The sequence below is a fragment of the Topomyia yanbarensis genome, chromosome 3 (assembly GCF_030247195.1).
Source record: "Topomyia yanbarensis strain Yona2022 chromosome 3, ASM3024719v1, whole genome shotgun sequence".
In the NCBI taxonomy this organism is placed as follows: Eukaryota; Metazoa; Arthropoda; class Insecta; order Diptera; family Culicidae; genus Topomyia; species Topomyia yanbarensis.
Window position 1 is genome coordinate 51,372,139 of NC_080672.1, and position 144,179 is coordinate 51,516,317.

The following is a 144,179-nucleotide window of genomic DNA, read 5'->3' on the forward strand; positions in this document are numbered from 1 at the left end:
GGAGCAACATGAACCACCGCCAGTTTGTTTGGCGGTGGGTAATTTGAAAAGGCAGCACGCGGTCAGCTGGGCGGGGGTGTGGGGGACTTATTTTGGATTGTGTTTTATTTCGAACCTTTAAATGGTGCAATTCGGGCGGCACGCACCTGCCACTGGGTCGAATGATAATTTGGTATAATTTGATTCCGACAGTTTCTACGTATTTCGCGCACTTGTATTTATGCTGTTTGTATGTTTTTCACTCCCTTGCAGCGATAAATGGGTGAGCTGTGTTTCACTATGCCACACACGAGCTATTTGGTATTGCTTCGTAGAGATGGTCGGGTTTGGGGGTTTGAACCTAATATGCAGATCGGGCTTGAGCCAACATTTTGAATTATCATTAATATTTGAACAAGAGCAGGGTGAGGTACGCGAGGAAAGTCAAACAGCAAATCGAAATCATATTTTGTTGTCACATTGAAATTTTAGTTTCTGTTTTTGCGTTATTTTGACTTTCAATGATTTTGGTTTTTATTTCCTTGGCAAAACATATTCAATCTAATTTTTCATCAACAAATGACTTCTACTTCTGATTGAGTTATTAATTTGCTCTCGCTAATAATGCTTGTAATGTAGAGTCGGTTAAGTTAATCATCAATGTAAGTCAAACGTCATCACTGGAGAAGTTTGTGAACAACGGTGTAAAACACGGTGTTGTAGAATCTATGCCAAAGTATTGTGCGGCAATTTTTCAATCCGCCGATAAGAATTGTGATCAGTGGTTTGTTTTCCTGATTTTGGAATGGCGATGACCCTCACTTGCCTCCAGTCGTGAAGGAGAATATTGTCCTCGAGGAAGTTGTTGAAAAATGTTTTTTGCTGATACCGACATATTTGTCAGCGAGTTGAATTTGATTATGTCTGATCCCGGTGCGTTATTGTTGTATGACTAGAAAGAAAATGCTCCACCATTCAAAACGATGTTTAGTACACGGTATTGTGAGAGGGTGTGACGTGGTAGGTTTCTGTTCCCAATAAAAGTCTCGGCATCCCTCGCTTTCGGTAGTCATATTTCGGATACGCATACAGCGAGCCATGCTTTACAGAGTGCTCGCCAATGTTTCTCTTGTCAGACGGTCGACAAACCGGTGCCAGTAATCCCTTTTTCGCTTTGGTTAGATTTTTGAATATCGTATTTCTCGTAATCGTCAACTTTTTCATATCACTCAAATACTTTATTTATAAGCGATAGTTTTTGCCTCATACACTTATGTGCACTCTTCATTCTACAGAGATTTGGAACACCGTTTGCCTATAGTCCGACCAGGTAATCGTTTCGCCTGCGCTGGAGTCGCAGTGTCGAGGATCAAGTTAGAGCGGTATTTGTATCTTACCTGCGGAGGAAGTTCCTCCATTTTAATGAGTGCCTCGGATATCGCGGTCGCGTAGTTCTACCAGGCAATGTTCCGTATGAGCTCATGCGAGATAATAATTGGTATCGATGGCCTTGAATGCAATTGCGGTCGGCAGGTGGCCACTACTGTGAGGATCAGATATTACCTGCTTTAATGGAAGATTATTAATCAAAGTGATGTATGATAAAGGTTGCTTGCACGTCAAATAAACCGTATCGGAATAACAGGGATTGCAAATAGCTCTGGGGTACAAATGTACCTCACAAAAGCGTTCTAGGATCAAAAAGCAATATTAAAATTACAATTCCTGCTGAATTTGCATTCTGGACAATTGTGCATTCTCGTTTTACATCGAGTGCAATTTCTTGCACTCCAATATCTTAACTGATTGAAGGACAGGGTTCTTGAAGTGGTTAATCCCGCTCTTCACTAGAACTTCGACAGTTGAATCTGCGTCGCTAACTACTCCGTCGATTTTCACATTGCGAGAAGGTATGTATACTCGATATCAATTGTAAATAATATACTGCTAGTGATATCGTTGGCTTGTTTCAAATCTGCCACGACTTCGCGCAGTCATTTGACTGGACCTCAGTCACGGCCGAACATCGTTCTATCAGTTCCCGTGCAAAAGAAATGCTGTTCAACGGTTTGTTACTGGATTGAAACTATACCACTCAGGGATCAGTCGAATCATCTTAATATGGGGGATCAATGAGACATTAGGAAAAGGGAAGTCGGAAGAAGTCTCATTCTATATCTGACTCAAAATGTTGCTCTCCTTCATATTCTATGAGGTCGTCTTTGAAGGTTTCCATTTCGTTGCGAGAGCAGCATGCTAACTGTACAAAGAATCAAAAAAATATCGAGATAGAAACAGAAGCAAACAAAAAAAAAACAAAATACCTCTGGAACGTCTGACAAGTGCCAAAAACTCTCCAAAGAAGACGTTAGTAGTGTAAGTACATCTTTTCACATCTCCAACCGTTGTCAGATGGATTATGAAAGTAAATTTTATGTGCGATTTTAGCATTCTTATGCTTTTGGTCTGGACAATGGTCCAACTAACTTAAAAGCAGTCCAGTTAAAAAGTGTTCAACCAGCAAATCACCATTGCCGACTGAAACATTGTTAAAATTTTTTATAATAAATCGAGAGAGAAAGTAGGGGAACCCGGTGCTATTAAGACCGTGGGGGCAATTCGGATCCCCTAGATTTCTCAAAAAATTGTAAGACTTTCAGACTGTCGTACATATTCGTTGCTCCGAAAGTCTTACGATTTTGTGAGAAATTGAGAGGGTCCGAATTACTCACACGGTCTTATTCTAAAATATCAATTTTGACAGATGAATCTAATTCTTTGTTTTTTTGTTGAAAGAAGGTACAACGTGTTTCATTTTTTCGCCATCCTCAAAACAAAAACCATTGTAATGGTAAATGGTAATTAAAGTAACAAATAAATGTGAAAAAATAACAAGTAAGTGTTTTGGAAAGCTTGAGGTTCCTATTATATGGAATTATTTTTGTTTGGGTGAAAACACAGATATTTTCAAGACGCTCACCACTTTTGTGCGAAATGAGCGTACGGGGTTATTCGGACCCCCTATTCCATCAACCACCGCTAAGCGGATTGCAGCTACGCACACGATTGCACATACCACAGCAGAGAAAATACATGATGCGCCAATCGACAGCTGCGACAAACCAGATTAAATTTTGGTAACACATTTCATTTTTTTCTTTCTTAAACTTCCGGCAGTCGCGCTAGTGCATTGAGTACACGCTGCTCTGAAAATCTAGCGAAATTGTCTTAGGGAATCAGCGGCTGCTCGTTCAGTGAGCTATATGATACATAACTCCATTGTAAAAAAAATTGACGGTCTGAATTGTCCCGTACGCAGGTCCGAATTACCTCTACGAAAAAAAAACTAGAGTTTTGTAAATCATCGCCTAGCGCTGCCATGGAGTGTCGAAAATGAACTTTTATGGCACCAAAACATAGCTGAAGTTTCAAACTAACAATTAGGACCTTTGACCGATTAATTCGATCACATATATCCACCTAAAATGGCGATTTGCTAAGGTAGGTCCGAATAACCCCGGGTTCCCCTATACAAAGTCATTTGACAATTTAATTTTATACTTTATTTTTATATTCGTTTTATTAATTTTATTCATTTATTTTTTGAATTTTTTTTCTTTTATTCATTTGTATCATTTCATTCATCTATTCATCGAAATCATTTTATTCGTTTGTTTTATGCATTTTGTTCAGTTATTTCATTATACACCTTTTATTACGTTCTTTCTGTCCCTAGTTATGTACGTCTTTTGCATGAATTTTGAACAATAATATGGTAGAACAAAAAAAAATTAATGTGATAGAACACAGTAGTGATATAAGAAATGTCTAATCTCACTGCTAGAAGGATTAAATATGTTTTTATAAGCAATTTTACGGTTTTATAAAATTGATTTTGTCAAATTGTATTGTTTATCAATCGCAGATTGTTGTTTGGAAATTCTTAGTGTGCTTTTGTTTTCATTTTGTAGATTCAAATTTGAGTAGTTTTAAAGAAAAATCGGGAGGGCAGAGCAGGCTTCGTAAAACCCCTTCCCTTTAAGTATTCGATTACAAGCATACTTAAAGATTTAAAGATTGCTATATTTCTCCATAGTGGAGAAAATTTAGGTAACTATTTTGAAGTAGAATACTTCTAACGTTTCAATACTGGGGTTTCAAGAGAAATTTTCCCCTATTTTTAAATGCGAATAACTTTTGTTCTACTGAACTATATTTTTGCAATATCTGATCGGAAATATCTGCACGTGTTTTATATTCAAGTTCGCGGGGTTTTGCCCAGAAACACAAATAGTGTTTTCCTTTTTTTGGAGCTAGCTTCAAACCGGTGCTAGCTTTGAACTGTCACTAAGTTTGTGTCGGATTCTGATGACACGAAGTCGAAACGCAAATTCCATAACTAATTTTGTTATTGGTTTTGTGCTCTTCACGCGCAAAGATGGTTTTACACATTTTTTTAAAAGGAGATTTCCTAGGTAGGGATTCCTGTTTTATAGATCTTTCCAATCTAGTTGGAACAAACAGCACTCTTCCTACTACCAAGATCTACCAAAATTCCAAATCGCAAAAAGAATCATTGAAAAACTGGTCCAGCAAGGGATTACAAGTTATAGTACTAAAATATGTCACCCGCTTTTTCAAAGCTTTTTTTGTAGGAGACGAACCACTGCGACCACTGACTAAAAGGGTCGACAAACTTTTTACAATTCTTACAATGATTAAACAAATTAACATGCCAAAAAGTTTAATCAAAAGCATGATATTAGAGGAAACATACTCTCAATAACGCTTACAAGTACAACTTGGTTTAATTAATTATTTAATTATTTAGTATCGCTGACCAAATTCAGCTAATTAGCGGACAATTTTGATGTTTGATCTTAAACAACTTTTCTGGTAAATTTGCACGATGATTAAGATCTAATTCGACATACTGTACCTTTTATATTAGAATTATTCTGCCGTGATACGTATAATTGTCCCGTGTATATAATAATTTCATACAACAAGGGACACATATGCTTCTCAAGCAAGTATATGACAGCTATTAAAATGACAAACGCGCTTCTCGCTCTACCTGCGAAACATCTAGTACTCCAAACTGAACCAGCTCTCCCTATACATAATGCTACTCAAATTATCAATTTGCACGCTTGACTACCGATACCGCCCCATTATTGGTATCCTCATCTCAAACAACAGTGCACCCTTTGTTTGCCCCACGCAGCACGCGCGCATTTTGGGCGACTGAAGACACACAGTCAATTGGTACCTAGTTGTCGGTTGAAAAGCCGCACGGGTATGGATCACTTGAAATTGTTCCAGTGCACCCCAAACCAAAGTAGGCCGTGAGAGAGAGAGAGAGAAACAGCGCGTGAGCGGAATGTGCGAATGTGGCTAGGCTAGGCATGGCATGTATCACCAGAGCGCATCGTCTGGTTTGCGCCTTTGCGGATTTACCAATCAAATTCTAATCAAAGCCCATCATGACCGCAACGCTCGGTTGCAGGCTTGCAGGATAGTGTGTACCCAATTGGGAACCGTGGAAGTGGAAAATTTGAATGCGAGCGATAATGCTAAACACGCCGGTTATTCAACTGTTGAAAATTGCATTTTCGGCTAAACGGGCACGCAATCACATTTGCTATAGGCGCTAAATAGATGTGTTAGTTTCTGGTTCGCCGATGGAGGCAAACCGGTTGCTGAAAATTTGAGTTCCGATCGGTGCCGGTAGGATTGGTCTTTTTTTCGCGGGAACGAAAATTAATGTTTCCTTTTCCAATTTATCAGTGATGGGCACATAACGAACTAGCTGTTCTGTTGGGAGTTTCAACCTTAGAGGTGACTTCACTATTTAAGCTAGGCTGCAATCAGTGGTTGACTGCAGAGTAGTTACGGTAATGTTGGCGTAGTAAAGGGTTGTGGTTATAGACGTAATGTGGTTTAGAATAATTAGTGGTATTCTGTTGCTAGCAGGCAGTGGAGTAGCGGTTCACGGACAGTGTTACTATTCGTTGGATATGAAATTTGGTTCCGATTACTACCTTACTTCGCCCGGATATCCGCTGCTCTATCCGCCGAGTACTATGTGTTCCTATCGAGTGAATGCCCCCTTTGGATATAGAATCAATTTAACCTGCGAAGAATTTCAGATTCCCCGTGTAAGTGATCAGAGATTTTTCTGAGCAAAACATAATGTTGCTTTCTAGTAGCGAAAACTTATTAACGAAGTTTTATTATTGAAAAATTAAAATTTTGTTCATCTTAGAAGCGACCACATGCCCCTCCTAAACCATTGTTTGGCAATAAACCTGCAGAAGTGAGTATGAGTTTTTGGCACTACACTGATTTTTGTCTGTTTTCGTCAGTATTCCGATAGGCCACAAAGTAGGTCAAGGTTTATTATTATTTTCAGTAGCTTGGGTAGAAAAAGGCGTTTTTTTAGCCTAGAACATTGGTGAATATAACAAGTGTTTCTGGTCACTTTAGCCATTTCAGACGGACCCGGAAGTGTTAAGTGATCAACATTCAGTATTAACCAATTACAGCATGGTTCTTATTTTGATAACAAGCTTAACGCTTTCATGTCCATGTTGTTTGTGGACAACAACGTTTTTAAACAGCTATAACTTTTGATTGAGGCAAGAATTGCCCACAAAAACAAGTAAGGCTAATAAATGTGACTATTACCTTTCATTTTAGTAATAACAGTTACAAGTATCAGCTCTAGAACTGTAGTTATTGCAATTAGTCTGATTGGATTCCAATGGAACAGTGCTGTCATAGACAGTTTACTTTGACGACGGAAAATGAATTTTTCATATTCCCGCTTTATGTTGCAATATTATTGAAAACTGATAAAACTTATCAATTTAGATTGTCTTTGGATACGTTAAGTTTTGTTTTTTTTTGTGTTTCGAATTCATCTCGTCAGTAACTAGCACCATCTGGGTGTCTAGTTAGACGATGTATCTAAGCTAGTACCCAAATTAGCACTAGTTAGACAAAAAAAATCCAAACAGTTCACACGACATATGTGAATACCCGGTTATTCATATTCTATTCAACATAATTGTAGATATTCATACTGATCTCTAACAGAAAGTTTATTTCGCTTTTCATTATAATACAAAACTAGTTGCAAACGTGAGCATTCACACATTACTACGCCAATGATCTAGCAATAATAAAAAGGTACAAATTTGTAAACGCTGTCTCAAGCGACAACACACAAACGCTCGCTCTCACCGGTTCATGAGTCGTATTCGTCCGAGAGCTCTCACTCTAAAATACGGAACTTGTATACAGTAGTATACTCAAAATTAAGCATCAGTATGACGGCCCGCGCAAACACTCTAAAAGTTACGCGAATGTGCAAACAACTGTATAAACGAATTCAAACACGCGATGCATGCTAGCATGCGCGAGATAGAAACGCCAACACGATCAAACATGTTCACGTAGAAACGCTTGTGTCTTCACGGCAATAAAAATCTCATAATGCATGCGAGCATGCAATTGGGGTGAATTGCACATACATAGAACACTCCGGTTATCAAGTAAATATGTTAGTACTTATTAATTATTATAATAAATCCATCTCATTCGAAAACCCCATTTGGTCTTAGCAGCCTATGTTCAGCCTTCTTTAAAAAGACAAGTCATACACACTAGAAGTCTCTGGGGTCATGATATGGGGGAACTCAGTCCCTTATAGATGCGAAGCGTACACTCAAAATCGCGATTCGCGCAAACATTAAAAAGCCTTAGTGAATAGGCAGACGATTGCACGATTATACAAACGAATTTATTCACGCAACACACAAACGATTACGCGTCACACCCGTTAAGATACAAATACTCGAGCCCTGCGCGATAAGGCAACCCTGATCACCAACGCGAAGCTGCATTTGCGGTTATGTACACAAATCTACGTCCGCAATGTCGCCAACATGAAAAGTCCCTGTGATTAAGTGAACGTTTTCACACTTACGAATTGATACACGCGGTCTCATGTGCAATTCCACGCGATCATGAATCGGTCCCGTCCGCTACTTTTTCCGGACATGCATCTGAAAATCTGTACAGTCCTCCCAAATTCCGTACGGTTGGTCAGCTTAATTATTCCTAATAAGAGATACCACTTTCTGATCCGTTTCGAGTTGGAAGAATCGGATTGTCAGCCTCTTCCTGGTAGTTTATCCAAATAACTCCTTTATGATGGATTTTACACTCGTGTATTGAATTCCAAAGCGTGCGTCGCTAATTTCCGCATAGTTAGATCCTTTTAGCTTAGCCATGTATCAAAAACCCTAATTTACGCACCATTTTACAATACATGCTGTTTATGAAACCAAGAGTTTAAAACGCACATAAAAATAAACAAACAAAAGATGACACTTGAATGCACAGCATGCTATGGTGAGCAGATTGAACCCATCACAAATACTTGCATACTGTGCAAATGTATGTGGGTAGATTATATCCAATGCAGTCTCTATTTATCCAGCTTTTTAAAGGGCGAACACGAAATTATTGCGACACCGAAAATGTCATGCCAATTTTCTTATAATGTTTAAAATCAAACCAAAATTTTAGGGTAGTTTTATAAATATATTTACTTCAAAAATCAAAAGAAAAGTTAATCGATGGAGCCTTGAGTGTAAAATTGAACGCATTTTCGCTTGATGCCCTCCATCAAAGTTTTTACAGTGTCATCCGGTACCAGTTTCTCAGTTTTTTTCCATTTTCTTAACATGTCCTTCTCGTCTTTGACTGTCTTCTTGCTCTTCCGAAGTTCCCGCTTCATCACTGCCACCGGGCGCAGCTCCGGACAGTTTGGCGGATTCATGTCCTTTGGAACAAAATGGACAGAATTGGCCTCATACCACTCCAGGACATTTTTAGAATAGTGGCATGATGCCAAATCTGGCCAAAATAGCGGAGCTTCGTCGTGCTGCTGCAAGAATGGCAAAAAGCACTTCTCTAGGCACTCAGATTTGTAGATCTCGCCATTTACTGTGTCCTTTGTCACGAAAGGCTCACTCCTCAGTCCGCAAGAGCAGATGGCCTGCCAAATGAGATATTTGGAGGCGAGCTTCGACATTTTCTTCTTCTTAAATTTGTCGTCCACATAGAACTTGCTCTTGCCGGTGAAAAACTCCAACCCCGGATTTTGCTTAAAATCGGCTTTTATATACGTTTCGTCGTCCATCACACAGCAGCCATATTTTGTCAGCATCTTCTCGTAGAGCTTCCGTGCCCGAGTTTTAGCCGTCGATTGTTGCCACTCATCGCGGTTTGGGAAGTTCTGTACCTTGTATGTATGTAGTCCAGCTCTTTTCTTTGCATTCTGGACGTAGCTCTGTGACATGCCGATCTTTTTAGCCAAATCACGGCTTGAGACGTTGGGATTTGCTTTAATCATCCGCTTCACCTTTCCCTCCGTCTTTTTGTTCTCCGGTCCCGGTTTTCTTCCAGCTCCTTTGCCGTGGTCCAACGTCAACCGCTCCCGGAACCGCTTCGACACTCTGGAGACGGTTGAATGGTGAATGTTCAACATTTTTCCCAACTGCCGGTGCGACAGGTCAGGAAATTCCAGGTGTTTGGAAAGAATTTGTTCTCACGACTCGCGTTGATTCACCATTTTCGTTGAATCGAAAAACACGACTTCGAGTTTGACAGCATGTAAACAATACACATCAATGAGAAAGTGTGCAAAATTTAGTTGATTTTTACCCAATGGTAAAAAAGTTATGCCCTGTTGAATGTGTCGCAATAATTTCGTGTTCGCCCTTTATCCAGTGCCATGATGGCGGACTAAATTGTTTAGTTCGTAATACGTTTAATTACCCTTTTTTACGTTTACGCCAGTTTTACAGCAATGCTCTGTTGATGATTTTGGGTGTTTATTGAATAAACATCCGACGCATTGGACTAATGTAGGATGACTTCGTCTTACTGGTCGGATGACGTATACAACTTTTAGCAGTAAAAAGACTGTTGACATATTACGAACTGGACGATACTGATCGCCATTTTGGCACGTGAAAATCTGAATTGTAAAAAAAGAGAATTAAACGAATAAACAATCTAGACCGCCATTATGATAGGTGAAAAGCTGGATACTAAAAAAGCATTCTGCTTCAAAATATGTAATATTTTTAACCCAAATCGTTATTATTACTTAAGGGGTTGCTGTAGAATTAAAAGAACAACATGTTATAAATGATATCCCAAAAAATGGAAGTTACTTGCTCTTATCACAAGGTATCAGAAAAAGTTTAGTTTTTGGATCTAGGTCAAAAATTACGTGGGCCCCTTCCACAAAAACGCCCATGAGGGAAAATGCTGCACACCCACCATTTTGTGATGGAAATGCTCAAAAAAATTATTTTTTGTGATTCATTATTTATGTTATAAATCCCGTTTCACAAAACCTCGATTAATCTTTTTATTGCATCAAGAAAAATTCCCGAAATATGCATATTTTTCGGGCTCTACAGTGGTGTAAGGGGAGTGTCTGGTGTAAATCGCTCAAAAACAAAACAAAAAATTCAGTCACGCGAACGTCCAGCCATTTCCACGTCGAGGAGCGCCGCGGCGAACACGATATCTCTTGATAAAATTGTCTGATATATGGAATTCATCAAGATTTGTAAAGTTTGGACTTGTAGTTACTCGATGAACAAAAAAATGGAAAAGTTGGAGTTTCGAAAAATGGCTTCAGAAAAACCGAAAAATCTCGAATTTTACTGCAAAATTCGCTCTTTTTTCTTTAAAATGATAGGGAGAAAAAAAATTTATTCGATTTTCTGTGGTTATATTGTGTATTCTCATAAAAAAATCTAGTAAATTTGTTGATTAGTTTTTGAGTTATCGTGTTTGCCAATTTGGAATACGTGGTTTTGAGAAAAACGCTATTAAAGGGTGTCCCACATCAAATTGCATTACGGATAAAAACCCTGTAGAAAACGCTCCATTGGGTATTTTCTCTTGAAAATTTCGTAAGAAGTAGTTTAGATTGTGTTGTTTACACTGGATTTTAATCGCTGTTAGTTTTTCGAAAGTTGTTGCTGACAGATTGAAGTCTGCGTGTGTTATTGCAAAAACGTGCGAGGAATATATGGCTGTTTAAAACAAAAGAAGTTCAGCGTGGCCACCGAGATGTCACGAGACTATTCTAGAGGTTCAATACTAACATTTAAGCGGATAAAAAATAAGTTATTTTTTCTTTGCCCAATGCACCAGACGCCCCCTTAAGCAGACACAGGTCACCTTTACTAATCGCAGAGAACATCAATAAAAAAACTCATATTGCCCTTTATATTGCACTTTTGAAAAATTTCAATTGAAATGAAATTTCCCATTATAACTGGTGCTGTTGGTCGTAATTTCCAAATTCAATGTTTTGAGCTGATTTTTTATTTGAATCTACGATGCGTATACGATATAAATGACTGGACTCGTGTTAAAAATTTCACTTTCCCAATTCAGAATACAATCAATTAAACTTTTTATCTATAGCATTGTTGGTGTTGAAAATGGACGATATGTTGGTGGTGCGATAGACCGCTAAAGTTATTTAGACCTGTTACGTTACCGTTCGTAGCCATCCAATAGGGCGGTGCTAACACTGCAACAAAATGCTCGCTCGCTGATCGGACAACAGATCTCTCATAAAGGTTCAGAAAATCACTGCTTTGCTAAAATCTTTTTTTTTCGTTTTTTGTAATAGTCGCACATTATACGGATTCAGCGTCAGTGTGGCAGCGGAGCGATTTTTATCTGATGAACTGCGCAAGATATGGGTAAATCCTATTCCCTTCGTTCCCTTCACACATCTTCTGCTTAGGACCACTGAAGCTCTTTTTGTGTGCTGACAGTTACTTTGGACTCATTTGATAAAGCAAGCCATTTTGAGGTGATGAGTGTTCACCTGATTTGGAGTTTCTAGCCCTGCGATTCTTCTGTACACTATGAATTGGACGTGTAGTCCGTCAAAAAAGAAGGTCAAGTCCCATAACGGAAAGTAGTGCCAAGAATTGAAAACTTAAAACAGGAAAGAAACAGAACACATATAATTTTGAAATTCAAGAATTATTTGAAAAAGAAAAATATAAAATACCATAATTATACTGTTTCAAAATTATTTTAAAATTCCATGCTCAGAATAGTTAAATTAAGGAATTCCACGAACATATAAATTTTCTTATCGAGTACTCTAGTAATTTAAATATTATGTGTGAGTAATAACAGAGACATAACAGTAGTGAAGTAGAGTGCAGTTTAGGCTGTTAATTCGAGTGCAGCAATTGTTACTATTATTCTGATGTATATGCCCGTCTTCAAATATCTAACTTTAATGTAGTTTTTGTCAGTGGGAAATATTCAAACATGTTTTTTGGATATTTGTATGTTAGCTGTTGAAAAACTTTTTGATGTCAGCAAAATAAGTCCTTCGGCATCGAATGAATTTAAAGAACATTGCATACAGCAAGGAATTGAATTAATTTTTAGCAAGGCTAAATCGTAAAATAAAGTTGGCAATAAATCGTAATAAAATTTCTTATGTACTTCATTTGTGGCACTGAAAAAGGCCCATATATGTCTATGGGTTGACAATCAGCCGAAGTTATTTGGAGCGGCAAATATACTGCCAATGGTCTGATCGGACCGATTTTTTTTCTGTCGACCTCCGTACGGCTTCACAACAAAGTACGAACTGAATAATGTACAAAACGACAATTCTTTTTATGCGAGCCATCAGTCGTCGGCATTAAAGTGGGCGGCACTAACAACGCTATGACCAGTGCAGCTTGCCGATTGAATAGAACGGACCAATCATGGTGCAAATAATTACAAAAAATCCATGTTTTCTGTTATTTATAACAGTTTTATATTTATAACTGAATACAAAATGGCCGCACATATTTACGATCAAATTGCACAAAACTGTAGTTGAGTACTTCTAGGTGTACAGCTAACTCATCTTTATTTCTCCATCCTTAAAACAATCTTTGGATTAATTTTCAATCCCAACATGACGACCGCTGGACGTGATTGTAATCTTCCGGATCACCATTCCAGAGCACCAACTGCATACTGGATTCCTTTTCCATCTCACCGTCCGGGCGGGAAGATCTGCTAGATGCATTCACCTACTGTGGCGCTGGCGTGATTCAGCACAAGTCAGTTGCCAACCGGCTCTATCTACAGCTACGCTCAGCTCCAACCAGTCGGGGTGGAAAGTTCCTCTGCAAAATGTCACTCATTCATCAGAGCTGCTCATGTGGCAAGAAGAAAACCGTAAGTAGAAATCAGTTAGCTAATTTTAATTCATATTTATTGAAAATCCGAGCTGTATTATTCAGATGCGAATCGTCAACGGAGTTGAAACCATGGTCAATGAGTTTCCAATGATGGCAGCCATGATCGACGTCGAGACCAGAACTGTTATTTGTGGTGCTGTGTTAAGTATGAATAGGAAAAATCTAATGTAATTTATCTCTAATCATTGTGATCACAGTTTCAGATTTTTACGCTGTTACAGCAGCTCACTGTTTGGTTCATCGCACCGTAGATGACACAGTTCTGCTGGTTGGCGATCATAATCTTACCACGGGAACGGATACAATGTATGCTAAACCGTACGTCCTTGCACAAGTTTTAGTGCATCCTGGATACACAATTCAACCGTTAACCAACGATATAGCACTCCTACGTACGCTTCGTCGGGTTCAGTACAACTCCGGTGTAGGTCCAGTCTGTTTACCGTGGAAATTCCGCGGTAATAACTTCCACGGTGCCGTAGTGGAGGCTTGCGGTTGGGGAGACCTCGAATTCGGTGGACCACGGGCTACGGCTCTCAACAAGGTGGCCTTGAATGTTATCGATAATCGCGAGTGCTCATCGCGGTTGAATAGCACTATTTCATACCAGAAGATGTGCACCTACACCCCGAATAAGGACACGTGTCAAGTAAGCAATAAAACATAGATTTAACCGATTTTATTCTGTACCTACCTACGTCATTTCTTTTACCATTCCATGAATCTATCTATGATAGTCTGACTCTGGTGGACCACTATTCTACACCGAGCCGGGGAGCGGACTGGTTTACGAGATTGGCATCATAAGCTATGGGATTGCCTGTGCTACAACAAATCCCAGTGTTAACACCAGGGTCACCGAATATTTGGACTGGATTATGGCCAACAGTCCCGACACGTTCTACTGCTTCCAGTGATGAGGTTTGCTGTTTAGCGGTGGCAGCAGATATACTGAGCAGCCGGGTGGCTGGGATTCGGTCTACAAATGATGCGTTTGCCGGATCGTAAGTTGTGGTCGGGGTGAAGTAGGGTATGGCAAATGAACAAAATCCGTTAAAAGTGCTTTGTAGATTATTTTTTGAAAAGAAGCAAACAACATATTTTGTTAAAGCTAGCTTTAAATTTCCTGTTTATATGCAAATGATTTGGATTTTTCAATCGTTTTGACGGAGAAAATCGAAGCTAGTAATTAAAGTAGCCTAAAAAATAATTTTTGTTTGGCATTACTTTTGGAAATATGAGGAAAAAAAGACCATTTGAAGTGTACAATAAAACAATTTTCGAATAATTTGATTTTGAACGCATTATCCGATTATTTTTGTTTTATAAAGATATAATTGTTTTTATGAAATAAGTTGCTACAGCAAAACTATTCAGCAGTGTAACTGCTGGAATTTACTTGCTGAATTTGATCCTCCTTAGCAGGTATTCCGACGCTAGAGCATTACCTAACAGTCAAAATTAAAGTATAAAGACAGCAAATGAAGACACATGGTGATAGATTTTAAGGACTGCGAAATTGGCGGTTTTGTTCTTTTCTGGATAATCTCTTTTTACATGTCCGTTTTTGGTTTTGACACACATACTCATACAAAAATTTATAATGCATATTTTATTCATGGTTTAATTAAAAATTATTTTAAATCGATTTATTGAGCAGTTCAAGATGTTTTAAAACGGTGCTCAAAAATAAAACTGCTATTGGAACCGTGCGATACATTAGGGGGTGAAATTTACAAAAGACCGGCCCGTTCAATATTTTTTCCTCTATTTCGTGTCAGAGGACACTCGAGAGTTGGTAATCCTCATGAAACAATGGGGAATATATTTCCAGTGAGCGGTCTATGTGGTTGTGGCGATGTTTATCATGACAGTGAGCATGTTTTCTGAACGTGCGCCCGATTTAATGGGTTTCCCTTCGAGTCCAAGGAAAATCGTCCAACGCTCGGGATGTACCTGTAAGCCGCGTTCACCCATATATATCTCTCTCATCAACATCTTCTTAAAATGATCTATATCCAATTTCTAAATTTGAACTGGATCTTTAGGGCTGTAGATTTAAAGCAAATGTTAAGCTACGTTATAATGCATATTGGTTACTTGGGAAGTAACCAATAAGCATAATGACGTATCCGAATATCTGCTTTAGATCTGCATATAGGGCAGTCTTAAAGACCCGTTAAACCCTATTTTCTAATATAATGCTGATATAATGCTAAAAAAAAGAAATATTGTGCTATTATTGTGCAGAGATTGACAGCCCGTTTTTGCGTTGCTAATGCTATTATACAGCACCAGTGCACAAATGTCTTATTTGAAAGCCTGATACTGGTACTACCCATGCTAATAGAAAGCTTCAATTGGCAGTTATTTTCTGTAATGTATTTTCAATGCTTTCTCTTGTATCTTTTCGGTAGAGTGAATAAAAATGTTGAACACTAAAATAATGTTTAGAACTGTGATTGCATTGTAATAATTCTTAAGAGCAGATGCATAACGAATCAACCCATAGAACTACATTAGCATTATATCTGGTCTATAATAACACTAAATGCTTATATAAAGCATACATGCTATAAAAATTTTTGAAGCATGTATGCCAAATATCAGCTTTATATGGTTATATATCTGGCTTTTTTTCTTTGAACTGGAGTCGACTGTTCCCAATTTTTGGGTTAGGTGTATGGCTTTGCAGTCTAATTTTTCAGCAAAAACAAACTATTTTGTCTTCATCCGACGTTTCGGTCCGTTTGGGACCTTTTTCAAGGATTCGATAATTGTTGTTTTGTTGTCAGATCTGTTGTTGTACAACAATGCACAGTGGTCCAGATCGCTAATTTAGGAGGAATTTTTACTTTCTGGCAAACCTGTATAATTTAGCCGTATCATGTCTTAGGATGAATTTGTGTACTTTAGAAGATGCTTCTTTTTATTGGAATAGTTATTAGGGTGGTTCTAATTTATCTAAAATACGAAAATAAACTTTTTACTGATGAAAGATAGAGCTCCACAGTCTTCCACAAAGTTGTAAAGTAACTTATTTTGAATAAATTTGTTGAACATATTAAAGCTCTATCTCTTTTAGTTTTTGTTATACAAGAAATTTAAAAAAAAAAGATTAGGGTGTTCCTGAAAAAAACGTTTTTTTAGTATAACTTTCGTATCTTTTACTTTTTGTTAACACAACCTTTGAACAGCTTATTGAAAACTTCAAGCCGAGTATTTTTCTCCAAGACACCGAAGGTCTAACTTTTTTCTTTAAAAAGTTATGGACACTTTTCGTTAAAAAAATAGCCTATTTCAAGGCTCAATATCGCTGATGCGGGCACCTAAAATTGAATTCTGTTTCCGCCACATAAAAGACCATACTTATTAGTATATTTGAGCAAAAATTGGCGAATACGATATTTTTTTAAAATTTGCAATTTAGATTTAAAGTTTGTAGTTTTGCAGGTTCAACGCATTAAAGCATTTACACACATATCGTTGTATTATGAAAAAAAGCCACTTTCAAATATCATTCTCTCATCGCAGCAAGCTTTGCATAAGTGAAACGACTGTCAAAAAAGGTTTCTGATTTTATTCGTTTTAAATAAAACTAGTAAATATGGATATTAGTCGAAGAGAGTTGGCGAATTTGCTTATTGCTGGTAAAAAGACAGATGAACTGCTTAAGTTCATTACAAGTAGTAATCCAAATGTAAAATTGAGACTTGTTAATGTTCGAAAGAAATTTTATATTTTGTTAAAACAACCTTTGAACAGCTTTTAGAAAACTTCAATCCACGTTTTTTCATAACTCTGAAAGTCTAACTTTATACTTTCAAAAGTTATGGAAACTTTTCGCTCATAAATAGCCCTTTTTCAAATGTCATTATCTCTGATTGGGGCAAATAAAAGTAAGTTCGGATTGAACCATAGAAAAGAACATACTTTTAAGTATATTTGAGCAAAAATTGGAAAATATTATTTTTTTTAAGCATGTAATTTTAAAGTTACTAACCAAAGTTTTAAATTTTATCGCATAGCGACATAAAAGAAATTGCCTAAAGCCTTTGTATTTCCTTTTCTGTTTTGCTTACATATCAACAATACAGAATGTGTTCATTAAAAATAATTTGGCTATGACAACAATTTATGATTTATATAAGGAGAATTTATTCAATGCCAATTAATTCAAAAGTAGATGCATTGCATTTTCAGGTATATCCAGCGGTGCTCGTTGAATTCGACGTTTACATTTAAGAGAAATTATAGGATCTGATGAAACAAGAAGTCTCTTGAAAACGTCATCAAGATTGACGAGTCGATCGAATTTGCGTGCGTGGAATTCTCGGAATCTGCGAATACTTTTATTCCTGGTTTCTTGAACTTCTTCACTGCACATACCTACTGGCAGCATGTTATGTTGAATAATGCTTCCTCCATGGACCAGGAGTTTATGCACGGTTGGTGAGAGAGCGTACCAACCATACAGGCGTACATAAAGCAATCGTGTATCTTCGGCGTAACTCCGGTAAGCATCCGCGTTAATTCCCAATTTGCTGTTGATGATTGTTAATAGCACATACATACGTTCTAGCAACATTTCGTCCAACCCGGTTTCTTCTGCAACGACATCTCGGTTTCTGAAAAATTTTCGAGCTGTGTTACCATCGTTAGAATTTCCGCCACCTGGCAAAGGTTCGCTAATACGAAGACCTAAACGGTCACGTAACGCTTGTCGAATTTTTATTTGTCGTTCCTTAAGCTCGCTGGTATTTTTGCCTACGCGCCAACGCGGTTTTGCTAGAGCTAAACGGTAAGCAATATTCAATAGTAACTCCATTGCTCGTATTAATGCATGTAAAGGTGAAAAAACATATAAACTATCCGGTGGATCGCTGGCTTCCAGTAAAGGATCATTCAATCGCTTTCCGGAGCGTTTGCATATATAACACGCTTGAGACGGTGTGCCTGTTACGTCATTCACTACCTTCGTATCAACCATGGAAAATATGAAGCTTGAACTAATCGGAATCTTGCGCATATTAACATTTACTATAGTCGGGACTAATTCATCGATTTGCTTGTTCATCGCGGCAACTTCATCCTTTGTTAGTTCAGGATTTTCCTTCTTGAAAATTAATTTTACTGGTCGGCACAGGGATACTGAAGATGGAAAATCATTATTCCAAAGAATGCAATCTCTTGACTCATCTTTCCGGCGACTAACTACACGTAAAGGTACTATAGATAGAGCAAATATATGCGAATCGTTATACTCGAATAGTTCTCCATTTTCATCTTCGTCAACGCACATTTGCTTGTATCTATGTTCAAGTGGAAAAGAGACTGTCAGTCAAAGTTTAGAAGAAAAATAATGTTGCCTACCGGGAATGGTTGCTGCTTCCATCGCAGCCCCACTTAAAGATAACAAACGTATTATCCTCAGGATGCAGTGGTAGAACTCCAATATTCAGAAACGAGATGAGTCGTTCCACGGTATGGTTAACAAGAGCTTGAAGGGGAACATACGCACAAGAAGGCTGAACAGAAATTCCTGAAAAAAATTGTTGATTCAGGGACGAATCTTTGAGAATAGTACATACCGATCGGATAGCATAGTTTCTTTTCTTCTACTATTTTATTATACGCGGGATAAATGTCCAAACCCTTCTGCATAACTGAGCTGCGTATGTTTTGGTACTGCGCCTTAGAAAAATCGTTTTCACAAATAAATCTAAGTGCCTCCTCCGCAGTAAACGCTTCTGCAATCGGGACAGCCATAGATCCTAAATTCTCTACGGTAGATCTGACGGGACTTTTCGACAATCGTTCGATTTGTCTGCCAACTAAACGGAAACCAGTAGAATTAGCGTTGACGGCTGACGCTAAACCAAGTTCTTCCGTGGAATACTTATCGCGCAACTTTCCTAATCTTTTTATTTTGGCTCTGCGACATATTTCGGAAAATGGTTTCCTCTTTCGGCCTTTACCTTTACCTTCGACTTCGAATCTTAGCTTTCCTTCAAGCCACACAAAATTTTCCAGCTCAAACCGAATTTGCGTGCGCTTACTCCGAATCCACAACCTTCTAAATTCCAACATGAAGATTTTTATTTTCTTCCGAGCACTAACAAGTCTCAATTTTACATTTGGATTACTACTTGTAATGAACTTAAGCAGTTCATCTGTCTTTTTACCAGCAATAAGCAAATTCGCCAACTCTCTTCGACTAATACCCATATTTACTAGTTTTATTTAAAACGAATAAAATCAGAAACCTTTTTTGACAGTCGTTTCACTTATGCAAAGCTTGCTGCGATGAGAGAATGATATTTGAAAGTGGCTTTTTTCATAATACAACGATATGTGTGTAAATGCTTTAATGCGTTGAACCTGCAAAACTACAAACTTTAAATCTAAATTGCAAATTTTAAAAAAATATCGTATTCGCCAATTTTTGCTCAAATATACTAATAAGTATGGTCTTTCATGTGGTGGAAACAGAATTCAATTTTAGGTGCCCGCATCAGCGATATTGAGCCTTGAAATAGGCTATTTTTTTAACGAAAAGTGTCCATAACTTTTTAAAGAAAAAAGTTAGACCTTCGGTGTCTTGGAGAAAAATACTCGGCTTGAAGTTTTCAATAAGCTGTTCAAAGGTTGTGTTAACAAAAAGTAAAAGATACGAAAGTTATACTAAAAAAACGTTTTTTTCAGGAACACCCTAATCTTTTTTTTTTAAATTTCTTGTATAACAAAAACTAAAAGAGATAGAGCTTTAATATGTTCAACAAATTTATTCAAAATAAGTTACTTTACAACTTTGTGGAAGACTGTGGAGCTCTATCTTTCATCAGTAAAAAGTTTATTTTCGTATTTTAGATAAATTAGAACCACCCTAATAACTATTCCAATAAAAAGAAGCATCTTCTAAAGTACACAAATTCATCCTAAGACATGATACGGCTAAATTATACAGGTTTGTCAGAAAGTAAAAATTCCTCCTAAATTAGCGATCTGGACCACTGTGCAATGGATTGTCATATGGTTTTTTAGGATCATCTGTTCCGATCGTGTAAAGTCTTTTCGGGATCGAGACGCTCGTCTTTTTTCCCCTCTGAATTAGGTTCAGTCAATATATTTCAACTAACTGCTAACTTTTTTTGCAGTTAGTAAGTGAGTAAATCTTAGAGATCCGAAAAATACAAAAATAAAAATATTGATTTTTTTTTGTATTTTGCACTGTCAGACCCCCTTAAGGGGAACTTAAAGTAATAATAATTAGAAAAATTGCGAGGCTATATCGAAGGACCAAAGAAGAATATTTTAGGAGCTTCGTTTTATTAAAAATACAGAAAAAAATATGTCCCGATTTCATCAATGTCCCTGTTTTATCAGCTTAAAATTTGCCAAGTGGTTCATAAAAACGGGTCTTCACTATCAAAAACTTATTGTCAGAAAAAAAATCAAAAGTGACGTGGAAAAACGTGATTTTCCAATACCAAATTGGGCAAAACCTCATTTGCACGTAAAGGGCGCAAAACCAGCAACTAAATAAGTTATGACATTTGTGTTGCGACTCCGTTTCATCAAAATCCGACATTAACTTAGTTACAGTACTACTTTCCCAGCCTATTTGAGGTAAAGCCGTTAATATGAGACCCCTAAGAGACCCAATAGAATACGAATAGAGTAGAAGTTTTACACATCCCGCGTAGTTTTTTTTATCATTCGTTGCTTGACTTTTAAACGAGCAACTTCAATTGAGTTCACATTTTTTGGATGCTATACCAGTATCGTAAACCGGGATGACTTTGATCATCGGGGTGACTTTTATCACTCGAAACTTTTTTCGTACATCGCTTATTAAACCAAAATAGTCTACCGAATCATTTTAATTTGAATTGATTTTTACTCTAAACTTATAAAATACTGATTTGTTATACTTTTTGAGTATATTGCTCGGTTTTTGGATACAAAAACTACAAAAAAAACGAAATTTGACTTCACCTGATTTTTACGAAGCTTTGTAAAGTGTCTATATTTTATAAAACAAATAAATCTCAGATTTGAGCAAGAGTATAAATTACAAGCGAGTTTTTATTTTCCTTCATATTGGGATATGTTTAATTTAGTTTTAAGAGTTTGTTAATTTGTAATACATTTTTTGTGAAACTAGTTGGCAATAATTTTAAATTATTTTAAGCTAAAATTCGCAACATTTTTTTATTGTTCAATATTCCAACGTGTTAAAATGGATGAAACTTTTTGTACATTGATAAAACACTGAAACAAAACAATTTTAGCAGTTTTAAAAGTTTTCAGAATCTTTTATTCTAGTTGGACACAAATTATACGAATTTAGGTTACTCGAATTTTACAGTACATTGAAATACTTTGTATAATGCTAATTAACGTCTATTTAACAATGAGTATCTTTCCTGAATTAGTTTAAACAAACATTTGAATGAAAAACATTGATATCAATAACTTAATGTGGGTGAACATGCAGGTTATCAAAGTCACCCCGGAACACGAAAACGGACTTCAACTTGAGATCATTTTTGAAAAAATAGCTGTAAACGGACAATTTTAGGTAAAACCATCCAATTTTGTTCTCCATACATCAGTACATGGTTTAAAAATATTAAACTCGAAAAAAATGCGTTGTGTCTAAAAATATGTAATGATTACTTCGAAAAGTGATCAATGTCACCTCGGTTTACGGTACCACACATACCCGTTTCCTAGCTGTATGCAAAATGCATTGGGCGCACTTCATTCTACTGCAGTCTTCCCAACATCGCACACAACGTTCGCTTTGGTTCAGTGCTCATATTAAACCCACACTTCGTGTACAAACTCAAATACGCTATTTCGTACTAAAAACATGTGCACATGTTCGCCTGCACAACTGAACCCCATGCACGTACACGGTGTGCGAACACATAGGTTCGTGGAACTAGTTTTATCACTCTCGTTATCATTAGCGTTGACTCTTTTTGCCTTGTGCGAAACGTTCTTGTATACGCACCCGGTGTACGTACACGGATGTTTGAACTCTCTAGAAAAAACATGATTTGCGGTGTTACCTGCCATTCAAAAACTACTTAATCGATTTCTTTCAAACTTTGCATACACATTCTATGTAAAAAATACCCAACCCCTACGTTGAGTTTTCGAGATAAATTTTCAATTAACGGGGTACGACAGCGTAAATCAGCCGCTCCAACCAAACAGGCTGCAAAAACCGAAAATCCACCAGTAAATCAATCTATAATATAATAAGGCACATGAAAAAATATAGTTTTTGCGTTAGCTTACAGGAGCCGTTGGTCTTTTATTTATTTACAAGTAGTAAAAAATGAAAATCACAATTACTTTTATTTAGAGCCTGTAAAATCCCGTGCGCACAACTTGCCATTTTGAGCGGAGACCTATTTTGCGGCAGGAAAGTTTTCGTTTTTTAGCCAACTTTAGGGTCATCCATGTCTCTCTCTCGTTGTCGTTTACGTCCGTATCATCATCATGATTACTGCCTCAATACTCGCGGTCAGATGTTCTTCCTGGATTCTTGCCCTTGTTGGTCACGAGTGTGAACTCTCCATCTTTGGTGCTAGCATCTTCACTGGTGGTATTAGTTGTTGAGTTTAAAGTGCTTGACGTAGCTTTTACGACTGTCATTATTGCCTGAACAGCAGCCACAAATTTCGCAACCGTTTGTGGTTCAGTTAAAGATATTGGAGCCTGGGTGTTGATATTGCATTCTGCAGATGAGCTTTCCTTAGTGATTTCTGGGCAGGGTTGTCCGTAATATGCGGTTTGCTCACATAACTGGCACGTATTAGTTTGTCCTTGATATGTGCAAAGAGTTCGCTGTGCAATGGTATCGCCTCCTTCTGTTCTGTACTGCAGATTAAGGTAAGAGGGAATAACATGGTCTACCCGCATTTGCTCTACAAAAACACCATTTGAAATACCTAGAAAGTAGTTTATTCATGTGTCCTCCGTAATAGATTCCACTTCCCCGAAATACGATATGAATCTTTTGATTGCCAATTTGTAGGTAAGTGGAGATAGATCATGTAATGTTACTTCAATATTTCCATTAATCATATATAAAGGGATTTTGATTTTAGCGTTGTCACAAACAAGCATGTGTTTTAAGTGGTTCTGCGAAATTAATCTTTTCGCCTGGGCGAGTTTGTTGAAGATTATCAGCACCGCGTGCCTAACGTGCTCAAGCTGTATGAAGGTGACTTCCGAAAACTGAAGCTCGGACAGAAGCAGAAGCACACTGAGTGTTGTAACCGATGTCTCTGATGGTTGGATATAGACTAACGAAATATAGTTAACATGTTTACTAATAATGTAGTGCTACTAAAATGTTAAATCAAAGTATGTGAAGACAACAATGAGAACAATTATATATTGAAAAAGTTTTAATATACTGAAATCATACCAATAATATTGTCAATCAAACATTTGTGCTTCGTGCTGATATAACTGAAAATTGCTAGCTAATTTTGCTATCGGTTTCGCGAATTGTCAACTCTCAATTCCCTTACTTGATTCCAGGTATTTTTCACACCAATTAAAAGCCTTATGGATTATGTAAAATTCCTCTACTTCCGGGTGTAAGAGCAGGAAGAGTTCATTATATTGTATATTTAGGAAATCACTCGACACGGGTATCTAATGGACCTACGAAATATGGTTTACCTGTTCAATGCGCTAACTTGAGGGCGCTTGCAGTTGCAGCCGCCGTTCTGGCGATCTAGCTCAGGGATGTTGTCATCATTGTATGAAAATAGTAATGTGGGTGTGAAAATACGAAAAGATGATGGGTTTTTATACCCATTTGAGGATTGCTTCTGAACTATATCCTGAAATGGGCTTTTTCCCATTCAAAAAACACTTCATGTAGATCAACAGAGGTCAGATGAAAAATAAAAATAAATAAATAAATAAATAAATAAATGACAGTGTTACCAACATTCTATGGAAGTACTATCAACATTCTGGCGAGGAAGGGGTAGGACTCTGTTAATATCGAGTCCAGCTTGTACCTTGCTCAAATAAAAACTAAACAAACAGAGAAATTAGTTAGCTCAGTTCAAACATATGTCAGATCAATTTGTATTAACTGGTGGATACGTGTTTCCTCACAATGTCAATACAGGCCTGTCTCAAGCTACCTCAAGCCTATCTCAACAGCCTGTCAATACAATGAAGACAACTACTTATTTGCAATAACATAAAATCAAAAAAAAAATTATTCGCGTAATCAAGGTGGTTCATATTCAAAGATAGTACTGTTGATGAAATACCATATAATGAAGGTGATAAGGGACGCGGATGAAGATAGCCGACCACCACTTTAACCTTGAGTTTTAAGAAAATTTTAGTGTAAAATAAATACACATATTGACATCTTCAAGCTAACGGGATTTTATTGGTCACAGTTAGTGTGGCAAGCAAAACTAATATGAATTCCCTGATAAGCAATTGTATAAGAAATTGGAAAAAAATGCAAACATAGTAAGTCTGAACATGCTTGCAAAAGTGCAAGCTGTTGAAATTTCTAGAACGGCTGGCCTTTCTTTTTATGGCTCTGGAAATACATTCAAAATGATCGTACGTAACCAATCGTTTATGCTGCACGTGATATCGTTCGAGACTTCAGCAACTGGCCGCTCATTCGTAAATGTACGACATTAGGTCTTTCTCTATTCGGACGGAGCTTCGTGGAGCTTTCATTGCACTGTGTAGCTGCGACTGAATTCCAAATGTGGCGTCCATTTATTTGGTGGCTGCAAATAAATATTAAAACCAGCTGCTGCTGATGACAGAGCTACCGCGACAACACCCAGCAACGGTCGATTTTCAAAAGATAGAATATAGTAAGTGGATGGAGAATGCGTGCTTGGGAGGGCAGTGAAAACATAACAATTTATGGCGCGCTCTCATTGTTAGCGTTCGTGCCCATTGGATTGTGGAGCTTTCATTCGGCATAGACAGAAGGAGTTGCCACAGTGATGCAACTCTTTTTATTGCTTTTCGTGTAACTGGCACTGCGACGAAGATAAAAATGAGAGCGGTCTAATAACCACAATTTAATGCGAGCTGACAACCGTTAATAGCTACGAACGTCCTTGGTTTGTTAGTATAAATATTACAACTCGTGCGAACGACATAACACTAAAATTTTAAAAAGAAATGTGTCATGATTGCGGTACTCAATTTGGTGATTTTTGTAGCAATACGATCCCACTGTTCTAATTGTGCATTGTACGACACGTCGGTCGTTTTACAGATTGATAACACAGCAAAAACTACCAGTAAACAGCGTCCTTTGCGCTTAGTAGCCCACCGCCCCTCTTGAAACAAAACAGTTGTATCAAAAACACATTTCCATCGGAAGCCAAGCACGGAGACCTGCGGACCACCCAAGCCGTGTAACTCATTTCTTATCGTGCTGTTCGTGTTTCTAGCTGCTGCCGCCGTTTCAATTCGAGTGTGAATGGAATTACAAATGAAACCCACTATTAATTATTTTTAAAAGCGTTTCCAACTTCGAATTCATTTTATTATTTCCATTATTTCAGCCCGACACATTTCTATTATGGCTTCTCGCAGAAGCTGTAGCCGGTGTTAGCTTCAATCCAGCTCAAGTACGACGTAACCCGGGCACTGACGCTAGGATATCTTGACGCGCACGTGATTCCATAGTTGATCACTCCAATGGCGTACGTTTTGCCACTGGAACGGTCCACGTACAACATGGGTCCACCGGAATCGAACTGGCAGCTGTCCTTGTCGGGCGTATAGGTACAGATCTGATTGTCCTGCACCACGTTCATCCCGGACAGTTTGGATCGACATGTGGCAAGATCGATTACCTGTAGATCTACCTTCTGAAGATCAGTCGCCATGGCACCACCAAAATCTAGCGTACCCCAACCGAGAGTGGTCAGGTAAACGTAATTGAAGTTCGCACTAGCGTAGATGTACGGTAAGCAGGCCCGGTTGACTCCGGGATTGAAGATGATCTGATCGGCCGTTCTGACAAGAGCTATGTCGTTTGATTTCGTCGTCGGGTTATAGGCCGAATTGACAGTGAAGGTGGAAATAAGCATCGCTTTGGCATAGGGTGTATCCGATCCGGTTTGCATGTTATGGTCACCCACCAACAGGGCGGAGTTGGAAATGGAGCGTCCGGAGATGCAGTGTGCTGCCGTCAAAGCATGCCGATCGGTTACTGGATGGAAAGAAAAGTTTAGTTGATTTATGGGTATGAGTTTGGTGGATTATGCTTACTAATCGTTGCGCCACACACTAGAGATTTGGATGAAATTTCAATGATTGCTGCTGTCATAGGGAACTCGTTCGGTTGAGTGGATTCTCCGCCCACTATCAAGGGCTGAAATAAAGAGTGCATTGTTTAGTACAACTTCAATATCGTGGGAAAATAAAAATGACGGCAGATTTAAAGCCATATCAAATCGATTTTTTAAGCGATAAAAACTGGTATACCCTTTAAATATCAAAGTATCAGGTGTTCGCGTTGCCGTAATGAATTGGAACAGTAAATCAGTCGACAAATTTCTATGCTGTAATCGCACGTTATTGCCACAAATTATAATCTGTGGAAATAATAAAATGGAAAACAGCAAAGAATCAATGAATTCCGGAAACATTTATTTTATAGTGAATGACAACTGGTTCCATTCCCTGTCTGTATAACGAGTCCGGATCGACTATTGTGAAATACTTGTGAATATCCATTTTGAAAGCTGTTTTAACATATTTTAAAATATTAACCCTCTTTGCGAAAACCAGTGGAATTGCGTTTTTTCATGCCTGAGATCGGAATTAAAATGCGTTCTAGCGTAAAGAAAATTTTAATTGGTTGAAATAAATACGGACAATGTTGAAATACACAAACAATGCTTTAAAATCAGATTCTAAGATGGTTGGCATCAACAGGAAATTTTTTAAGCATCTTCAATAAGTTTTTTCTATTCCAGATTTTGAACTCGCTGAAATCATCAGGGAAATATAATTAAAGTACGATTCTTAGCACTACTTGATAAGAACGAATGGAGCTTGAAAGCAACTTGAATTGGGTATCCTGGAGAAAAATACATTTTACTTGGACACTTCTGTCCAAGTAAGACTAGACTGTTCATAAAAGAGCAGTGGCAAATAGGTAGGTCTGGTAACACACGTTGATAGAGAGTTTTAGTTGAGCTCAAGAGTTAGTGGTGACGGCCTGGCGTACGCGTGTATGGAAATAAAATAAAGCGTTTAGAAACCAAATTTCCGGGGTTTGTTATTCCAGCTTCTACCCAAAAGATAATTTTGATCTAGATCTGCTTCAACTTATCCAGATGAAAACCAAGGTTTATAAAATATTGCTTAATTTTGCCCCAAATACTTTCCCGAAAATACCAAACCTCCTGGAAGTAAATTCAAAACACTAGAGGTAATGGTAGTTTAAAGTAACTTACTGGCCTCACGGGTTGGCCCGAAACCGTAGTAGGTGACGCAACGAATGGTTCCTCGGCAAAAAAGAGGATCTTCACACGTATTGACAAAATACGCACATAAGATCCGCCGGATACGCACAAAATTCTTTTTTTATTTATTTTTGGTTGAGACAAATGTCTAAGACTCTCACAGCTCTGTTTAAACAAGTGAAATAAATTAAAATAGAAATTGGCCAGTAGACTTCTATTCTGCAACCGTTCAAATACTACTCACCGTCAATCGAGTACCGCAGTCACACATCAGTGGTACAGCAGAAATTTGACACCGGAAGCGTCCACCAATGGACTGGGTGGAAGTTTGCAGTGCAATAACCAGCCTGTTCCCGGTTGAAGCTACGTTGAACGTTTCCGTACCGCATCGAACTTGTGCATCGCCCAGGTTTCTGTCTCCGCTAGGTGAAACCAAAACTTTATCATAGTAACAACCATAGCTGGACGGTAGATACATATCGTAACACTGAGCATAGAGGTAGTGCCTGGTGGGAGCTCGAATCGTGAACCTGCAATTCGTGCCACCTGCGTAGAATCCTCCCCAATTTGGTGATTGAACGAATCCGACTGTTCCTGAGGGGTAGCTGGCAAGGAAATTACAACCGCCGTAGGAAACCTCACCACTGCACAAGTTAAGTAAATGAATTAAAGCATTCAAACTAACGAATAGCCACATTTTACACCCGCGTTATCGCCCAGAGGTTGTTATCGATTGGAAAAACTATTCTCAATCGTCGATAGTATACTACAAATCAAAGCTCGGCTGGTACGTTCACTAAGGAGAACTGGGTACATTTTTTCATTCATCCAAATAGATTTAGCGCGTGAAATTGACTAAGAAAGTGTTATCCTTTTTTAAGATAATGACAATCGAGGTACGACTATACGATCGATCGCTGCCTTCTACTATGGAATGCAGTATAAAATGCACGTCGCATTACGATAAAATGGATTCTATTAAGAATTAGACTTAGAGAATATTTTCTCGGGCATTAATGATCGGTTTGTGTGGTAAAAATTCGTTTAGTCCATGGTATTCGAGTTTACGTCACCGTGGCTCATGGCACTCCATATGCTCATAATACAGAGATTTCGAAATGTCAAATCTTAAAACACATTACATACTACGGAATACCAATACACCTTAACAGCTTCATCTAAACAGCATATAACTGTCACCAATGACTGTTCACAGTTACGATTGTGTAAGCAGCAATGCACAGTGGTCCAGATCGCTAATTTAGGAGGAATTTTTACTTTCTGGCAAACCTGTATAATTTAGCCGTATCATGTCTTAGGATGAATTTGTGTACTTTAGAAGATGCTTCTTTTTATTGGAATAGTTATTAGGGTGGTTCTAATTTATCTAAAATACGAAAATAAACTTTTTACTGATGAAAGATAGAGCTCCACAGTCTTCCACAAAGTTGTAAAGTAACTTATTTTGAATAAATTTGTTGAACATATTAAAGCTCTATCTCTTTTAGTTTTTGTTATACAAGAAATTTAAAAAAAAAAGATTAGGGTGTTCCTGAAAAAAACGTTTTTTTAGTATAACTTTCGTATCTTTTACTTTTTGTTAACACAACCTTTGAACAGCTTATTGAAAACTTCAAGCCGAGTATTTTTCTCCAAGACACCGAAGGTCTAACTTTTTTCTTTAAAAAGTTATGGACACTTTTCGTTAAAAAAATAGCCTATTTCAAGGCTCAATATCGCTGATGCGGGCACCTAAAATTGAATTCTGTTTCCGCCACATAAAAGACCATACTTATTAGTATATTTGAGCAAAAATTGGCGAATACGATATTTTTTTAAAATTTGCAATTTAGATTTAAAGTTTGTAGTTTTGCAGGTTCAACGCATTAAAGCATTTACACACATATCGTTGTATTATGAAAAAAAGCCACTTTCAAATATCATTCTCTCATCGCAGCAAGCTTTGCATAAGTGAAACGACTGTCAAAAAAGGTTTCTGATTTTATTCGTTTTAAATAAAACTAGTAAATATGGATATTAGTCGAAGAGAGTTGGCGAATTTGCTTATTGCTGGTAAAAAGACAGATGAACTGCTTAAGTTCATTACAAGTAGTAATCCAAATGTAAAATTGAGACTTGTTAATGTTCGAAAGAAATTTTATATTTTGTTAAAACAACCTTTGAACAGCTTTTAGAAAACTTCAATCCACGTTTTTTCATAACTCTGAAAGTCTAACTTTATACTTTCAAAAGTTATGGAAACTTTTCGCTCATAAATAGCCCTTTTTCAAATGTCATTATCTCTGATTGGGGCAAATAAAAGTAAGTTCGGATTGAACCATAGAAAAGAACATACTTTTAAGTATATTTGAGCAAAAATTGGAAAATATTATTTTTTTTAAGCATGTAATTTTAAAGTTACTAACCAAAGTTTTAAATTTTATCGCATAGCGACATAAAAGAAATTGCCTAAAGCCTTTGTATTTCCTTTTCTGTTTTGCTTACATATCAACAATACAGAATGTGTTCATTAAAAATAATTTGGCTATGACAACAATTTATGATTTATATAAGGAGAATTTATTCAATGCCAATTAATTCAAAAGTAGATGCATTGCATTTTCAGGTATATCCAGCGGTGCTCGTTGAATTCGACGTTTACATTTAAGAGAAATTATAGGATCTGATGAAACAAGAAGTCTCTTGAAAACGTCATCAAGATTGACGAGTCGATCGAATTTGCGTGCGTGGAATTCTCGGAATCTGCGAATACTTTTATTCCTGGTTTCTTGAACTTCTTCACTGCACATACCTACTGGCAGCATGTTATGTTGAATAATGCTTCCTCCATGGACCAGGAGTTTATGCACGGTTGGTGAGAGAGCGTACCAACCATACAGGCGTACATAAAGCAATCGTGTATCTTCGGCGTAACTCCGGTAAGCATCCGCGTTAATTCCCAATTTGCTGTTGATGATTGTTAATAGCACATACATACGTTCTAGCAACATTTCGTCCAACCCGGTTTCTTCTGCAACGACATCTCGGTTTCTGAAAAATTTTCGAGCTGTGTTACCATCGTTAGAATTTCCGCCACCTGGCAAAGGTTCGCTAATACGAAGACCTAAACGGTCACGTAACGCTTGTCGAATTTTTATTTGTCGTTCCTTAAGCTCGCTGGTATTTTTGCCTACGCGCCAACGCGGTTTTGCTAGAGCTAAACGGTAAGCAATATTCAATAGTAACTCCATTGCTCGTATTAATGCATGTAAAGGTGAAAAAACATATAAACTATCCGGTGGATCGCTGGCTTCCAGTAAAGGATCATTCAATCGCTTTCCGGAGCGTTTGCATATATAACACGCTTGAGACGGTGTGCCTGTTACGTCATTCACTACCTTCGTATCAACCATGGAAAATATGAAGCTTGAACTAATCGGAATCTTGCGCATATTAACATTTACTATAGTCGGGACTAATTCATCGATTTGCTTGTTCATCGCGGCAACTTCATCCTTTGTTAGTTCAGGATTTTCCTTCTTGAAAATTAATTTTACTGGTCGGCACAGGGATACTGAAGATGGAAAATCATTATTCCAAAGAATGCAATCTCTTGACTCATCTTTCCGGCGACTAACTACACGTAAAGGTACTATAGATAGAGCAAATATATGCGAATCGTTATACTCGAATAGTTCTCCATTTTCATCTTCGTCAACGCACATTTGCTTGTATCTATGTTCAAGTGGAAAAGAGACTGTCAGTCAAAGTTTAGAAGAAAAATAATGTTGCCTACCGGGAATGGTTGCTGCTTCCATCGCAGCCCCACTTAAAGATAACAAACGTATTATCCTCAGGATGCAGTGGTAGAACTCCAATATTCAGAAACGAGATGAGTCGTTCCACGGTATGGTTAACAAGAGCTTGAAGGGGAACATACGCACAAGAAGGCTGAACAGAAATTCCTGAAAAAAATTGTTGATTCAGGGACGAATCTTTGAGAATAGTACATACCGATCGGATAGCATAGTTTCTTTTCTTCTACTATTTTATTATACGCGGGATAAATGTCCAAACCCTTCTGCATAACTGAGCTGCGTATGTTTTGGTACTGCGCCTTAGAAAAATCGTTTTCACAAATAAATCTAAGTGCCTCCTCCGCAGTAAACGCTTCTGCAATCGGGACAGCCATAGATCCTAAATTCTCTACGGTAGATCTGACGGGACTTTTCGACAATCGTTCGATTTGTCTGCCAACTAAACGGAAACCAGTAGAATTAGCGTTGACGGCTGACGCTAAACCAAGTTCTTCCGTGGAATACTTATCGCGCAACTTTCCTAATCTTTTTATTTTGGCTCTGCGACATATTTCGGAAAATGGTTTCCTCTTTCGGCCTTTACCTTTACCTTCGACTTCGAATCTTAGCTTTCCTTCAAGCCACACAAAATTTTCCAGCTCAAACCGAATTTGCGTGCGCTTACTCCGAATCCACAACCTTCTAAATTCCAACATGAAGATTTTTATTTTCTTCCGAGCACTAACAAGTCTCAATTTTACATTTGGATTACTACTTGTAATGAACTTAAGCAGTTCATCTGTCTTTTTACCAGCAATAAGCAAATTCGCCAACTCTCTTCGACTAATACCCATATTTACTAGTTTTATTTAAAACGAATAAAATCAGAAACCTTTTTTGACAGTCGTTTCACTTATGCAAAGCTTGCTGCGATGAGAGAATGATATTTGAAAGTGGCTTTTTTCATAATACAACGATATGTGTGTAAATGCTTTAATGCGTTGAACCTGCAAAACTACAAACTTTAAATCTAAATTGCAAATTTTAAAAAAATATCGTATTCGCCAATTTTTGCTCAAATATACTAATAAGTATGGTCTTTCATGTGGTGGAAACAGAATTCAATTTTAGGTGCCCGCATCAGCGATATTGAGCCTTGAAATAGGCTATTTTTTTAACGAAAAGTGTCCATAACTTTTTAAAGAAAAAAGTTAGACCTTCGGTGTCTTGGAGAAAAATACTCGGCTTGAAGTTTTCAATAAGCTGTTCAAAGGTTGTGTTAACAAAAAGTAAAAGATACGAAAGTTATACTAAAAAAACGTTTTTTTCAGGAACACCCTAATCTTTTTTTTTTAAATTTCTTGTATAACAAAAACTAAAAGAGATAGAGCTTTAATATGTTCAACAAATTTATTCAAAATAAGTTACTTTACAACTTTGTGGAAGACTGTGGAGCTCTATCTTTCATCAGTAAAAAGTTTATTTTCGTATTTTAGATAAATTAGAACCACCCTAATAACTATTCCAATAAAAAGAAGCATCTTCTAAAGTACACAAATTCATCCTAAGACATGATACGGCTAAATTATACAGGTTTGTCAGAAAGTAAAAATTCCTCCTAAATTAGCGATCTGGACCACTGTGCAATGAATGTTCAACAACGAATTAATTATTCAACACAATACATACTTATAATTCAACATTAAGATTTTTCAACAAAGAAGTAAACAACAATTTGGCCAACAAGAGACAAGCTACGACGAAATTATGGACGAAGATGACATATCTAATAATTACGAACTGAAGAAATTCACAGGTGTTATTAGGCGATCACCACCGAGTAAAAGGATCTTCATGCACATGGCCGGTGAACAGAATTCTTTAGATTATTTTTATTTTTATCTCTAGAAAGAAAAGGCTTACTGGTTTCGTTAAGTTTATTTACTTAGTTCTACTAACACAGCCACGTAATCAACAAAAATTGATATTTATAAGTCGGCAAAGCGGCAATTGGTAAGTTGATTTTCAGTTAATTATTTTTCGTGTATCTGTAAACAATCATTACTCCTTACCTAGTCTTGGTACAGCATTCGGTTGCGAATTTTGTCCTTGTGAATCGACAGACTTCGCAACCAATTCTATTTTCTAGACAAAACTCTTCGACATTATATTTTCTAGGGAATGTTTTAGTTAAAAGCTATACAACCATGTTGGACTCCATCTGATTACAGTAAGCATCGTAAATAGAACTAGTGGGTAGTTATGTTTTATTTTGGGAATGATTTATCAGTTTAATAAATTTTCTTCAGTAGCAGTAATATAATCCTTAATTGCATAGGTCTTAAAATTGTTAACGACTTTAAGGAGTCGTTCATTCTTCTGAGCGTATTCATTAGAGTGACAGGAAAAAATGACCCCTATCGGCCCATGCCTAGTCCCACCAGGAGTACTTGCTTTAAAGTTGAAGCAAATCGGACTAGTCTAGCTACCGGACCAACCTACCTGAATTTTTTATGGGATAGAAAACCCACTAACTCGCATTTTCGCCGCTAGGTGGTACTGTATGCATCGTATTAGCATTGTAAGTGAAAATAAGAAAGATAATTTAACTGCCATGCAAAACTGACTCAGACATCACTTCGTTAAAAGTTTAAGAACTTCTTTTAACAAAGCCGGATTAACAAGCTGTCTTCGACAAAGTTGTAGGAAATTGAATTATCTTTCTTATTTTCACGTACAGTGATAATATGATGCATATAGTGCCACCTGGCGACGAAATCTGTAAATTGTCGAAAAATCTTATACAAACTTCAAGCACGTTGGTCCGGTAGCTAGACTTGGCCGATTTGCTTCAAATTTTGAGCAAGTACTCCTAGTGCGACTAGGAATCGACTCAGAAGTGGGCCGATAGAGCTTTCAAAAATTCATCATTTTTCTGGGCACACTAGTATTCATTCCTCTGTGCGGCTCTTTCTCCAACACTTAACAGGAACACTTTCGCCAACGCACTACCAGCTTTCTATTCCAAACGAAGTTCGTCAATCATCCCCCATATTCCTCCATATTCCCTGCTCCACCAAGTTTCGACAACCGGCTATGCCAGGATTCGGTTAGTTGTTCTTGGCAGGTAATTTCTACATTGCTATACACAGACCAAAAAGATGGTGCATGGGTGCATACGAAGACAGCGGAGACTAACTAGCTAACGATGCTTTCAATCTAATGACATTCAGCCCAATGGTCCAATGACCCATTTGGCCTTATGACCCATTCGGCCTAATGGCATTCGGCCTAATGACCCATTCGGCCTATTTGCATTCGGCCTAATGACCCATTTGGCCTATTGACATTCGGCTGTATGACCCATCTGGCCTAGTGCCGTTTGGCCTTGCAGCATTCGGCCTAACGGCTTTCGGCCTAACGGCTTGACACCAAGCACACCACCACCCGACGCGTCGTGATGAGAAGAACAGGAACGGAAGGGTTGTAGCACAGACCTACCAGACATGACACTCGAGATCACCAAAATGTTCAAAAATTTAACGGTCTTTTCAAACGTTAGATTACCATTTCCGTAATTTTCCGTGCTCTCCGCAAGAGGCGCGCGACCGTATGACATGATTGATAAAAATACCCAAACACATACCATTAAGCGTCCGCGTTTTGTTATTGCTGTTATTGTGCTAAATGAACCATGTTAGGAACAAACAAAAATAAACTGGTGCTCTACAATTAATTGTAGTAACCGTTCGTCTTGAAATCAAAACTTTAAGTTGCTTTCTGTATGAACAAAACGAGGGTAAACTTTAGAGGAGCAATGTATGCAGGAAGCAGTGACCATCAAAATGCACCGCAAAGACGATGATTTTGGCAAAGTTCGCAATTAATTCAGCATGTTTTTCTGCTGGCCATCAAATGAGAGTCGATTAGGAAATTATATGACACATTGTTTAGAGTTAATACTAATTTGGTTGAAAATAAAATAATAAAAATCAAATGGCATTGTGTGGAAACATTCTCTTTAATTTCAATTTAGTCAAACAAGCACTTTCCACAATCTTCAGCACAACTTGTGGGGAACAGTCCACATTACAGCACGGATCAAATTGTCCTCATCGCTTTCTGTGTTTAATATAATCCTTTCTAGCCAACATGACCTACCCATTGCTCAGTTCCCTCATATAGTGGAGTTGTCTGTAAAGAAGCCTCTACCTTTCCTAGAATTCAACCATTTTGGAATACAAATTTAAAGGTCTAATTTGACTTTCGTTTAATTGATGTTTGTTGTTAGGTGCATTTGCCCATAATAACTACTTACGCACACCAATGTACCGTCTTGTCAAATGGACAGATGTGTCAAACAGATGATATAATTCAAAGAATCGCCACGAGGCGGCGATAATGTCTCAAGCGAATTTAAATTGTAAATGATGATCACGTTTTATTCAGTGAACTGTTCTCAGTGTCATGTCTGGTAGATCTTTGGTAGTAGCTTACAACGAGAGCTAGACGATGAGTAAGAAGATTGCAACGATTCAGTCGTTGTATCGTTACAATTTAAGTACAACTTGCCGAGAATGATGGTCTGGAAGGTCCTTTCTCCACTCCCGCACAAAAGACCGGGACGACTGCTGATCGCTGTCAGCAAGGGCTCTACTTTGGCGGGGTATCTAGAACTTCTATAGTATCAACTGCGTATGCACTCAAGTTCGACACTTTTTCACAATGGCGATGCTTGCTATAGCGGCATTACCGATAGCTTGGGAGCTTTTGACAGAGTCGTAATGAACCGAGTTGAATCAACGGATTGCATGCTTCTTCTGAAGACGGAGAGAAATCGGTCGGCGTGCACCACATGTCCGGGGTACGGCTATCCTCAAATTCCCTGACCAACATGCCTTGCGGCTATGTATTTAACATCCAAAGTATAGCCATACAGGGTTTATAAGCTGTATGGCTGTATTTTGGGTGAATATGCTGAAGTCAGTACCTTTTTTATGTAAGCGGAATAACTTTTATCTCCTCGTTGCAGTTTTTTCTTTTCTGGCTATTTGTTTGACTGTCTTCTTACTCACGCTGGGATGAAAGTGGAAAAGATTCAACCAGGGTAACGGTGTAGGGGGTAGAATCACAATAATGTTGTTATTATCAACTAAACTGCCTCTTATCTGCACTATTTGCGATCTAACATTGGATGCCGACCGTGAGATGGTACAAAAGAGCAATCATCTTTTATTGACATCTGGCAACACGCATCAAAAAGGAAATACTAACAATATTCTAATTAAATATTTCTTCTAATGAAAAGTAATTTTTAAGAAGAAAATATGTTTTGCACCTCTAAAAATATATAGAAGCTAAATTTATTGCTACGTCACTAAGCATTCGTTCTTCTGGTTTCAGTTTATACTAAAGAGAAATTCGTAGAATCGATTGAAAGTTTTGGTATCAAATGAAAAAGAAACAAGTGTTTTCTTATCACCTGATGACCTGATGATGAGAGCCAATCCTTGCGATGATGTTTCAGTGGAGGTTGAGAAGTACCAGGATTCGTCCGGGTTGGATTAGATGTATACAATTTTTGGCGGGTTATTTTTGCATGTGTCACGAAAACACGCAAATTTTGTCAGCTTGACATATTGCTTGTACATCCAAAATAGTTTTGCGCGATATTTCTCAAAACGGCTCACTTATTAATTATTATTATTAGCACCACATTTTTGTAAAAGCACATGCATTCGAAAAATAGAGCGCGCTGATCGGATAATGCCGACAGTGAAATATAGATGGCGCTACTGTCTGGGGAAATTTGGTGGTTAAGTTTTATCAATTGCGGCCTTCAATGGTTTTTTCCATAACACATAAACAAGCAGAAAACACTATTAAACATCACAATAACAACAGCACAAATAATAATTGTGAATCGATTGATGCGTTATACATTTAACAACATTAAATATTAAAACCGGATCGAGTAATCGATATAATCAACTAATCGGTAAAAATAGAATAAAGTGAACCAAAAACATTGAAACAGCGGTGTACAATTACTAAGAATGTACTAGATATTTCTACAATTGAAACGAATGTAACCAGCCATGGAATCATAGTTTGGAGAAATGAGAAAGGCACAATTGCCTTTCTCATTTCTACAAACTATGATTCCATGGCTGGTTATGTTTGTTTCCAGTGGCGTAGCCAGGGGGGGGTGGTTTTGGGGGTTAAAACCCCCCCCCAAACCAAAATTAATTGGATTGAAAAAAATTGATGCTGACGAATTTAATTTAATATTCCACAAAATATTTTTGGAAAAATATTCTCTGATCACTACATTGAGAACTGTGTTTAAAGCGTCATGAGAACTTTTGGAAAATTGTGGAAAGGGGATCTTGTAACTTATCTCTTAGCCAAAATCCCATAATTGTCAAATTACTTCAATGTAAAATAAAATAACTGTCTGAATTAATATGAGCTCATTTTTGGAAAGATGCTTCAAAATATGGATTAGAGACAATTTTTCGAATGGGAATCTAAATTTGAATAGGTTGATTGCATATAAAACATAAGCTTGTTTACCGAAAACTTACATACATTTCAACATTTGCTGAAAATGTATTTTTTAGATTGTGTAGAGTTTAGACAACAATTCAATATGGTTAACAACAAGAATAACATTTCAGAAACTAGTTGAAAGCTGATGTAATTTTGTCTCTAGCAGGTCAGGATCGGTTTTATGAGCATTGGATTTTTGTTGTATTATCGACTATATGAATAGCCTCTTAGCAGGATGCAATGAATGGCGTACTAAAATTTTGTGTGCCACGTACTAGTACTGCAAGTTGTGAGGGTGACTAATGAAGAAAAGTAAAATTAATGCTCGATAAATTTTTAACGGTCACGATCACATTCATTCGAAACTGCCAAATTTCGATGTTAAGTAACATTGAAGAATTTCAAAACGTAAAACTGTTCATCTGCTGATAGAATAATTTTGACGGTAAATCCTCCTAGAAGTAATTATAGACAAGAATTACTCTTCAACCAAATTTGGGTCGAGACTTAATGTCTCCAGCAAAGTTTTCGAAAGTGCTATTTCAAACAACTTTGTCAAAGACATAAATATCCCACATATTCAGAGTATCGAAATATAGTAGTAGAAAACCTTTACAACAAGCTATTCTGAAATTACTGTATTTGATGAATCTCTTCTGCGGTAATTAAAAAATTAATTCACATTGCGTTCAAGGTGCCTTTGAAGCTTACAAAAAATAAGGGAACTGGATTTCAAACAAATAATTCCCAGATATTAAAAGGACTCAAAAACACAAAGGGTGATTCCATTTTCAGGAGCTAACATCAATTCGGCGCTAGCATAGTCCGCCCACCAAGTTAGTGTCGGATTCTGATGAGATGAAGTCGAAACGAAAGTTTCAGTTCCATCCATCCATAATTTAGTTATAGGTTTTGTGTTCTCAACTCGCAATGATTGTTTCAAACAATTTTATCCGTAGCGCAGAAAAAAATAGTTTTCACCTAAATTTTTCTTCACTAAGAAGAAATATAGCAGGCCCAGTCCATTTAAATCCCTATATGTTGAATTCATGTAGCCTTCATATTTTCAACAAAATTGTTTGAAATGACATTATCAAAAACTTTGCTGAAGGCACCATGTCTCTTAATATTTTTGAAAAATTAATTCACCATAATTACCTCTAATTATTCACCATAATTACATAATTACTAAAATTTCTATATCAAAGCAGGCGCTGTTTTATGTTGATAACTTCCCGAAGTTGTCAAACCTTCAAAGTCAAGGATTATTAAATTAGGTGATCTTGAACGTTGAAAATTTTTTAGATCATTTATCCCACTTTAAAAGATCGCAATTTTTGACTTCATTGACATATTATACAAGAAAATAATCTATAGAGGTTTGAAAACTGTTCCATGTTGATCCTTCTTGTTTGTAGACTGGAATGACATCTGTTAGACTTCTTATATTTTTGAGTTTTCAATAATTTATCAAACTCATATTAAATTTTAGCATTTTTTCAAAAAATTTGCGATTTTCATCAAAACCCCCTCCAAACCAAATTTCTGGCTACGCCACTGTTTGTTTCAATTGTAAAAATATCTAGTACATTTTTAGTACACTTTGCATCTAAGCCTATTCAGCATTAGTTCAATGTTTCTGCTAATTTAGTCATGCGAGAGTGAGTGTGTGAGGAGGGTGAAAACCCACGAACGAACCACTCCCTAGCCTAATCTGGGATACCTTGTGATATAGCGGTGGGGATGGGGTTGAGAGCAGGAGAGGCATGAGTGATGAATGGGGTGGTGGCCTGAGTGGGGTGCAATGAGGGGTGATCTAAGGGGAATTGAAAGTGGTGAAGACCAGTGAGGCGAAGGGGGGCTGTAACCCCTCTCCGTACACCCCCAGCTACGCCCCTGTTAAAATCCAGAAACCTTATGCCAGTCGAAAAATTAGGTTGACGATTTTCAGTGATTGCATATATGTGTGGTCGCACTCTTAAACTCGTAACTCCGGAACAGGAAGTCGGATCAACTAAAAATTCAATTGTAGCATATGGGAGCGTTATACCGTTCATTTGAAACTAAGTTTTAGCAATTTGGTGCAGCCATCTCTGAGAAAAGTGAGTGAGATTAGAAAATATATACACACATACAGATATTTGCTGATCTTGACGAACTGAGTCGAATGGGATATGACATACGGCCGCACAGTGGCGGGTCTTCAAGCAAAAGTCGGACAAAACCTTAAATGTTACCTAATTTGGCTGAAAATTACAATTTAAGCTATTTTTGAGGTGCTGAGCTCATTTTTGATGTCAAAAGGCGTAAAATATTAAATGCATTTTTCCATACAGTGTCATTGAACCTTTCTTATAACTATGATCCCGTTTTCATGATTCATCATGCGCCTGCATATCAGCAACAAAGCTTCAAAATCTCCTTAAACCTTTTTGCGCACCTAGGCGCAGAACGAGACCATGATATTCGAAAAGTAGAGGTTATTTCCCATAGAATGTATACTCTGTGATCGTTCAGAAATGATTCCGAAATTTGAAATGAAAATCATTAATAAGTCCGTACTTTGCTACGTTTAAAATCATGTTAAAAATCGTGTTCTTATCCAATGTTCATAAAATTTTGAATATACATCATTCAATACATGAGAAATTTAGGAAAATTATGAAATATCAATATTTCAAAAATAAATTTTTGAGGTTTTGGCCAGCCTCCAGCCACTGTGGGCCGTCTTGGCCGGGATTAGGTTGACGATTTTCAGGGTAATTGCATATCCTTTCTATACGAGAAAGGCAAAAAACAACCGAGATGAATATATAATGTTTTTTTGTTAAATTTGGCTCTTTACATTTATTTTCACTAGTTTTCGAACACAACATCAATACATGCGCCTTAATTGGTTAAAAGTTTGGTTTTGACATTGTCAATGGTCTGTGGTTTGCTGCCGTACGCTTTGCTTTTCGAACAACCTCACATAAAGAAATCCGTATGGATGATATCTTCCGATCTGGGTGTCCTCCCCTTTAGGTTAAAAACTGAGATATACAAATATTCTCTCTTTTTGACAGGGTATTTTCATTACAGACGTTGATTGGTTCGATTTGCAGTATGGCGCTTCGCACCGTTCTGATGGAATCAGTAATCTATACCTAATATAGTTCCAATAATATCACTCTTTTTGTACAAGTTCCAGTACTACGGTACTGTGGACTTCAGTACTGGTAGTTTCAGCAAAAACCGATATTTAAAGATTTTTTCGAAGTAATTGGCGAGAAATTCTTCAAACTCATTTGAAAACATTCAATGGTGTGATTTTAGAAGTAATCTTTCATATGCTAAACCAGTGTTTCAAATAAACCACACATTTCACTCCAAGAAGCCTGTTTCCAAAGGAGCGGTGGAAACCAATCATTGTTATGCACGTTACTGGGATTGAATGAAAAAATCAAAGCAATCAGAGTAGGTTTTGACTCTTTGGTTTGCACTCCTGGTTTTGGCTCCTCTGTCGCCGCTTATAAACCGAATTTAATTTCAAACTTTGCTAACAGTCCTTCAAGATTTGTACGATTAATTTCTCAATTACCACAGCAGCACGTATATATTGAAGCAAGTCCTGTGTTTTCAATTTACTTTTCTTTAGCAAATACATGATTATAACAACAGTCACGGGGAAACATATCTCAAATCCAGTGAAAAAATATTTCTGCTGCAGTGATGAAATCCAAAAGTTCAAAATGCATACTGGAAGGATGCAAAACAGGTGTACTATTTTTTACTGTAATAGTTTTGCTTTTGTGCATGATAAATTGAAAATTAAAAATCTAAATTAAGGTGAAGATATGTGGAAGCCACGTTGCTAGGCACCGATTGGCTTGTTTACATTGCGAAAAACTGAAATCTGAAGTGAAAATTCAAGCGCACAAATGAGAGTTTCCGAACATTTTCCTTTGGTCATCTGCACATTGGCAGAAAATTTGAAGTTTTGTTAGTAAACGATTAAAGTTTCGGGAGTGTTTTTGCAGTGGTGTGTGATAAAGTGCATTTGAAAAAGTGCAATGAAAACGAGAAGAAGAAAAATAAGAGTGTTTCGAAAAGGAACCCCATGTGAAGAGGGGTGATATTTTCGCACAAAATAGGAGCTACAGATGGCATTCCGTCAAAAATTCGGATTGATTGTATAGGAAAATGTTCTAGCTTCCTTAAGTAGCAGTTTCGTGGCACACCAGCAAGGTTAGTGTGTTGAAAAACGTATTTTTATATTTGCTCATGTCAGATACATGGTTAGGCAGGGGAGAGGGGTGTGTGCGGCGTAGCAGCTATGTTGTGGCTCGCATGTATAATGTCCTTAAGCTCAACATCGGGCTTTTAAACTGTATGCTGCAATTATAATCTAGTAACCTGTTTTCACTCCTCAGGAGCCAAAAAAATCATGAGCGATGAAATCATGGATTGTAATGATTTGTCAAACTGTGGTTTTTTCAACGCATGCTGAATGGAGTGGTTTTTGAAACACTGTGCTAAACATAACATATTCAATGTGTCTTCAACATAACAGTACTGAAACCTATTACGACTGCTTTTTCCCTTCTTTATTTTCGCAATCAGGCGCGCTTTTGGAATCGATAACTTATTGGAAGCGCGATCCGATAAACCATTTGAACATCAAATCAAAGCGAGAATGGTATGTAATTTTTCATAGAAAAATACAGGAACATTTTCGGGCAGCATGTCACTTGCCATGTTACATTCCCACTTCTACTCAAAAGTGCAACACCCGTACTTCATTGCTCCGGAGTATTTCAAAGAATAATTGCAATTAATAAATTTCCATTTTTTTATTTCGACTATAGAGGTTTTAATCTTAAGGTCATTCGTCTCTTCGCCTTAGAAAAATCTCTTAAGAAAAATCTCTAACCCTATGTGCGGGGTAGGGATTTGAACCCAGGTGAGCTGCGTACAAGGCAATCGATTTAACAACTACGCTATGCCTGTCCCCAATTAATTTCCAATGAATTGTTCACATCTACTCTCGCCCATCTACAGCGATCTTATTTAGCAGCATGAATTGTTTGATCCTCTCCTTTGAGAACCATGGTTCTTTTTTCTGCTTCTATTACCGTCAGATGTCCCTAAAGAGACTAGAACAGTAAAGAGACGTTTGGAATTCCGATTTAACAGTCAAACCATTTTTCGAACAAATATCGTCAATATCTCAGAAACTGCTCAACATATTAAGTTGCTTCATTTGCCGAAATTTTGTGTTTAATTAGATGTGACAGTTTTGTAGGACATTTTGAACTTTCAAAACATCTTGAAAAGAAGTTATAATGAAAAAAAAAATTATCGGTATTTTCTCCAATAATGCTCTATATCTCAAAGATTATTAAAGATAGACTATTACCAACTTCAGTTATGTTTCTTGTAGAAGAATTTAATACAATTTTGCAAAATACATTAACTCGCTATTATACGAGAAATAAATTTTGAATCTCACTTATAGGAGGAATAATCATAAACCTTTTGACTTAAAAAGATGGGGCATCTCATTGTCATAAATTCTTCCGAAGGTAGTATATTGCTATAACTAACCATTTCGAAGTTATTCAAAATGATCTCGTTTTTCGCGTTTGAAACCACCGTGCGACCTCTTCCAGGTTTTCTTCTGCTGGGAAAAATTTTAGCAGATGTTCCTTCCGACATACTACTAAAATGCAGTAGCGAAGAAAACTGAACTATCAATCGCGCTTCTGAAACGGACCAATCACTACTCACCGTCAATCGAGTGCCACAGTCGCACTTCAGCGGCACGGCAGTTATCTGACATCGGAAACGTCCACCCGTGGATTGGGTCGAGCTTTGCAGAGCTATAACCATCCTGTTCCCGGTCGAAGCTACGTTGAACGTTGTCGTACCGCATCGAACTTCTGCATCACCGAGGTTGCTATCTCCGGTAGGTGAAACTAAAACTTTATCAGAATAACAACCATAGCTGGACGGTAGATACATATCGTAACACTGAGCGTAGATGTAGTGCCTGGTGGGAGCTTGGATCGTGAAGCGACAATTCGTGCCACCCTTATAATAGTTGCTCCAGTTCGGTGATTGAATGTATCCGACTGCATTCGAGGGGTAGCTGTAGGCGTAATCACAACCGCCGTAGGAAACCGCACCACTGCACAACTTAAGTAAGTAGATGAAATTTAACAAACTAACGAACAGCCACATTTTGCACGAGCGTTATCGACCACAGACTGTTATCGATTGGCAAAATTATTCTCAATCTTCGAAAGTATACTGGAAATCCTTATAGAAATAAAAGATGCTATTCCAGTTGTGCAAATATAACGATACGAAGCTGAATTAACGACCTGTAGCTGTTATTGCTCGGCCTGTCTGGCGTACAATTCATGTTTACATGCTGCTAGAACTATATGTTCTCCACAAAGGGTTAACTTTGTAGGGTAGTCTCGGATGAAGGTCAGTTTGTTTGTTTGTGGTCCTTGGCTTTTTTGTGACAATAAATCATTATGTTGAAATTTCAGTGTGGTGCATGTGGTTGTTATCATAAGATATGCGAGAAATGGTTGCAATATAATAAAGAGGTACGTTATCTGTCATTATCGTCCGAATGATATTTGCAGATTGTACTCGTGTTGAACAAGCCAATGCAACCGGAGAATGTAAGTGTTGTTACGACTATCATTACCTGGAAATGATTAATGGATGTCTCTGCTGGTTTATGTAGTTGAATTCTCGGCCCATTGTAGCGGCTTCAGGTTGTTACAGTTGGAACATTACATTTCTTGGAAAGAATAAATACTAATCTCGATTAGTTCTTTCCAGTATCAATACTATCTTTGTTTCAACAGAGTGATATATTTTTTTGTTTTCTTATTTCGATCAATTTGTTACTCAAAATCCCAATGGAAATTTTTTAGAGCAAATTATTCCAAGATGCACGTGCCACTAGGCTGTACAAACCGATTCAATCCACCTAACGGGAAGATGGAGCTTTTTTGATGCCATCAAAAACATTTGTTTTAAGTAGGTATCCAACGTAGTTGAAACAGATTGGTGAAGTTTCAAACATGATTTCCATTAAACGGGTTAACAGGGTTTTAAAAGATGTCTAGAGCAATTCGGCTTACCATTCTAAACTCCATATCATAGCAGATGTTAAAACATACTCGAACTATGGCCTGATGGATATGAAAACGAGTAGTGCGCGGCACTGATGTCATAATAGAATAAATTATTATAAATTTGAAAATACTGGCGCACTTCTTGTAATTTAATAAATAATTTTCTTTCTTAGTGGTGAGCAATAGTCAGGTTTACCTCTGTCCCTTGCTGATCATTCCGTCTGCCTTTTCCCTCGCTTGTGTTTGTCTCCATGTCGTCGTCGCTAGAGCTTTGATTTTCACTGTTATATGTTTGGTGCTTTCTGTGATTTCGAGTAACTCTGGTATAGCCGTCTTCTTTCTTGTTTATTTATTCTCTAGTTATGCTAACTCTAGGCTTGGAAATACCGTAGAATACTGTTTGTCCGGCATTAATGTTTTGGTCGGCTGTTTCGTGGTGTTGGTTGTAGTAGATAAATTTTTGTTGTTGTTTTAGCGCATGGCTTACCGTAGTGTGCCGTCTGGTTACAGAACTGGTACGTGGGCATCGGCCCAGGGTATGTGCGTAGCGTTCGTTGTATGTAGTTAACACCTTGAGATGATCTGCCCTTCAAAGTCAAGTAAGACGATATATGTTGGTTCAGTCGCATTCGTACCACCCGAACACCGTTAGGAATGCCAGGGAAAATGTTTTTGCAAGTGTCGTTAGAGATGGATTCTATACTTCGACACGACGACGACTACTATTTTTAACCCTCTGCTGCCCAAATTTTTGTTTTGCTTAAAAAAGCTATTGTAGATGGTTTTTGTAATGAGAAAGCCGAAAAATATATTGTTAGCTCACGAAAGCTACGGATTTTTCATTTAACTCTCGAAAATATCCAATATGACCATTTTACGTGTCAAAATTTTATTGCTAATAATTTTTATTTTCGCATCGTTCACAATATAATTTCACTGCTACAGAGAAGTACTACAACCTAGCAACTTCAAATATTATATTATTTTCTCCAAAAAAATTTAACAAGCATAAACATTTGTTAACTAAATTACACTGCCATGCACAAAATAGTTTTATTTCTCGTATTCCTGAAATTTTCAACTTTCAACGTTGAATGTATTCAACATAGTGATTTCAAAATGCAAACAATGTATTTGTATGATGAATGGGAATGTTATGAAAAGGTTTTCATTGTGATGACAACACACAATCCTGTTTTGAATATTCTATAGCGTATTCCCGTAACCCGCCAAAAGGCGGGGTTGGGCACCAGAGGGTTAATTTAATCCGTGCTAGTACGAGGTGGCAAATCATGTAGGCGAATTTCCGTTAGATCAAGGCCAATTTCCACGAAGATCTTGGTTTTGACGTTTTCATATTCGACATCGTGTTACATCTTGTTCTTCGCTATGAATCTTTATGCCCCGGCCAAGGTTTTGAACATTATGAGTTCGACTTGTCTCGTATTATGTAGCTGTATATGTGAAACTTCCGTAAGAACAAGTTCCATTTTCATTCGATTGTGTTCTCCCGGATTGGTCGAAATTTATTTTGTGGCTCGAGGGTATGTTAAATCGAGGTATACCTGGTATGTCACTGGTGGATTTTGACTGTGCAGGTAGGAAAATTCGAAATTCCATTTTTGTAATAAAGTGTTGCTTACTTCACGAGAATAATAATTGTCGAATTATTGGGTCTACATAGGTATACCGTCAGTGCAGTTGCAGTCCAGTGAAAATAATGGAGAAAACGAGTGACTTACACATTAAAGCAGAGTACTTGAAATACTCTTCCCTGAACGAATTTCAATTCGCATATCAATGGAACAAATCGACAATAGATGCATCACACATGTTTATTGAAAGACTAGAGAATTCTATTAAGGCAAAAGAAAGTTCACTTGTAACTTGCAATTTGCACCATAAATTGGATCAACTTAATGCTTAAAAACCATGAAATAACTACCATACTTGGAAACACAACACTGACTATGAAAACAAATGAGAGATGCCCTAAAAGCAGAGTTCTATCGCCTTTATGGTGGTCATTGGTTGTTGACGAACTAATCATAATTAATCCTTCTGCTACATCAGGTGATACAGCTAGAGATGGAAATAACGTATTGATAATCGACCTATTATCATAAACAATTATAATCTAGAGATTTTACAGGACATCTAACAGTTCTGAAAGTTGGTCCTATAAATAACCTCGTGATTACAAATGAAGATTGATTGCATGCGACGTCAAACATTGAAACTATTTACAAAATTATTGAGATTGAACCTGGGTCAACCTGGAAATAATTGGTGTGCCATAATTGAACTATGACAATCTAAGAAATTTATCTTACCCAACGACAAAAAAGCTTGGAGTTCCTTAGACTAAGCGAAAAAAAGTTATCCATTATATCAGGACTGCTGTTATAACGGTATTTAACTAGCAAGGGACTGGAAAGTGAAGTATATTAAGAAGACTGGAAGACTGAAAGAATGGACGATTGGAAGACTGGAAGATTGGAAGATTGGAAGATTGGAAGATTGGAAGATTGTAAGACTGGAAGACTGGAAAATGGAAGATTGGCAGACTGGAAGACTGGCAGACCGGAAGACTGGAAGACTGGAAGGCTGGAGGACTGGAAGACTGCAAGACTGGAAGACTGGAAGACTGGAAGACTGGAAGACTGGAAGACTGGAAGACTGGAAGACTGGAAGACTGGAAGACTGGAAGACTGGAAGACTGGAAGACTGGAAGACTGGAAGACTGGAAGACTGGAAGACTGGAAGACTGGAAGACTGGAAGACTGGAAGACTGGAAGACTGGAAGACTGGAAGACTGGAAGACTGGAAGACTGGAAGACTGGAAGACTGGAAGACTGGAAGACTGGTAGACTGGAAGACTGGAAGACTGGAAGACTGGAAGACTGGAAGACTGGAAGACTGGAAGACTGGAAGACTGGAAGACTGGAAGACTGGAAGACTCGAAGACTCGAAGACTGGAAGACTGGAAGACTGGAAGGCTGGAGGACTGGAAAACTGGAAGACTGGAAGACTGGAAGACTGGAAGACTGGAAGACTGGAAGACTCGAAGACTGGAAGGCTGGAGGACTGGAAAACTGGAAAACTGGAAGACTGGAAGACTGGAAGACTGGAAGACTGGAAGACTGGAAGACTGGAAGACTGGAAGACTGGAAGACTGGAAGACTGGAAGACTGGAAGACTGGAAGACTGGAAGACTGGAAGACTGGAAGACTGGAAGACTGGAAGACTGGAAGACTGGAAGACTGGAAGACTGGAAGACTGGAAGACTGGAAGACTGGAAGACTGGAAGACTGGAAGACTGGAAGACTGGAAGACTGGAGGACTGGAAGACTGGAAGACTGGAAGACTGGAAGACTGGAAGACTGGAAGACTGGAAGACTGGAAGACTGGAAGACTGGAAGACTGGAAGACTGGAAGATTGGAAGACTGGAAGACTGGAAGACTGGAAGACTGGAAGACTGGAAGACTGGAAGACTGGAAGACTGGAAGACTGGAAGACTGGAAGACTGGAAGACTGGAAGACTGGTAGACTGGAAGACTGGAAGACTGGAAGACTGGAAGACTGGAAGACTGGAAGACTGGAAGACTGGAAGACTGGAAGACTGGAAGACTGGAAGACTGGAAGACTGGAAGACTGGAAGACTGGAAGACTGGAAGACTGGAAGACTGGAAGACTGGAAGACTGGAAGACTGGAAGACTGGAAGACTGGAAGACTGGAAGACTGGAAGACTGGAAGACTGGAAGATTGAAAGACTGGAAGACTGGAAGACTGGAAGACTGGAAGACTGGAAGACTGGAAGACTGGAAGACTGGAAGACTGGAAGACTGGAAGACTGGAAGACTGGAAGACTCGAAGACTCGAAGACTGGAAGACTGGAAGACTGGAAGACTGGAAGGCTGGAGGACTGGAAAACTGGAAGACTGGAAGACTGGAAGACTGGAAGACTGGAAGACTCGAAGACTCGAAGACTGGAAGGCTGGAGGACTGGAAAACTGGAAAACTGGAAGACTGGAAGACTGGAAGACTGGAAGACTGGAAGACTCAAAAACTCGAAGACTCGAAGACTGGAAGACTGGAAGACTGGAAGACTGGAAGACTCGAAGACTGGAAGACTGGAAGACTGGAAGACTGGAAGACTGGAAGACTGGAAGACTGGAAGACTGGAAGACTGGAAGACTGGAAGACTGGAAGACTGGAAGACTGGAAGACTGGAAGACTGGAAGACTGGAAGACTGGAAGACTGGAAGACTGGAAGACTGGAAGACTGGAAGACTGGAAGACTGGAAGACTGGAAGACTGGAAGACTGGAAGACTGGAAGACTGGAAGACTGGAAGACTGGAAGACTGGAAGACTGGAAGACTGGAAGACTGGAAGACTGGAAGACTGGAAGACTGGAAGACTGGAAGACTGGAAGACTGGAAGACTGGAAGACTGGAAGACTGGAAGACTGGAAGACTGGAAGACTGGAAGGCTGGAAGGCTGGAAGGCTGGAAGACTGGAAGGCTGGAAGACTGGAAGGCTGGAAGACTGGAAGGCTGGAAGACTGGAAGACTGGAAGACTGGAAGACTGGAAGACTGGAAGACTGGAAGACTGGAAGACTGGAAGACTGGAAGACTGGAAGACTGGAAGACTGGAAGACTGGAAGACTGGAAGACTGGAAGACTGGAAGACTGGAAGACTGGAAGACTGGAAGACTGGAAGACTGGAAGACTGGAAGACTGGAAGACTGGAAGACTGGAAGACTGGAAGACTGGAAGACTGGAAGACTGGAAGACTGGAAGACTGGAAGACTGGAAGACTGGAAGACTGGAAGACTGGAAGACTGGAAGACTGGAAGACTGGAAGACTGGAAGACTGGAAGACTGGAAGACTGGAAGACTGGAAGACTGGAAGACTGGAAGACTGGAAGACTGGAAGACTGGAAGACTGGAAGACTGGAAGACTGGAAGACTGGAAGACTGGAAGACTGGAAGACTGGAAGACTGGAAGACTGGAAGACTGGAAGACTGGAAGACTGGAAGACTGGAAGACTGGAAGACTGGAAGACTGGAAGACTGGAAGACTGGAAGACTGGAAGACTGGAAGACTGGAAGACTGGAAGACTGGAAGACTGGAAGACTGGAAGACTGGAAGACTGGAAGACTGGAAGACTGGAAGACTGGAAGACTGGAAGACTGGAAGACTGGAAGACTGGAAGACTGGAAGACTGGAAGACTGGAAGACTGGAAGACTGGAAGACTGGAAGACTGGAAGACTGGAAGACTGGAAGACTGGAAGACTGGAAAACTGGAAGACTGGAAGACTGGAAGACTGGAAGACTGGAAGACTGGAAAACTGGAAGACTGGAAGACTGGAAGACTGGAAGACTGGAAGACTGGAAGACTGGAAGACTGGAAGACTGGAAGACTGGAAGACTGGAAGACTGGAAGACTGGAAGACTGGAAGACTGGAAGACTGGAAGACTGGAAGACTGGAAGACTGGAAGACTGGAAGACTGGAAGACTGGAAGACTGGAAGACTGGAAGACTGGAAGACTGGAAGACTGGAAGACTGGAAGACTGGAAGACTGGAAGACTGGAAGACTGGAAGACTGGAAGACTGGAAGACTGGAAGACTGGAAGACTGGAAGACTGGAAGACTGGAAGACTGGAAGACTGGAAGACTGGAAGACTGGAAGACTGGAAGACTGGAAGACTGGAAGACTGGAAGACTGGAAGACTGGAAGACTGGAAGACTGGAAGACTGGAAGACTGGAAGACTGGAAGACTGGAAGACTGGAAGACTGGAAGACTGGAAGACTGGAAGACTGGAAGACTGGAAGACTGGAAGACTGGAAGACTGGAAGACTGGAAGACTGGAAGACTGGAAGACTGGAAGACTGGAAGACTGGAAGACTGGAAGACTGGAAGACTGGAAGACTGGAAGACTGGAAGACTGGAAGACTGGAAGACTGGAAGACTGGAAGACTGGAAGACTGGAAGACTGGAAGACTGGAAGACTGGAAGACTGGAAGACTGGAAGACTGGAAGACTGGAAGACTGGAAGACTGGAAGACTGGAAGACTGGAAGACTGGAAGACTGGAAGACTGGAAGACTGGAAGACTGGAAGACTGGAAGACTGGAAGACTGGAAGACTGGAAGACTGGAAGACTGGAAGACTGGAAGACTGGAAGACTGGAAGACTGGAAGACTGGAAGACTGGAAGACTGGAAGACTGGAAGACTGGAAGACTGGAAGACTGGAAGACTGGAAGACTGGAAGACTGGAAGACTGGAAGACTGGAAGACTGGAAGACTGGAAGACTGGAAGACTGGAAGACTGGAAGACTGGAAGACTGGAAGACTGGAAGACTGGAAGACTGGAAGACTGGAAGACTGGAAGACTGGAAGACTGGAAGACTGGAAGACTGGAAGACTGGAAGACTGGAAGACTGGAAGACTGGAAGACTGGAAGACTGGAAGACTGGAAGACTGGAAGACTGGAAGACTGGAAGACTGGAAGACTGGAAGACTGGAAGACTGGAAGACTGGAAGACTGGAAGACTGGAAGACTGGAAGACTGGAAGACTGGAAGACTGGAAGACTGGAAGACTGGAAGACTGGAAGACTGGAAGACTGGAAGACTGGAAGACTGGAAGACTGGAAGACTGGAAGACTGGAAGACTGGAAGACTGGAAGACTGGAAGACTGGAAGACTGGAAGACTGGAAGACTGGAAGACTGGAAAGACTGGAAGACTGGAAGACTGGAAGACTGGAAGACTGGAAGACTGGAAGACTGGAAGACTGGAAGACTGGAAGACTGGAAGACTGGAAGACTGGAAGACTGGAAGACTGGAAGACTGGAAGACTGGAAGACTGGAAGACTGGAAGACTGGAAGACTGGAAGACTGGAAGACTGGAAGACTGGAAGACTGGAAGACTGGAAGACTGGAAGACTGGAAGACTGGAAGACTGGAAGACTGGAAGACTGGAAGACTGGAAGACTGGAAGACTGGAAGACTGGAAGACTGGAAGACTGGAAGACTGGAAGACTGGAAGACTGGAAGACTGGAAGACTGGAAGACTGGAAGACTGGAAGACTGGAAGACTGGAGGACTGGAAAACTGAAAGACTGGAAGACTGGAAGACTGGAAGACTGGAAGACAGGAAGACTGGAAGACTGAAAAACTGCAGTTCAGTATGTATCTCTAAATGGCACTTGGTCCCCGTTGGCTTAACACAGGCCAAATGATAAATTTTATGAAACATTTGACAAACTTTTATGAAATCTAAACTTCGCAAGCTTGTGTAGATTCCAGTCAAAGTATGAATTAAGCACAGAATGGCATGTTTTTTGGAACATTCCATGAAATGGAATGGAAGGACCCTGTGATGCTATTGGTGCACTCTCAAGTGAAGGGCAAAAAGAGCCAGTCTTGCTCGCGACTTTGGAAATACCATAACAACTCTCCGAGAGTTATATAACTGGGTAGTTGAACAAACTGATAAAAATATGACAAAATTAAATTTCTGCTACATATCCACTGAACAGTACAACAAAATGTCGGAAGAGCTCGAAGAACTGTATAATAACGCCAAAACAATATCTGGCACTCAGGAATTCCATAGTCTTGTGCCTATTCCTGATGGAAAAGTAGAGGCAAAAAGGTATTCTAATTCAGAAGATGAACCAAAAATATGTTCCTTGTATAGAAATAATACAAAATAGCATGCATGAAGATAGTTTTAAGACAAATGTTATACATAAAAATAAATAAATAATTATGTCAAATTCAGTAAATAATGTTGTGGTGGTTTTTTCTTTCCCTGATCGTTCCTCAGAACTAAACAAGAAAAAAAGAAGTAATAATGGAATATTTATTTGATAACATAAACTCATTGGTTCGATAAAAATGCACTGAAAAAAATTAGTTTGGGCAAGGGATAGTTTTTTTTCAAATAACTTTTTTTCCTTAAATTTTTGATGGTAGGTAGGGAACATAATTACCTATCTTGGAACAAAATTTCATCCAAATCAAAGATGGTTTTTTTGTAGATAAACTTTCAATCTTTAAAATCGATTTTTTCCAGTGTAAGGGTCGATGAAGATTTTTTGCGATATTTTTATTAAAAAATTTGACTAATTTTGTGAAAATCACTCCACTAACATTTTTTGTAGGATTTGTTATTTTGAGACTATAGCCATTTAAAAGAAATTGGTAAAAAGTTTGACCTTTTTCAATAAACAGGTTAGATCATTCTCGGAAAAAACCTGTTTTAATCCACCTAGAGGTGCAATTGTGCCTTTCTCATTTCTCCAAACTATGATTTAATAGCTGGTTCGTACAATATAACTTTATGGAAATGTCTTTCATTCTTATTACACTTGGTAAGTATATATAAGAGCACCTTTTTGCATTCATCGCGGTATCGGTTTGAATCGGAGTTTTCTATGTGATCGACCTCCACAACCCGTAACTCCGGTGCTGGAAGTCGGATGGAGATGGAATTTAATATCAGTTTCTGGGGACGCAACACCTTTCATTTGAGACTAAGTTGAGCAAATCTAGCCATTTTCGAGAAACCAATATAACCGTTATTCTGACTTTGGATGCTTCCGGATCCGTCGATGGTGGCCAGTGTGGCCAAAGAGACTTTGAATGATTGTTGGGGACCTAGATCTACAAATTCAACAGTTGTGTTTACATTTTGGAAAAAAAATCACCTTTTTACATTCATCGCAGAATTCGTTAGAATCGGGATTTGCTGCGTGATCGTACGTATCACCCTGTAATTCAGGAACCAGAACTCGGATCCACACAAAATTCAACAGCAGCTGATGGACCTTTCATTTAAAATTAAGTTTGTCAAAATTGGTTCAGAAAATTCCGAGAAACCGATTTGGAAAAATCAACAAATTTTGTTTTGTAACCATACTCTTCAACTCGTAATTCGGAACAAGATGTCGGTTGAAAATGAAATTCAATAGCAACCTATGGGAATATTATACCTTTCATTTGAATCTTAGTTTGTAAAAATCGGTTCAGCCATCTCCGAGTAACCGATGTGGACATTTTGTTAACAAATCCGCACATACACACACATACATACACACTTACAAATACACACATACATACATACACACATACATACACACAGATATTTTGCGATCTCGGCGAACTGAGTCGAATGTTATATGAGACTCGGCCCTCCGGGCCTCGGTTAGAAAGTCGGTTTTTGGAGCAATTGCATAACCTTTCTATATAAGAAAGGCAAAAGAATAATATTTAATTAGCTTAATAAGCATGAGTTCAATGTTATCTTCATGTTATTATAATTTGCAAAGGTTGGTGGAATGCGTTTGAACGTGTAGGGAATGGGGGTTTAGTAGAGTGGGTGTGGAGGATGCGTCAGAAATCCTTCATCTTATTTCGGTATACGGGGTGAATGAAGGAAATCTGGGCGTGAGGGTGATCCAAGAAGAGGGGAGTGATGAAGGAGGGAGGTGTAAGGGCAAGGTGGGGAGGGGGGGGGGGAAGGGGCGGCTACGCAATACTCAACTGCATATTTTGCCTTCCATTTGAGACTTGGTTTGAGAAAATCGGTTCGGTCATCACCGAAGAACCGATGTGACTTTAATTGTGGAATATGCCCGGAATTCCGGACTTCCGGAATCGTCGATAGTGGACAATATATTCAAAGAATGTTTGATTGGCAATCAGTGATCTAGATCTACGATTAGAAGTAATTTGGTGACCATTTCAATAGTTTTTAGCCTCTGAGGTATTACGATTGTACCGATTTATATGGGAAATTCCAGTGTATCCTTACTAACACCCCTGTAACTCCGGAAGCAAGAGTCAGAACCGAATGAAATTCAGCAGCAGTCAATGGCATTACTGTATCTTTCATTTGAAATTAAGTTCGTAAAAATCGGTAGAGAATTCGTTGGGGAATGGGTGTGATATTAGCTTAGGAACTTGGCGAGTTCCCCGGGGGCGTCATGACCTGTCATAGGTGGCCAATGTGGTCAAAGCTGCTTTGATTGATCATTAGTGATCCAGACCCGCAAACTAGAGTAATGTTACATCAATTGTAATATGTTTTACATCATTTGAACATTATGGTGGTACCAGTTTATATGGGAATTTGCTGTGTGACCGCACTCTTCAACCCGTAACTCCGGAACCGGAAGTCGGATCAACTAAAAATTCAATAGCAGCTTATGGGAGCGTTATACCTTTCAGATGAAACTAAGTTTGCGAAAATCGGTTCAGCCATCTCTGAGAAAATTGTGTGAGTTTAAATGACACACACACATACATACACACACACAGACATTTGCCGATCTCGACGAACTGAATCGAATGGTGTATGATACTCGGCCCTCCGGGCCTCGGTTAAAAAGTCGATTTTTACGGTGATTGCATAGCCTTTCTTTATATGAGAAAGGCAAAAAGTATGCAAAGTGGCTTTTTGTGACAAAGTCTTCATGTACAGAAAGTGTCATTAAAATCTGAGAGGGTGCTGTAAACTATGAATACGATTTAGCGCGAGTTTAGTTAAATGCGGGACGCTTTTCGGGACGTTTTACCATGCGGGATACCCTAATAAAACTAACGACCTGTTCAGGGTAGCATCAAAACAATATGTGGAATCGTTGCACTATATGCGTTAAAATTCGTGTATAATATTTTTTTATTAGGGTAGCTCCTTGAAATCCGGGACTGTCTCTCCTAATCCGGCACATCTGGTCACTTTACACTAATATCATGATATGATCTAAATAACCCAACGTATAGTTTTATGTGGGAGCTACCGGACGATTGTGATGATGTTTTTGCTAAATTTAGATGATGAGCATGGGGGTATTAAAGGCTTCTCATTCGTTTGGGTTTCCCATGATTTTTTGCACTAAAATTACAGCAAATTAAGAGGAAATAGCTAAACAAAAGTTTGTTCACATCTATACAAATCTATTGGTCCTTTTGAAATGCTTAATTTGATGCATCTTACTATGCATTACATGATCAAACCATACGTAATATTCTATTTAAAATCGGCTTGGTTTAGATCAATGCTGAGATTTTTAATTCGTGGATCGCTTGGTATAGGAGAACTCGATTGAGTTCTATACATCTCTAGTATAAGAAAGGTATAAATTATCAAACAATCGATTCGTTGTGTTGTGTTTTCATCCTTGTTTTTTCGTAGATATCGAAAAAAACACAAAAACTCGTAAATGTAAAACAAAACAATACATCCTCTTTCGATAAACTCCTACACCTTCGCCAGAAGCCGGTACAATGGCATCTTTTTATCGAGTTCATAAATGTTTATGATACGACGAATGATGCAGAAAATGAAGAAAACACCTGAACAATCATGTATGGTTATCTCTAACTCAATGGCAGCATTTCAGGTAGGTTCTGTTGCGAAATGTCCGCTTATCAATTTGGTTGGTTTGATAACGCTCTTCCGTCTATTCCTTGAAGTTTGAACCATCTCATGTCTCTGAATTTTAGTTTTATTTTCCGCATTGCTTTTAAGTTCCATTCATCGCACAAAGGGCCAATTCGCAGGATGTGATACCGCTAAGGCTCTACGGGCGGATGAAACCTTCTTCGTTCAATCGCCTGGATATGGAAACTACTATAAACCCAATACCAACTGCCGCTGGCGTTTGTCGGCACCCGTTGGATACTATCTATACTTGAACTGTTACGACGTAGTTTTGCCTGCTGTAAGTATGAAAATCTCGACTATCATAAGCTAAACAAGGATAAATACGATTCACTTCCAGAGTTCCAACTGTGCCGCGGATCGAATTAAAGTATCACTCAAAGGAAACGTACTTCTAACCGGAGCATCCAGATACTGCGGTCAGACCACCTTCCTTCTACAGTCCGTTGCAAATCAGTTGACTTTAGCGTTGAGAGCACCGGTTTACTCTACCGGTGGTCGATTTCGGTGTCAGGTTATGGCAAGGCAACCACCATGTGACTGCGGACGACGACGAATGACAAAAATCGTGAATGGCGTTCCAACAAAGGCCAATGAGTTTCCAATGATGGCTGGCCTGGTTAGCACATCCGCAAAGAATGTCTTCTGTGGCGCCACTATAAGTATTAGCAGCTAAATGTATAATTGTTTTCAGAGGTTTTAATACTTTTCATACGAATAGTTTCGAATCGTCACGCCGTTACCGCTGCACACTGTCTCGTGGGTAAAAAAATTTCAGACACTACTCTACTTGTTGGAGATCACGATCTATCCACAGGAACGGACAGCCCGTTTGCCGCGCTCATGGTCATCACCACGTTCACAATCCATTCCGGTTACCGGAAACAATCTTTCGTGAATGATATCGCCCTGGTGCGCACCCGAGAAGAGATTCAGTTCAACAACGGAGTCGGTCCGGCATGTTTACCGTGGAATTGGCCTACCGCTACCTTCAACAATATGGTAGTGGAAGCAACCGGTTGGGGAACGCTGGATTTCGGTGGTCCCGTTTCGACTGTACTACGGAAGGTCAGCCTGAATGTTATCAGTTATGAAACGTGTCGTCAGCGGATGCCTAGCTCGGGGATCAAAACCAGTCAAATTTGTACGTTTGCAAAAGATCGCGATGCCTGTCAGTATGATTCCGGAGGGCCGATTCTATACACGCACCCGAGCAATGGGATCGTGTATCACATTGGAGTGATCAGTTATGGAATTGCGTGTGCTAGTAGCACTCCTGGTGTAAACACCAGAATTACATCATATTTGGCGTGGATTAAATCGAACACCCCGGGAATAAGGTATTGCGAGAAGTGAGAAGCTTTGTAATTCGTTTAACATTTGAGGCTACACACTTAGTGATTATTCAGAACAACGATTCAGAACAACGTAGCATATAAAGAGATGAGAATAAATATCCAATCGCTGCCAAAATGAAGTTTCCTATTCGAATTAAACGGTTCGAATTTACATTAACACTATTGATTGTTTCCGAAATTGAGTCTGGTTCGAAGCCTCGCTGCTGTCAGATTATGCATTTTGATGGCAATAGCGGTCCATTTATAAATTACGTAACGCTTTTATGAGGGAGGAGATGTGGTGAAAAGACACTTTTTTCCAACATTTCATGATCAGAAGAGCCAAAACGGCGCTTAAGCAAAGGAAACCGATATCTCCATGATATCGATAGACGTTAAAAACGCGCTAAATAACGTGACCTGGGAGCCATTGCTGAATCACAGCAGTTTTTGCCAAAATCTGTCTACAAGACAAACAGAGGGCAGAAATCGGTTACCACGTCACCAATGCTTACTATGTTTTATTTTTATATGATGATTCGTCAACAGTGCTATCTGTGAAAATAGATCACTTTGATTCCTTCTACAGTCCGTTGCAAATCAGTTGACTTTAGCGTTGAGAGCACCGGTTTACTCTACCGGTGGTCGATTTCGGTGTCAGGTTATGGCAAGGCAACCACCATGTGACTGCGGACGACGACGAATGACAAAAATCGTGAATGGCGTTCCAACAAAGGCCAATGAGTTTCCAATGATGGCTGGCCTGGTTAGCACATCCGCAAAGAATGTCTTCTGTGGCGCCACTATAAGTATTAGCAGCTAAATGTATAATTGTTTTCAGAGGTTTTAATACTTTTCATACGAATAGTTTCGAATCGTCACGCCGTTACCGCTGCACACTGTCTCGTGGGTAAAAAAATTTCAGACACTACTCTACTTGTTGGAGATCACGATCTATCCACAGGAACGGACAGCCCGTTTGCCGCGCTCATGGTCATCACCACGTTCACAATCCATTCCGGTTACCGGAAACAATCTTTCGTGAATGATATCGCCCTGGTGCGCACCCGAGAAGAGATTCAGTTCAACAACGGAGTCGGTCCGGCATGTTTACCGTGGAATTGGCCTACCGCTACCTTCAACAATATGGTAGTGGAAGCAACCGGTTGGGGAACGCTGGATTTCGGTGGTCCCGTTTCGACTGTACTACGGAAGGTCAGCCTGAATGTTATCAGTTATGAAACGTGTCGTCAGCGGATGCCTAGCTCGGGGATCAAAACCAGTCAAATTTGTACGTTTGCAAAAGATCGCGATGCCTGTCAGTATGATTCCGGAGGGCCGATTCTATACACGCACCCGAGCAATGGGATCGTGTATCACATTGGAGTGATCAGTTATGGAATTGCGTGTGCTAGTAGCACTCCTGGTGTAAACACCAGAATTACATCATATTTGGCGTGGATTAAATCGAACACCCCGGGAATAAGGTATTGCGAGAAGTGAGAAGCTTTGTAATTCGTTTAACATTTGAGGCTACACACTTAGTGATTATTCAGAACAACGATTCAGAACAACGTAGCATATAAAGAGATGAGAATAAATATCCAATCGCTGCCAAAATGAAGTTTCCTATTCGAATTAAACGGTTCGAATTTACATTAACACTATTGATTGTTTCCGAAATTGAGTCTGGTTCGAAGCCTCGCTGCTGTCAGATTATGCATTTTGATGGCAATAGCGGTCCATTTATAAATTACGTAACGCTTTTATGAGGGAGGAGATGTGGTGAAAAGACACTTTTTTCCAACATTTCATGATCAGAAGAGCCAAAACGGCGCTTAAGCAAAGGAAACCGATATCTCCATGATATCGATAGACGTTAAAAACGCGCTAAATAACGTGACCTGGGAGCCATTGCTGAATCACAGCAGTTTTTGCCAAAATCTGTCTACAAGACAAACAGAGGGCAGAAATCGGTTACCACGTCACCAATGCTTACTATGTTTTATTTTTATATGATGATTCGTCAACAGTGCTATCTGTGAAAATAGATCACTTTGATTTATATTGTTTTCGATTTTATTTTTTTGCAAAATAAGCAGCAGTTTTCATTTCATTATTTTCAAAATTGCTCATTTTCGTCGTATGTAATCTTAAATTTTCGTTGGGTTGTATTGTTCATGAAATGTCGCGTTTCATCTGTATAAAGAAACAAGGAATAATAAAATCGTTCACGTGCAGTTTGATTTAATTGAGTACAGAAGACTGTCCGGAGTTGAAGTTTTTACAAACTGAGAATTCCGAATTAACTCAATAAACGATAACTCTGCAATAAGTTCTCGGCAACTGGCTGCCCAGAGCAACCAACACATCGTCGCTGTTGTGCTATCTTATGACAAGCGCCATTTAGCAAATTTCGAGAAAAACGGTTTATAAAGTTTGAGATTGAATATTTTGAAACTTATAAATGGTATAAACAATCCAAAGAAGACAATAGATGCTTCTATCTATTCTGTATTAATCTATCAAATATTACGAAGATCGGTTGACTATTCTGCGAGTTTTTACTATGAATGTAAACAAAAGTCACGCTCACACGTGTCATAGACGTGTATTGATGACAAAATTTGTATGACGTGCCATAATCGTGCATGAAGAATTTCCCATAGAAAAAAATCATCAATTTTTAATTTTTATTCATATCTTTGGTTTATTTTGACCTATAAACAATCGGTTAGATGCATTTTAAAGGAAATGAATCAGGGAATCTTTAAAAAATTGTAACTTTTGGTTACAGTGTTGCCAAATATGCTGTATTTTCAATTTAAAACTTAAACTGTGTTTTTCTTGCAACTCGTGTATTTTTCTTTCGAAAAATTTTATGCCATTGAGTTCCTCACATATTTTTACATATAAAAATATCTAAAACTTCAATATAACTTGAACGAATCTCAAGATACAGTGATTTGAAGCAAAAAACTCATAATTTCTTAGCATGTTTCTCGCTATATCTTAGTAACCAAGAAGAATTTCAAAATTCTGAAAACGCCACTTTGTAGAGATTTTTCAGACAAGTAATGTGGCATATCTAACTCTGTTTGCCCAAAATGGCGTTTGTCATAAGATAGCACAACAGCGACGACATGATAATAGAAAGAATGAACCCAAACGGTGACAATTCACCTTTTATTGGGCACACTGAGAAAATATGTCTTTAAGCAGGGATCGATCCTGCGATCTCCTAGTTTCTAGTTGGGTGCGTTAACCACTCCGCCATCGAGGAACTGTGAATATGTCATCAAAGATTCCCAACAGTATCGTGATCCCCGCCACAGTTCCAATACCAATGGACCTATTCTACCTCGAATGCCTCTTTTAACCCTCCGGCACTCGCTTCCCGAATGAGCAGTCGCTGGTGCTGAAAGAAGATTTCGCTAGAGATTCTGAAGGTGTAGCACTAAATACAACGGCGCGAGGGTTAAACGAATCGTCACCGCCCCTTCTAAAGCACAATGGATCGCGTTCAGACTTGAGATATTATTTTCGCAGTTTTGCTTCCTATTAGTAAGCTTTGACACCGCCAGACTTTGGATGGTGGATAAAACTATAGGAATTCATGTTGAAGCCTGCCCTCAAAGCCCATCGGCAGATGCTAGCGGCAGAACCAGCCGTTGATAGAATTTACATATATTCCTTGTTTTGAAGTGTCTGTCTATTTTCCATCGGAAACGTTCCTAAAAACATTGAAAAAAAGGAAAAAAATAAACTCACCTCAAAACAAGGAATACGTACATGATAATACTTCTGATAATAGCATAGATTGTAAGACTTGTCAAGATGAATCTGGATTTGTGTATATCTTCGGTCTCCATATTGATAAATTTCGTAACGCAAAAATTTTCCAAAATTGACTCCTCCCTCCCCCCATGTAACAACTTGTCACAAATTTATCCATCCCACTCCTCTAATGTGTAACAAATTTTCTGAATTTTTTTTCTTCGGTGAAAACATGTTGAGTAACGATCTACCTTACTCCTCCTCCCCTCGTGTCACAACATGCCCCCCCCCCCAAAAAAACCGTTACGTAATTTATGAATGGTCCCTAATAACGATTGTTACACTAACATTCTCTTCCTTTCCCGATTACCCAGATTTAAATTGGAAGATCATGAAAATGATAAAGTATCACGGAGATATTTTTTCAGGTTGTCATCCGAACCTTCCCCACAGGATGACTGTTCCTTTCGCATTGCACCATACCAGGGTCGTAGAGAGAAAATCTGGGCTCGGAGGTCCACCATATGGGCCCCCAGCGTAGTTAGTTTGCTAGCTGATAGTAGTTCACTGTCGCTGTGAAATTTTGTTGTGAACTCACTGGAAAGTACTCTCAACTAGCGTTGCCAACATTTTTTCCAAAAAAACTGAAACGCTTCTTGAAAAAAACTGGAAAAACCAGAATGCTCGGAAAAACCCTACTTTACTCTTGTAATGTTTAAGTCAACGATTCAATGAACGTAATTTTAAGTAAACACGTGTGTTCCATACCAATTACTGAAAATTTGAGTCAGTTTTTTTGATATTGTTGTCTAAATTAAAAAAATATTAAAACATCCGAATTTTATTGTAATTGTAATAGTTACAGTCGAATTTTACTGTTTTGAAGGTTTCAATCTACACATCCACAAAATCCTAAATTTAAGACCATTTGCTAAACTTGAGGATGCGCTTAAACCTTACGATACCACTATAGCAACTGGCTGAGAATTTAAGAAATGTTCATCAAAATATTTGACACAGTGTACTGCCACTTTTTTGTTTGAGTAAAATTCGTTTGAAATCGAATCAAAATATACATTCCCGAACCGTTTTATTAACAAGTGGTAAAAAAAGAGTTCAGGTCACGGTGGATTAGAAACTTATTCTGGGGCACTCGGCATCATCCCATCGCTTGCTTGAAAATTCTATGAATCAAGTTACAATTTGCGAGAAAAAAACTAAATAAATGAATATTTAAAAAAGAAAAACTGGATAAAACTGGCACAAATTTCAAAAAAAAATGGAAGAATTTTCCGATTGTCTGTTTGAGTGGAGGTTGTAAAATAAACTGGAAGAATCAAGTTTAAACTGGAAGGTTGGCATCGCTGCTCTCAACACGTAAAGTTTTGGGAATCTAATGAAAATCCGTAACTTTCGTGAAGTGGTAGTTTTTTTCAGTTTTCTAATAACAAAAGCAATCTACAATAGCATCTTTTAGCAAAATAAAATTTGAGAGAGCAGAGAGTTAAAACACGAAAAGAATAAAAAAATCTTGGTTGAAGTGAAAAACGTTGAGAGATCGATCAAAAACATGGCAATATCAAAAATATGAAGTCTTATCAAAGCTTAGAACAATAGAAAATCGGAAACATTAAAACAATGAAATTGTTGGCAAAAGTCGAATGTAGCTGACGAAATTCAGTGCTATTATTATCTCATTTTTTTATGTTTTGCGACTTAGTCCGGTCTGACTTAACAACGACCAATTAGTAAAATAATTATTATGATTTAAAATCTCACGTTCCTGCAGGTGCAAATTATTGCTATTTGTGTTTTTGAGCTTGGAATTTAATTTTTCTTTGATTTTGTTTCTTTTTAGTTCTGCATAACCTCTTTCGCCAGCCAAATTCGAGAGCTTTTTAAAACATTTTAATAAATACCTTTGAGATTCACCTTGTATTTGAGAAGTCAAAAATTTTAACAATGTGAAAAAACGACTTTTATGAAACTAAGCAAAGATTTCTGCACCCTCGCTTATCTTTTAAACCCGGTTCACAGGTACGTTTAAACCTGGCTTAAGCGTTAAGCGAGGGTGAAGAAATCGTCCGTAATAGGCATAAGAAAGGTAGATAGCACGACCTGCCTCCTCGATCCAGATTTCATGAGTCAGTGAGATGAACGTTCTGGCCGTGCACTTGTAGAGATTAAGAAATGTTAATACTCGCACCCAGTATGTGAAACAGGTAGAAATGCATTCAAAAGCCTTTGAGCGTAAAAATGACTGGAATTGCCTGCAAAAAAGATTACCACTGAGAGAAAGGCATTTGAATTGATTATTATACACAACATATTTAGATTTTAATTTTAGTTTTATTTTATAGTACTTTCGGCGAAAAAATGTATCCTACACTTTTTTCGGCGTTACAGAAAATATTAGTCTATTCGGTCAATTTCCACGCAACAATGCAACATTGGAACAATATTTACCCAAATTTTCATTGCAAAATGTTGGAAATTGGGCGAGTGACAGTGAATCTTCAGGAGGCACCTCGAAAAAATGCGGTGTGCACTGCAATTGAAAATCTCCGAGACCAATCACTTTGGAATTTCACGTAGTTCTTCTTTGCATCATTGTCCACTATTTTTTTGAAACGCAAATCTGGTTTTTGACTTCAAATTGGAGAAGTTTGAAAATCGAGAAAAAATAAGATGACGTGATTACCTGAGGAATATTGTGAAGAAGAACTGTAAAAGTTATCGCAAAACAAGTTTTCGAAAAGGAACTGTAAAAGTTATCGCAAAACAAGTTTTCGAAAAGGCGCCTTCGGAGATTTACTGTCACTCGCTCAATTTTCAGTATTTTGCCATGAAATTTTGAGAAAATATTGTTCAAATGTGGCATTATTCTATGGAAATTGAATTAATATACTAACACTCTCTGAATCGCCATAACCCTCCCGCCCAAATAGCGACAAGAACACTAAACGAGTTGTTATGTATGCAAATACTGGTTTTGAAAAAAGATTGAATTCCTTCTAATATTATAACTGTCAATCAAGTGAAGACGCCTTTTGATGGTGATCTCACGTGATTTCGTTTTGGACGTTTTTTTCTATGGGTAAAGGAGTGTTTTTCTTTTGTCAATACACAGACTGATAGACTCGAATGATTTGCAGTGACCCAGCCTAAACTCGACTCTTACTAGTACAAGACAAAAGGCTTGTTGTTGAATTCCCAGTAACTTCAACTTTTCCGATCCAAATATTTTCACTATCTCAAAAGTCGGCTTTAGTCCTAGGACACTGAACTTTTTATTACTTCTTCTACTTATTAATCTTCAGCCAATCCAATGTTGTTAGAGTTAAGAAAACAAAAATAGGGTAAATGATCTTGAGTGGGACAATTTTTTCTACAGTATCGTCGACACATATCTCGATCTCGGCATAAAACTAGAAAAGTATTTTAGTAAAACGTATCAGATGACAGGTAAAATTAACAATTTTGATAGCTTGTGGGTTAAAATTTAATTTAAAATGTGATTAGAACCAGAATAACAATTTTACTGACTGAAGAATATTGATAATGAGGGAATGTGCTTTTCTTGAATGGAACTAAAGATAACATTCCCATTTAACATCATTTACCCTAATCTAAAAAAGGAAATAAGCCAAAAATAAGTACAGAAGGTTCGTCCCAAAAACGACAGATAAACAATATGCTTAAAAATAAATAACGAAGATAAAAGCAATGAAAAGAAGAAGAGTATGTTTGTGTCGCCTCTTGCGACGCGGTTGCAGAAAAACAGGAGATCCATTCTTGCGTCAGTTTCCGGATACCACACGGCATCAAGGCTGGGTTTGACCGGTGAATCAATCTGCGAGTAGATATCAGTCCCTGGTATTTTGAGTTGTTACATTGCTGTCGTACTTGTACATTTATTTTAGTATTTTTATATTCATTCGTTGATTCAAGGAATCTTTAATATTCAAATAGCTGTGGAATTGTATGCTGTTCCAAAAACTATATATCGTTCCCTTTTATCGCTACCAGTTAGGAATTGGGCGTCAATTCAAATGGTCACTACGAGCAACATGATCTCGAATTTTTGGTTAACTCTCACTCTGCTTCGTAAAATAACGTTTCGTCATCGTGCAACCTTGAAATCAACATGTGTTTTTGCTATCAAACATCGGAGGTAAACAAGTGCCAAACACCGCTGAGGCCGAGTAGAGCATTACATCTATTTCTTTTTTCTCATTTTCCATTTTCTCTCTATCGGTCGATCTTTTGCGGTATAAGTTTTTCACCGACATCAGCTGAGAAGGAGAAAGAACGCGTCCGCTGTGTTTATGGTAAGCAGCAGTAGGTTGAATTCGCGCCAGCAGCGCCGACGCGAAAAGCGGCCGGCTGCGCACAGTCCACATGCGAACAAGTTTCTGCAACCGGCGCAGTGGGTAGGCCGCTCGCTTTTGATGGATGTATTTTCAGTGTGTTCGCGGAAGATCACGATCATTTTCCTTGCAACCGATGCCGGTTGCGTAAAAAAATACACAGAGATCGCGATTGCTGGCAAACCCACACCATAGGAAGGGGCTCGCTCACTGACCGTCGCAAGTGAAAATTGATTCTCGCACTTTTCCGCTTTTCTAGGATTCGACCGAAGAAATTTCCTCTCGGATGTCAGTTTCGATAGGTTTTTCGTGGCAACCGGATCGAGGATCATTTTTGGATGCAAAAATTGAATAATTACTGTTGATTATACTGCAACTGTGGTTATTTATTATTTGTTGGGAATAAATAATCAGTGCATCGAATATAAAAATTCGCAAAGATGACGGAGGCCAGGAAGTGCTCCGCCGGATGGAAGTTGGATGTTCGCGAAAAAGGTGATTTTCCACGGATCCTATCAAGTGGCAAACGATTTGATTCTATAGAAGTACAACGACGTGAAGTCTGTTGATGATCAAAAGCCAAATGAAAAACCTATTTTTATAAATGTGTTTTTTGCGTAGTTCTATTTTTATATTAAAATCGTAGTTAAGTGTATCAATGTATTTTTGATGACGTGTGCTCTACTTAAGTTGTTTAACGAGAAAGCTTTGGTCTATGAGAGAGAGAGAGTGTGAACCAAGCTAGAGGATCGATTTTTTTTGGTTGTCTTTATTATTTACAAACAAAAAGTTGATGTAGTAGTGTTGTTTGTAAATATACGTTTAGCGAAGGAGGTTTTAAATAACTTCTACAATTAGAACAGTTGCATGGATTGGGCGTGTTAAAGACAAATAATCCTTTTGGGGAATGCGTGTCAAGTGCAGTCCCGGATATTCTGCATAACCACATGACCTTGCCAAAGCACTGAAGCAGAACAGGAAGGGGGTGTGAAACTGAAACGATGGTAGTTGTTTATGAGTATGCCGACAGCATTCGTCTCTCCCCTTCCTCTACCAAGTTTTGTTTATTGCGAATATGTAATGTTACATAAACAAGCTACACCGACCCCTTGAAGCTGCCACATTGCGCGGCGCTAAAAAAACGAATTTTAGAAAAACAGTTACTTATGGAGCGACTTGTCGTGCGTCACGTTGCAGTTCATGGACTAGTTCTTTCATCGGAACGATGACTGACAACCCAGTATCAATGGTTCCAAAGCTAATTCGGGCAGAATGAATCATCCAAATTCTAAAAATACAATATACGATATGCTAATTTAGTTAAAAGCACTATTTGCGCGAGAAGGGTGTTAAATATATGTCACAGTTTTGCGTTAGTCTCAACAGTAACTCGCATCTAAAACGGAAACATATCTTGTTTTCCAGAGCAAACAGCTGATCTTGGACAAGGTTATGCTAGAAGAGACATGGTTTGGTTAGCAAGTCAATAATACCATAACATACTATATTTCACCCTAGGCAAAAAATTGGGTACATGAAGATAGACGAACAGTCTGCATATTATGAGAAATCAAATGGGAATTTCTTGCTAGCAAGTAATGTACTGTTGCTATCGGAATGCTACCAACATTGTTATGTATCTTCTTAACCCAGTGCGGTAAAACTTCAATTTCAAACGAAAATATTCGTTTCAAGTGAAACTGCGAGTCTTTCACTGTAAGCATACCACCACTATATCAGTTGAGTTCTGCTGCCGTCGTCGTTTGAGTCACTCAGAGTTCACTGTCAATTGAATAACAGGTTCAGGACATTTGACATTTTACCTGTTTAGTTTCTATTGAAAACCAACCTCACATTAGCACGGTCTTAGCTAATGGAAGTGAACCATTCCAATGAATCACTCACAAATCAATATGAATGAACACTCACTGACATGAAAATAACTCCGACCAAGATAATAAATACATACATACAATACATACAGGGTAAGACGAAGCAACTCAAGACGGATACAGGAAAGAACATTTTTCTCTGTATGAGTGAGGTTGGCATTTTTTTCGATGAAGCTGATAAATCAGGAGGATAGTAAAAAAAGAATAAACAAATGACGTAGTGGGCTTTTCTGTTAATATAAGTTTTGTTGTGGTTTGGTAATAATTATTATTTATTGGTCGTTTCGAGATAAAAAGTGTCCCTAAGTAATCGAATCGGAAGATCCGAGGTGAAACCGCCTTTTCTCTCTCTTTTCATCGTGCGCCAAAGAATCGGGATGCTCGTCCGGATATTTATGTTTACTACTAGGGGCCCGGCGGCCATGCTTAATTTTACAAGTATAAAAAAAATACACTTAAATGACAAATATTCCGAACCTTTCTTTCTCTTCATCTTGGAGCAGTTGTCTCTGTATTTTTAGTTTTCTTGCCTTTCTTGTGCAATGCTGAATAATTGTTGACAGATGAGTGTATGTAGCTAGCGAGTTTGGTAGTGCAGCCAATTTCTTTATCATATTTAGATATGTTACTATAATACACATAATAATGACCGTTTTATTAACTCATATTTCGCCAAAATGTATCAATCCAACATTTTTATCACATACTACATGTTTCTAGAAAATTTAGCCAGCATAACAGCCAATTCATCATTCATTTTAAAATCAGAGATAAGGGCACTATGGATACCATTTAAAAGAAAGTGAGTCCATTTTGAAATCCAAGATGTCGACCTTTAGTTACCAAGAAACATTGAAAACAACTATCAATATGGGTATCATTTAAAGTAGTCATAAAATAGCGGAATTTCTTAATTTAGGGCATTTTTAAAACAAAGATGGCGGGTTCCGGTAACCATCAAAGTGAAAACCATAATAATGTTGGATTGATTAGTACCAGATAAATGTTGGCGAAATGTGTGGTAATAAAAGGTCATTATTATATGTATTATAGCAATAAATCTAAATATGACAAAGAAATTGGCTGCACTGCCAACCTCGCTAGCTGCATACACTCATCTGTCATCTGGCACAAGAAAGGCAAGATAACCAAAATACGAAACGAGTTGTCTCTTTTTGTCTTAGGTTTACCCGGATCTCATTTGACTGGTGCTCACTGGGTAAATTGAAAGCGGATCTATTCGTTTGAGAGGATCAAACGAAGGAGGTTGAATATGAATTGCGACTCATTTGAAAGCAACGGTGAGTGAAGTGCCACGAACCGAGCTTCAGATCAACAGCAACTGATGCGTTAAATGAATATGAATGCTACCGTAGACGACTGATTTACTGCGTTCATTCAGTTTCAATTGAATGAAATGAAATTTTACTGCACTGCCTTAACCCTCCGGAAGTCGCGCCTATGGCCCACTGAACGAGCAGCCGCTGGTGCCCTTAGACGATTTCACTAGATTTTCAGAGCAGCGCACAGTGACTGGAGGCTGGCCAAAACCTCAAAATTTTTTTTTTGAAATACTGATATTTTATATTTTTCCTAATTTTCTCTTGTATTGAATGATGTATATTCAAAATTTTATGATCGTTGTATAAGAACACGATTTTTAACTTGAGTTTAAACGAATCAAAGTCCGGACTTTTTAATGATTTTCATTTCCGAAACCACCATTGCTCTGTTCACTTCAAATGCACGTTTCTCTTTTAATTTTGGTCCGATTTTAGCACAACTAGTGTGTAGAGAAACGAAAGAACTTGGTTAGTGAATAAAACACATTTGATAAATTTATTGGAACTATGTCGTTTTAGTTTAAATATATTTGAGGTAGTCAGATCAAAAACACTTTTTTCACTAATGTATTCTGTACAAATTTCGGAATCATTTCGGAACAGTCACATAGTATACATTCTATGGGAAATAACCTCTACTTTTCGAATATCATGGTCTTGTTCTGCGCCTAGGTGTGCAAAAAGTTTTAAGGAGATTTTGAAGCTTTGTTGCTGATATGGAGGCGCATGGTGTTTTGTGTAAAATAGTTAGACAATCTACAGTAAACCAACACGTTATACAATGGATTTAAAGTTGTGTTCTTCATTTTTTATGATATTGTTGACATTGATGAACAGTAACGGAAAATTTATTATGAAAACGGGATCATATTTATAAGAAAGGTTCAATGACACTGTATGGAAAAATGCATTTAATATTTTACGATTTTTGACATCAAAAATGAGCTCAGCACCTCAAAATTAGCTTAAATTGTGATTTTCAGCCAAATTAGGTAACATTTGAGGTTTTGTCCGACTTTTGTTTAAAGACCCGCCACTGTGCAGCGTGCACTCAGTGCAGTAGCGCGACTTCCGGAAGGTTGATACAGCAAAGACTCGATTTGATCAGCCTCTGGAAATTTTGTCCAAAATTTGGGTAACTCATGTTTTATCGACTTTGTCACCCTATTTCATTTGATTGAATTTGATGTTTATAATGTATTATTTTATTGAATTTAATGTAAATATAGACTACCACATGGATTTTAAAGACTTGCTCAATGGCGAAAATTAAGCAAAAATACATTTCAGTCTTTCGTTTAGAAACTAGTCATCGAAAAATTATTATTTTTACCCGGAAAAAAATCCTTGTGCCTAGGATAAAACATGCGAAGCCTATTGTGGAACATTTCAACCTAAAAATCACCTACTTTTTCATAAAATATCTTATATATGTTATCCATGCTAGAAATCATACATAAATTGTCCCAATTGTTACGTAGAAACATCCGGAATTAAAGTATTTCCATTCGACGGTGCGTGTGAAGATCCACCTCAAACCCACTTTAAACCCAATTTAAGCTACATCGTAATGCAGCAAAAATAATCCCGAAATTAATTAAACACAAATCACGACAGACCACAGCTCTGAGCCGCGGAACGCACACCCATTAGTCCGCCTGACTTACCTTTATCCGCTGCCGTCTTCTCCGAGGTCATTTTTCTCCTACCAAGCACCTATTTAAAACTCCGGTAAAACTTACATAATTCTGTCTGCATAATTTATGGTTCTTTTCCCCCTTGGGAAGCTGGTCCCCGCGGGCAGCTTGTTGGTTTCCGCGTAGTTTATAGAGCGTGGGCTTCTTACATGCACTGCTACATCATATCGCCGCGACGCGCCACCTCGGGACGAAAGGGCTGTGGATGCCCGCATATATGTGAGCCAGCTACAGCTAGCTTCCTTGTGTTTTGTGTGGGAATAGCCTGGTGCCACAATGAAGATATCCTGAATCCGGATCGGAATCTTCCCGTTCTCGTGTTCGCGGTTAAGTTTAATGGTTGGGAAGAAATTTACAACCTACTCAGCCACATGCAACGCGGGATCGTAAGCGCAGGCGAGACGCTCGCTCTTGGGTGCTTCGGACCGGCAAACCAGCTCGCACAGACAGATTACACGTGCGGTGGACAGGCCATGAACATTATCCAGGTTCACCGGCAGGCGTTCGTGACGGGAGAAGGCATTCAGTCGCCTCGTATATCAAGCAGCGAGTGTGGCGGATTATATCAAATTATGCACGAGGAAAGTTAGATCTAGTTAAATAATAGCACCGGAGGTTCGGGTGATATTTTTGCCCTTGGCATTGTGCTTGCGTGCTAAATCCTGGATAATTATCAGTGCAGTTGAAAATGTGGAGACGGAGGATTTAACCAAATGATTATGAATTGCAGTGGTTCTGGTTAATTGTGCGCCACGAAGGATGCAGATGTCTTATAGGAGCGATCCGGTATGTTTGTCGTATTGTCGAGTTGTATACACGTCTTTGGTCATAACGAAACGTTCTATTTCAAATAACATAGGATTAGCACCTGTTCGTACATTATTTTCTATTATTATTAAGATAACAAAATGGTAAAGCCATTATGAAAATATTGATCCTGTAGAATTCAAATGGAATAGACGTATTGATGCTATCTTGTCAATATTTTTATTGAATATTCTGGTCTCGTGTAGAGTCCGCTTGACGCGTTTTTTCATCACGCATTAAAAAAACCTACACACTCCACATTTTAAAGATGTATGAGTGTAGCTTAATGCCTACTATTTGATTTTGACATTTGCATTTCAGTTGTGAAAATGGCATCGACGCAAGAGGAGCAACGGAATAAAATTTTGCTAGCTTATCGCGAAAATCTAAACTACTCGCGTTGGTGAAATTGTTGAATGTGGCCAAATCAACTGTTATCAACCTGATAAAACCCTTTGGAAAATGTTTGTCGGCATCCAAGAAGACTGGAGGAAATTGAAAGCCGGAGACCGCTAGTGACGAAAAGATTTGCCAGCTGTTTCAAGCGAAACCCCAACTTCTCCGTCCGAGATATCACAAGCAAGCTGGGAGTATCATCTGCTGCCGTACATCGAGCTAATAAACGAACCAGGCTGTCAACATACGAGAAATTCCTGCAAATTGAACCCGTCGCTAAGAACGTAGCCGACTGCTGACATTTAACTGGATATAGTCAAAATAGTTGTGGAACTTGCGTTTCGATTTTGTCTCATCAGAATCCGAAACTATCTTGGTAACAGGATGAAGCTAGTGCCGGATCAACGCTAGCTCCATAAAATGAAAACGCCATTTGTGTTTAGCCGTGTGGTATGCGGCGGGCTGAAATCTCTCGCAGTATTTCAGCAAAGAATTCACCCACTGGATTTCTGTTTCCATACCGTAAGCGGCGACTAACAACAGATGTGGCTGTGGCCTACTAACAGGTTCATAACAGCGTATTATCTTTGTCGGGACAAAAACAGCCTAGAGGCCGTGTGATATCCGGCGGGTTAAGGTATCTCAGCCAAGAATTGATCCAATGAGTTCCTGCTCCCGAGGCGACTGAAAACAGGAGTCCTCAATTCGAGGTATTTCTTCGTGCCGAGAACTGAATGGTTGATATGACTAAAATGTGTCAGTCGCGCACGGAGTGGGTCTTACCTTAACTGTGTTAAGCGAATCTCTGACACAGTGGATGTTCGCATTTTTTTTCGAAAATTGTGGAATTCCAATGATGGTCATATCCCTAATACCCATTAGAGTTAGAGTAGTCCAAACTAATCTTCAGCATAAGTTACGTACGCTTTGGCTCAAGAACCGTATGAATATTTGCGAATAGTGCTATTGCCGCATCTTGTATCCGACCTCACAACTCGCGATATTTATGCTGTCACGGTCAATATGACTGTTGGTAACATAAACAGGAAATACGTCTATTGTTCGGAACATTTGCCGCATAATGAATAATCACCTTCAGATGTTTTTCAAAGGGTTGTATCAGACTGGGGCAGAAATGGGTTTCCTCTCATAATCGGCAGTGATGCATGTGCCCACCACATAATTTGGGCATCTTAGATATCAGTTTGAGAATCACCGAGACACAAATCTACATATACTTAAAGTAGGAAATCGTCCAACATTTGCATGATCTGGCAGAGAGGAGGCGTTAGATTTAACTCTTTGCTCTAACAGTATTACGCATGAGTTGGCACTTGTGTAATAATTCAATTTTGAATAAGTGGTGTGCGTGTTTATACAATCCATCTCCCACTGACTGGCAGTGCTTTTATGGAAGAATCTTGTCTTCATCTATTTATTGATGAATTTCGCCTTATTTGTCTTATTTGTCAATTCAATTAAAAGTGGTCATTTCCAAATTTTGAGTAACTTCTACTCATTTTTAATTAAATGTGGATTTTTCCAAATTTTGAGTAATATCTACTCAAATCCAATTAAATGTAGACTTTTCCAAATTTTGAGTAACTTCTACTCAAATGCAATTAAAAGTTGACATTTCCAAATTTTGAGTAACTTCTACTCATTTTCAATTAAATGTGAACTTTTCCAAATTTTGAGTAATATCTACTCAAATCCTATTAAAAGTAGACTTTTCCAAATTTTGAGTAACTTCTGCTCATTTTCAATTAAATGTGGACTTTTCCAAATTTTGAGTAACTTCTAATCATTTTCAATTAAATGTGGACTTTTCCAAATTTTGAGTAATATCTACTCAAATCCAACTAAAAGCGGAATTTTCCAAATTTTGAGTAACTTCTACTCATTTTCAATTAAATGTGGACTTTTCCAAATTTTGAGTAATATTTACTCAAATCCAATTAAATGTAGACTTTTCCAAATTTTGAGTAACTTCTACTCAAATGCAATTAAAAGTTGACATTTCCAAATTTTGAGTAACTTCTACTCATTTTCAATTAAATGTGAACTTTTCCAAATTTTGAGTAATATCTACTCAAATCCTATTAAAAGTAGACTTTTCCAAATTTTGAGTAACTTCTGCTCATTTTCAATTAAATGTGGACTTTTCCAAATTTTGAGTAACTTCTACTCATTTTCAATTAAATGTGGACTTTTCCAAATTTTGAGTAATATCTACTCAAATCCAACTAAAAGCGGAATTTTCCAAATTTTGAGTAACTTCTACTCATTTTCAATTAAATGTGGACTTTTCCAAATTTTGAGTAATATTTACTCAAATCCAATTAAATGTGGACTTTTCCAAATTTTGAGTAACTTCTACTCATTTTCAATTAAATGTAGACTTTTCCAATTTTTGAGTAATATCTACTCAAATCCAATTAAATGTGGACTTTTCTAAATTTTGAATAATATCTACTCAAATCCATTTAAATGTGGACTTTTCCAAATTTTGAGTAATATCTACTCAAATCCAACTAAAAGCGAAATTTTCCAAATTTTGAGTAACTTCTACTCATTTTCAATTAAATGTGAACTTTTCAAATTTTGAGTAATATTTACTCAAATCTAATTAAATGTGGACTTTTCCAAATTTTGAGTAACTTCTACTCATTTTCAATTAAATGCGGACTTTTCCAAATTTTGAGTAATATCCACTCAAATCCAATTAAATGTGGACTTTTCCAAATTTTGAGTAATATTTACTCAAATCCATTTAAAAGTGGACTTTTCCAAATTTTCAGTAACTTCTACTCATTTTCAATTAAATGTGGACTTTTCCAAATTTTGAGTAACTTCTATTCATTTTCAATTAAATGTGGACTTTTCCAAATTTTGAGTAACTTCTACTCATTTCCAATTAAATGTGGACTTTTTTAATTTTTGAATAATATCTACTCAAATCCATTTAAATGTGGACTTTTCCAAATTTTGAGTAATATCTACTCAAATCCAACTAAAAGCGGAATTTTCCAAATTTTGAGTAACTTCTACTCATTTTCAATTAAATGTGGACTTTTTCAAATTTTGAGTAATATTTACTCAAATCTAATTAAATGTGGACTTTTCCAAATTTTGAGTAACTTCTACTCATTTTCAATTAAATGCGGACTTTTCCAAATTTTGAGTAATATCCACTCAAATCCAATTAAATTTGGACTTTTCCAAATTTTGAGTAATATTTACTCAAATCCATTTAAAAGTGGACTTTTCCAAATTTTCAGTAACTTCTACTCATTTTCAATTAAATGTGGACTTTTCCAAATTTTGAGTAACTTCTACTCATTTTCAATTAAATGTGGACTTTTCCAAATTTTGAGTAACTTCTACTCATTTTCAATTAAATGTGGACTTTTCCAAATTTTGAGTAATATCTACTCAAATCCAATTAAATGTGGACTTTTCCAAATTTTGAGTAATATCTACTCAAATCCAACTAAAAGCGAAATTTTCCAAATTTTGAGTAACTTCTACTCATTTTCAATTAAATGTGAACTTTTCAAATTTTGAGTAATATTTACTCAAATCTAATTAAATGTGGACTTTTCCAAATTTTGAGTAACTTCTACTCATTTTCAATTAAATGCGGACTTTTCCAAATTTTGAGTAATATCCACTCAAATCCAATTAAATGTGGACTTTTCCAAATTTTGAGTAATATTTACTCAAATCCATTTAAAAGTGGACTTTTCCAAATTTTCAGTAACTTCTACTCATTTTCAATTAAATGTGGACTTTTCCAAATTTTGAGTAACTTCTACTCATTTTCAATTAAATGTGGACTTTTCCAAATTTTGAGTAACTTCTACTCATTTCCAATTAAATGTGGACTTTTTTAATTTTTGAATAATATCTACTCAAATCCATTTAAATGTGGACTTTTCCAAATTTTGAGTAATATCTACTCAAATCCAACTAAAAGCGGAATTTTCCAAATTTTGAGTAACTTCTACTCATTTTCAATTAAATGTGGACTTTTTCAAATTTTGAGTAATATTTACTCAAATCTAATTAAATGTGGACTTTTCCAAATTTTGAGTAACTTCTACTCATTTTCAATTAAATGCGGACTTTTCCAAATTTTGAGTAATATCCACTCAAATCCAATTAAATTTGGACTTTTCCAAATTTTGAGTAATATTTACTCAAATCCATTTAAAAGTGGACTTTTCCAAATTTTCAGTAACTTCTACTCATTTTCAATTAAATGTGGACTTTTCCAAATTTTGAGTAACTTCTACTCATTTTCAATTAAATGTGGACTTTTCCAAATTTTGAGTAACTTCTACTCATTTTCAATTAAATGTGGACTTTTCCAAATTTTGAGTAATATCTACTCAAATCCAATTAAATGTGGACTTTTCCAAATTTTGAGTAATATCTACTCAAATCCATTTAAATGTAGACTTTTTCAAATTTTGAGTAATATCTACTCATATCCAATTAAATGTAGACTTTGAGTAATATCTACTCAAATCCAATTCAAAATGGACTTTTTCAAATTTTGAGTAGCTTCTACTCATTTTCAATTAAATGTGGACTTTTCCAAATTTTGAGTAATATCTACTCAAATCCAATTAAATGTGGACTTTTCTAAATTTTGAATAATATCTACACAATCCAATTAAATGTAGACTTTTTCAAATTTTGAGCAATATCTACTCAAATCCAATTAAAAGTGGACTTTTTCAAATTTTGAGTAACTTCTACTCATTTTCAATTAAATGTGGACTTTTCCAAATTTTGAGTAACGATAAGCACTCGAAACTTCCGGGAAGCATAAACACGGGGCGATGGAGCATTGAACCAGGATGAAGATCACATCAAAATTAAACCTCAATTTGGAGATTTATGTGTCGGAAAGCCGGTGCATGATTTGAAGCGCGTTTGCCGATATTCGCTACATCTAGAAGGCAGCAGAATAAGGTCCCTTATCAATGCATCGAGTTGGAAGGGAAGAAGCACGTATGAGCGCACGGTTCGTTTTTCGACACCGGTTGTCGCTGTAGTGAAGGTTTGATACAGTCATGAAATGAGTGGATTTTTTTGTGAAATTGATCCAAGTTTAAACGGAATGCACTAAATAAAATTATGCTTATATCTATTTTATTGTCATCTATAGGTTTGAATAAAATATTTCACTGACGTTGGCAAAATTTATATGGCTCAAAGTTTGCAATATGAGTAACAATGTTTGTCAGAAACCCAACTTAAGGTGTGATCTACGAAAGACCAATTTGCTTCAATGAATTTTTCAGTATCTGTCGTCACAGGACACTCGACAGCTGGCAATCATCTTGGAGCAATGGGGAGCTTTGACGATGACTACATTCTATCATCCCGAAGGTATCAACGAGACCTTGGTGTAGTGGCATGGACGTGGGTCGTGATTTCATTCGTGCGATGTCTCGATCTCATGGTCAACCACAACACGCTAGATGCGCCTCTGTGGCGTGTTGGGCTTGTGGAGAGTAGTCTGTACGCTTGTGACGAGGGTTACCACGACACCGAGCACGTTGTCTGGTCATGTGCTGAGTTTTGTGACGCCTGATCTCAGTTTTGGGCCCGAGGCCACCCAATATCCTGTTCAGGATATACTGGCAAACCGCAACCACCTTTATATGTTTCTTATTTACCGTTTTCTAAAAACCATAAACATACATATTTAGCTTCCGTATTTATATATTATATTACCTGAATTGCTATTTCCTGGTCTTGATTTTTTTGAAATGCATTTAAAGCAAAAATATTGGTACCATGCCGAATCAACTAAACAAATTGAAAAAAGAAACCCAACTTGAGAGTGCTGAGACCACATAATGTTTTTGGAAAGTAGGAAGTATGAAACTGATGAAAAATAGCACTTACCGTTTGTTTTTTAATTTATTTTGTAAAGGCTTTAACCTAGGATCATTCGTCTTTTTGAAAAAAAATGTGTTTCAAAAATATAATTTCATATGGATAAAAAATAAATAAATAAACTAATTAATTAATTAATTAATTAATTAATTAATTAATTAATTAATTAATAAATAAATAAATAAATAAATAACCTGTACTTGGCTGAAGCAGGAATTGGAGGAGATAAGCGGAGGGCAGGGGACTTCCGTTTTATTGTCGAACCATACGTCTTTCACCAGAATAAGGTATTCCTTCATATTCCGTGGACTCCCACGGAATGTTTGAAGAGTGCTAATATTTTAATGAGGCTAGACTTCCATAATCCTTGTTCGCGGAAAAGTTCTGAGAACCCAATCGATTCCAAAGACAATACAGCTGTATTTTTGCAGTATCGACGACCGATCTCTGGAAATTCTGGCGAAAATGGGTTGTATGATGAATTATGGTTTCAAAAATGTCACGGCGAATGTTTACAAACTTAAATCGGATTAAACCGAATTTGAATGACAATATCTCTTGGGGGTGTTACCTTTCTGTTATCTCAATATCCCATCGAGGGTGTCGATATATTCACCCGTCGGGGAATGTCCTTTATTCCCTTAGGAATTAAGATCACTTCCGTATTTTCTATGTTTTCTGTGTCGTTATTTCCTTATCTCCGACCTTAATCCTTGATGAAAATACAAATCAAAGTTCAAAGGCACAAATCTCCGATCAACATGGTGAACGTGCCATTTGAGCCAGTCGCTACTGATTTCTGCTTCCCGATTGTACACAATAATAGGAATAAAAGTAAGTAAGTAAGATCGTACACATGTGGGTTGATTTTTAACGAAGGCAGCATCTGATTGTCTTACTTCAGATGAACATTCTAAATATCTACCTGATGACACATAAACGGATCCTTCCTATTCTCCGAATTAACTGGCAGGCGAAAGAGCGACGTCGGCATCAAGTGGATCGGGTTTGCTGGGTGTCTACAAGAGAAATTCGTCCACACAAGATCAGCTTGATTCAATGTTGCACTCGGCTATTACTACGCTTCTACTTCCAACAGTGTTATAGGCGTTGAGGTTAGGTTCATTACTAGAGGTTCTCGAAAAACCTATAATTCAAATTGACGAAATATAGTTCTTTCTGGCCGTGTCGATGGATCTATTGTGATCGTATATAAAGCCGGGTTCAATCTGACCTTGAAGGAGACGAAGGTTATTTTTTGAAAATCTATTTTCTCATTTATCAGAATTTTTTGCAGATTATTCATTTTCAACTTTTGTAATAATCTGGATTTTTAAAACTTTAATAAACTATTGTCAATTTGTTTTCATAGTATTTAAAAAAGTGATAGTGTAAAATATTTAATCAAAATCACCAGGGGGTGTGGGTTAATCAATATCGCCTGATGATGTAGCCACAGTATTCATAAACGATGTATTTCCATTAAAGTCCTCTCCAAAGGAGGCGCATGGTGCTTTATAATTTCTCTAGGCATAGTACCGAAAGTTGCCGGTTTTACAACATGCACACTATCCTGGCCTATTATGCCATAAATCTCGAATTCCAAACCATACCCCTGAACATTACAGATTAGGTGCCTCTTAAGCTAACAATATCTACTTGATCGAATGTATGAAGAAATGCAAACGTTTCTTATTTCCAGCTGAAATTTGTGTTATAATGCGTATGAAAAATGAGAAGTTTTCATATATCAATAAGTCAATCCAATAAAAGGGGACAAAGACATAAGTGTTTAAAGTTAGGCATGTCAACCGCTGTAGTTTCGGAATTCCACGAACATCCGTCCGAAAATCGTTAAAATCGTGACCGACCATCTTAGACTCTGATGAAACTTTTCAAGTTTCACCGGCTTAGTAGACTAAACATTTTCCACAGTCAATAAGATTTTTTGACTCAAGATAAATTTTTAAAAGGGCGTAAAAGTTTTTACATGCAACATTTTCGAAAAAATGTTTTATTACCGTATTTTATACAACAAAACTATCTGAGAACGAGTTACAGGGAATGAATACTTTTGTACGAAAATAATATACACTGAAAAAAATGTTGTGGCATTTTTTACAAAAAACAAAAATTTATGTTAAAAATTTAAATTGCAAAAACCCATTTTTTGATTTTTTTTTATATTTTGTCAATGAAAACCTAAAGAGAAAAGAAACATTTTGAATGTGATTGCATGATGGAGACTTTATCGGTAAAAAAGTTTTTGTAACAATAACTTTATACCCCATCATAAAATTTCAACAATTTAATGTTTATCGTTTTAAAGACGTAAAAGAAACTTTTTCAGTGCATTTAGATTATAGAGAAGATATATAAAAAAAAGTTTTCCTAACGACAACTTTTGACATATTTTTATAATTCATACTATTTACAGTCAAAAACCCAATTTTCTTTTTTAATATGATTCTTGAAATTTTCTCAAATGTTGTAGTTTTCGATACATTTTAAATTTTGTTTTAACAACACAATTATTTTATTTTATTACGACTTTTTCATAAGTTATTCGCGTTTCTCCATCTACAACAATAGGTTTTTCAAAAGACCCATAAACTTTCCTGTAACTTTGTCATTGACATTAAGGCGATATTAATCCGTTTGAAAGCTATTCGAAAACAATCAAAAAATATTTCAACCATAGGGTCTGATGATTAATCAAATGATTAATCATTCCACATCAGATTTACATCCAAAATTTAAATTCCTTCTAATTTTTTTTCTTGCATTCTTTAGTTAAAATTGATCGACATGTATTTTTTTTTTGGTTGAATATGATATTTTTTTCAAGTTAGTTTTTGAACTTTTATAGTTTATGAAATTGAATATTTTTCAATCACTGATAACTCGATATATGCAAAAAAATTAAACAAAAAAAGTTGTGTTTTCAAATGAGCTTACCGAAAAAAAAATTATAATTTTTTTTGTTGTATAACTTATGAAATCTGTAATTATAAGACACAAATAGAATTTTTTTCAAGTTGGACTATTTTTTTACTTTTAATTTCCTTTACATATTAAGAATCATGTTAAAAAGATTGTGTAAAAGTTTTGGAGGGGATATCAAAATACTTTGCGAGATATTACGTTATTTTGCCGTAGTCATTGACTTGAAAACCTATAGAATTCACCCATCGTATGAGAAGTTAAACCCTTTTCAAAAATGAAATTGTATATTGCTATAAGTAAAGTGCTACTTATTCAGTTCCAACATGTACGGAATGTGGTTCAGATAAAATTCCAAAATCGAATCAAAGTCAAAGATTTCATCCACAAGAACAACATGAAATCCTTTGTTAAATATTATAACATTAGGGTCAAGATCACCGTGTATAAGGTTGGAAGGTACGACAGCACGATCTGAATGCGGGTACACTTGATGACTCAATCCGCCGATTCATGTCGCAAAGCAATGAAATGGTATCCGCTGATCGCAACTCTTGGATATTTTTGTAGCAACAGCCCGCAAACAACAAGGAGGAAGGTTTCACGGCCATAGTTAGTAACCTGAAGAAGAAAATTACATTAATCGATCAGTATTTTCGACGCGGCAGTAGCGATGGTAGTGTAAACGAAATGCGAAAATCATGGAAGCAGACCGACCGATCTTCATATATTGTCTGGTGACACTGAAAATGCTCCACCGTCGCACAAAAGAATCTTCACACGCAGTGCAAAATTGCGTGTGCTAAATTCAATTGTACAGAGTGTTTGGTTTGTGGTTAAGAGTGATTTTTTTTTCAAATTTTGTAACTGGTGGTATCGATTTGTCCTGCCACTAAGTTGGTGTCGGATTCTGATGAGACGAAGTTATAGATTTTATGCCCTTAACGCGCGAATGTGGTTTAAGTCAATTTTCTCATAAGTGGAGCAAAAATAGTTTTACTTAAATTTTCTCCACTAAGGAGAAATATAGCGCAGTGATGATTATTATCAACTCCTACTTAACAACCTATTGAATCGGATTAAAACGAAGCATTTCCTTGCCAAGAGTCCATTACTTGCTAGCAACCTACGTAACAGAAATCAAATAAATTACCCCTTCAATTCCACCGAGATTCCTCCAATCAAAAGTCAATAACTTTCCTCACTCGAAATCGCTGTGATTTTTCCCAGCCCAGAGAATCAGCCAACCGAAAACAAAGCAATCCATTTCCGAACTTTACTGCCGCCAATCAAACAAACCTGACCCTTACGGCCAGAACAACACAACTTACAGACACCCTCATCCCCGTACCTACATAAATGATAAGGGGATATAAGCAGCTTCTCGAATGAATTCATCTATAATTTACATTCTCACCTTCTTTATTTGTGTCCTTTCCGGTTGCACTTCTTTCGCAGCTTGTTACATCGACGTTGAAGCCGAAGACGACGACGACCAAGGCGACCGAAATCAAGGGGGCGGCACAAATGAGACAGCGGAGGCCCAACAACACAACCAGAAGAGCAGCGATGAGGACGGCGATAAGCTCACTAACGGCCAGTCACAGTGGTGTGATTTACCGGAACACATCATGGAACGTATTTTCGCACACCTGAGCATCCGAGAACGGTACTATGCTAGTTTGGTAAGACATCACTGAGCTGACTTTCCCGGCTCGGGAGCGAGAAAAATTGAAGAAATTGTCTTGGGCTGTGGGGCTGCTGTAGCTCAACTCGATTTATTCCATTTCGCTGATGAGATGATTTTTCGTTTTCTTTTCCAAACAGACCTGCTTCAGTTGGTACCAGGCGTTCTATTTGCCAAACGTATGGTCCAATTTCCTGGTAGAGGATAGAACACTCTCGAGACTGAAGTACAACTATTACTCAGGTTGGCAGCCGGTACTGGATCCGGCCCGGGTGCAACTTTGTCTGCTCTCCGTTGGAAGACTATTTCGGGGGCTGGACTTTCGTCCGGTGTTTTCATTTAACAACATGTTTCAATTTATGACCACAATTTCGTGGGCCATCGAACAGAACCGAAAGCCCAAACTCCCGCGGGAGTGGATCGGTTGTGGCACTAAAATTAAATCTTTGAATTACATCTTTCCGTGCAATATGGCATCCAGTGAGGATCCGGAATCGATTAAACTGTTCGGTACCGGGGGTCAACTGCTGGCCGCGCTCAAGAAGCTGATGTATAATTTGCCCCACCTGCAGACGCTCAAACTGGTCGATTTGATGCTGGAACGGTACGAGGCGAACCATCTGCTGGACGAGGTGCTGGAAGCGTGCTGTTTGGTCCTGAAACGGCTGCATCTGATAAACGTGACCATGGTGCACTGTCCGGTGATGCACATCGGACTGTTCCTGAATTTGCGGGTGAGTTCCATTCGATGCTTTGTTGCATTCGTTACTCGATTACGTACGATCTATGTACATATAACCAGGGAGGAAGCTTTTGTTACTAATTTGCTTCTTCTTTGAAAAGTTTCGAGTGTTGTCAGCTTGTCGTAATCGACCACCGCAAGGTTTGCTCAATGTGCTGCTTTGTAAACATTTGAGTTACATTTTTATTGCCGAAGGGGAGTGACAAATTGTACTTCATATTAGCATATAACGGTCGGGGTAATTTTTGTAATCGTTCCTATTTAGATTGCAAAATGTACATGGACTAGTTTCGTTTACCAACATCCATGATCATCAATGACATCCATTTGTGAAGTATGCTTCGCAAAAAGATGTCGCATTTTGGTCTGACGAATACTTTTGAAACACCAGTTAAAAAGTAATTAGTGTAGATTAGAAAAACTCAGAGAAGCAATGAGCGAAGAGTAATATAACTTTTTGCGAACGTATGCCACGGCACTTGCATTCGCCTTTTTCGTGTTAGTTTCCTCTACGATTTTTTCACTTCGTGGACTTTAAAGAAGGGGGAAAATAATGTGATTTTGGCGCGATTTTAAGTTTACGAGCTACGTGTTCCCCGCATATAAAGCATCTTGATTGTACACAACTCCAATGTTATCAGAAGCCAGCAAATGGCGCAGCTTGAAACAGGATGGTTAATGTTAAATAAATATTATTTGCTGGCATTTAGACGAGTTCAAGCAGTTTCATTGTATGTTACAAGTACTCTTTTCTTCTACTTCATCAGTCTGTTTTTGTTGTACTTCTAGTAGATTACACTACTAATGTATACCAAAAATAATATCTTTAATTCATATGCTTCTACTTAATCTGTTCGCATCTTATTTTTTCTTTATTCGGCATGTTATTTTTCCTTTTTTGCTATATCTTAAACTAGATTCATAAAAGTTTTCTTCACTTATGAAGCTGACGCTCACTAACACAAATAATTAAATATTTTCTTATATACACTCACAATATCTCTCATTACAAACGTATAAATGCTCGTGGCCTTCGCGATATTACAAATCTGGTCATAAACGCGAACATACAATTTCAATCATCTACATATACTTATGTCCGCGATTTTGCCAACGCTAAAACACCCCGGTAATTAAGTGAACGTTCTAGCACTTACAAATTTACAAATGAGGTCTCAAGCATTCACCCACCGTTCTCAGGGTCATGAATCTACCACGTTCGGAAGTCCTTACCCTCAGTACTAGCAGTGTAGACTCGTGCATTCAGTTGAGCCAATAAACTGGACAACACAGCGATATGACCGGGAACTCCAGTGATTTCTTCTAGCATTCAGCACGTTAACACACAAACGCTTAAGACCTTCGCAATCATCCGCGCACATAAAAGCCCGCGGTCTCGCAAACCCTGGCAATTAAGTGAATGTTTTAGCCCTAATAAACTAATCCATCGGTAACGTCCGGAAATCTCCTCCTTTGGTTCATGCCGTCAGTTGGACCAATAAAAAAGACGCTCATATTCACTAGGCAACACGTTCCATGGCGACATGACCGGGAACTCTAATGATATAGAAGAATAGAAGAACTCACTCTCTTTTATTATCTTCACCATATACTGAAAATTAAATATCATCCAAAGACACACGCGAATATGCGAATGGGCACACGGTTATAGAATTGAACTTATATACGCGAAGTTACATACACGATAGCACAGTTTACGCGACATACAAACGCCCATGCGACCTACAAACGCCCACGAGATCGAACCCCTTAACTTAAAAATGCCGAGCCCTTCGCAAAGGTACACAGTGGGGAATTGCAAAAAAGCACTCATTTTTGAAATCTCAAAGGCACCCTTTCATGTTGTGACAAATGTCAAAGTAAGCTCAGATGCCAAATTTCACATCATTTGGACAATTTTGGACCCCGCCCACTTCGCTTGAAGTTTTTGAGATCGGCGCGATGGGAAAATATGAGGAAAAATATATTAAATGCTACAACTTTTGAAGTAGCTCTCGGAAAATTATAATTTATGCCATCTTTTAAAGAAATAATTCTTACGATTGTAATGATAGTATTTTCTTTACCCAAAAAAAGGAAAAGCTGGTGTTTTGGGAATTTTTGTCCAAAAAATCTCTTATTCTTAATAACAATTCTGTTCTATGCTGCAAATGATGTATTTTTTCAGTGTTTCCAATGTGAAAAATTCTCAGTCGAACGGGATCTTTGCGACCTTTGTCAGAATACGAGAAGTTTGAGTTCTAGGGAATTTTGTCATTCATATCGAACTTAATCATTTTCTCTGGCATATATCTCTATTATTTTTCAATAGATTTTTATCGAAAGTACTTTTTTGAACGTGACAATTTTTCAGAAACAAATTGGAAATAGAGTCGTTGCCGGTAAAATTCAAAAATATCAGATTTATTGACATTTAGACTAAAAACCAATTTTTTTTTATAAAATGCCGCAATACCCAAACTTCTCGTATTTTTTCCTGAAATAAATCATTCACCTTGTGATTCCTGAACATGTTTCACACTTAAAATTGTAAATTAAATAATAATTTAATGCAATATCGAGCTGTTATGTGCTATTTAATGATTAAATATAGAATCGAAACTAAATGTCAAAAAATCTGATGTTTTTGAATTTTAAAGGCAACGAATCTATTTTAAATTTGTTACTGAGAAATCTCCACGTTCAATAAGGTACTGTTGATAAAACTTGATTTACGAATAATAGGGATATACGCACGAGAAAATGATTAATTTTGATATGAATGTCAAAATGGCCTAGAACTCCAACTTCTCGTATTCTGACAATTTCTGGGATTTTTTCACATTAGAAACATTGCAAAAAATGCATGATTTGCAGCATACAGCAGATTGGTTACTAAGAATAAGACATTTTTTTGGACAAAATTCCCCAAAAGTACAACTTTCCCTATTTTTTAGGAAACAAAGATACTTTTAGTACAATGCCAGGAATTTTTTCTTTAAAAAATGGTATAACAGTTGTAGCATTTATTATATTTTTCCTCATATTTTCCTATAGTGCCAATCTCAAAAATTTCAAGCGAAGTGGCAGGGGTCTAAAATTGTCCAAGTTATGTGAAATTTGGCATCTTCGTTTACTTTGACATATGTCACATTACGAAAGGGAGGGTCTTTGAGATTTGATTTTTTTTTGCTATGCCCTAGTACACACAGAGAAATATGCAATCACTATCATCCACGCACAACTGCCGATTATTTAGCGAACGTTATAACACTTAACATCTGAATAGAAAATCTAAAAGATGCCGAAAATGAGGAAGAGACGGTTCTCTTACTGTCGCTTCTGGTGACATGGGAGCAGGAAGCGAGTGGATCAATTTTCGGCTTCTGCCGCCGGATGCCACATGGCCTCTAGGCGGCTGGGTTTGTTAGGAGCAAGGTTATAATGATGTCAACCTCCTAATGGACACAAGCCTCCTCTATTATCAGATAATTAATAAACGATAAACGATTATCCAAGTATTTATTGTATTATAGAAAATGATACCAAAATAGAAATGTTTTATGTAAACCTCGATCCATTCGAGACAAGCCATCCATGGTGGGAAGGAATAGAATAAAAAGATGGGTGGGTAATGTCTGCGACATAACCGGAGAGATGTAGAATACATAAGGAACACGTTCTTCAAATATGTTGATACTCATTGGAATTTTCGGACAAAAGGTGATTTGGGCGAGGAATATTTCAAATTATTCTTTACAAAAATGATGGTGGTCCTGAAAAGGACCGGTTTTGTTGGCGTTGTTGGCCTTGGTGAGGGAGATGGCTAACGATGAAATTAATTGTTAGCATGAGGAAGTCGCGTAGTACTGGCCAATGGAAGAACAGATAATAATTGATTCCTGAAAATCAATTTTTCTTTATTCATGTAAATTATACATACTTACAAATCTAACAGAAGATTCCTGATCATATTTCTGAATCATTAGTGCGAACATTGTGTAATTTGGTTAAGTACAATGAAAGTTACAAACTTTCCAAACTCGACCTTCTGTTCATTCAGAAATATTGAAATGGGGTGTCGTGGTCACAATAAAAAAAGATGGGTGGGTAATGTCTGTCACATAACCGGAGCGTCGTGATTTCAATTCGAGACGTTAATTTAAATCTAATAATATTCAACAGAATCACGTTTGAATGGGAAATTTTCAAATAATTCTCTATGGTAATAATGGTGGTTCTGAAAAGAACCTTTGGTATCGGCGTTGGTGTTGATGGTGATGCGCTGGATCGTTGGATATTTTTGGCATGATAGTTACGTGCCTGGCGAACTGTTTTGTAGCCTCGAACAAAACGACAAGACTGGCTTCTTCGGGTACCATTACGGCTGAACTTTATAAGCTTAGCTCGACTTTGAAATCCTGCACAATCTCACGAATCAGACACTGGTAGGGCCATTTTGTTTGCTACTAGCACGGAGCTGCACAAAAAATCATTTAATGCAGTTAGTTCACGGGGGCTGCCAAAAAGCTTGAATAGAAGCATGCGACTTCAACGTTTCTCTTAAACACATGCAACAACACATTCGTTTTGGTAATACTGATAATAACAGTAGAAAGGAATGGAAAAGCAGTGCACGAAACGAGCGAGAAGATAATTTAAATTTTTGTTCCGTGTGCAAGCTACTTCTTTCCACCCAACGTATTATGTTGCTTGTTGAAAATTTGCTACACACCTTAAAATAAAAGTTTCAGTTTAACTCTCACTAGAACACAATTGATTGGTCCTGAAAAGAACCGTTGCATTTATTGTAATTTACGCCCACTCCCACAAACCGACCAAGTAGGCATCAGTGGCTTCATTACGGCTGAGTTTTGTAAGCGTAGCTCGACTTTGAAGTAATACACAACCTTACGAACCAGACGCTGGAATGTTAGCCAGCGGATTAGTTGCTCCGTTGCCCTTTAGTTGGGGCGAAATACTAGCATGGCGACAGTTCCTGATCGGTAGTTGGTTGCGATGGGCCACCAGTAGCTGGGGCACTTTTGCGGACCGTCATCATCGCCAACTGCTTTCCTCCGGTGGACTGGCTGCTTGCTAGTGCTTGAACGAATACGAATGATGAGAAAAACCGACCGACCAATATTCATATATGAAAACACAAGAAAGCACTACTATCGCTCTCCCGCTCGTTTTCGTGCCATTCCTGTGCCTTTCCTTTCCGTTCGGCTACCAATACTAGCATAACCAAAACGAATATTCTGTCTTTCCATCGCCTTCAATCTAGTGGCCAGTGCTAGCAAACTTGCATGTTCAGTTTTTCAATAACAACATTCCAACAATATTTTCAAAGAATGTTGCAGATTTGAAAAGAAGGAAGGAGAAGATTTTCACAAATTTAAATTCTTTTGTTTTATTTGTTAGCGCTGATAAAGGCTATTTAGTTTGCTACTAGCAAGGAGCTGCACAAACAAATCGATTTATGCAGTTAATCAACGGAGGCTGCCAAAAAGTTCGAATAAAAGCATGCGACTAGTGTACTTTGCATGTTCTATATTTTATCAATACTAGAGAGGATCAATAAAATAATTCAAATTGTTATAGCGACATGGAATTGTGGCAACACTGGCCATGAGATGGTGGGGGAACACGCACATTCGTTTTAGTTATGATGGTAGTAGCAGCAGAAAGGAATGGAAAAGCAGTGCACGAAAACGAGCGAGAGAAGATAATTTAAATTCTCTTTCTTTCTTTCCACACATCGTATTTCTTATATTGCTTTCTGAAAATTATTTGTTATACACCATAAAATGTAAATTTCAGTTTAACTCTTATTAGAACACAATTAATTGGTCCTGTAAAGAACCGTTTATTGTTTTATTGCGGGAGCATAATTCAGACGCACTCCCCGCGGACACGGTGAGCTAGAAAGCACTATTTTGCATTCTCGAACAAACCGACCAAGTAGGCATCGTTGGCTTCTCGGGGCATCATTACGACTGAGCTTTGTAAGCGTAGCTCGACTTTGCAGTCCTGCACAATCTCACGACCCAGACGCTGGAACGATAGCCTACTCTGTTGCCCTTTAGTTGGGGCGAAATTCTTGCAGGGCGACAGTTCCTGATCGGGTTGCGATGAGTCACCAGTAGCTGGGGCACTTTTTCCGCCGTCGTCATCGCCGACTGCTTTTCTTCGGTGGACTGGCTGCTTGCTAGTGCTTGAACGAATACGAATGATGAGAAAAACCGACCGACAGATATTTATATAATCGCGCTAATATGCACTACTATCGCTTTCTCGCTCGTTCTCGTGCCGTGCATGAGCCTTTCCTTTCCGTCCGGCTTCTAATGGCCTAACCAAAGGAATATGCCGTCTTTCCCCCACCAAGTGCTCTCGTCAAGCAACCCAATGCGAATAACCATACGAACAAACATGTAATGGACCTATATATAAACTTTTCATTATTTTATTGTTCGGTTGGTCTACCATAACGACGGCTCTGTGCGGGATGGGCTGAAAATTTTCACTTTTCCGAGTCGTTTTCGAAAGATTTTTCAAAACACATTTTTTTTGTTATTAGTACATGTTATACATACTTCAAATTTTAATACAGCATAGAGGAACATATTTGCAACAAATTGGTCTAAAAATCAAATCATTCTGTTAAGTATGATAAAAGTTATTAACGTTCAAAATCTGACGCGGCGCCGCAGCCGATATTTTGAAACGGGACCCCTATATTGAAACCTTAAATGTATTCTACATTAAAAGGTAATTTATTTGCATCTTAATTAGTTGTTGCAACTTCGGCTCGTATACGGTTGGCGCCAGGTCAGTTTGCTTCATTTTCTATACAATGCTTCATAGGTGAAGGTTTTATGTGAATGGCGAACAATTTTTCTTATGCTTGTAAGCAATGAAATTATTCCGTCCATTTTCAAGTGAGCATGAGAAGAAACTACTGCATTACTCTAAGAGAACTGTTAGTCGAGTCATCAAAAAGTAAAAGGAAACTCTCATGTTTGCCCGTAAAGTGCTAATGAAGCGTCAAAGTGGAACCATTTATCGAAAACTGCACCCCAAGAACATTTGAAAAATCATGGCTTGTCCCATTTTATCTGATAATGGCGTTGTACTGTTGACGAGTCTGTCACAAAAAATCTAGAAATGTTACCGAGAAAATAACCCATCCGAAACCCCAAACCACAAAATGCGATCAAAATTCCATCACGTATGCTACGTGTTAATGAAGCTTAATAGCTCCTGCTCGCAGCAGTTTCAAGTTTGTTTTTACAATAAAGAATTATGGTTTGGCAAGGGATCCGGTCCTGTGGCAAGAAAATAAACGTTTCTTTGATTGACTACGATTTTAAAATGTTTAAAAATGGCATGCAATAACAAAAAGATTTCACCCTTCAATAAGTCCCATGAAGATCTAGATCTTGTCCTAACTAAAAAAAGAGATCTAGTCAGTTGCCATTGTAGCAAAGGCGTGCGACAATGGTTCAACGGCAATGGAGCACTGCGCATCCTAAATGAGAACAGCGAATCCGCTAAATTATGCCCAGTAATGGGCGATAATCAAGATTGAGACAGTGATTCGCCAGCGATACATTGGTCGGATAAAGAATTATTGTAATTTGCTAGCAAAGAGCGTGACTTAAAATGGCAAGTAAACAATTTTCGTAATAATGATGAACGATTTTTTATGTTATTTTCAAGACCAAAATTTTATTGCCCATTTCATTTTTCGACTGCAAAGAAGCTAAATGAATTAAATGAATAATCTGGAAAATTAGATTCAATGAATAAAATGTATCAAATAAATTAAAATAAGAAAGCATTAAATTGAATAGAATGAAATGAACGAATAGACATACAATTAATACAGCAAAAAAAATATCAAGTTAGAATAAAAGTTTAATGACCAACGTCTGTGAAATTAAGAAAATTTATTATCGGTTAACATGATTTGCCTTTTGCAATGGGAGATCTACCAAGGATTCGTAGAATCATAAACTCAAACTTCTACTGGTAGAAGACAAAAGATTAGTCGGTCAGATATCATATCTGCCACTTCTAGTTTTTCGATCTATGTGTTTCAAATTTTTGCTCTCACTTAAGCACTATGGCTAAAAACTTTTTGAGAACTTTCCCTACGTACTAACCTCTATGAATGTAGTGGGAACAAAAATGCAAATATTTAATAAATCAATGGATAGAACTAGGAGGATCCTCGTGTTCACCTTTGGATAAAAATAATCTCATTTTGCGAACAAAGTCAATCATCTAAATCGAAGGAAGCAGAAATTATATTTTTATATCAGCATCAAATTGAAATTTTATTTTCATTCTGAATATGACATCAAAATATCAACCTAGTGATCATTAGCGGCAACAACACACCATCAAGTATAGTTTTCAATTTGATGTGCGTTTCGTTGCGTAAGCACGGTATACTTCGTAGATTGTAGACGGATGACTCTCATTTCCAGCCAGACTACATGAAGAACGTTGTTTGGGTATAACAATTCATCCAGTCTAAACGAGAATTTCGCCTGAGAACCACCATTGCTGGTCACGGCCGACTTTACCGTAACTTGGGATATGGGAAAGTAAATGTTGATGTTGTACTTACTTAACGGAAGCTCCCGACTCGGTGTCACTACCGTAAATACCACGGATTGGGTAGTGGGTTAGTCAGGATTCGCCACAAGCAAGCGATGCGACTGAGAATATATTTTCGTGCAAAAGGAGTTTGAATAATTTATTGACTGTAGGATACGTAAATGTTCTAGATACGAAGGCGTTTATACTCTGAATAACCGTTTATCGAGAGTTTGTTTCATTGAAAACAACTTAAACTCCGGACAACCGGCTGTCGGGAGTGTTGTGGGCTATATAAAATAGACCATAAATAATTAGTTTAAAGGGATGCGTTACTCTATATAAATTGCAGCAAATTGGAAATGTGGTATTGTGTGGCATTCATAAATTTTGTCACGCAAAGATTGTCCAATACTAACTAACTCTCTCTCTCTCTCATATTGCCGCGTTCTTTATCGTTCTGTTGCTCATCGAGATCATCGTTTCTGTAATGCTCTCGGAATAAGAGATTTAGTACAAATATTTTCAACGTAAATATAATATCAGAGAAGAATCACATCATCACATCATCTATTTACCTAACTAAATCATGTACTTTATATTAACTTTTCTTAATCAGATAATTTTCTTTTGTCTCGTTTGTTTAAAAAACTACAAGGGGCAGCCCTAAGGGGTTGCACGAACTGTAGACGTAGGACTATACTACTTAATGTAAAATATTTATTTTCTTAGTATTTAGTGTGTGGGAAAAAACACCCGGACCGGTGAAGAAAAATCAAATTTTAGACAATATAATCACATCTCATGTATAGAACAAGCTTTCTAGTTGCTCTCAAACAGATCCTAAAAGTTCAAACACCCATGAATAACCCCAAGTTTCTAGATGTGTTTCGATGCCAGAGGATTGTAAAATGGTTAATATTACGTCATGAAAATTCAATTCTTCCGTGACAATTTTTTTGCCTGCAAAATGCCCTGTGTTTATGCAAAGCTCATGATTTGTTGGTATATTAGCATTGATCGGAAAATGCTTTCCAACGCTGCGCATTGCATACATACAGGACATTTTGCAGGTCACCAGAAGCTGTTCATTTTACCACCGCCACATGTTCATTTTACCCACTCGCTATAAACATTAGGGTGGGGCATTGTTATATGGAAAAACGTAATCATAGCCACATCAACCGAGCACAGCACTTTTTTGATACCTTTTGGGGTCCCAAACAACTGTGCAAAATTTGGGGTCGATTGGTGTTGACCCGGCGTAGCGCATTGCGTTTGAAATTTGTATGGAGATTAGTATGGGAAAACCTACATTTTTGCATTTTTAATTCTACAGACTACAATTCTTCCTTTAGTATGCAAACAAATAGATAGAAGTGTAGTCCAGGATATGCTGAACAACTTTGCCGAAGGATGTATGGTGTTAGAATGTCTCTAAGCCAAGTTATAGCTGTTCAAAGTACGATACATCGAATTAAATGCCAAAAATCATTTTTATTGCCAACACTGCCGGTGTACCAATGGTATTTCATATTGCATTCCAAAATAACATTATATATTTTAGTTTTACCACATTGGTATGTTTGGATGAATTATTCAAAAGCCTTAGCTCAATTTCATTAGCGTAGGTAGTTGAGCAATAGGGCGTAGTGAGGGGTGAGGGGGGATGGGGGGCGCTTTAATATGTAGAAATTCGAACTGAAATGTTGTCGAGTTGGAATGTTCAGAGATGAATTATTTCAAAACAATTACACAATGTCCTACGCATAATAGTAATGATGAAATAAAACATACTGTATCCCTTTGCCTTGACTTTTATCAATAGAAGTTACATTACAGACTGAATCAACTGATGTCGAGTTGATATGTCAGAGAATTGCATTGATTATATTTCAGTTTAATAGGCACTATGATTTGATGGGATGCTCATTTCGATGCTGTTCGATAACCTGAAGCAAAAATTGTTGTAGGTATCTGATGGATTTCATGTTGAAATCTAAAAATTAGCTTCACGCTTCGTGATCGAACAGCATAGAAATGAGCATGCAATCAAATCATAATGCGTATTAAACCGAAATATAATCCTCTGACATATCAACTCGACATCAGTTAATTCAGTCTGTAACGTAACTTCTATTGATAAAAGTCAAGGCAAAGGGATACAGTATGTTTTATTTCATCGTCACTATTATGCGTAGGACATTGTGTAATTGTTTTGAAATAATTCATCTGAACATTCCAACTCGACAACATTTCAGTTCGAATTTCTACATATTAAAGTCCCCCCCCATCCCCCCTCACTACGCCCTATTGCTCAACTATCTACGCTCATTAAATTGAGCTAAGGATTTTGAATAATTCATCCAAACATACCAATGTGTTAAAACTAAAATATATAATGTTATTTTGGAATGCAATATGAAATACCATTGGTACACCGGCAGTGTTGGCAATAAAAATGATTTTTGGCATTTAATTCGATGTATCGTACTTTGAACAGCTATAACTTTGCTTAGAGACATTCTAACACCATACATCCTTCAGCAAAGTTGTTCAGCGTATCCTGGACTACACTTTTATCTATTTGTTTGCAAACTAAAGGAAGAATTGTAGTGTGTAGAATTAAAAATGCAAAAATGTAGGTTTTCCCATACTAATCTCCATACAAATTTCAAACGCAATGCGCTACGCCGAGTCAACACCAATCGACCCCAAATTTTGCACAGTTGTTTGGGACCCCAAAAGGAACCAAAAAAGTGCTGTGCTGAAAAAACGATCATTTTGCCCCACCCTAATAAACATGTCTCATTTTTGGACATGTTTAGAAATCAAGAATCATGTTTGAAAAAATGTGTTTATGACGAAGTATTTTTACCAGATATGTACAAAACATGTCTAACAAGAAACATAAGGTGTAATATCTCATTCACTTATTTGTTAGAAAATAATGACTTTGCTTAACGTGTTCATTTTACCGCCAGTTCCCCTACCTACCAACACATTCGCCCCAAACATTGAACCCAAGCGTACAATGCAAAATGAGTCAACGCTGATGATGATGGGTAGAGCGAAAGAGACAACTAGTACCACCACGACACTATTAGCGCGTTTCACCAAAATTCCACGCGGCCTTTCCCGATTGAAAGGAACGGCCGCGCTTAGCCCATCTGTCATAATTTTGTGATTTTGCATAGCGAAGGGCTGAATGATTTTGTTCCAAAAAACAGCCCTGCGTTATGCAACACTTTGTGCAGGTTGATTATACCAGTTGCAAGTGGGGCCAAATTCACCAAGTTCCGTAAAATTCCTTTTAAATTACAGGATTAATAAAATTGCTTAGATGAGCTAAACTAATTAATCAAATCCTGTTTTAAAAACTGTCCTTGCGTTTAAACCAAAATGGGAAGCTTATTACTACATTACTTAATTTCAAGCACAAATGGCAAATACATGTGCTAGTTAAACTAAAAATTTACTGGCAACATTACAGCGGCATTTAGGAAGCAGTTGGAGCGGTCGCCTGTTGGACGACACAGGGTAGCGTCCCTCCACAGCCAGTGTAACGGACTTCTAGCTCAGCTACACTGGCTGTAAAAAACACAGCGCAGTGATCTGCTTCGCCAGCCGTTCAACAGGGAACTGAGCGTGTCTGGCCAAGTCCGTTCTTTAAATAGTCGATGATGACGTCATTCATAGAAGCGTTGCGCGCTAGGTACACCAATCCGTCGTACAGGGCTTGGGAAGCGCTATCTTCTGTGTGTTGATGCGCGATATTTTGACAAGGTTGTATATTATTTAATTTTTTAATGCTATGATATCAAAAATCTTTGGGTTTATCTATTGGAATCTATTCTTAGAAGTATTTCGGGGCGATTTGTGCAAAAAAATTGAAAATTTATCGTGAGATGGCTAAATTATATGCGTTTAAAATTGGACCACTTTTCGTTACATACCATTTTTGTAGAATTTGCAGAGTGCACCCCCATATCGAAAACAAAGACGTAGTCCTACGTCAAAATATGGTCGAGGTATATTCTATGGGTTCAGATACCATAAAACCCCTTCAAAAGACCATAAATATGGTCCATACCAAGTTTCACAACCATATAAAACACAGTCACAATGATCAGGTGTAGTCAGTGAGTCACAGTGATTTTCGATAGCCTGTCTGTTCCACAGTGGCACGACGAGTGACAAAACCCCAAAAATCAATGTCTTGTAATTATTTTGTAAATATTTGTTTTATTTAAAGTTATCGAAATAAGAATGAGTCTGACAGAATTACTTTACCCTTCAGAATATTGGTTGCTGTAATTGGTACATAGTACCTGTATATGCATAATACAATCTCCATTAAAAGTTCCCGGCGTAATTTCACTGCATAATCAACCTACCTGTGCAACAGTTTTGAAAGAAAACCTGAATCGAGCAAGACCAGGTCACGGAGCGTACGTAAGTGCTGATAAGTCCCACCTTAAATCTATTACGTCAACACCATTTTGCATTACATAAGCGGATATTGAAAATCAATAACGCATACAACCGAAGCTGATGAACAGTTTCTCTTCGAGGGCAGTTCGGGGAAAGCATTATGCAGATGAAGCGAAGATGCTCTCGGAGTCTCAATTTATTCACAACGGCGGGCTTCTAGCTGCTTAAGGGATCACTTGCAGCACAGTCACGTGAGCTGCGGCAGCCGCGCTTACACATTCCTGGTGGTCTGACGAGAAACAGATGATTTCTCATAATTGCGCCAAAGCTTACGGTGCTGCTGGACTGGGTCGGTGGTGCGGCGATGCAGTTAAAATCACATGGAAGGGACATTGTCGTACAGAAGCACCTACGCCTATCCGGGCGACATTCTGGCCCCATGGTAATGGAGAGAATGCAGGAAGAAGGACGGTCGATGACATAGTAAAGATGACTGGTGGCATTTTATGATGGCGATAGTATGGCTAACATATACATTTGTATGCAACACAGAACCAGCATGGGTCCGGGCATTGCTTTAGTATATGCCTCATATCGCTCAAAGTGTTGACAGTGAATACATTAGCATACATGAATTTACGTACTGTGGGAGCTCTATCACGTTAACTCAATCGATTCTTGTGCTCTTCGTTGCCACAGATGCGACTCCAGAGTGAAACAATGTAACACTGTTGAAATTTTAATGTAATATGGAAAAGTAGAACAGATACATTTCTCAGTTAGCAGAATTATGTTTGCGTTTTAAATGTTTTTAAATCTTGTCATACACTGAAAAATGCAATTTTTATCTACCATCAGAAACTTCATTTTCACTACATTATTCGCCATTTTACTGAACCACCGTGCCCGGTCCGACCTAGGGCAACCCAGAACGCTCACTGCATTAGAAGTCAATATTGATCGCTTTTACGAGTAGCGTGAAAATCGGATTTTAACTCTCTGTTTTTTTATTGTCCCACCCTTTCCGACAGATTCTGGTTGTATCCCCGCAGAACATCGACGACGACATCCTGACGCTGCTGGCCGATTCCAAGGTTCGGCACCTGTACCTATTTCAGAACCGTTACACCCCGGCGGCGATAACGATCAGTCCCTGTACGGCCAAGGGCTGGCGGTTGCTGCGGCGGGATAATCCCAATTTACGGGTACATCTGCGCGTCGAGTCAACAAGTGCCGGTGAAATTCTGCTCCAACCGGATGCACCGGTGCACAGTATGATTTATCAGACGGCGAAAACAATGGTGAGTAGGATTTTTCGAGGGATGCTTGTACTAAACATACAGGTTTTAGCGTGTGTTCAATGCTTGCGATGGAGTTGAACAGGAGCGTTCGGATTGTTTGGTACGAGATGTTTAATCAAGATCCCGTGCGTTTTCAATGTTTGGGCTTCTTTTGTTCCTCTTATTTCGAAGAATGATGCTGATGCAGTCAGATACCCTAATTAAATAGGCAATTTGTAGTCAAATTCGGCGAAGTTGAACTAGTGCAAATGACTGATCTTTGAAACGTAACTGAAAATTTCCAATATTTTCATACCAACTTTTCTTCAAGTTCTTTCTATTACAATTTTTTCTTCCTCGAATGATCACTAAATATATTCAAACATATTCAAAATTCAAAAACAGCTAATTATAAATTTTACATACATACATGATAGTTCATTCTTTCGCACACCAGATCTTCTTATCGCACCTTAGAGTTAACAAATTATTAAGTATATCGTTCGTTTTGCTTCACTGGATCGTACGCTGCTTTGAAATCCGCAAACATATGATGTCAGCAAGTGTCAGAAAATAGGACTGCGAACAAAAATCATGTTTTGGTAATTTTGTTAAACTTTTACTCAGTAACGTCCGCTCAACGAGAACTTATTTGTGGAGATTCTTATTTTTGTTCTATGAACTGCAGTCACGGTTTCCGCTATATAATTACTAAATCGTTTTTGTATACGTGAACTCACAACTTTATGAACATTATTACAGGTTCACTCACGGTTTTATTCTTAAGTTTGGGAAGATTGTTCACGGTCCAAATGTACGACGTGAACTGATTTGTTTCGTCTTAATCATGATCGTGGCTGTGATTCATTAGATCAAAATATCTGGATAAATGGGGACGGGCATAGCGTAGTTGGTAAAGCGATTGCCTTGTACGCAACTGACCTGGGTTCGATTCCCAACCCCGCACATATGGTTAGAGATTTTTTCAAAAGTGATTTCTCCAACCTGAAAAGAGGCAAATGACCCTAAGGTTAAAACCTCTATAATAAAAAAGCATCTGGATGTTTTCTCGAGAACTATTCCTCGAAACTTGTAACATTCTTCATTAATCCATTCCTGCCTTGTGAAATAGTTCATGATTCCTAATATGTTAGTTAATAGGATTCACCATTTGGGCTGATGAAATATAGAAAAAAAATTAAAATTTTTATTTTTGCATATTTCTAATCTCTAAGATAATAAAAATATGGTTGAGAAAGGATTTACTCGAATTCAACTTGGTCCGTCTGCTAGAACCCATCAAACTACCAACTATCAATATTCATTAAAAGGCTGACTAAATGGGGTTAAAAAGCAGATAAAATCGGGTGTTCACTGTAGTTCACAAAATCACAAAAAATGTTTACACTTTCAAAAGTAAGTAGAATATGTTATTTAGTTAATGATATTAATAATTTCACGTGAACAATTTCGTCGAACTCCGTATAATATTCTGTGAACTGCTTCATGATTCCCTGTAGATTAGCCACGATTAACTATTCGTGCTCAGGAAATTGTTCACAAATTGATGAAATGTTGTTTCGGTATTCTGGAGCTGATTCATGATTTTTATTCTGTTCGTCACGACTCACCATTCAAGAGCCCAAAACAGTTCATAAAATTATGAAACTTTCTTCGTGGATTCATGAACCGGTTTATGATTTATTTAATTCAATCTCGTCATATTCACGGTTGACTTGGAATCGAAGTTCCCCTTCATTCTCCGAAAGTTTTAAAATGGGAATGTGCAGCGACGTGCTTTCATAATTTGTTCAATTTGGCTTGGTTACAATACTTAATTAGATTGATTGATTGATTGGATTTTGTTATTGGAATTGTTTGATGTTCTTTCCAGAAGTCCATGAATAACCCTGTAAGAATCATTTAAAGGGCGAACACGAAATTATTGCGACACATTCAACAGGGCATAACTTTTTTACCATTGGGTAAAATCAACCAAATTTTGCACACTTTCTCATTCATGTGTATTGTTTACATGCTGTCAAACTCGAAGTCGTGTTTTTCGATTCAACGAAAATGGAGGTGAACCAACGCGAGTCGAGAGAACAAATTCTTTCCAAACACCTGGAATTTCCTGACCTGTCGCACCGGCAGTTGGGAAAAATATTGAACATTCACCATTCAACCGTCTATAGAGTGTTGAAGTGGTTCCAGGAGCGGTTGACGTTGGACCACGGCAAAAGAGCTGGAAGAAAACCGGGACCGGAGAACAAAAAGACGGAGGGAAAGGTGAAGCGGATGATTAAAGCAAATCCCAACGTCTCAAGCCGTGATTTGGCTAAAAAGATCGGCATGTCGCAGAGCTACGTCCAGAATGAAAAGAAGAGAGCTGGACTACAAGGTACAGAACTTCCCAAACCGCGATGAGCGGCAACAATCGACGGCTAAAACTCGGGCACGGAAACGCTACGAGAAGATGCTGGCAATATATGGCTGCTGTGTGATGGACGACGAAACGTATATAAAAGCCGATTTTAAGCAAATTCCGGGGTTGGAGTTTTTCACCGGCAAGAGGAAGTTCTATGTGGACGACAAATTTAAGAAGAAGAAAATGTCGAAGTTCGCCTCCAAATATCTCATTTGGCAGGCCATCTGCTCTTGCGGACTGAGGAGTGAGCCTTTCGTGACAAAGGGCACAGTAAATGGCGAGATCTACAAATCTGAGTGCCTCGAGAAGCGCCTTTTGTCGTTCTTGCAGCAGCGCTATTTTGGCCAGATTTGGCATCATGCCACTATTCTAAAAGTGTCCTGGAGTGGTATGAGGCCAATTCTGTCCATTTTGTTCCAAAGGACATGAATCCGCCAAACTGTCCGGAGCTGCGCCCGGTGGAGCAGTACTGGGCAATGATGAGCGGGAACTTCGGAAGAGCAAGAAGACAGTCAAAGACGAGAAGGACATGTTAAGAAAATGGAAAAAAACTGAGAAACTGGTACCGGATGACACTGTAAAAACTTTGATGGAGGGCATCAAGCGAAAATGCGTTCAATTTTAAACTCAAGGCTCCATCGATTAACTTTTCTTTTGATTTTTGAAGTAAAGGGTAGAAAACTACCCTAAAATTTTGGTTTGATTTGAAACATTATAAGGCATGACATTTTCGGTGTCGCAATAATTTCGTGTTCGCCCTTTACATTAATATAAGGATCGGTAGCTAAAACTGCAAAAGTTTTGGCAATGCGATACAAATGCAAGAAGTACCTTGCTTGCTTAGACTTGTAGTTACTCGCTGAACCAAAAATAATAGGAAAAATTTTGAGTTTCGGAAAATGGCTTCATGAAATATAAAAATTCTCATATTTTACTATGAAATTAGCTCACCTTTCTTCAAAATAATCTTACCCCAGACACCCCCTTAATTGTGGGAAAATCCCATACAAACTTCAAACACATTGGTTCGGAAACTAGATTTGTTCAATTTGATTCAAATTTGGACCAAACACTCCTAGTAGGACTAGTCCCAATGCACAGTGGTCCAGAATGCGAATTTAGCAGAAATTTTAACTTTTTGCTAAAATTAAATGACTTAGCCTTACAACATGTTTGGCAAAGTTGTTGTACTTTGCAAGGCCCTTCTTTTTGTTTAAACCGATGCTAGGGTGGTTCTAAATTAAGCAATATTTAAAATAGAACTTTTTAACGGTTTGAGATAGAGCTTTACTGTTTTCGATGAGCAACACATTTTAGACAAATTTGCTGAAGACATGCAAGCTCTAGCTTTTATATTTTCAATTGCACGAGAAATGCAAATGTAAGCTTTAGGGTGTTTCTAAAAAACGGTTTTATTTCTATAACCTTTGAAGTTTTTATTTTACGCTAAAGTACCCTTTGGACAACTTGAAGATTATTTTAGGGCGCATAATTTGCTTTCAAACACCAACTACTTAACTTTTTTCGTTTTAAAGATGTAAGAACTTTTATATAAAAAATACAACTTTTTCAAATAGAATTATCTTCGATTCGGGCACTGAAAATTAAATACTGTTGCTTTCGTATGAAATTGAATGTTTTGTAGTATATATCACAAAAAAATGGCAAATATGATATTTTTTATATCTTGCAATATTTACTCAAAAAATAGTTGATTTTTAGTTAAAAATATATATAACTTTCTAACGAGCGAAGCTAGAGGTTCAATATATTAAGAAAAATTGTTCTCCTTCAACATATCTGAAACTATTTTTAAAGTGATCTTAATGAAAAATCAAAACTGCAGAAGTTATACAAAGAAAACCATTTTTTAAGGAACACCCTAAAATTTTTAAATTTTTTTAGTAAATTTCTTGTAAAATGCAAAGTACACGACATAGAGTTTCAGTGTCTTCGACAAAGTTTTTTAAAATTTTATGTTCTTCAATTTTCTGGAAGACAGCAAAACTCTATCTCGAACCATTAAAATGTAATTTTTTGCTTTAAAAAAAATTAGAACCACCCTACCCACTACTTAAAATAATAGAAAAGTATTGTAAGACTGGTTTTTACCAACAAATTTTCACCCTAGTGAGAAATTTTGGTTTTTACCAAATTTTCCTCCTTAGGGTGAAATATAGCATAGATATTACAAAGAGTCAATTCATGAAAAACCAAATCTTTAATATAACTTTTTCAGTTTTCATTTTTTTCTAACCTATCCTTCAGATGTTTTTGAAGACGAACATTTTCTTCTAATACATCAAAACTCTAGCTTTTATTGTTCAGAAGATATAAGCACTTAAAGTTTCAAAAATAGATTTTTTAAAATCAATTTTATAAAATTTTAAACAATATCGTTTTCGCCATTTTTTGCTCAATTATAACTCTAATCATGACCTTATTTATAGTTCAAAAAGAATTATCTTTTATTTGCCCAAAATGAGTGATATTGTTATTCCAAACAACCCCATTTTTGGCGAAAAAGTGCTCATAACTTTTCAACGGAAATAGCTAGCTATTTGGTGCCATGAAACAAATTATTTGCCTTAAAACAATCTTAAAGTTGTCTGAAGACTACTTCAGTTTTAAATGAATACAGCAAAAGTTATTGGAATAAAACTGTATTTCGAAGAAACACCCTAAGCTCTGACTTTAAATTTGTTGTAAAATAAAAAGTATGACAGATAGAGCTTACATGTCTTCAGTAAACTTTTCAAAAATTTGACGTTCTACAACTTCGCTGAAGGTCGTTTGGCTCTAGCTAGAATAATTGAAAAGTTAATTTTTTGATCTTAGTAAAATTAGAACCTCCCTAACTGTTGTTTTAACAAAAAGAGGGGGCTCAAAAACTACGAAAACTTCTCCAAAGATTTAATAAGGCTAAGTTGTTTATTTTTAGTAGAATCTCAAAATTCCTGCTAAATTTGCATTCTGGACCTCTGTGCAATGTTTTCTTGTCACTCTAATGGACAAACTATAGTGCCATTTACGCTGCACGAAGTGCAAAAGGCTATGGGGTAGCTGAAAGACAGTAGGGTTGTAGGGAAGAACGCAACACTGGCTGACCATCTAAAAGTCGGGAGTGATCGGCTGCACGAAGCAATCCACTATGTGATTGGGATGATGTGGGTGGAAGAAACAATGTCTTCGGATTGGCTGGATGGCGTCATATCTCCAAGAAAGACCACAAACTACTATTTACTACATTAGATCTAAATACTGGGCGCAGTTTTTAGATGAAACTGATTAAGTCGATTCCTATGGATAAGTCAAAATCAAGCATCAAAATACATGGAGATACATCCGACTTGTTTGTGACGTTAGATGGTTTGAAGTAGGGCAATGTACTCTCTAATCGTTTGTCCAACATGACGTTCGAAAGTGAGATACACATGTTTCTTGGCTTCAAGAAAGACATCGGCGCCATTGACGTTGATCGCAGTGCAGTGAAAGAGACATTTTTTGCCATTTAAAAAAGGAGGCCGCGAGTATTGGATAGACTATCAACTTTACTAAGTAAAGTATACGTATACGTAAGCTGACCAACTCTGACGAAAAAATCCGTACACTGTGCGGACTGTTTGTCTGAGCGTGGTGAACGATTTCGCTTCGTTGCGGTATGGTGTACGGATTTTTTCATCAGAGTTGGTCAGCTTATGTATACGGTAGCTGGTAGGAAACCAGGCAGTCCGAAAGGTGTTGGTTCCGAGAAAGAAATCGTTGGGGTGCGGTACGAGGTTGTCGACGAATGTATATATCTTGGAACACTAAATGGCATGTGATAACAATTTTTTCGGGATATAAAAATGGCGTGCTGTGTCTGCAAACAGTACTTTGTATGGTTTTCGTAGTCCGCTAAAGCCCCGCTGCCTACAGACGCACACAAAACTTGCTCTATACAAATCCCTGATACACCCTGTTGCTCTATGCGACCATGGGACACGAACGTTGAAATAAGCAGACTATCGAGAGCTTGGTGTATTTGAAAGAAGAATGCTGCTTATTCAATACTCATTGGCAGAAGTGGAATTGAGAATGGAGCATGAATCTCGAGCTGTACCAAACATACAAATAGGCTGACAAAGCTGTTAAAACATGGTAAGCTACAGTATGCTGAACATGTAGTGCGAATGCTGGCAAAGAGACCAGCTTAAAATGAGGTTCAGCAGAAACCTGGAAGAGGGCTTTAGGGGCAGACTCCACACTCGCTGTCAGTGTGGATTCGAGGAAGATATGCAGCGACGGCTGTTAAAGGAGACTGGAGACTGGCGGCTCAAGATGGAATAACCTGGGAACCTAAAATACATTTGGCCGCTACTTATAGACGCGCACAAAACTTTCTGTTGCTCTGTACGATCATGTGACACGAACGTTGAAGAAAGCAGACTATCGAGTGTTTAGTGTACTTGAAGGGAAAATTGAGAATGGTGCAGACGCCTGAACCACGAGCTGTACCAAGTATACAATCATACTGTCCTTGAAGGACCGATAGAACACGGTAGACTAGGATAGGCTGGACTTGTAGTGCGAATGCCAAAAGAAAACAGCTAAAGCTAAAGCTATGCTCAGCAGAGAAGTCATCGACTTCGGAGCAGACCCCGCACTTGCTGACGTTGTACAATCTAGAAAAATGCGCGTGTGACGGCGCCGGTGGTTGAGTGGTAAGCGTGACCACCACTCATTCCAGTTGGCCTGGGTTCAATTCCAGCCGAGGTCTGTGGTCACGTCTTCCTTCGGAAGGGAAGTAAAGCCCTTGGTCCCCGGTCCATGAAATTGGTGGATCGATATCTAGTCCAGGTAGTGGAATCACCTCGCTGGCGTCGGTAAAGAAGAAGTATATCCAACTTCTATACTCTACTAACAAAAAATATCCTCCTCCCGTGATACTTGTGGAGTGCGCAGTAGTATATACGGCCTCTAGCAAAAGCAAGTATCGGACTAACAATTCCTTCCCTTTCTACGTTCGGGCCTGGCCGGCGCCGGTATTGATCAGAAACACTTTAGGATTACCAGGAGTTGCACATTGAAAGATGTTTCGCTAATCCCAAGCATAATTATCTACTGATTCCCTGTGCAACTTCAGCTAGTCCCCATCGATAACGGAGTAGCAGCCAGGGGTGGTCGCACAAGCTCAAGCTCAAGCTCTAGAAAAATGCGCGTGTGGTGGGCTTTCAAGGAGACTGGAGACTGGTGGTTACCTGGATATCTAAAATACATTCTGCCACAATTACAAGTACACGGATTGTTTGGCCACTATAATAATGATTTCTGAATTTAAACGAAAATATCTTTGGGAATATTGACCAAAACACAACACATTTCAATTAGGCAGGACTCACGATTCCTGGTCGTGAAATTGTTCACAGAATCATAACCTATTAATCATGGATATTTGAACTGGTTCTTGATTCACGATATTTTTTCCATGTTGCCCAGCTATTGTTCCTTGCATCAATTGCGCAGTCTGTCTAATCGGAAGGTTAAGTTTCGAAACGGAACGTAAAATCAAGGATTTGATTTGCCTTGCATAAACCGTGCAACTTTCTTTCAAAATAAATATTTTATTTCAATACTAGCAAAGCTAAAAATGTTCGTAAATAGGACGATATATTTAAGTAATTTAAACATGTTTAAAAGAATCCTTTTTGTTACATGAGTACTTGAACATGGTTTTCAACATCTAGACTTATGAGATTTGTTTACTATTCCAGATTGACACGGACAAGCTACTCGCTGCAATCGATGCATACAAAGCCACCCTTTCTGTGTACGGATATGAAATGTTGCCGGAATTCACCAGGCCTCCTGAGAGTCAAGAAAGAGTTGATAATATGTTGGTGCTGATGGCAAGATCTTGTACGGAACTAACTGTATTGGTAAGTAGCATCAATATTGTTCAGATAAGTTTACATTTATTCAGACATAACCTTTCATCATCCTGTTTCAGATGATCCGCGAACGAATTTCAACGGTTACTGTGCTACTCATCGCGCGGTTTGCTCAAAACCTGCGCCACCTCATCGTTCGCCGCAGCCAACTGGTGGTAGACTGCGATTGGCCCCAAAATCCGGACTGGAGTGATGAGTTCTATCAATGGCTCTTGATGGCTTCGCGCTCGATTGAATCAACCGAAAAAGAAATCTCACAAATATTGAACACTGACTGGAAAACTCTTAGCGATGAGCACTTTGCCAAGACTTCGTTAACCAAGCACGTGGATCATTGAAATGGCAGATAGATCAACGAAATCTCAATGAAAACAAACGACACCGGAGGCAGTCCATCCAGTTATAGTCATAAACGAGGTTATCCTCAGAGCTCCCTTTTAATTAAGCGAAGGTAATCGAGCAATTATTCCATTACTGTGTGGACTGAGAAGAACGAACGGAATAGCCCCTCGTGATACCAAATCAAAAGGCACTCTGGCCTTGTTCTTCTCCGTCGGTGGTTGTCTGGTGGATTTTCTTGAATCGTTATTATCGGCAATCATAATAATGTTGCCCTCCTATTAGTCCTGTTGTTATTATTAGGTACAGTAGTCAGCCCTGTTCAGATCGAGTCTCGGAGGAATTTTCCTCCTCTGGTCTCAGGCGCTCAGGCCTGAGTAATAAGACCGAACAAATTTAACATTATTAGCATCGTTGGTTTGCATACCCGCCAGTTGGCTATTGCGTTGCTTCTCTTATTATTCGTTTTAGGGTGGTTCAGAAAGTGATAATTTAATTGCGGTTTTATTTAATAACCCAAAGAGGTCCGTCCATGTTCTCATGTTAGTTAACGTGAGGTGAGTCAAAGATTATTTCATTGGTAAATCACTTACGCAATTTTGAGCATGGTATTGAGTTCTTGTTAGATTTCAATTGAAAAAAATGTTAATGATCTTAGTTGGATTTCAAACAAGATGAAGAAATGTTTGTTTGAATTGAAAATAATTTAAAATGTAAGCTACCCTAATGCTTGCATTGCCATGTTGTTAATAAGAGATTCGTAATCGCAAGACTTTAGTCATAATTGAAAAATTATCACGGACGCCTCAAGTATGTCTAGGTTTGATTGCTAATTGTTTAGTGAAAAAAAATAATAGCAGCAGTCGATAGGAACCTTTAGAGCAAGGTACTATTCGCATTAATGTCAATTATATTCAAGTTTTTTATTGTGCTAATAGTGGTAGTAGAAAATAATTTAAACAAGATTTTACTGGACACTAGAAGCGTATTCATTAATTGAAAGAACTCTATCCCACAGGTTACCCAGCACGGCCCTAACTTTAGGTGACTATCTAGGTTTAATTATCCTGAAGGAAACAGGAGCACCGTTTGAGCTGGAATCGTTACCACAACTCTGTCAGGCTTCGTTGACTTGGCGCAATTACGGGTTTCCCATTCTGCTAAGCAGGTACTTTGTGCTCGAGTATTTATTTAAATGTAACCTGGACTGCTGGGTTTTGTGCTACGGAATAATGGTTACACCGAATTTTATGGTACCCTAAATTCAACAACTTGGCAAGGCTACGGCAAATAACCAGGTTTATTATAGCTTGCCGAAAGGAATTGCTACAATAATTGCTTGATTTCCCATAAGGCAGACACTATTGGTGCAAAGCACCGGTTATGTTTGATGTCCGCGGGATAATGTTCGGGGCTTTAGCGAGTAGTAATGTATTGTTTCAAGAGTGATGAAAAAATCAATGCAAAACTACCTCGAATAGACGTTTTTCTTTGATTAGTGATTTGATAATAAATATGTACTTTATTGTGCAGTTCGGCAATCAATTAATTGCTGGTAAGTCGAGCCTTTTGAGGGAGCGATCTGTCACTGCAACCGATACTAATGTTAAAATGAAATATTGTATTTTATTTTCTAGTGGACAATTTTGGTGTCTTTGTCATTTTTGTATTTTTTGTTGTAAACTGGTAATGCAGTAGTTACAACAACAAATATTGCAACTTGGGAACTAGAATGACAATTCTTTATCTCCAATACTTCACAAGATATTCCGTCACTATTGACAGGTAGAGTGATGCTCCGACACCGACACGCTCGGCGTAGTTGCCCTTTCTCAGCAGACGATGGATTCGACAGTCAGGAAATTGGAGACCGACACAAACCGAGCGAAATTTTGGTTTTCCCTTCACCTTTCCTCCCTACCGCGTTCAGATATCAGGAATCAGTAGCGACTTTCTTAAATGTCACGTTTTCCATTTTGATCCGAGATTTGTGCCTCGCCATGATTTGCTTTTTCATCATTTCGCTGACGGGAAGGATTGGGGAAGTGGTAAGCTTAGAGGTAATGAAAATAACGATACAGAACAATTAATACAGAGCACCCTCGAAAGCATGCTGAATGAATTACAGGTGCTACAATAGCAGGAATACAACTTCCAACTCCCAGATCTGTTGTTATACAACAATGCATTGTGATCATTCGTTTTCGAGCTCTCCATCGAGACAGAGGTTGTTTTTCTAGTCCGTAGTGCTGTGTGAGGCGATAAAGAATAGTGTTAATCCGCATTCAGGGTTATTTTGCCAGTTCGGTTCGGTCCTCAGTCTTTTGTTCGCGTGTGAGGATTAAACAATAGCCAGCTGTATAAGCTGGATCGGTTCGTCGTTGGACACCAGTTTAAAGCTAAGTGGTTTTTGTCTTTTGTAACACATTTATTGCTTTCTTCCGTCTGCGCGGGCGCTGACCCCGTGCGTTGACGTTTTCTATGGTTCCCTCTCCGGATGGTCAAATGGAAGTTGAATCGGGTTCAACTTCTAAGGCTCCCCCCCGGCCCAAATGCTATCCAGAACTCTCAACTGGTCCATTTGTGGTCTTCTTTCGGCCCAAGACTAAATCACTGAATCTTCTTCAGATTTCTAGAGACCTGACGGAACGGTTCTCGGCTGTGACCGAAATTTCAAAGGTCCGCTCGGACAAGATAAGGGTGTTGCTAGCCAACTCAAAGCAGGCAAACGATATTGCTTGCTGTGAGCACTTTACGCGGGATTATAACGTGTATATTCCGGCTGTAAGAGTACAATCCGAAGGCGTCGTAACCGATGAGAGTTTGACGTGCGAGGATCTGCTGAAGTACGGGGTTGGCCGATTCAGAGACCGCTTACTTCAGCCAGTTAAAATACTTGAGTGCAAACGTTTGCACTCAGTAGTAGTTGCGGGGGATGGTTCAAAAACGTACCCCCAATCAAACTCTTATCGGGTGACCTTCGCTGGTACCGCTTTGCCAAATTTCGTCCTCTTGCACAAGGTTCGTCTGCCTGTGCGTCTGTTTGTGCCGCGGGTCATGAATTGCACAAAGTGTAAACAACTGAGTCACACAGCCACCCATTGTAGCAATAAGGCCCGCTGTGGAAAATGCGGGGAGAATCATCTAGATGATTCGTGCAATAAGCAAGCCGAAAAGTGCCCTTACTGTGCGGAGAGTCTGCATGATATCTCGGCATGTCCCGCGTACAAACTACGCGGGGATAAACTGAAACGTTCCCTTGCGGGACGATCCAAACATTCTTTCGCAGAAATGTTAAAGAATGCTACGCCACCATCCTCAGCAAACATCTATACTCACTTGCCTCCTGACGAGGGCGAGGCTGGTAACCCACAAGAGGGAACATCTACTAGGGTGCCTAGAATTTATAGGAAGAGGAGGAACATTTCCTCTCGTAAAGTTCCTTGTAAAGGCCAGAAGGTGTCCCTTGACGGGGCTCCGAAAGTGACATCTATTGGAAGTGTTGCAACCAAACCGAAGCAATTAGCTCCTGGTCTCGGAGGATTAAGCTCAGAGAAGGAGTTCCCAGCACTTCCAGGAACATCAAAAATCCCAAGTGTTCCTTTGTTTCAGTTCGAGAGTAATCACAGCACTGGAATTATAAAACTCTCGGACATAGTGGACTGGATAATAAAAACGCTTTTAATCCACCTAACAGTGCACAGTGGTCCAGGAAGCGAAATTAGCAGGAAACAATTGTTAACGCATCCATCGTTAGGTTTAGAGATTTGGTGTCTTAGAAACATTTATTGTGCGTGATAAACTACATCTTTTGGCTGAAACGGTTTTAGGGTGGCCCTTAAAATGTCAAAGTTGTAGACATTATTTCAAATTATAGTTCAGAGAGAATAATACTTTCTTCTGCAATATTCTAGAACAATCAATTCTGAGCAACTTTGTTGAAGATACTATCTTTGTATCTCAAACCGTTTTCATTCTATAGTGAGTTCCACATCATAACTTAGGGTGTCTCTCAAAAAAGCAGTTTTCTCCGTACAGTTTTTTAATATGATTTTTCTCACAAAAGTACCCTTCAGTGCAATTTTAGAGGATGATTAGAGGCAACTTTTGCTGAAAAAAGAAAAATTTTATCTTGTCTGGTTCAAAAGTTACACTTAATTTTCACTTAAAAATACGCCCTTTTCAAATGTCGATATCTCAAAAGGGGGCAAACGAAAATTGATAATTTTGATTGCATTTGAAAGGTTGTAGTTTTGTCTATAATATATTGAAAAATTAGAGAACGCTTTTTTGTCTTTCTCAAATAAATCAAATTTAAGTAAAAGCATTTTTGCGTATAATCCTACAGCGCTCATATTAAAAAATATTTGTTTTACGCGGATTCTATGAATTCTTGTCAAGACTTTTCAAGGATTACATACATTTGCAGGCTTTTCATAATGCAGATAGGGTAATGACCACCAATTACCAATGACTTGACCTATAATTTGCTTCCAATTATTGCCAAGATTTCCCAAAATCTACACAAATTTACAATCGATTTCATTCATTTGCAGGAACGGTTTTAGCAGGTAGCAGTATCAAGATCTGCAATCTACTAACCTCAAACCAAAAAACAAATTTGACCTTCAGTATTGTTGAAGTAAAAAAAATCTGATATCTTTCTGTTATATAAACGCAACAAATTATTCAACATAGTTTTTAATATTTTTAAATGAAATAAGAGAATCATTCAAGTACTTTAAAATGACTGTCGTAGATTTGGTAGACCACTCTGCAAAGAGCTTAATTGAGTGCATTAAGTGCAATACTGAAACCCAGAAACTAAGCATGATTTCGATTATCAAATGGGGAACTGATGAGAGCTCGACTCATTGCAGCTAAGATGTTTGGTAACGATTTCCAGTATTACACACACTAGCAGTAATCTTTAAAAGACGCGCTTATTGTGGTTTTTAAATCATCAAACTAATCTTCTTTTGTAGTAATGGGTATGATCAAAGCTTCATCGACGAAGATGAAAACAGAGAATTGCACGAATGCAACAATTCCGCCTAAAAAGACTTCAGTGTATATTTGCATTTTCGATAGCTCCATTATGTTTGTTGGTGGTATGGTAGGGTGGAAGTAAGAGGAAAGCGATTCTAGTTTCTATTGCACTCGTATACAAGTTATTTAATATACTGGTTCTCAGGAATAAAGCAAATATATTGACCCTAAAGCATTGATCATAATTTATATGCATTTCAACGATTGTACATAGGTCGAGCAATTAATGATAGAGTGCGCCACCTAACGAGTGAGCCCAAAATAGGGTCATCACCCTATTTGTAATATGAAAAGCCTGCAAATGTTATAAGAATTCACAGAATCAGCGTAGAACAAATATTTTTTTAATATGGGCGCTGTAGGATTATACGCAAAAATGCTTTTACTTAAATTTGATTTATTTGAGAAAGACAAAAAAGCGTTCTCCAATTTTTCAATATATTATAGACAAAACTACAGCCTTTCAAATGCAATCAAAATTATCAATTTTCGTTTGCCCCCTTTTGAGATATCGACATTTGAAAAGGGCGTATTTTTAAGTGAAAACTAAGTATAACTTTTGAACCAGACAAGATAAAATTTTTCTTTTTTCAGCAAAAGTTGCCTCTATCATCCTCTAAAATTGCACTGAAGGGTACTTTTGTGAGAAAAATCATATTAAAAAACTGTACGGAGAAAACTGCTTTTTTGAGAGACACCCTAAGTTATGATGTGGAACTCACTATAGAATGAAAACGGTTTGAGATACAAAGATAGTATCTTCAACAAAGTTGCTCAGAATTGATTGTTCTAGAATATTGCAGAAGAAAGTATCATTCTCTCTGAACTATAATTTGAAATAATGTCTACAACTTTGACATTTTAAGGGCCACCCTAAAACCGTTTCAGCCAAAAGATGTAGTTTGTCACGCACAATAAATGTTTCTAAGACACTAAATCTCTAAACCTAAAGATGAATGTGTTAACAATTGTTTCCCGCTAATTTCGCTTCCTGGACCACTGTGCAGTGTGATGAGACATTTCTTATAACTCTTATCACTCTCTTCGGATATTATATCGTTTGAGAACATTTAGAACTTGATGCTTCGCGATGTTTTTGATAACACATACTACATGGGATTGTGGCAGGACACAGAGAATCGCTCAAATCAGCATAGGACAACATCAGTGCTAGAAATCTCAAACCAAATCAATGGGAAAGCGAAAAAATGGCCCATAAAATAGATATACAAACAAATTATTGCTAATGCTCTGTTAATAAAATATCTAAATTCCTCAATCAATGCATTGTGGGGGGAAAACTGAATTTTCCTAAAGGGGTTATGTATATTGTACTGAGCCAAAAAATCGAATTTTTTTTTGAATCGGAATGAAGTTTATACTTTACTCAAATTTTCAACGCGACTGAGACCTAAATATCAACGCTTTTTCTGGAAAAAAGCGATACTAGCAGTGACACCATTCAAAGAAAATCAACATTGAATATTTCCAGACTTGGTTTTATTTCCTATTTAAAAAATATTGTGTTTTTTACATCCTAGATTGCATGATTCAGTGATCGAAACCCAAAACTTCATGAAGTATTTGAAATTATTAAATTAAAATTTGTGTTTGCTATTGAAATTGACAAAATGATAGTATCGCCCCTTTGACGATTGTTTACTTTTTCGGTCCCACCTATCAGCATTGAAGTATCACCCTTACATTTTGTTTACAATACCAATTTTACAATTGGTGGGGGTTTGGTGAAAATCGATCTTACTGTCAAAACGGCATAATTCCGAAATCGTAATTTTTGAAGTTTTGAAATTATGCAGAATTAATTTTTCAAAAAATAGTAACAGAGTTCGTGTTTTTAGCGAATTTGTTGAGACTTTATTGTAGTCATGAATATTAACCTGAGAAAATTCACCATAAATACTTCTTGGACGATATACCGTCAAAATTATTTTATCAAATGATGCGCTGTTTAACGTTTGTAAAACTCATCGAAGATACTAACCCTCCGAAATTGGCGGTTTCAAAATGATGTTATCTTGACCTTAAATTACTGTTTTTGAACATTTGACCTATACATATAATTGGTCATACAACAAAAATCAAATTCTCATCAAAATCGATCAGAACCTGCTAGAGTCGAATGGAAATCGTCATTTTTCATAAATTTCTCTCTACATTCGGAAAGTGTTATCCTCGATATTAATCATATTACGTTTTCGTCTCAACTCGACGCATTCCCAAAATGAAAACCTGTTTTAATCCACCTAGTAGTGCAATTGTGCTTTTCTCATTTGTCCAGACTACGATTCCATGGCTGGTTATGTTCAATACAATGGTGGAATTAAATATTACATGTTCAGTTCGATTTGCACATACGTACAATGGATCGACAGCCACGATCTTGAGATACTGACCGCCGCTGGTTTCAAGCGATGTTTCAGTATCACATAGTAAGATCCGGGAGGTTCGGGTCCTGACGAAAATTTTCAACTTGTTAAGAAATTTTAAACTAGTTTTAATTTTAAAGTAGCAACCACTTACTGCATACTCCCTCCGTGCCGGTATGATTGACGATTTTTAGAGTGATTGGATAACCTTTCTATATGAGAAAGGCAAAAATGTCCCAAAAAAATCAATTTTTGTCAAACATTATTTTTTTCGAGTTTACATCAAATCTCGATGTTTCATGCATTATCATTTGACATCAAAAATACAAATTTGATTTTGAAAATTTTTCATTTCAGTTTATATGGGAATTTGCTGTGTGATTGCACTCTTCAACTCGTAACTCCGGAACCGGAAGTCCAATCAATAAAAAAAATTCAATAGCAGCCGATGGGAAGATTGTACCTTTCATTTGAGACTAACTTTGTGCAAATCGATCCAGCCATCTCTGATTAACAAAGGTCACATTTTTTCCACATACACACATACACACACACATACATACACACAGACATTTTCCGATCTCGACGAACTGAGTCGATTGGCATATGACACTCGGCCCTCCCGGTCGGGATTAGATTGACGAATTTTAGAGTGAATGAGAAAGGCAAAAACATTTTTAGCAAATGTTGAAAGTTATGCATTTTTTGGTGCGCAGTTCTATGTTTCATAGACATTAAATCAATTTTTACTTCGTTTCCTATTAAATAAAGACCCTTATTACAGTACATCTCTACAAAAACGAGCTCAATTTGAAAAGAAATCTGAGGATCATGATTGAAAACAGAACTCTGGAATTTTCTATTAGAATGTTTTCAGGCAGGAATTTGATATTGATGCTATTAGACAACTGTGAAATCAAGACCAAAAGATCAGTTACATATCAGGACTCCATTCCGACAATTTATCAAAAGTCCTCATGATGTTTGCAACAACAGAATATCAATGTACGGATCAGATAATTGTTATTGTAATATTGAATTGAATCAGTCTGCATCAATAAATTTTCAACTTCAATCCAATTTTTTTTGGGTGTGGTGGGGGGGGGGGGCGTTGTATGGTGTTAAACCCCAAAACCTTCTCTTGGCAACGCCATTGCTTGGAGTTATTTATTTCGCTTTTCATTTTCCGATATGTTTCAGATCGATCCGATGGTCATGAGTTAGAAAAATTGCAGTCAGAAGGTTCGCACAAATGAACATTTTTGCACTGATAAGTTATCAAGTTCCTTCCAGACAACTTGGAAGATGGTTGTAGATAGAAAAATGAAATACAAAATTCGTTTTATCGAAATAATGTTTGGCTTATTTCAATGGATTATTACTATATTGAACAATAAATAGGCGACAAAGAGTAATCCACAAACAACAAGCCATAACTTTTAAAGTATTCAAAATAGATATTTGAAGTCTTCAGTAAAGTTATTCGCAAAAGTAAGAGCTATAAATTTGCTGAAGGCATCATTTCGATATAATCACTTCCAAGAAAATTTGTGAAAATATCTCACTCATAGGGGGATTAATCAGCAAAAGCACAATACCAAAAGAAAGGGCATATTGCCTCCATTAAATTCTCCGAAGATACTATTGACCTAAAATAAGCCGTTATGGCGTTAAAAATAGATTACATGTTTTTGGTCATATTTCTGGCAATGGGAAATGATAAAAATCTTTCGTCCGCATTTAATGTTAAAGATCTCTTTTGATAATAGTCCGATTTCAACAATCTATAGCTTGTTCGAAAGGTATTTGTTAAAGCTATCTAAAAACATATAAATTGTTAATCTATATTGTCAACTTCGGCAAATAATTCCAAGAAACTGCAAAAAACGCCATTTTTACACATTCAAACATTCATATCTTGGAAACTAAACATCAGAATCAAAAACAAATTAATAGCGTTCATACTGTTTTTTAGTTCTTTCATTTAAAATTGGTTTGGATAAGATCGGTTCAGCCATTGCTGAGAAACACGAATGAGAATTTGTCCGTTACATACACACACACACAGACACACACACACAGACATTGTCCCAAATCGTCGAGCTGAGTCGATTGGTATATAAGACTCGGCCCTCCGGGCCTCGGAAAAAATCTTGAAAGTTTGAGCGAATTCTATACATTTCTTTTATAAGAAATGTAAAACATTCAATATTACTGATCCTATTAAAAGTCTTATGTTAGCTTTTCTCCCTACAGTGAGAACATTTTTGAAGCAGTTGACTGCTAAATGGCCCCTCCTCTCAGCGATTGTATCCTTCGATGGCTAACTCATCGAACGAGGTCACGGATTTGATCACTGTTCTACAGTGGAATTGCAGAAGTATCATCCCGAAAATCGATTCCTTCAAAATTTTAATAAATAATTTGAGTTGCGATGCATTTGCATTATGTGAAACTTGGTTAACTTCCGACGTAGATCTTAACTTCCACGACTTTAATATTATTCGCCTGGATCGAGACACCCCCTATGGAGGAGTGCTTTTGGGGATCAAAAAGTGCTATTCCTTCTACAGAATTAACCTCCCCTCGATAACAGGTATTGAAGTTGTCGCTTGTCAAGTAACAACCAAAGGCAAAAGCCTTTGCATAGCTTCCATATATATTCCCCCCAACACCGCGGTTGGGCACCGACGGCTACAAGACATCTTAGAATCCCTGCCAGCACCGCGACTAGTTTTAGGAGACTTTAACTCTCACGGTACAGCATGGGGTTGCCTCTATGATGATAACCGGTCTTCCTTAATTCAGGATCTTTGCGATAACTTCAATTTGACAATTTTAAACACGGGTGAAATGACACGGATTCCTGCTCCTCCAGCGCGCCCGAGCGCCTTAGACTTGTCCCTTTGCTCAACATCGCTGCGGTTAAATTGCACGTGGAAGGTAATTCCTGATCCCCACGGCAGCGACCATCTGCCGATTGTAGTCTCAATCAATAACGGTTCAAGGCCATTGAAATCAATCAATATTTCGTATGACCTCACACGAAATATCGATTGGAAGAGCTATGCTGCCGCGATATCCGACAACATCGAATCTACCCAAGAACTTCCTCCGGAGGAAGAGTACAGCTTTTTGGCTGGCTTGATTCTCGACAGCGCGAATCAAGCTCAGACTAAGCCAGTACCCGGCGCGAACATACAAAAACGCTCTCCTAATCCGTGGTGGGACAAAGAGTGCTCAGACGTGTACGCGGAGAAGGCCGCCGCGTATAAGACCTTCCGGGACGACGGGTTACCCGCTAGCTATCGACAATATGCGACGTTAGAAACGCGAATGAAGAGTTTGATGAAAGCCAAGAAACGTAGTTACTGGCGCCGGTTCGTTGACGGACTAACGAGAGAAACATCGATGAGCACTCTTTGGGGCACGGCCCGGCGTTTGCGAAACCGAAACAGTACTAACGAGAGTGCAGAATATTCAAACCGTTGGATATTCGATTTCGCCAAGAAGGTTTGTCCGGATTCCGCCCCGGCACAGAAGATTTACCGCGCCGCGTCTCCTCACGATAGCGCGAACGAAACACCTTTTTCGATGGTGGAGTTCTCACTTGCTCTCTTGTCGTGTAACAATAAAGCTCCGGGGCCAGACAGAATCAAATTCAACTTGTTGAAGAATCTGCCTGACTCTGCCAAGAGACGCTTGTTGAACTTATTTAATAAGTTTCTCGAGGCAAACATTGTCCCACTCGATTGGAGACAAGTGAAGGTCATCGCCATCCAAAAACCAGGAAAACCAGCCTCCGACCACAATTCGTACCGTCCGATCGCAATGCTATCCTGTATCCGGAAGTTGTTCGAGAAAATGATCTTGTTTCGCCTCGACAATTGGGTCGAAGCAAATGGCTTACTGTCAGATACACAATTTGGCTTTCGCAAAGGCAAAGGGACGAACGATTGTCTTGCGTTGCTCTCAACTGAAATTCAAATGGCCTATGCTAGCAAAGAGCAGATGGCATCAGTGTTCCTAGATATTAAGGGGGCTTTTGATTCAGTTTCGATCAACATTCTTTCAGAGAAGCTGCACCAGCATGGTCTTTCAGCGACTTTAAACAACTTTTTACTAAACTTGTTGTCGGAAAAGCACATGCATTTTTCGCATGGTGACTTATCGACATCACGATTTAGCTACATGGGCCTTCCCCAGGGCTTATGTCTAAGCCCCCTTCTCTATAACTTTTACGTGAATGACATTGACGAATGTCTTGTCAATTCCTGCACGCTAAGGCAGCTTGCAGATGACGGCGCGGTCTCTATTACAGGACCCAAAGCCGTCGATCTGCAAGAACCATTACAAGATACCTTGGACAATTTGTCTGCATGGGCTATTAAGCTGGGTATCGAATTCTCCACGGAGAAAACTGAGCTAGTTGTATTTTCTAGGAAGCGTGAACCAGCACAACTACAGCTTCTATTAATGGGTCAAACTATAGCTCAGGTCTTCACAGTAAAATATCTAGGGGTCTGGTTCGACTCGAAAGGTACTTGGGGATGCCATATTCGGTATCTGAAACAGAAATGCCAGCAAAGGATCAACTTTCTTCGTACAATAACCGGAACGTGGTGGGGTGCCCACCCAGGAGACCTAATTAGGTTGTATCAAACAACGATACTGTCGGTACTGGAATACGGATGCTTCTGCTTTCGATCCGCCGCGAACATACATTTCATCAAACTCGAAAGAATTCAGTATCGTTGTTTGCGTATCGCCTTAGGGTGCATGCAGTCGACCCATACGATGAGTCTCGAAGTCCTGTCGGGCGTTCTCCCGCTGAAAAATCGATTTTGGGAACTCTCATATCGATTGCTCATTCGATGCGATATCTTGAACCCGTTGGTGATTGAAAATTTCGAAAGGCTTGTTGAGCTCAATTCTCAGACCCGTTTCATGTCCCTGTACTTTGACTACATGGCGCAGAATATTAACCCTTCTTCTTACAATCCCAACCGTGTGCATTTCATAAATACTTCTGAATCTACTGTTTTCTTCGACACATCCATGAAAGACGAGATTTGTGGAATTCCGGACCACATACGCCCACAAGTGGTTCCAAACATTTTTTATAATAAATTCCGAGAAGTCGACTGTTCTAAGATGTTTTATACTGACGGATCAAACCTCGAAGGGTCCACTGGCTTCGGTATTTTCAATCAAAAGTTCACCGCCTCCTACAAACTCAGTGACCCTGCTTCAGTTTACGCCGCAGAACTAGCTGCCATTCAGTATACCCTTGGAGTCATTGAAACATTACCCGCAGGCCATTACTTCATCGTTTCGGATAGCCTCAGTTCCATTGACGCTATTCGCTCGATGAAACATGGAAAGCACTCCTCGTATTTTTTGGGGAAAATACGGGAGCTACTGAGTGCTTTATCTAACAACTCTTTCCAGATTACCTTGGTATGGGTCCCTTCTCATTGCTCCATTCCGGGCAATGAGAAGGCAGACTCCTTAGCTAAGGTGGGTGCCTTAGAAGGAGACGTTTACGAAAGACCAATTTGCTTCAGCGAATTTTTCAGTATTACTCATCAGAGAACCCTCGAAAGTTGGCAAACTTCGTGGAGCAGTGGAGAGCTGGGAAGGTGGCTACATTCGATAATCCCTAAGGTATCGACGAAACCTTGGTTCAAGGGGATGGATGTGGGTCGTGACTTCATTCGTGTGATGTCCCGACTCATGGCAAACCATTACACGCTGGATGCACATCTCCGGCGTATTGGGCTCGTGGATAGTGGTATCTGCGCTTGTGGCGACGGCTATCACGACATCGAGCACATTGTCTGGGCGTGCACCGAGTACAGTTCCGCCAGGTCTCGGCTAATGGATACCCTGCGGGCCCGAGGAAGGCCAACCAACGTCCCGGTTCGAGATGTGCTGGCAAGCCGCGATGTCGTCTATATGTCCCTTATATACACCTTTGTGAAAACCATCAATATACAAGTCTAACTGCCCCTTCTTATTTTCCTTATCATTCTCAGAACCCTCTTCCACCTGTATCAAAGCATCTGTATCGAATGAGCCAACAAACACGGGACCTACGGCACGAACATAACACGCTTAACTCGAAATGTAGCCGATCACCATCTGAGCCGTACTACGAAATCGTCTGGAAAAAACCCTGCCATCTTAAGGAGGACCACCCGGCGTCCCAGTACATGATTCCCCTGATGAAGGCCACCCGAGTTTGTAATCCATCCGTTGATCTCACGATGCCTGAAACTGAAATAATTTTCTCTCCCTGCCATCTTTGTCTACCCTCCCTCCCCTGACTCTTATACCCAGAAGTAACACCCCTACCCCCCCCCCCCCCCCTAATATCATTACGAAGCATTTAGCTCTTCTTGTCTCTTCTAGTTTTAACTATTATATTATATAATCTCGTTGAAAATGCCCAACTCTACTACCCACAAAAATAACTATAATTACGAATCTTTACAAAATTCAATCATGCCCTCTAGTTATTCCTAGTTTTAAGTTAGTCGTAAAAAATTGTCCCCCTTAGTTAAACATTATTTGCTCCAATAATCTCACTGATAAAAATGTCAAACCATATTGCCAAAAAAACTAAATGACCCCCCTAATCTTACGAAAATAATATTATCCCCTTGTGTAGATATATAAGATAGCTATAAAATCGCATTAGTTTCATTTTAAAAAAATCAATATGTAATCGCCTAGTTTTAAGCAATTTAAAATGTAAAACAAAACAAAATTGGCACCTTTAAGCTAACGCAACGTGCCTTATCAAATAAACGATTTGAATAAAAAAAAAATGCATTGTGATATGGTTTTTCAGGATCATCTGTTCTGATCTTATCGGGATCGGAACGCTCGTCTTTTTTTTTGCTCTGAATTCGGTATAGTCAATATTTTTCAACTAGTAAATACAGTGAAGACTTTTATCAACACCCGATTTTATCCGGCCCCGATATGGTCAGCTTTTGACTCGCCTTTGTTGGCCTTACATGGACATTCGTTTGATGGGTTTCGGCAGACAAACCAAGTCAAATTCAATAAATCCAAATGAAAAAAATCTTTTTTAAAAAATTTGCTCTAGAAGCTAAATTAAAACAACTTTATATTTATAATTATCTAAGCTATCTGGGGTTAAATTCAAAATATTTTAACAGCGTCGATATAGCTTTTGCTGTTCACCCCGTTTCGTCAACCTGTAATCAGAGCTGCAAATTTTCAACAGTTTGTTTTGAACTTGAAGGAGGAAAAATTCTCAAATCATGCCCTACTATGTTCAATTCGCAGTTTCGTTTCCATTATTCATTCAAACAGCCGACCTGCTCAATCATTTTCCATTCATTTTCAATTTCATTGACCCTGTGAATATCTCTTTACTGGGGTATTGACTAGGTTTTTCAAGCAAAACTACTCTGAACATAGTTCTTACTGTCCATGTAAGCTTGAAAACGCAAAACATGACGACATTTAACCTAAACTGTCCTCTACAGAGCAGATGACAGCTTTGGTTGGTGAATGAAAAAGCATCAATTTGAAATGAAGACGTACAATTCAGTTATGAAAATCCCGCCAACTTGAAAGTGAATGATTGAGGGAGGCTTTGAATTTGAATCATGGTTGGGTTTGATTGAACTGAAAGTTGGCATTTGAAAATGAAAATTTGCACCACTGCCTGTAATACATCAAGTAGTTGATGAAAACGGGTCTCTACTGTATATGTTTTTTTCGGTAAAACATAATTAGGAAATCACAATCTTGGATCTTAAAATGACGTCAAACCATTGGCAACTGCGTAGTAGTCAAACCTGTTCCCAAACCCTCCCTATTGTCTGAGTTATAAAGAATTTCACTGAGCCGGAAGTCGTTATCATGAATTTCAAAATGGCGTCTGTCATTAATTTCTATCATTCATCTATCAAGCTCGCTATCCATATTGATTGGGTTTTGGAGAATTCCACCTAACCGGAAGTCGCCATCTTGGTTTTTAAAATGGAATCGGATATTTTTTTTTGGCATTTCTGCTATAGAATCGCTACGCAATCACTCTGAAAATCGACTTTTTAGCCGAGGCCTGTATGCATGTGACCAACAAATGCACATCGGTTACCCGGAGATGGCCGAACCGATTTTATCAAACTTAGTCTCAAATGAAAGGTACAACGTTTAAATAAGTTGCTATTGAATTTCTAAATTACATTCAGAATATATTCAGAATTGATTTCTCCAGCGACGTACGAAGGATTTTATTTTTTTAATGGTTAGTTTTTTTAATCCAACAATTTTGTGTCGATTTTTATGGCATTTTTAGTATTTTTTTTACTGAAAAGAGCTCCATTTCGTGAAACATCAAAATATCAAAAAACTACGTACATCGTTTGCTATTGTGATAAGGAATGAAGAAACTTTAGATTAAAGCTCTAGATTAAAAATAACGGAAGATAGGTTTCTGGCCGTGGACCATTTCCAAAAAGAGGTGTCTGCGGGTTTCTCCCATTTTGCGACAAAATCACTCGAAAAAAATATTTTTTGTGCTTCGCAACTGGAATTATAAATCCCATTTTACAGGATTCCACTTAACGTCTTTAACGCGTCCAGAATAAATCCCGAAATATGCCCATTTTTCCCATTTTCTACAGTGGTGTAACTCCTTAAATTCGACATCGTGTTGCATGTTGTTCTTTGCAATGAAGTTGTCTGCCAGTGCTAAATTTCTTAACGTAATCAAAACACAGCTTTTGACGTGGTGTATCTGAATGTACATAGGAGAAGATGGGGTAAAACGCACTCCCGGAGCAAAATGCACCCGTTGCTTATATCGAAAATTGCTGAACATTTCTAGAAAAGGGTAACACTAGCCGGAAGTCCGTCAAAGTAAAGATACACTGGCAAAGTTTGATAACCGTTTATCAATAGCATCCCGAGAAATAAACAAATAACAATAACGTGCTCTTCTCATATAATTATTGTGGCTCTTGTAACAAGGATTTGCAGCTCTTATAAATGCTGCTCAACTATTAAATCAGTGCATTCCAGTTATATTTATACAGTTGTTCATTATTCAGTCGCACTTTATATGAAAAATCTACTACATGATGCACTTTTTGCTAAAATTATGTCTTTGCTTCGAGGGAGAGCTCGACGTGGCCCCTCTAGAGGACTGCTGGAGAACAGTAAAAGTAGCCATCAACAACGTAGCTGAGGACATTGTCGGGTACGAGGAACGGAGACGACGGAACGATTGGTTCGACGAGGAGTGCAGAGCGGTTTTGGGGGAGAAGAATACAGCGCGAGCGGCCATGCTGCAGCATGGAACCCGACAGAATCTGGAACGATAAAAACAGAAGCGGAGGCAGCAGACACGCCTCTTTCGGAAGAAAAAAAAACGCCGCCTGGAAGAAGCGGAGTGCGAGGAAATGGAACTGTTGTGCCGTTCTCAAGATACCAGAAGCTCAACGCATCCTGCAAAGGCTTCGTGCCACAAGCCGAAATATGTAGGGATAAGGACGGGAGCCTGCTGACGGACAACCGTGAGGTGATCGAAAGGTGGAAGCAGCATTTCGACGAGCACCTGAACGGCGAGGAGAATATAGGTACAGATGGCCAAGGCAACGGAGGATTTGACTACGTCAGCGCAGTTGAGGACGGGAATGAACCAACTCCCACGTTGAGGGAAGTTAAGGATGCCACCCAACAGCTCAAGAACAATAAAGCAGCTGGCAAAGATGGTATCGTAGCAGAACTCATCAAGTTGGGCCCGGAAAACTTGGCAACTTGTCTGCACCGATTAGTAGTCAGGATCTGGGAAACCGAACAGCTACCGGAGGAGTGGAAAGAAGGGGTGATCTGCCCCATTCACAAGAAAGGCGAGCATTTGGAGTGTGAGAACTTCCGAGCGATCATCTTCCGTCGTCTATCACCTAAAGTAAATGAGTTCGTGGGAAGTTATCACAATCAGAATAGTTGATCAGTATCAACTTGTAACAAACCTTATCAAACTACAAGTCACAATATAGAAGAAAATGAATTACATACAGAACAGTGCAACGTTTTATACTGAACAGTTTGGGCTTATAACAAGTGCCTACTTCTAATGAATAAACCCACGGAATTTATCTAAGTGACCGCGAGTTCTTACTGCACCGTAAACTGAACAGTTTTCCTAGTCATAACAGCAGCGGTGGGGTAAACCCGACCGTCTATCTTTTTGGTTTATTTAGTACAGATATTACCCAAATTTTATGGTTGTTCAATGATAAATCTATGAATGGTAGGTTATTGAATTGAAACATGAAGAAAAAGGAATTCAATGTCAATTTTGGAATGTCAAAATCACGAGCAATAGTACGTAAAGATATTCCCATTTGCATCGGAGCGATTGCTCGACGAATACTAAATTCATCACGTTTTTATGTCTTTCGTTTGTAATTATGAACCATTGTGCTAAAAAAATAATAAAAATTTATTTGATAAATAAACATTTTCTTAGGAAAAAAGCGGTCGGATTTGCCCCACCGCGTCATTTTTCATTACGATGTAATTAAAAAAATATGAATAAAGTTGGACTAAATTCATCCATGCACTTTGTAGGACTTTAATCAAAGAATTTAAATCCACTTACATTTTCTATGCAATCACTTTAACAATCAGAAATATCCTGTAGTCAATGATGCAAAAAAAATGAAATCAAAAGTTGTAAAAACACACTTATTGTCGTTTGAGCATCTCAATGGAGACTAATAAAATGCTGTCATACTACCATTATGATTATTTTCGATGCTCTACACGACAACACTGATATTAGTTCGCGTAGTGCTTCCGATTTTCGATAACAGAGGGTGGTCGGGTTTACCCAACGGTCGGATTTGCCCCACCTTACCCTATGTTTTAATTTTTTTTGAGGGTCCCAAAATTTTCTGTTTGAAACCTTTCAAAATATGTTAAAACTCTACCAAAATTTCAAAAATTTTCGATCGCTTCGAAAAAAGTTATGAATTTGCATATGCAACGTACGAAAAAACACATACATTTTACATATAAAACTGCAATCGCTTTGGGGCACGCGTTGAAATGGTTTAAATTCGCTCAAAATTTGCCCAATGTTTTTTTTTCGATGTTTTGTTTCATTTGCTGGAAATTGAAATGGACAAAATTCTAACATCGTAAAAATAAAGACCACTCTAATGTAAACCTATTCCTTTTTATTGCTCTATTATATGCTAAATTACACAGAGAAGACCTATCTCGTAATCAAACAACACTAACAATCGCCCACCGACACAGTGGCAGCGGCGGTTGCGTGTTATCTTTCTCTAGAGGCAGTGGTACGATCACTGTCGCCAATGCGATAATCATGTGTTCTTCCGAGGACGTTATCATAGCCCAGAGATAGCATTGGGTTTTGTGCATTGGGCCAATGTCCCAAGGGTTGCAGGTTCGAATCCTGCCTCAGAGGGATTTTTTCAACATAATTGCTTTCATTTAACTCACTATTTCGACCTGATTGCTTCGTTGGATATCACCAAAAAGTCTCAGCAAATGATGCACCGCCGATACAGAAGCTTTAAAAGTTGTGACAACCTTTATAATAGAGATACCGTTCTATGTAATGTTGGATTGAAAAGTGAATCAATTTTTGTTTGCAAATCAATTAAGGGGCATTGATTTGTAAATAAAAATTGCCTCACGGTTCATTTATGTTGACGCAGTGTACCGTTTCAAATAAAACAAAAGTATATGGTCATGCACAGTTGTTTTTCTTTTACGTTTCGAATCTGTATTATGGATCAATAAAACGCATGAAATCAACTCACTTATAATAAATTGCAGTTGTAAATAACGGAAGAGCATCGCTTATAAAATAAAAGTCACGTTGCATTAACCCTGTCGCAATTATGCTAATGAACACTTAAAATAAGTTTTATCGTAAAACCAATATCTGTTTTTTTAATTAGTTTTATTACGAAATTACCAACCTTTAATCTTCTGAATCTCTCCGGATAATAAATACCAGCCATGAACCTATCCTCGTTTACCGCATCGATTCCTACAATAAGCCTACAAATTTATGCATACCATTTATTCTTCCTTGAACAGCAGCGTGCCTGCTTTGTTCGCCACACAGGCATAGTATGCTCCCACTCAGTAAGGTACCAGTAGGAGGGATACCGGCTATGCTTCGTAACCGATCACCTGTATACCGATGCACCACCAACTACACCCCCCTGCGGACACACTGTAATGCGAAATGTGTTTATGTTCACTTTAAAGCCTAATAACAGCCTCTTTTACTGGAGACCGTGGCAACCCACACCGATTATTATTATCAGTGGAATCCAGCGTTTTCACGGCAGCCAAAATAGCAACCGTCAGCGGAGGCGGTCCGGATGTCGGAGAACGGTCGTGGCCCAGGAGAAATGGTGGATGGCTATAAAAACATGTTCCGATAATGCTTCACGGGGCAAAATGGTAATCAAATCATCGAACCATTTAGCAACCAATCTGGGAAGGAAGTGTGAAAGAGGTGGTTTTACATCCAGTGTTTTGGTGTTGGTCGGAAAGGGGAGTAACAGCGGCAGTAAAATGAAGATAATGTGTTTTGTGGGAAAATTGCTCTTTTGGAAAGGGGAGGCGATGCGAGTTGGCGGAATGTGAAACAGTGGTGTTGTTAAGATTCGACGCGTTTTGTTACGGTTTTTGGAAAAGTTTTCGAGGAGTAATGGCAAATGAAATTGGTAATTGAAAAGAAATTTTGAATTAATAATTAGTACAGTTTTCCATAAAAAAGGGATTGATCAAATAAGTGAACAAATACATATACTGTCACTGATTATGTGACCCATCCTCCGAAAGTTTAAATCAGAACGAATTCAAATTCCACAAATATCCGTTAAAAACTGCTGTAAAAGCTAAAATGGTAATTCCCAATAAAAAGAATTATTTTTGCAAACTCCTATTTATACAACTTCCAACAGACACACTGTCTGTTTGCGCGGCGATAAATCGCACGTTGTCGTAGTTGTTGCCTCGCTCCCTCGAATCAGTGCAATTAAATTTTCGTTGAATTTAAATTTAATTATTACCCATAAATCAAAGAGTCCGGTACGCTTTTACCTTAATTTCCTGAAATACGCCCATACACCAACCGTCGATGCGACGCACGGTTGCACTGCCACACATACCGGGCGGGGGAGACATTTCCGAAATTGGGCAGTAGCAATTTTAATTTCTGCTTCATCCACGATAATTCACCGAGGATTTTTTTTATTTATTTTAATTTAATCCATTACAGTACCACAACAAGTTCAATCGGCCTGGGAGGCCAACCAAACATTGCAACTTCGGTGACAAACTGTGCCATGGATTTTCGATCTGAACCAAATTAAACTGTTGGCTGGTTTGGGTTTGACCAGTTAGTTCATTTTTTGTTTAGCTGTTAGGGCAGGACACCGCCCGCTTGGGGTGCTAATAACGTGGTTCGTATGCCGTGTTGATGGGATTTGTCAGCTTCAATTGTATAACGAACGTGGATCCGTGGTGCAAAAAATCAATTTCACCATTTTATTTAGGAGGATTATTTCTGTCCACGCACCCTCAATTCATCTTCTATTGTTCCTAAATGGATACCATTGCTCGAGGCATCAATTTCCCAAACGGAAAACAGATTAAAATTGAAACAAGCAGCAATTTTCCTGCACCATAAGTTACTGGATGCTATCCTATTTGGACGTCCAATGTTAGGTGGTAATTTATTTGGTAATTTAGCGAAATTTATGTAAATCATTTTACCATCTGGGTGGAGAATCAACAAGGTGGCAATATTTGCTGTAAGTCTAGCTTTGGCAATGGTGATGGGGAGTGGTTTCTTTTTTTTAAGTTTTGTTAGTAGATTAGCCAAGCACAGACAAAATGTTAATGTAAATGGCTGAGACAGTCTGAGAGTTTGTTGAGAAAATAGAGGGGAATGCTTATTAAAAACTGACCATCTATCTAGCAGTAAGATAAAACATTTGATGGTGCCGATGGTTGAGTGGTAAGCGTGATCGCCACCCATCCCAGTTGGTCTGGGCTCAATTCCAGCCGAGGTCATTGAGATTTTGCTGAGGTGAAAAAATCTGTTGTCATGTCTTCCTTCGGAAGGGAAGCAAAGCCGTTGGTCCCCGGTCCATGAGTTGATGGGGTCGATATCTAGTCCAGATAGTGGAGTTACCTCTCTGGTGGCGGTCTTTGGCTTCGTAGCGAAAATAGGCTGATGGAAAATAACTAGAACATGAAGAAGAATCGCACGCCTATACTTACTAACAAATATCATCCTCCCGTGATACTTGTGGAGTGCGCTGTTAGTATATACGGTCTCTAGCAAGTATCGGACTAACATTCCTTCCCTTTCCTGACGCTATCTACGCTCGGGCGTGGCCAGCGCGGGTATAGATCAATAAAGACTTTGGGATTACAATTGAAAAATGTTTCACTACTCCCAAGCATCATTCTCTACTGATTCCCTGTGCAACTTCAGCTACTTCAGATCGATAACGGAGTAGCAGCCAGGGGTGGTCGCACAAGCTCAAGCTAGTAGTGAGATAAAACGTTTCTTATTCATATAACTGTTGCATTATTCGGCGGTTTGCAGAACTCATGGCAAGTAGGCGCACCCCTGGAGACGGGATGAACACAGTTTCAGAGTCACACAGAGTCCTGAACAAATAAAACCACGAACAACCAGAATAAGTTATAGAAAGTCAATGGCACAAAAAAAAATTTAGAAAATTAAACAGAAAGCACCAAATTCATAAAATGAGTAGAGTGATTATTGTAAATAAAAATAGTAAAATAAATAAATTAAATCCGATTAGCTCATTAAATGAAAAACTAGGCAATATTAAAAAAACAATTTAATCCACCTTACAGTGAGATGAGGTATTTCTCACTGTTGGATGATTCATTGGACCTCATGCAAAATAGGTACCCAACTACAGATGGCATGAACACAGTTTCGAGTCTTGTACTAATCCCGATCCGAAACACATAACAGAAATATTACAAAACTATATCTCGCATTGTTACTTGTTATAAATCTGTGTTAAATCAACTACTTACGAAACCTGTCATAAATTATAACACAATATTTTACAAAAATCGGGATAGAGCCTCAAACTGAATCAATTATTGAAAATCCATAAAACAAATGGAATTAAAAAATAGTATGGCAAGAAAACGAAAAAGTTTTCCAGTTCATACCTGTACGATGATTAATATAAATTCAACACAAAAATTTAAAAAATCAATTAGGTCAGCTCACCAAATGCAAAATTTGACTATAACTTTTACATTTAATCATTTTTTTTACAAAATTTTGTAATATGTACAAATTTTGATAATTTTTGCTAAAATTTACAAAATTTTCCAATTTTTACAACATTTTCTTATTTTACAAAATTTTCTTATTTGCAAAATTTTTTCTAGAGGGTAGGCGTAGCGTAGTTGGTAAATCGATTGCCTTGTACGCAGCGCACCTGGATTCGAGCCCCAACCCCGCACATAGGGTTAGAAATTTTCATAAGAGATTTTTTTAACCCGGAGAGGCGAATGATCTTAAGGTTAAAACCTCTACAATCAAAATAAAAAAAAAATCTAATTTGTGCGAAATTTTCTTATCTTTACAAAATTTCCTAATTTTTACAAAATTATCTTATTTTTACAAAATTTCTTATTTTTTACAAAATTACGCGATTTTTACAAAATATTGTAACGGATTGTAGTCTAGGTTGGAACGGGTTTGTTTAGAAGCTGAAATCATGTTTCCGTAACAATATTTTTTAGGTTGTAGTACACCATTTTGTAGATATATTATGTGGCTTAATGTATGCGAATGGAATAAGTTTATTTGCAATTTTAAATAACACTCAGGATCAATTTTCTGCATGACAGCAAAATGGCCAAAAAATTATGTCGTATAGGTTGAGACCCTTCAAACAATTTAAAAAATTAAAGACAATTTATACTTTAACGCATTATATTTATTTTTTGGCTAATATTTATTTGTTAATTAGTATTTGGAATAAGAATAAGTAACTGAAAGACTTGTTCCATTTAACAAAATTAAGCTGACTAACAGTTTTTACATGTAAAACTTGTATGCAATCTTGTACGCATGCATGGTGTCCCAACCTATACGATACGCTTGTCCCAACCCATTTTTCGAAAAAAAATCCAATGAAGCAAACGCAAAACTCTGATCAGTAATAACATTTCAGTTACTTCTTAAAACCTTAAAATTATTTTCGTTGCAATTTAGATGAAAAAGATTCAATTTAAGATGGCCCAAGAATCAGCACAACAAAAGATTTTTCGCTCGTTTTTTGACATTGCCAGTGACAAGAATGAACTATAACTTCAACTTGACATAAAAAGTGAGCAACAACCGAGCCTAATATGTGCTTAACATAAGAGATGGCAACACTGCATAGGAACAAAAATATCGAGCTGTCCCAACCTATACGATAATCCCTAAATTGTTGCAATATTTCTGAATTTTAACAAAATTTCGTAATTTTTACTAAGTTATGTAATTTTCTCAAAATTTTGCTTTTTTTCAAATTTCCGTAATTTTTACGCAACTTCGTGAGTTTTTCAAAAAACTATACTTTGCAAAATTTAGTAGCTTGTTATAAATTTTCGTAATTTTAACAAAAATTTCGTTATTTTCACAAAATTTTACATTTTTTAAAAATTTCTTGATTTTTACAAAATTTTATAATTTTTACAAAACTTCGTAATATGTATTTGCAGAATTTTGTAACTTTGAGGTAATTTTTAAAATTTTCGTATATTTCACAAAACTTTGTACTTTCTACAAAATCATGTTATATTTAAAATATTTTGAAATTTTTTACAATATTTTGGTATCTTTACAATATTTCGTATTGCTTACAAAATTTCGTAACGTTTGAAGTTTCCACAAAGATTTGTGATTTATACGAAATTTATACGTAATTTTTCCAAAATTGTAATTTCAGCAAAATTTTGAAATTTTCTACAAAATATCATAATTTGTACAAAATTTCAAAATTTTTACAAGATATCGCATTTAAAAAAAATTGCAATTTCATTAAAATTTCGTAATGTGTACAAGATATCGCATTTTTAACAAAATTTTGCAATTTTTACATAATTTTTATTTTTTTACACAACTTAGTAATTTTGTGATTTTTACACGATTTTGTATTTTTTACAAAATGTTATACTTTTATTTTACAAAATTTTGTTATTTTTACCAAATATCGTTATTTATATAAAATTTTGTTAATCTCAAAATATTTCGAATATTATACAAAATTTCGAAGATTTTTGATAAATTTCGTAATGTTTAAAAAATTTCGTATTTTTTCACAGAATTTTGTAGTATTGTTTTATTTTTCATTTTGATTATAGGGGTTTTAACCGTAAGGTCATTTGTGTAATATTTATAAAATTTCGTTGTTTTCACTTAATTCCATAACTTTTAGAATTTTTCGTGAACAATAGTAATTTTTATTTAAAATGAATAAAAACCCCTTTAATTGATAATTTATCTCAAAAACTCAACGTAGGGATTAGGCATTTTTTACATAGAATGTGTAGTGTATGCAAAGTTTGAAAGAAATCGGTTAGGTAGTTTTGGAATAGCAGGTAACACCGCAAATCATGTTTTTTCCAGAGACGTTCTACAAAAACACCGAGTCTTTTGTCGATATTTTTGCATAGAAAAATTACAGCATGTTGAAATGATATACTATAATGTACTAAAGTTTTTAAAAAAATCGCTAAAAAGTATTTTTTTCTCGCTGCAACCCTTAACCTTAAGCATTTATTTCAATTTTATTCTATGTGCCCATTTTTTCAGTTTATTCACTCTATGGATTTTATGCGTTTTGTTTATTTTTTCATGTTGAATATTGGACTAATTTCATTTCATTTTATTTATTTATTTCATTCCGCTTGCTTTTTGTTCGCTTGATTTAATTTTATGTTTTTTATTCGTTTTAATCTTTTGATTTGTTCTGATTAGTTTGTTCATTTCATGCATTTTATTCATATTATTCATTTAACTTATTTTGAACACTGTTTTCACTTTACCAGTTTATACATTTTATTCATATTTTTCATATCAATAATCTGATTAATATTTTCAGTCATTCATTTTATTCATTTGATCCAAATAATTAATTTGACGCAATTTTATTTACTTTATAATTTTTATAACTTTTTAATATCGTAAATTTTTCATTTTAATGGTTTAATTCTTTTTTTTTTTATTATTTTTATCCTTTACATTTACTTTGTTTATTTTATTCATTCTATTCAATTTATTTGTTTGTTTGTTTGTTTATTTATGACACTTTACACCTTTGGGTGGTGCATTCGTGTCAAGGAAGTAGTATCTGGTTTACATATCATTCGTTTCGATCAATTCAGTGTTCATATTTGTGTATCAAGTTTGCTCTGTCGTATAAAGTTTAGTATCTTCATTTCGCTGCTCTCCTCGCCATTCAGTGCATCTCTTAAACTAGTTGTACTGATACCATGCTGTTGTCTATCGTTGGTGTATTTCCTGCAATATAGTATTACGTGCCGTACATCTACTACTACTCCACAGCATTCACAATTCGGTGGTGCTTCTCTCTTTAGAAGGAATGTATGGGTCAGTCTTGTGTGACCGATTCTTAACCGAGTCAGTATGCGTTGGTCGGCAGCACTATTTCGCTCCGTCCATCGCTGTGTATCGCATTTGATTTCTCGCAGCTTTGCCTCTCGGGAACCAAACCATTGCTTGTCAATTTTATTTACTTTATATTTTTTATAACTTTTTAATATCGTAAATTTTTCATTTTAATGGTTTAATTCTTTTTTTTATTATTTTTATTCATTACATTTACTTTGTTTATTTTATTCATTCTATTCAATTTATTGATTTTGTTAATTTTATTCATATATTTGACTTTATTCATTTCATTTTATTTGTTATGTTTTATTTATTTATTTTATTCATTTTATTCGTTTCATATATTTTTTTTCTTTTACTCAAACCATACAATTCTTTCATTACATTTAATTTTTTTATTTTATGATTTTTTCCCAGTTCATTCGTTGTATTCAGTTCTTTATTTCATTAGTTCTGTTTATTCATTCCTTTTATTTATTTGAACCCATTAGTAATTTTGAGACAAAATTTATTTTAATAAATTTATATCTTTTTTGTTATTTTCGAATTCCGCATTTAGTGAGCTGAGCTAATTTTTATTAGTGCAGGCCTCGAAATTGTGTTGATCCCACCTTTGCAAACCTCATGCGACACATTCCAGCGTTAGGGGACAACGTTTGCACGCATCATGCAACTGTTAACAACTCGTCGTTTGAAAAATCCTACGATGTACGCTCAAAAAACTTTAAAAGTCCTAACACAACGTTTATGTTATAGGTTTGATGTTTTTTAGGTTGTCGTTTCATTCTGGGAGGAGAAAATGTCGCGTTAGGGAACAACAGCGCAAAAAATTGATTTTCCAACCTACACTTGTATTTATCAAAAAACCTGCTCTGTCTCAAACTTTAGAGCATCTATTTATTCTAGGAATTTGATCATCGATCGTCACAGAACAATACTGTATACTTAGATTTTCGAGCTTTTAGGAAATTTTTTTCACGACCGCTGCGAACAACACCAAAATGAACACAAACAGTCGCATATGAAGTGTTGTCCTCTAACGCGACTGAAGTATTTGTTGAAGCTCAAACAAAGCGATGTAGGTATATTACCTCTAAACCTGTAAATAACTCAAAATAAAGATTTGAAATGCCAAACTAGATGTATTTCTAGTTTCACCTTCATGAGTATTTGACAAATGATATTTAGAAATCAAATTAATATGGATTGAGAACAGGACTCACCGCATACCGCAGTGTGGCCCGGTATAGAAGAGATTGTAGACCACAATCGCCACTTTCTAATGGATCGAAAAAGGTCGTTTTAAGTAGTTTTGGTAAGTTTAATATATTATTGACAATATATGAAATAAAATGAGCTGTTTGTTAGAGTGACTCAATTTTTTTTATTTTGTTGACCAAATAAGTTTTTTTCAAATAATTTTGGTACACTAACTTTGTTTTTTGACATTTAAAAAAAAACTTGAAAATAAAATTAACTGTTGATTAGGGCAGATAAAAAACGTCATATTTATTTTCTTGTTGCGTTACAAATACACAAATGTGACTCTGAAGCAACTCAACAAAGGTAAGACGAGGGATGCGAACGGTACCGGCAAACTATATTTTTTCGGTATATTTCTATTTGCACAAGCCGTACATTTTTCCGTATAGAAGTAAAATACATTTTTGTTGTGCTGCTGTACTCCGACTGCTCGGTGAGAGTGTGGCGTAGTAAACTTTGTTCTCTTGCTTTGTACACTTTTTTCTGCATAGTGAAAAGGAGAGGCCCGCACACGAAAGCGTTGATGCCGGTCGTGGCGTAAATGAACCGCATTCATTTTCGTCGTTTGTGATTAAAAATATTGAATAGAATAAAAATATTAAAAAGCGTAAATAAGGAACGAGAAGCTGTACCACTCGCGTCTGGTGGCTGTACTGGGGGAAGTATTTTTTGGTCATGTTACTGCTTTGCTTACAGGTTGCCGTACAGCGCTGGGCGTCCTGCACTAGCGAACGACCCTAGCGTCGTATGAGAAATGAGAGTGTGGGCAGAAAAATTACAGCCGCAGAAAAGGTAGGTATTTTGAATCCTTGGGTAAGACTGTCAAACGATTATACTCAGTCGAGCAATGATTATATTTACATATTGTATAAAATGTTGTTGCGAACAACCAGGAATACGGTTGAATTAAACATTTCGAAAGAGAATATCGCTCTTCCAGTTCAACCTCTGGCGTTTGTACAACTGTTTCTACTCATAGATCTGCAAGACGACACTTATTAGTGATGATTGCGGATATTAATCAAAATGTAGCCTTTTTACGCAATTTTTTTTAAAAAGAAGGGTAAGATCCAGCTTTTGGAAAATTTAGATATATTAGAGCACAAAAAAAATCGTTAAAAAATTTCACACAATTGCGGTTTTATGGGTCAGATGGCTGACTTGTCATTGAATTATCTAAATGATAGAAAACTGGAGAATTTCGTGAAATTGTATCTTTATTAGCAAATACTAAGAAATGCGTATCCTCAGGAGAACATTTTGAATTTAACGTGTTATAAAAACATTAAAAAGCTGTGTTAAACTACGATGTTTGGTTCATGTTGAAATCCCGAAAAGACAACCGTGATTAGTTCCAAGTGGTTGTAGCGGGCCAAATGGCCGTTTACGGTTTCCGTCTACCAAAACGCTCCTCAGGACGTTTTAAACGAGTAGCTTTAGCGCCACCCCCGAAGAGGACCACTCGTCAGGTTAGAATTGCCCAGCATGAAACCTAACCTCAGGGCAGGTTATAGAAATTGATCCCGAAATGGCGCAAAGGAACGGTAGGTAAACACAAAATGTGAAAAGATGCACTCCGTTTCGCGTATAGATGGAGCCACTACTATGTTTAGTAGACCTCTCCACATTTTGAAAAAGTTTTGAAATATGCATGGGTCAGCTCAGATTTTCGTTCTAGGTGTGAATTTAAGAACTTTCGCCAAAAATGACTTAATTTGGACATGATTTAGAGGTGTCTCCAATCAAAAATCGTGTTTTTGCTATGTTTCCATAGGAAGACCACTTACACTCTGATTTTATAGGCCCTACATGCCCACATATCATGAAAGGTTGTTCCTTACGCGTATCTTAACACGTTTTAACAGGTGGACATCGCTCTAATCGCAATAGAAAATTTGTTAGCTGGATTTTTATATAGAAAAGAATATCAAAACCAAGAAAAAATATTACTAATTTTTCTTGGTTTTGATATACTTTTCTATACAAAAATCCATTTACCAAATTTTCTATTGCGATTAGAGCTAAGTTGACCTGTTAAAACATGTTAAGATACGCGTAAGGAACAACCTTTGATGATATGTGGGCATGTAGGGCCTATAAAATCAGAGTGTAAGTGATCTTCCTATGGAAACATAGCAAAAACACAATTTTTGATTGGAGACACCTCTAAATCATGTCCAAATTAAGTCATTTTTGGCGAAAGTTCTTAAATTCACACCTAGAACGAAAATCTGAGCTGACCCATGCATATTTCAAAACTTTTTCAAAATGTGGAGAGGTCTAATGTTTAGCAAAGACGCAAGAGAAATGATCGTTATACCAACTCGAAAGCTCATGCACTAAAAAAACGATCAGTTATCATCACAGGCAGAACTCAGTCGAACACTCTTTCCCTCTCGCTTTATAAGTAGTAGTGGGGACTAATTCCCGATAGCCCATCGAAGTAAAACAAACACAAAGAAAATTCAAATCTACGGAAACGACGCGAAACGTGAGAAATCTTCTCGAACCAAATTCACTACATGGGAAAGCTAATCAACATAAAAAATACAAACATTTCAGGTAACACTAACAGGAAAACATTTTATTGGACGGATTAAAATACGGCATTTTATTCTTAACCTAGGTTTCATATATTCATTTAGCTTTACATTTTTCGTGTTTCTTCCCTTTCTAGCTTTCCCCTTTCCTGTTTACCTATGTGCGGTCAAAATTTCCTGCTAGCGGATAAAGCTGCGCTGAGCAGTACAAATGCGCGCTCGGCTTTAGCTTTCGAGCGGCAAAGAAAGCTTTCGAAGGTTTGAGTGTTGTGTGTGTATGGATCTACGTGCACGGATCAATGATCTATTTTTAACTTACATGCGTTATTTCAGGAACAGCGTCGATCTAGTAGAGCTGCATCTCAGCTGGGTGCCGACTGGTATTGCGGCTTCGGCACCGACTTCCTATCGCAAACCTATTCAGCGATGGCGACGAACGGCGTCTACAATGGCGTCGCAATGATGACGCTAATTAGGCCTTTGCCTACTGGGTGTTGAATTCGGCCAACTTTCCGACGATGAAGATGGCCGTCGCTCTAACAAAGCGCGTTGATGATTTTGCAGCTTCCTTCCGACCTTTTGCCAAAAGCGTCGGGAACTTTCGAAGCCGGAACGTGGGGTCAGCAGGGTGGTAAACGAGACGGGCGGTGTGCCGAGCGTATGCGTCGCTGGAACGCGGATGGCGGAAAATCTCCAAACTTTTGCAATAAAAGAAAAGAAGCCGTCGATCGGCTATTCGACGCTTTGAAGCTTTTTATCACACAACTCAATTATTAGTTCTTACCTTCTTTTCACATACAAGTTCGCACGAAATGTAACGAATTCAAATTTGTTGACCGCACAATTCACTGACCGCACTAGCTATGCCTATCGGAAAGGAACTTTTTTAAATAAATTTAATCCTAAAATACTTCTCACATTTTTAACAACTACCTTTTAAAACACACCGCGATACTAACAAAAGAACTTCACACTGCTGCCTCTTCCACGATCAGGATCGAAATGGACGAGTTGCAGTTCTGTAGATCCTCAGATAGGCGTCAAGTGATTCGAGTATTCGTAGTCGGAAGTACGTATTTTTACAAATTCTACTCTTTCGACAACCATTTCTCTCGCTTGAATTTTAAGAATACTCTTTCCTCTTAACACATTCGTATCTATCCATTTCATTCTAATGCGCATTTGGGTTTCGGTGAGACGGAATATTTTTTGAAAGTTCATCCGAAATAGGCTAAAATTGCATGCAAGGGAATATTTGTACACAAGCGTCTGAATATTTCTTGATGTGATGCGTTTTGGCATAGTGAGCGTAGTGAACGAATAATGACAAAAATTACGAAAAAGGTGAACATGCTACATGGTCAATTTGAAAAAATATTAATTCTTCCGCGCAATTTCATACTTATTTGGCATTCTTGTGCGTTCCATTCTATATCTTTGAAATCACTTAGAACTTTGTTCTGAAATTGTTGATTTATCCTTGGATAGTTTATTTACTGATAGATGTAATAAAAAACTTGATTATTTTTCGATATTATAAGGTAGGCCTTCCTCTTAATGGCAACTCCCTCCCTCTCCCCATCTCTGAACCACCCATAACACTGCATGGCAGCGGTATTGCTGAAATAGGTTGATTATATCTTATATGTCTATATGCTGTTCTGTAGGCTCTCGAAGTAACTCTGCAGAAGGATTTATCGTACTGTAACGGAAAGCGTTAGGGGACAACCCTTCAGTGCACCCCTGTAAAAGAACGATTTCAAATAGCAAATTTTTAGAAATGTATTGATGAGTACTAATTGCTTCTGAAAAGATTTCATGGATAACGTGCTTTGTTTTCGTGAAATTGTGTTAGGGGACAACGCAAAGATGGTCAATTTTTGCCCCCCTTTTATCCGGCGATCCGTTCACTCAAAAAATCTGCGTCCAAAGATGAAATCTTTGTACAATATGTGAACAATAAAATGGAATTTTAGATTATTCCAAATAAATTTTATTACAAACCTGTCGGTGTGATACGGAACAATCAATTCAATTATTAAAAACGAGTCATAAATGTATAGCTGGTTTTCATTGACGACCGTCATAAAATTCTTTTAAAAAATTTCTATATATCTATGATTTAGGAGCCTTAAACCTATACCAACATATTTCAGAACAACTTTTACTTCTATTAGCAGATTTTTTTTCTTGAGGTGAGCGATACAAGTGCGTGGAATGTGTCTGTAGATACCTACTACATCGCATGAGGTTTGCAAACTAACTCATTCATCTCACTGCTAGATGGATTAAATCAGTTTTCTTGTTCTGGTGGGTTTTAGAAAAGCTTATTAAACTTCCTTCACTCGCGCTAGTGCACTGAGTGCACGACTCTCTGAAAATCTAGCGAAACCATCTTAAGCCACCAGCGGCTGCTCGTTCAGTGAACCAATTGCGTGACTTCCGGAGGGTTAAAAGAATTCCTTTTTATAAAAATTACATAGTGGCCTTACCCCAAAGCATAAGATTCGCTCAGTTCAACCGAAAGAGTTGGCATGGATCAACCTGTAGTAGAAAAACCGATTGGAAATAAATAATTCGTTCGCAGAAACATCCGTATATCGTTACATTCCAAACTAAAAAACCGGCATCCGATTTTTTGAAGTTTTTTAAAACTGCGTTTACAATAGATAACTCCAGTCCAATTTTGAAGTAGAATAATTCTGACGTTTCGATTTTTTGAATGTGAATAACTATTGTTGTACTGCACGAAATATCAGACACGGTCTCTGAGTGAAAAAGACACTTTGTGTTAAGAAATTACATTGTGAATAATAAATCACTCAGTCGCGACCTGTAACACTCAACCTCTCTATTATGGATCGAAATAATTGGTCTGCGATAAGAAAATTGCTACCCTGAATAAGCAAAAATAGCCTATCAAATGGTAGCAATATGTAGGATGCACGATCAACACGCAGATACAATAAATTAACCAAACGGAATATTATTCGGAATCACGCACTGTCCCTTCGGAGTCAATCAATTATTTCACATTTATCCACTTTTGCTCATCACCATTTTTCATTTTCCGGAGCGGCAAACAACACCATCGCGCAACGTAGGGTACATAATGTATAGAGTTCAGATTTTCCTTTTGTGCTGCATACGATTTTTTTTACACCGACCAACCCGATTGCCATCTGGCGGAGCCGCACAACTGGGAAACATGTCACATCCGTCCGACCGAATGCCTACCCCAGTGACCTATTATCCAGCCGCCCGCCTCCGCGATCCATCCGGTTACTAGCAATCGCTACTGCACTGAAGAAATTGATTGAGTGTCCAACTTTTATTGTTCCAAGGTATCAGTTTCAGTGCGCAATTGTTGTCCGATGTTTCCGGGTTCGATCACAAATTGGGCGATTCATTAATTTGGTTCCTGTTTTTTTGTTGTTACTTTCACCACGTACCGAACATCCTGCTGAGTTGGACACCAGTTTTTTTTCGGATACGGAAAATGTTTACACTTGATTTTGTTGTTGTTTTTGAAGCATCATTCGGATAATACATTGATGTAATAAATCGTACTACCCTCCGGGTGTTGAGATACGCGATGCATCATCAGCACGGCAAAACTGCGGGGAACAATCAAATGGTTGTACAAATTGTCCTATGTGTTTTTGTTTAACAGCAGATTGGATCGAAGACAGTGGAAGACAAAATGTGGAATAAAACAAACAATATTGTTATAAAGTGGGCAAATGAAATACAGAGTTTTTCGAGATAACAAAATTATACCTCGTTCACGTGTTGCGCATCGAGCGAGTTGTGCAGTCGTACACTAACTTATTCAATTGTCGTGTCAATCACCGCGAAGTTCTGGAAATATTATTATAATTTGTTCTTCACTGGCCTACAACAAGTTTGGAAAGGTCCATAAAGAGTTGGTAGTTTTTTATTTTTCTCTTTTAGCAACAAGTTTATGAATTTGAAGGGGTGGCCATTATAAACATCTTCCGACATATTCAGTCCTACATGTATCCATAGGGCTAAAATATAATTCCTACTTTCTTGACGCAGTATTAAATTCAATCAAATCAAATCCGCTGCGAATAACAAAGCCTACTTATCGGCTAAACTTTTGACGATGTAATTTGAATTTTATTGGTATTATGCGAAACGCAGCGTCTGAACGATAAGTACTCGAAACTTCCGGCTTGCAGGGAGGCGGGGCGATGAGCCAGGATGAAGATCACATCAAAATTAAACCTCAATGTGGAGATTTATGTGTCGGAAAGCCGGTGCATGAGTTGTAGCGCTTTTGCCGATACTCGCTACATCTAGAAGGCAGCAGAATGAGGTCCCTTATCAATGCACCGAGTTGGACGGGAAGAAGCACGGATGAGTGTACGGTTCGTTTTTCGACGCCGGTTGTTGCTCTAGGGAAGGTTTGATGCGGTGATGAAATGAGTGGATTTTTTCGTGAAATTGATTGAAGCTTATACTGATGGGAGTAAATTAATTTAAGTTTTTTGTTTATTTTGATGTGAACTAACATTTGAAAAATTGTATTACCTCTGCTGGCAAAATTGATTTGACTCAAAGTTTGCATTATGAATAACACGGTTTAACAAAAAAAAAAAATAACTGGAGTGTGTGGAGTCCATTTTTTTCGGAAAGAAGAAGCAACATTATCCAATATCAATTCCCAAAAGGGAAAATATGATTAACCATGAACCAATTTGCACATTAAGTGCACATGACCTAACTTAAATTAAGTAAAATTTTTGTTTTCGAACTCATCTCGTCAGTAACTAGCACCAACTGGGTGTATAGTTAGACAAAATGCAGAAGCTCTATTTATTTTAACGAGAAAGCGAAAACGATCTTTTGTCTTTTGGTTAGGAAACCAAATGCCTGGCATTATGCAATATTAATTTGCTAGACACGTCATCTAATTAGACACTTAGTTGGTGCTAGTTGCTGACGAGATGAATCCGAAACAACAAAATCAAACTTAATTTAAGTTAGGTCTTGTGCCCTTAATCCAACTTTTTTCTACTGCGTATACACAGCAAAAAAATATGAAAATTAACTTAAGCGTATTTCATGAAATCGCAGAAAAACTATTCGTGTAATTATGTTTCACGAATAAATTTACGCTATATATCATACACCTAAAATGACCCCTGAAAATCGTGCAAATCTGTATGTTCCTATGGAATTAAATAGAAGAATTTAGAATTTACATTATTCTGCTCGAGACCTGCGCGCTATTCATTCAACTTTCAGGTAAAATATCTTATTTTTACACGATTTTATACGAAATGGTGTTGAGCAGAGAGAAAAACTAACTGCGTCATACACATACATGCACTAGCCGCAACTCAATGTGTTTGGATCGTCCACGCTCAAGCGAAGCTTATGTACGCCACTTTGCAGTCACGTTGTTATGTGTCGCTTTAGCCTAGTCCATAAGGGGGTGTCTCTGGTGAGTCAATGATTGTCGGTTCAAGTCTTGGTAGTATTATTTAACGGATTTTTTTTTGATGTCGGTATCGTCACCAATACATACGTAAGTTATTTATAGTACGATTTGTGACCAATGTAAAATTAATCACTCGCATAATTTTACACTATTAGTCGCGTTCCCTTTTTGTGCAGTATATTTAGCATAATTTTACATGAATTTTTTTATCTGTGTAGGATTCCAGAACTATTTTTTTAAAATGGTGGGATCAAGGGACATTTGATGAAAAACGTTTATTTTTTGAAAATGCTGAAATTTAATATGAGTTTGATAAATTATTGAAAATTCCGAACCATAAGCAGTCTAACAGATGCCATGCCAGTCTACAAACGAGGAGAATCAACATGGAACAATTTTCACACCTTTATAGATTATTTTCTTGTAAAATATGTCAATGAAGTCAATGAATGCGACATTTAAAGGGGCATAAATGTTCGAAAACTTTTTCAACGGTCAAGATCACATCATTTCGAAATAATCAACTTTGAAAGTTTAACAGCTTTGCAGAAGTTTTCCAACATAAAACAGTGCATCTTTTGACATAACAATTTTAGTGATTAATTCTCCTAAATGTAATTATGAAGAATGAACTCTTGAAAAATAGCAAGAGATTTGGTGCTGCATGAATGCAGCATATCAGGAAATAAAACAACACTTAGGAAACAATTTCAAAACCTGTAGTCTTCGATTTAACTATTTTTATAAGCTTCAAAGACTCATACCTTGAGTGCAATGTGAATTTTATTATTTATAAACCCCAGAAGGGATATATCAAATACAATAATATGAGAATAACTCGCTTTAAAGATTTTCTTTTAAATATAGTCTACAATATTTTAAATCTCTGAATAAATGTAGTATTCCTGTCTTCAACAAAGTTGTGTGAAATAGCATTTTCGAAAACTTTGCCGAAGACATTAAGTCTCAAACTAAGTTTTTTTGAAGAGTAAATTCCCTATAATTACTTCTAAAAGGATTAACCGCTAAAATTATTTTATCAGAAAATGTGCTAATTTAAGTTGTAAAATTCCAACACTTAACATCGCAATTTGACAGTTTTGAATAAATGTGATAGCTATTGCCAAAAAGATATCGAGCATTTATTGTTCTTTTCTTTACTATTGAACACAACTTAACAACGAATCCTAGTATTTAAAACATGAAATTTTATGACGTCATTCAATTCAACATTCAAAAATACACCATTAATAGCCACTAACTTGAAATATGGCGAAATTTTCAATAATCTCAATCCTGCTTAAAAGCGATTCACATATTTGATAATACAATAAAAATCAAGTGCCCATTAACACCGATCCTGACCTGAGACAAACTGTGAACGTCATTTTTCATCATCGTTCATTTACTTTCCGAAATGTTATGCTTCTTATTAATCAAATTGAGTTTTTATCTCAACTTTACGTAATCTCAAAAAATACATTTCCAGCAAATGTTGAAATCTATGCAAGTTTCAGTGAGCTAGTTTGTGTTTCATACACAATGAACCTATTCAAACTTAGCTTTCCATTCGGAAAATGGTTCGTTATCCATATTTTCGAATTATTATTATATTATATTATATTATTATATTCGTTCTCAAATTGAAATATTTTTTGAGTAGCACACTTCAATGTGATGCCTGGTATTTACGCTGTCGAAAGAAAATACGCAGGTTTTTTCTTGTGTCTTTTTATTTCGCGACTTAACTTATCAGACACCGGGTAACGAATGAGTCCGGAAGTACACACACACACACACACATATATATATATATATATATATATATATATATATATATATATATATATATATATATATATATATATATATATATATATATATATATATATATATATATATATATATATATATATATATATATATATATATATATATATATATATATATATATATATATATATATATATATATATATATATATATATATATACAGTCTTCATGGTTTGGCAGCAAACCGAAACGGAAAAACAAGCAAAT

At 37.7% G+C, this 144,179-nt stretch overlaps 5 protein-coding genes across 5 annotated transcripts; 4 read left to right on the forward strand and 1 right to left on the reverse strand.

The window, feature by feature from the left end:
* The first annotated feature begins 5,915 nt into the window (after nt 1–5,915).
* Nucleotides 5,916–14,568, forward strand: LOC131686927 (venom serine protease-like). The gene is made up of 6 exons (XM_058970959.1): nt 5,916–6,140; nt 6,248–6,298; nt 13,069–13,287; nt 13,353–13,455; nt 13,508–13,959; nt 14,048–14,568. Exons 1-6 carry the CDS (start codon nt 5,916–5,918, stop codon nt 14,225–14,227), a joined length of 1,230 nt encoding a protein of 409 aa, XP_058826942.1. The 3' UTR covers nt 14,228–14,568.
* An 11,282-nt stretch (nt 14,569–25,850) lies between these two features.
* LOC131691856 (venom serine protease-like) lies at nt 25,851–44,494 on the reverse strand. Its single transcript, XM_058978530.1, has 3 exons — nt 43,939–44,494; nt 26,619–26,721; nt 25,851–26,559 (listed from the first exon to the last, which is right to left on the reverse strand). Exons 1-3 carry the CDS (start codon nt 44,389–44,391, stop codon nt 25,922–25,924), a joined length of 1,194 nt encoding a protein of 397 aa, XP_058834513.1. The 5' UTR covers nt 44,392–44,494; the 3' UTR covers nt 25,851–25,921.
* Nucleotides 44,495–56,751: 12,257 nt separating this feature from the next.
* Nucleotides 56,752–58,239, forward strand: LOC131691247 (venom serine protease-like). Its single transcript, XM_058977488.1, has 4 exons — nt 56,752–56,770; nt 56,838–57,055; nt 57,116–57,437; nt 57,497–58,239. Exons 1-4 carry the CDS (start codon nt 56,752–56,754, stop codon nt 58,129–58,131), a joined length of 1,194 nt encoding a protein of 397 aa, XP_058833471.1. The 3' UTR covers nt 58,132–58,239.
* Nucleotides 58,240–58,695: 456 nt separating this feature from the next.
* LOC131692398 (venom serine protease-like) lies at nt 58,696–59,722 on the forward strand (the record flags this gene model as incomplete). Its single annotated transcript, XM_058979416.1, has 2 exons — nt 58,696–58,921; nt 58,981–59,722. Coding segments are annotated over 2 exons (861 nt in total), but the record flags the coding sequence as incomplete, so codon positions are not given.
* A 6,821-nt stretch (nt 59,723–66,543) lies between these two features.
* LOC131691285 (uncharacterized) lies at nt 66,544–107,669 on the forward strand. Its single transcript, XM_058977569.1, has 6 exons — nt 66,544–66,754; nt 82,712–82,938; nt 83,081–83,674; nt 97,755–98,024; nt 106,185–106,349; nt 106,421–107,669. The coding sequence occupies exons 1-6, from the start codon at nt 66,700–66,702 to the stop codon at nt 106,697–106,699; spliced, it is 1,590 nt and encodes a 529-aa protein (XP_058833552.1). The 5' UTR covers nt 66,544–66,699; the 3' UTR covers nt 106,700–107,669.
* The last annotated feature ends 36,510 nt before the right edge of the window (nt 107,670–144,179 follow it).

Bases quoted from the DNA above. Each gene is read 5' to 3' on its own strand.
- LOC131691247 (XM_058977488.1), top strand. The intron at 57,056-57,115 runs GTAAGTATGAAA...ATTCACTTCCAG, and splicing joins ACGACGTAGTTTTGCCTGCT to AGTTCCAACTGTGCCGCGGA. The intron at 57,438-57,496 runs GTATTAGCAGCT...TCATACGAATAG, and splicing joins CTTCTGTGGCGCCACTATAA to TTTCGAATCGTCACGCCGTT.
- LOC131686927 (XM_058970959.1), top strand. From the start codon at position 5,916: ATGTGGTTTAGAATAATTAGTGGTATTCTGTTGCTAGCAGGCAGTGGA. The intron at 6,141-6,247 runs GTAAGTGATCAG...TGTTCATCTTAG, and splicing joins AAGAATTTCAGATTCCCCGT to AAGCGACCACATGCCCCTCC. The intron at 13,960-14,047 runs GTAAGCAATAAA...TATCTATGATAG, and splicing joins CGAATAAGGACACGTGTCAA to TCTGACTCTGGTGGACCACT.
- LOC131691856 (XM_058978530.1), bottom strand. From the start codon at position 44,391: ATGTGGCTGTTCGTTAGTTTGTTAAATTTCATCTACTTACTTAAGTTG. The intron at 26,722-43,938 runs GTGAGTAGTGAT...TCTTTATTTCAG, and splicing joins ACTGTGGCACTCGATTGACG to CCCTTGATAGTGGGCGGAGA. The intron at 26,560-26,618 runs GTAAGCATAATC...CTTTCCATCCAG, and splicing joins AGTGTGTGGCGCAACGATTA to TAACCGATCGGCATGCTTTG.
- LOC131691285 (XM_058977569.1), top strand. From the start codon at position 66,700: ATGACGGAGGCCAGGAAGTGCTCCGCCGGATGGAAGTTGGATGTTCGC. The intron at 82,939-83,080 runs GTAAGACATCAC...TTTTCCAAACAG, and splicing joins AACGGTACTATGCTAGTTTG to ACCTGCTTCAGTTGGTACCA. The intron at 98,025-106,184 runs GTGAGTAGGATT...TTACTATTCCAG, and splicing joins ATCAGACGGCGAAAACAATG to ATTGACACGGACAAGCTACT.